The 144179-nt window shown below is 37.6% G+C and overlaps 1 long non-coding RNA gene across 1 annotated transcript; it reads left to right on the forward strand.

Moving 5' to 3' along the window:
• Positions 1-18530: 18530 nt before the first annotated feature.
• LOC129507358 (uncharacterized) lies at positions 18531-100412 on the forward strand. Its single transcript, XR_008663963.1, has 3 exons — positions 18531-18574; positions 98637-98785; positions 100170-100412. It is a non-coding gene; the product is annotated as an uncharacterized LOC129507358 (long non-coding RNA).
• Positions 100413-144179: the final 43767 nt, after the last annotated feature.

Below are 144179 nucleotides of genomic sequence, written 5' to 3' on the forward strand. Positions count from 1 at the left end.
AAGAAATAGGCAAAACTAATGTATGGTGACTAAAGTCAGAATAGTGGTTACCTTTCAGGGGAAGATATTAAGATATTTCTTTTAGAAAGCTGGAAATACTGTATACTACATAAAATGTATTCCCTTTTACATTTAATACAATGGAATAAAAGTATTTTATTTTTTTTAAAAGATTTTATTTATTTATTCATCAGAGGGAGAGAGAAGCAGAGGCAGAGACATAGGCAGAGGGAGAAGCAGGCTCCATGCAGTGGGACTCGATCCCGGGTCTCCAGGATCATGCCCTGGGCTGAAGGTGGCGCTAAACCGCTGAGCCACCCAGGCTGCCCAAGTATTTTAAAATACTTATTTTAAAAATTCATGAGTGTAATAATAAAAAAAGACTGAGGGAGGCGGTCATGGGAGAAAAGAAGAGAGATCAGACACTGTGTGGATTCACTTTTTAAAAAGATTTTTAAAATTTATTTGACAGAGAGAGAGAGAATTACATAAACACAGGGAGAGGAGCAGCCAGAGAAAGAGAGAGAATCTCAAACAGGTCCCCTGCTGGCTTCAGAGCCCGACATGGAGGTCTGTCTCATGGCCCTGAAATCTTGACCTGAGCCAAAATCAAGAATCGGACACTTAACTGACTAAGCCATCCACGTGCCTTTGTGCAGGTTCATTTCAGGTAGATCTAGTATAGACCCATGAACCTTGAGTTCTATGGGTAGGTGAGATAAGCCAGCATGAAACTTCTCCTTAGAACTTCACCTACATGTGCTCCAAGACTTAATCAGCCTAACCATGGGGTCACAACTCCAGTGCTTAATGAATACTCAGGGGGTCCAAAATCTTTCAAGAATCAAGATTTTAGTAGCAAAAGCAAGCATAAGAAATGCTGATTTCTGGAATCTTTAAAAAACAGCATACACAGTGACACATTTCATGCAAAATTTAGCTACATGATAATGCAAAAGTGACAAGGCTGACTGCCCTCTGAATTAAGAAAACAAAACAAAACAAAAAACAAGACAATGTAAATTTATCATGCACAGTAGTCACAGAGGCTTCGATGGCACAAATTAGTCAAAGGAAAAGTCCTCACCACCTGACCTCCCTTCATGTACCAATTCATATTTCTCTCTAGTTTAAAACGAAATGTCTTTCTTTAGTATCATGTTCCCCTGAACTCTGTGAAGGGAAGGTCGTGGGAATAGGGTCAGCTGGCAGGAGACATGGCATTCTGAGGCTTGTATAGCCATTTAATTAAATGAAATAACAGTCAATGCCAATAGACTGCTGCTTGGATGATTTGCATTCTCCATAAATTATGGGGCAGATATTTATCCTTTGTGGATAAGGGTTACTTTCCTCCCTTTTGGCTCAAATTCCCTCTGATTTTTCAGAATGATCAAGTGCTTGGAAATAAATTTTGTGTGGTTTGTTTTATTATTAAAGATGTGAGGGCAGGGTGTATGTGTGTGTGTGTGGCTGAAAAGCCAATTTCTAACATAAAGCCCTTTCCTTACTTGTGCACATGAAACTTGTATTTCCATGAGCATCCGTGGTTGGCATTTTGAAGAGCATCATGCTTGCAATTCTTTATAGAAGACTCAAGGTTGGCTTAAAGGGTTGGCTTGAAAAGCACAGCTTGTTTCCTTATTTCAACAGAACAAAATAGCTCATCTAGTTTGCAATCTGCAGCCATCCTGAATTGGGTAGCATTGCAGTAAGTGGTACATTAGTCCCTGTCTTTTAGAGTCCCTGTGGGTTTCCCTTTTAGTTGCCCTGTTTTCTCTGACCATTCATAAGTATACAGCATGTTCCTCCTACCCTTTGCTGAGATTTCTCCCGCCTGTGCTCACACATGGAACTACATTATTAACAATAAGCTGGTTCCTCTGGCTTTTGCTTTTCTTATTCGCACAGGAACTTAGGTTCCTATGAGGTATTCCTCAAGGATTTCTAGGTGTTCCTAATGTGTATCTTAGTGTGACTACAAACCAGGCAGTCTCATGCTAGGTGCCACTGTGTCAATAATTATGTGTCTGCCACAAGTGAGGCCCAACAACCCTTGAGATGGCAAAGCCAAAGTGGGGAAGAATGTATGATGATTTAAAAATGTGGCTCCAAATTCTTTGATGTTACTTCAATCAAGTTGAGTTTGTGTCCCTCCTCATAGATTATAGGCAGGCCAATCATTGCTGTGACTAACAGAGTATGGAGAAATGATGGTATGTGGCTTCTGAGGTTAGATCATAAAAGGCTATGCACTGCCACTTGGCTCTCTTGGAACATTATCTTTCCAGGTGTTTCCTCTTGAGATGCTCTCTCTCAGAATCCAGCTGCATGCTGCAAGAAGACCAAGCCTCACAGAGAGGCCATGTGTAGGTACTTTGTTCAACAGTTCTGGTTAAGTGGAAACTTTGAGTAAAATGAGTTGGACATGTGAATGAAATAGCCTCCAGATAATTCCATTGCCAAAATGTCTGAATCACCCCGTCCCTCTCACTCTTCCAAGTTGAGGCCCAGATACCATGATACAAAGATGAGCCTTTCCTCTGCCTGAGAGTCATGAGATATGTTAAAATTCTTACTGTTTTGCACTCTTCGGTTTGGAATGGTTTGTTATGCAGCAGTAGATTACTGAAGTAGAATGACTTACTTTCCTTCTGGATTTTGTGCTCTGCTTTGTCACAGGGCCCCAAGTAGTGCTATTTATGCCTCTGAGTCACTCAGATTCAGAATTGCCCCTTCCATCCTATAGCTCAAGCTTCTTTAGTAGGAGAAGACTTGAGTGCTTGGTTTCCTCTTCCATTCATATAAAGGCTGAGAAGACTTTTACCTACTCCCTGGCTCTGTTCTACATCTTTTCCAGACTTCTTTCTCCTAACATTCATCAGCATCACTGTGTCAACAGACCTCTGGTGGGCACAGTTCACCAATTTCCAAATGTACCCAGATGATCTTAGTCCTAGTTGTTCTATTGGTAATACTAGTCCTATTGATACAGCTGACTTCCATTTAAATTTAAAAAGGGTTTGATGTTTATTGACTGGGGATGACATGAGTAAGTACAACAGGGGGAGGACTAGATATTTATCTTGTGATCTACATATGGAACCCAAATGCCTGACCCCCTCTACACCCTCACCACTGAAGTCCTCATAAGCACATAGTGAGGACTTGGGAGAGAAAAAATTCTTTGCCCTCTCTTCTTACGTTCAGTTTTAAAATGGGCTAAAACAATGGAAATTTAACTTTTCTTATCTAGGGGATGCCACTCGAAAGTAATATCAATTGCCTAACCCCATAAAAGAAGGAGAAATAAAACATTTCAAAATTTTTTGTAAGTATGAAGAAGCACTGATAATGCTGATCACCTTTTGCACATCATGTCACCTAGGCCACCAAGATTCTGTGGGTAATGAAGTAGCACAGTTGGAGGGCTGATACCTGAGTTCTGAATTAATTTCACACTGGCCTAAGAATTGAATCACTAGTACCTGAGGTGGATGGAGCATTGAGAATTACTAGTCCACTTTCTTTTTTTTTTTAATTTTTATTTATTTATGATAGTCACAGAGAGAGAGAGAGTCAGAGACATAGGCAGAGGGAGAAGCAGGCTCCATGCACCGGGAGCCCGACATGGGATTCGATCCCGGATCTCCAGGATCATGCCCTGGGCCAAAGGCAGGCGCTAAACCACTGCACCACCCAGGGATCCCCTAGTCCACTTTCTTTAATCACAGGAAAGTAAACTGAAGTTCTGTGGGTATTTTTTATTCTCACATTAATAAGTCCTGTGAGACTGAAGTCATGAGTTGTGCAAAATCACACTATGGTGGTGAAATCTGGACTTCTGTGAGGTAAATCAATGAATTTTTGGTAAATGAATAAATTTAGAAGTACCTAAAAGATGTAGATAGTGTGTTTAGGTTACGATTCCTCTACCTGGTTTCTCATTTTGGAATCTTACCATGCATCTTCCATTTACTAGCCTTGTCTTTAGATAATTCATTCAACTTCTTCGTGTCTCAGTTTCTTCATCTGTAGACTGGGATAATGATACTTGAAAGAATTGTGGAAGAAGAATTAAGTGGGATAATGAGGCAAAGAGAGTGGTGCTCACTAATGTTTCTATCTATTCTCAGATTTCCCACCAACACTTGCAGTTAGGTAGGTCATGTGTCATTTCCTGGCTGATGAAATGTGAAAGTACTGTGCGTCACTTCTGGAGTGAGGCATTAAAAAGTTGATGACTAATCCACTAGTCTTTGTCTTCCCTTGCTGTGACAGCTGAGAAGGTAGCATACTATAGGTGGCAAAGCTACAAGATGGTAGAGCTTTAGTCAGCCTGGGTCCCTGAGTGATAGTGTGGAGCAGAGTCCTGGCTACTATGATGAGATAGATTGCAAAAATGAGAAATAAACTTTTCCAATGTCAAGCCACTGAAAATTTGGATGACTTGTTACTGCAGCATAAGCTTAAGCTATTGTAAATAATACAGATCTTACAGGAAGTAGGGTGCTGTTGTAATAAAAGCATAAAATATTTATGTTTTAAATATTAGCCTAAGGGTTGGACAAAAGGCATTAAGGATAGTGATCTCAGAGGTCAGAAGAGTGGCAATCCTATGTTAGTGGCAAAATGTTTGGCAGTACTGACATCTGATAGAACTTGAGGAGGAGATCAAATTCTAATGAACTTTGAGTTCTAGGGGAAAGCCTGGAAAATAGGATATTTTCTGAAAGCATGCTTCACAAAGAACAATTGATGCAGATGTTGGTCCATGGAATTTCTGGCAATCAAAGAGAAAGTCTACTAAATATTTGAGAGAATCAAAAAAGAAACCACAGAATAGTAGAGCCTTGGTCAGATGGGTACCTGAGTATTATGTGGATTAAAATACTGTGCTAATCCCTATTAGATGTGAAATGCGTGCAAGAAATGAACCTTTCTGTGTTAAGTCATTGAGGTTGGGAATTGTTGCAGTAGTGGAAGCCTTGTCTATACTGATTAACATAGTATATTACAGCATTAGTACAGTGCACAGAATGAACCCTCGGTAAGTGTTACCCTATACTTCTTATTATGTTTGTTATTATTGTTATTTTTTTGCAATAATTGTTAAAGTGTATGATTGTGGTCAGTGGAATCTAGATCAGTCTAACAGAAAAAGAGGATAAAGCTGTGGTAGTCAGAGTAGAGAATAGTGTTAATTTTGGTTTATACAGGGGTTGCAAAATGAAATATAAATCAGAGAAAGAGAGGCAGTGTAAATAAATGAGTTGAGCTAGAAATTGGGAGAACAGGAACTTTATGCTAAGGGTGTAGTCAATCATGTTTACAGCTAATACACGTCTAGTTTTTCCAAGAGAGGCTATACAATCAAAGCTTTATGAGAATTTTCCAAGAGTTTGGAGCGTTGGTAATTATTTAAATATTTAACAAATACTAGGTGGGCCAGGTATGACTCATGGACTACTAGTTGTTCTCCACCAGAAAATTGACCCTAAGAACCAAAATGTCTAATAGCCAACGAGGTCTCTGAGGATAAATCTCAATATATCATAATTTGCAGAATCATAAATGTTCAGGGTTACTGTTGTTTGGATTCATCTTCAACTCATTTGAAACTTCCATTCCCCCTGCAGCATCTCTGCTGAATTGTCTTCCAGCTGAGAATTGAATATTTCTGGAAGTAGGTGGCTTAACACTTTATGCATCTTTGTTATCTTCAAATTGTTAGGAAGTTCTTGTGTATTTGAGATGAACTCTGCCTTCCTATTGTTCCTCCTATCCTCTGCCTCCCACTCCTCCCTACCTCTGCCATTGGCTTATACCCTATAATCAATTTTCTAAAACTGGTAATCAATTCACATAGTGACACTATGGTAGATATCTTTTTTCTTCTAAGCTACTCCTCTTCTTCCCCTCTCTGCCCACTTCTGGCAGTAGCACCTTCCTTTGAGTACTCTGTGTGTTGAAGAATTCCAAGTCGCCATACCTAGTTCCCTGCCTCTTGCCCCGCCCTCACCCCAAACCAAGCTACCAAGGATCCAGGATTGGCGAACTATTTTATCACCCAGGCTTTGGGGATTGGTGCAGGGGTGAGTATGTGCCCTGAACTGGGCACCTTGAAGTCTTCTCCTTAGATTTAATATAAGGCATTGTGAGAGAAAAACTCTCTCTGTGGGTTTCCCAAACAAGGAATATCTGTGTTTCTTCTACCCCCAAACCATGCCACAAACATGTTTCTCCTGTCTGTAGCAGGAGAAAGTGATGGACAAAATTAAGAAAGTGGCAGAGCAGAAGAGAGAAATGAGAAAGAGCAAGAGAACAACTTCTATTTCTCTGTGATTCTTCATCCTTGTATCCTTGTCTTTCTTAGGTATGAAAAAAATAGTTTCACTAGTTTGTGTTGAGTTCCTATCTTTTACACCAAAAGGATCCTGATTTAAACTATGTTGGAGATCATGTGTGTAACAGCCCACATGTGATACTATAGTTTTAAACCCCTTCTTTGAATTTTTGTATTCTTTTATATATTATTATTCAGAGCATTTATGTTTTCTAGTCAAGTTATCTGCAATCACTCGCATCTTAATTTTATATTTCCGATAAATTTAAATTATTATGCATTTTAGATGAAGCACATTCATTTTAACTCTTGAATATTTCTGTGTTCAATCATTTTATTTTTGTTGCAAATGTTTTTGCATTTTTAAAATTTGTTATGTAAACTAACTCTATACAAAATTGATTCCATTTCTTTTAGTGAGCTTTTACTCTTTGACACTAACAGCAAAAAGATGTGATGGCTATGATGAAATGTTCTACATTTCGTACATCATCAAGCAATGTTGCATCATGAAATACTTATTTGCATTTTTAATAATTATAGTTACTCATTTGCAAGAAATTGCAGGCACTTCTATTTTTTCTTTAGGTTGCTTCCACCCTTATGAGTTGGGACCAGGAACAGAATTCTGTAGCAGTTTGCTTTATTGCTATTTCAAAGCAGGTCTTTGTGGTTAAGTACAATTTTCTATAAGGATCACACTCAGGGTAGTCCAGTGGGCTATGTCAGCTGCATGTAAGGAGTGTGACATTCATGGAAGTTTAATGTGTTTTCCAACTTGACTAGTCACTGAGTGTCATTCATGCTTTGAGCACATTTTTTAGGTTTCAGACATGATCTATCACAATATTCCTGCCTGTCCAAGGGATGGTGCCATTACTATGGTTACCTTCTGGCTGACTGGCCCCATGTAGTTCCCAGTGTTCTTCATTATACACCAGCCCAGGTGCTTCTACTTGGAAATTCTAAACACACTGGAAATACATTGAGAATAATAAGTAGAGCTAAGAAGAGATACAGAGAATTAAGGCAGTAAAGGTTTAACTTCGTCCTCAGGTAAAACATCCAGCTCTCCAGGGCTGAGCAGGTTTTCTTCCTTCTGGTTCACATCTGCATGGGATATCTCATGGCATGAAAGCTTTCTACACATCAAAATGGGTTGAAAATGAGATTTTTTTTGGAACGATATGCCTTCTGAGAGCAATTTTCCAAAGCTGTAATTCTTATTAAGTAAGGGATTCAACAGTTAGGAAGTCCCTAATGCCCAAGTGGTTGGGGTTCTCTTTAATTCAAGTTGTCAGTCACCAACTATATATGGTGATGAATGAAGAGAATGATTATTTTTATTCACATCTTCCATAGTAGATAAATATGTCCCACTTCATTTTTTACTCTGAGAATGGAACGTCAAGATTTATTCCTTTTGTTCTGTTGCTGCGGATTTGTTAAAGACATTCTGTTATTTGATGGAATTAATTTTGAGGGAAGGAAAATACCTTATATCTTACTCTAATTTGTACCAGATGTTGGCAAGAATGTTACAGAAAACAGGTTTAAATGAGAATGTAACTATATCATACCCTATACCATATTGTACATATTATACAAGTACCGACTGCAAGCTGATAATAAGCTCATTCTTAAAAATGAACTAATTAAATTTCAAGCTCACATTTTAGATATTGCATTTTTTATTAATAAAGGTAGATTTTGAAAAAAGAAAAGGTTGCCAGTCATTAATCACTATATGGAACTAGTATTACCAAGGAGCTTGCAACCATACAGCCACAAGGAGGAGCTCAAGCATCAAATTAAAAATTAACACATCTGATTAAGTGTGGTGCATGCTGCCTTTGGCAATGATTTCAGGCATATTTATTATATGGAGGTGAGGTGATCTGTAGGTCTTTTGCTCAGATTAATACCACTCTGAGGCATTTATGTTGATATACTGGTACTTTTCAGAACATATAAATGAATATAATAATATAGACATAATACGCTCTTCACCCAGCAACCAGATGGATCTTTAAAAGAATGCAAGTGAGATTATGCCACTCCCTGGTTCGAAGCTTTTCAGTGGCTTCTTTCTGCTTTGAGAATAAACTGTGCAGTCTCTTCTGTGGCTCTGTATCATCTGGTTGTGATGTCCCTTTCTGATGCCATCTCATGCTTATATCCCCACAAACCTGCAGCTGTGGCCGCATTTGCCTTCTGATGCATTGTAGAGTAGCTTCTTTTCTTCCTTAGGTACTTCACACTTCTGATTTCTTTTGTTCTTCCAGGTTTTTGCATGCCTGAGTCCTTCTCATCCTTTGGAATTTGACTGTAATGTCACCTTCTAGACTTATTTCCTGACCACTACCGAATATAGGTTGGCCTGCCCTCCTGCCTCTCATTATTCTCCATCCTCATTCTCTGTTCATTCTTTCTTAACTTTTTTTTTTTAAGATTTATTCATTTTAGAGAGAGAGAGAGAGAGCAAGAATATGGGGGGAGGGGCAGAGGGAGAGAATCTTCAAGCAGACAGACTTCCCACTGAGGGCAGAGCCTGACAGAGCTCCATCTCACAACCCCGAGATCATGACCTGAGCTGAAATAGAGTCAGACACTTGATGGACTGAGTCACCCAGGTGTCCCCATTCTTTCTTAACACTTACACAAGCTGTAATTTCTTTCATCATTTATGTGTTTCCCACTTGTTACCTGACTTCTTTGTTTGAATATATATTAGAGTAGGAGCTTTGCCTGTTTTACGCTGCAGTATCCACAGTGCCTAGCACAATTCCAGGTATTAAGTATGTGTGCAATACTCATACATTGACTGAATTTTTATAGTTGGAGTTTAATAGAACATGACTAGGTCTAGTGTGGGTCTGAAATCATAGTTGTGGAAACAGTTTTAAAAAATTAGTCTCTGGGGCTCCTGGGTGGCTCAGTGGTTGAGCATCTGCCTTTGGCTCAGGTCATGATTCCAGGGTCCTGGATCAAAGTCCTGCATCAGGTTCCCCGCAGGGAGCCTGATTCTCCCTCTGCCTATGTCTCTGCCTTTCTTTCTATGTCTCGTGAATAATAAAATAAAATATTAAAAAAATTAGTCTCCTACCTCTGTGACTTTTACTCATAGTTTGAAGGGCCACTCACTGATGCCCCAACAATACACATTATATTCCTCCTGCCCCCAAGAAGAGGCAGCAAATGCCACACAGTGAAATCTAAATGGACACCAGTATCGATTGCAGCAGCATTGCTGGACAAACAAAATGAAAATTAAGCAAAATATGCTACCATCTTCCACTGCTATCTGTACTATTTGACCTGTGAGAATATGAACTTATTTCTGAGGAATAGCATCTTTGGCCCAATCAGTTGGTACTTAACTGTGGCAGTGTCACACCAGTTTTGGAGGTACAGATAGGACTGGCTCTTGGTGATCCCATCTGTTAGATGCAGAAGGATATTTGGCTTGTTTGGAGCTGCTGGCCTTCCATACAGAGGTCTTTGAGAAGGCCCTCATATCTTCGCTTCTCCAAGAGTCCACTATCTTTGAGTATGGACAAGTAGGTCCCTTTAAGACCAGACCTCCTGTTCGTGTGAATGCTCACAGGAAATTATTGCCTCTTCTAAAATCATGTCCTAGAACACATTAAGCTTGAGTTTCTGCCCAGTTTATTATTTCACTAGGTATAACATATTTCACTTTATGTGGGTTTTGTAAATAATTTCTGATTCTTTCAGTAATGACCAGTAATTATTCAACCTTGCTAATTTTCTCCTTCTTCCCAGGAACCTTAGCCAAAGCAGTACATTTATTTATCGAGAAAATAAACACATGATTCTGGGAAATGTACTCATGGAAGATTTCCCAATGAAATATATTTGATTCTTTCACAGGACGGAAGTTGACACGTTATCGGTTAGGATGACCATTCCAAAAACCACACTTAAATATTTTAAAATTTGTAGAACAACCAAAAATGAACAACAAAAAATGTTCTTTTACTTTTGGGAGAGTTGGAAAAAATAAATATAATTGAAATAGAGTATCAGTTTCTTTGCACAGGTTATAACTTAATGGGGAACAGAGATAACCTGACACTATATGACTTGTTTACCAGGGCCCAATGAGAGAGGAGACTAGGACTTAGGTGTCTTAATCTGTAACATTGTGCTACATAGGAGGTAGTTGATGAAGGTGCTGGGTTAAGATGTAATTGTTTCTGGGTGATATTAAGCATGTGATGGTGACATGCTTATGGTGTTTTATATTTGTGACCAAAAGACAGTGGCACTGGATGGGTCTTGTGCCTTTAACTGTTGGTGTCACTTGTATTTCCAAGTATATGTGGTACTGTTTCAAGTTATCTTCAGCAGGTTGGTTACAAAAATGGCCTTGATTCTCTGTACATCCCTAGACCCATATCCTTTACACTGGGACTTTGCAATAACTTTCATGCCATTAAGAGTTGAGTGTGTTTCCACTCCCTTTTTTTTTTTTAAGATTTTATTTATTTATTCATGAGAGACAGAGAGAGAGAGAGGCAGAGACACAGGCAGAGGGAGAAGCAGGCTCCATGCAGGGAGCCCGACATGGGACTCGATCCCAGGTCTCCAGGATCAGGCCCCGGGCTGAAGGCGGCGCTAAACCGCTGAGCCACCCGGGCTGCCCATCCACTCCCTTTTTTTGTTTGTTTGTTTGTTTTTAATAAATTAATTTTTATTGGTGTTCAATTTACCAACATACAGAATAACACCTAGTGCTCATCCCGTCAAGTGTCCCCCTCAGTGCCCATCACCCATTCACCCCCACCCCCCGCCCTCCTCCCCTTCCCCCACCCCTAGTTCATTTCCCAGAGTTAGGAGTCTTTATGTTCTGTCTCCCTTTCTGATATTTCCCACACATTTCTTCTCCCTTCCCTTATATTCCCTTTCACTATTATTCATATTCCCCAAATGAATGAGAACTCCCTTTTTGAATGTGAGTTCACCTTCCCACTTGCTTTGGTGAGCAGAACAGGACTGAAATAACGTTATATTATTTCTAAGCCTAGACCTCAAGAAGCCCAATGTATTACTGTTTATGTTGGCATCCCCCTTCCTTTAACATGAACAAGCCTGGGCTAGCCTGCAGGAAAGTAGCAAATCATTTTTGGTAGAGATGAGTCATCCTCAACCAGCCAGCTCCTACTTAACCTACCAGCTGATTGCAGCCAACAAACAAGTTGGGTTGAGATCAGTCAAACCTGGGCTACACCAAAAGAACTGTCTCGTCCATCTGTGGAATCATGAGCAAAAGTAAACTGTTACCTTTTAAAGTCACTTTATTTTTTTTCTTTTTCTTTAAAGTAATTTCATTTTGAGTTCATTTGTTAAATAACATTATTGTGAAAATCGCTAACTTATGTATTACTGGACATATGTTTCTGGTGATAGTGACTATATAGTTTTAGGCATTAGTAGTTTTGTGGTTCTAGATTATATTAAGTATAGTTTTAAATAATAGTGGTCTTGTGGTTCAAGGTATAGGGTGCTTAATGACGATGGGATTTGGAGGTAATTATGGCAATATGACCAACATTTATGACTTGATGTTGGTAATTTTAATTTAGATGAATATGATATTTAGCTGTAGCTGTAGGTGTTGGCAGCACTTAGTATTGCTACCCATAATATGTTGGACAACTCAGATTTTCTGCCACATTTTGCCACAATTTAATAAATAAATGATAGCTTTCAATGCCACTGTATTTCCAGGAAAGCCCAATACACATTGTTCTTAGATTCTTGATAAACTGGGAAAGTCGAGATATTGGTGGGCTTCTTTTCACTGCTTGTATGTGTGTGCAAGTACACATGCATACTGCATACACACACACATACAGACACACACTAGAGGAACACTATGGGGGATCCTTGGATATTGCACTGTATATGTGGAAATCAGCCTTGGCTATGTCACTCTGGGTCCAATTGGCACGGATGCCAGAAGGGGACACCTTCTTATACCTATTTCCATGATTTTTCGGAAAACAAACAAAGCCAACCAAACAAAAGATACCTCTCTGGGCTTCAATTCAGCTTTTATAAAAAGGGTTGATAAATTGGTATAAAAATATCGGTCCTTTGTTTTCTTTGGTTAAGCATGTCTAGTGATGACAGCTATATCTATACTTCAGCATTGGGGCAGTCTATGCATGGCACCCCAAACAGGAGAACCCTGATTCCATCACTGAAACAGTCCTACTCTTCCAAGTAGAAACTGGTTATGCTTGTATTTGTTTTCTACATAATTTCTTTGCCAATGTATCCATCTGAACTATGGGGCCTCTTTATCTCTGTAGGGATCCCTGTATGTTTTCTGAGGATGTTTCCTTTGTTAACTTTTTAGATAAGTGGTTAACAAAACTCTTTCACTTTCGGAATGAGAATTTGACCTATAATTTGCTAACTTAGTTCCCCTGGTAACTTGACAATGACAGAATGTCAACTATGTTTCTAGCCAGGATTGCTTGTGCTAAAAATGATCTTTGGCAAATTGCATCTGGACTAGAAGGGTTATGAATGAACTATAAATACTTGACAGGGAAGCTATGCTTTGAGTGTCTTTAAGAATTGGGACTCATCTGGGCACACATCTGCAGGGAACTTGGAAACTATGGGTCCTATGGGTTAGCAGGTTTTAGGCCATGGTAGATCCTGTACCTATCTGATGTGAGTCTCATCTTCTTGTATCTGAGCTGTTAGATTGCTTCAAGGACTATTGCGCATACAAAACCCCTGAAGCTGCCCTTAGGCAAGCTCTGGTTTTTATCCTTTAACATAATAGATGGATGTCGAGCCTGGCCTATGGTAGTCTTGAGAGTCTGAATGTTTAGTTGAACCTAAAAGATTTGTGGTGGACACAACATGGATCCATAGGTCCAGCTGCTGATACACTCGGGGTGTCCTCTGGCTTGAAAAGACTCCATGCAGGTGATCTGCCCATGTATGTGTGTTTGGGTATAATTCATCATGCATGAGGTATATCCCAGGTGATTAAGTGTCAGAATGCCTGTTCACCTGGGGTTTGTAGACCATGGTATTGACATATTGGCAAAAGTGCTGTCTAAGCAATGTGCAAACCCACAACATCTCTAATCTGACTAAGAATATATGGAGAAAGTTTTTTTGGGAGGGAGACTGAGTGAGGATCTTGGGGGATGGGTATATTGCTGGCAGTACTGGCCAGGGATGACTGTTGCCTATTAAAACCAAAGAGCACTCACAACAATGGGCTCTCAGGACACCCCCCCCCCCCCGCACCCTGCCCCCAACCAATTACAGGAAAAACAGCATTAACATTCATCTCAGGCTTTCTTCTAACCACAAGAGGGCCTTATTTTGGAAGAACCAGGAGAAGTCCTGGCCTCACTGCCATGAGTGTCTGCCCTTGCTTACAGCAGGGGTGCAGATCTATGCAGGATGTTTCAAGTATTCAAGCAATGGCTTCTGAAAACTTCTGTCAGGCTTTCCTTAGGAAGAGGAAGCAGATGGCCACAGGCAGCTCCAGGCTTCAGTTTTACCAGCTTAGCAGTCATAGAGAGAAGAGCTTGCCTCCTTCACTTCATCCCATCAGGTATGCTGTGGCTGGCACTCCTGCCCTGGCTTGGAATTCATGGGCTACCTGAACAAAGAGGCCATGATGGTGAAAGCTCTCATGTGGCTGCTGAGGAGCAGGCTGTTCAGGACATTTGAAACATAGGGCCTGAGAATGGAGAAGAGTGGTTTCCCAGAGGAAGATTGAAGGGCTGGGATGCAAGGAAGTGGTACAGGATGCTGGGAAGGCTAAATGATAGTTCTCTACAACAGTATCTCTGAGCATCTAGAAAGAAAATGGAAAAGCAATTGTTTGTATTCATTTACTATCATCTTAATCACCGAAAGCCACTGAATGGTACAAGGTCAAAGACAAGGACAAAACGGGTTTTATTTTATTTAGTTTAAAGATTTATTTATTTATTTATTATTTATGATAGACACAGAGAAAGAGAGAGAGAGGCAGAGACACAGGAGGAGGGAGAAGCAGGCTCCATGCTGGGAGCCCAACGCGGGACTCGATCCTGGGACCCCAGGAACCCCCCCCCCCCCCCGGGCCAAAGGCAGTCGCCAAACCGCTGAGCCACCCAGGGATCCCACAAAACAGGTTTTAAATAGAAAAGTACCTTATTGTATGATAGAGTGCAGGTGAGAGAGATATGTGAAAGTTTTAGACATAAAAAAACAATAACTGCCATGATGTAGGCAGAAACCCAGAGCTTATAAAAACCAGCAATGATAGTGACAGCTCAGAAAACACTGGAGAAGAATTCTGGCATTCTTGGCTTCCAGCCAGTCAAGTTGAACTCCTCAAACTTCAGTGTGCACACTAATCATCTAGAGATCTGGTTAAAATGCAGGTTCTGATTCAGTAGGTCTGGGGAGGAGCCCAAGAGCCTGAATTTCTAACAAGCTCCCAGATGTCTCTGATGCTGCTATTCAGGGACCTGGCACTGAGTAGCAAAGCAGGAGAGGGGTTAGGTCACTGCACTTCTGTTCCTACAGAAGAAGTGTTAGCAGCTGCCACCCAGAGACATTTGGGTGGCATTAGGTTAGCACAGAGTGTGAGAAAGCTTGTTGGAGGGGTCTCCTCTAAATGACAGTTCCTGGTGGGGCAGGTTGCATGACCCTGGAATGCTAACATTGGCAGTTTCTCTTTGTGCTGTGGCAGCATTTGCAGAAGCACATTATGCTGCTAAATGAATTATACACAGTGAGATAATCATGGACCTCCACTGCCAATGGGCAGCTCCCACTGGAATGAATTTGGAGAGGGAGAATATTAAAAAAATAGCCAAACTGCAGGATAATGTGTAACCAGAACTATTTTCAAAATGAGCCATAAAAAGATGTTTGGAGAAAGTTAATTTTTAAATGTCTGCTCCCACTCTGTTGTATGGACTCCCTGGAAAGCTGAGAATATCATTCCTTCTGTTTCTATAGCTCTCCCCCAGGCTGTATTCAGAAAATATTGATTTGTTTCCTTGATTTGTTGAGCATCAAATCCAACAACAAGTTTTAACTTGCTTCATAGCATGCTTCATAGCATGCTCTTATTCAGATGCAGCTTAAAGCAAGGAACACAATTGTATTCTAAATTGGATTTTTCTTTTATTATAGAATTGTCTCCTCAAAATATTCAAGGACTAATATTTGTAGCCAGAACTAGAATGATGGGGCATCTGGGTGACTCAGTTAGTTAAATGTCCAACTCTTGGTTAGTCATTATCCCAAGATCATGGGATCAAACCCTGCGTAGGGCTCCGCACTCAACTGAATGTATTTGGGATTCTTCTCTCTTCCTCTGCTCCTTCCCCTGACTCTCTCTCTCTCTCTCTCTCACCCTATTTCTCTTTAAAATCGATAAATAATTACTTAATAAAAGAACTAAAATGAAACAAAAAGAATTATGGAGAAATATAACTCTGGGAATTCAGGACATACTGCAATTTAGGAACTACCAATCTTTCAGGAAGTCACTGGTTATTTCAACTTTGAAATCATTATTTAAAGGCAGAAATTAGAGTTTTTGACTTAGACCAGTATGTTTAAAAAGGAATTATTTAATAGTATTTTAGGTTAACTTTTCTCTAGCAGCTAAAGTTTTTGAAAAGGATTGAAGGTATGTACAGCCACTAAATCAACACTTTTTCCTGTTTCACTTCACTCAAATTAAAAGACAAATGGAATGCAATTGGCATAATGCACATTGGATTGTTCCAACAAATAATATGCTCAGCTGTAATTCACCTGAACTGTCCTTGGATCTGTTTTTTTTGTTGTCTTGTCTTTTTTTTTTTTTTTTTTTTTTTGAGTGCGGAGTGGCTGGGGTTATTCCATAGTCAGGAGTTTCATTATGCATAATGCCTGTTTGTTCCTGACACTGGAGTATAGTGAGAAGGCAGAGTGACTTCAAGGAAAGAAAAGCAGTTTGTAACTCAAGGGCTCAAGTTTCAAGCTCTGAGCTTGATGAGCTGATATTGTTGGGTTCATCTCTCCTCCATTTGATTTTTCTCATTCAATAGACGTGCAAAGCTATGTCAGTGTTTATGCCTCACAAATATAATTTGCAAATATTTAGCAAATAAATTTAAGAAAATGAGATGGCAGCTGGTCTTCATAACTAGACAAGTTATACTTCTTAAGGAGGCCTGCCCTGGCCACTGTATATAATACCTCTGCTGTGGGTCCCTGCTTCCCCCAAGTCACTGCCATCCCTTTCCCACTGCAGCCCTGATCTCTCTGACTCTGAACTATTTTTTCCAAAGTATTTTCCCTTCTCACACAATTTATCACTTTTAAATTTATTTTCCTCATTGGCTATCTCCCTCCTCTATAATGTTATCACTTATAAGAGCAGGAAACTTTGTATTGTTCACTGATGTATCCTGCATGCCTAGAACAATGCCTGCCTAGTCCTTGCTAGGTTTTTAGTGAAGAAATGACTATCTATCTATCTATCTATCTATCTATCTATCTATCTATCATCTATCTATCTATCTAGATATAGATATAGATACATGAACATATTTAAGGTTTAGAATAAGTCTATTCCTATTTTCTTAGACCAGGTTAAAATTAGGATATAAACCATCTACTTATGCCATGTTTCAAAAATGATAAGGATATCATAAAACATCATCTCCTAAACTTTTTTTCCAACCAAAGATAAAACATTTTTTTTTTCTGCCATGGAACAAAAGAGACCACTTGGTTATGGCATTGATGAGAATCCATTTGATCATAGTAAAAATTTTATTTCCACGTAGATTAATTAAACACCAAAGCGTTCAGTTAAAACCAGGGTTTCACAACCATGGCACTATTGATGTTTTGGGTGGATAATTCTTTATTGTGGGAAGCTGTCCTATGCATTGTTTAGCGCATCCCTGGCCTCAACCAGCTAGGGACCAGTGTGAATGGTCCCTCACTCCCACCAGTTGTGACAACCAAATATGTCTCTAGCCAAATGTTCCCTGGTTACAACCACTTATTTGAACCAATCAACTTAATTAATTAAATAGGATTATTAGCCTCCAAAAATTTATCTTTAACCATTAAAGAGATAATAGCTGTCTTTCATTCAGCACTTATGTGGTAGACAGAATAGTAGCACCCAATGATGTTTATACCCTAATTCTGGGAATCTGTGAATATGTCATAGGGACTTGCTGATGTCATAAGGCTAAGGACCTTGAGATGAGGAGATTTTCCCAGTTATCCAGGTGGGCCCAATCTAATTAAACAAACCTCTTTTAAAAAGTTAAGAGCCTTTAAAAAGAGAGAAATGTGATCACAGAACGGTTAGTGAGATGCAGTGTGTTAAGGACTCAACTCTTGTTACTTGCTCTGAAGATGAAGGAAGGGGGCCCTCAACCAAGGAATGTAATGATCTCTGGAAGCTGGGAATGACCTTTAGTTGACAGCCAGAAGGAAAACTAGGACCTTGGCCCTACAACTACAAGGAATTTGAATGAGTGAGGAACACATCCTGTCCTCAAACCTAGGATAAGGAATGTAGCCCTGTTGACATCTTGATTTTAGCTTGGTAAGACCCATGTGGGAGTTAGGAGCTGCTGAATCATAAGATATAAATTTGTATTAAGTCACTAAGTTTGTCGTAATTTATTATAGCAATAATAGAAAACTAATTTAATTTATCATGCTGAAACCTTTCCATCCTCCCATTTTATAGATATTATTGGCTGAACTATGTCCCCACCGATTTGTATGTTGAAGTCCTATCTCTCAGTACTTAGAAGGTGACTACATTTGGAGATCAAGTCTTTAAAGAGATTAATTAAGATTAAATGAGGTCATTAGGATGGGCCCTAATGCAATGACTGATGTCCTTATAAGAAGAGGAGATTAGGACACAGATGCATACAGAGGGAAGACCATGTAGGAGACATGGAGATCACGATCTACAGGCCAAGAAGAAAAGCCTTCAGAAGAAAGAATTTGCTCATATGCAAAAGTGTTATTTTCTTTCCAAGATTACTTTTAGAATTAAAATGGACAATGAATGCAAAAGTACTCTGTCATGTGCAGATATCATGGAAATGTGAGAAGGTATTAATAAAATGTTTCTACTGCAGGGAGAAGAAATGAAGGGAGTCTTGTTCTGAGAGCACCATTCAGACCTTCTTTCAGGTATTCTTAATAAATGTCCATTTTGAAACTCAAGAAGCAGTATAGGAAGTATTCTTTAACTGGGGGGAGTAAGAATGGACAAGAATCAGTATTTTCTTTCTGTGCTTTCTTCTAAAAGATAATTCACATATATTTTATTGTTTGGAATTCCCAGTAGAGGCATTATCAAGTAGAGTGTTTAGAAGGCCTGTGGGAAGAACAGTAGCTGTTTAAAATAGTGGGGGGGGGGGGCTGTTTACTCCAAGTTGAACTGTCTATATTGTCTGCTTTATTATGGGATAAGAATAAAAAACAAACAGAGAAACTTATGCTAAAGTTAACAAGATGGCTTTACCACAGAAGAGCAAGTCTGTGGTTCTGTGCAATATTCTAGGGAGGAACCATTTTTTGGTTTGAAACTCTGTAACTTTCTCTTTCCATGATATCTACTCTCACAAATGATAGCCCTTGTATGTAAGAGAACAGAAGCTTCAAGTGGCTGAAAAGGCTATCCCAATCCCATTAAGCTTGCTTCATCTGTTCCTTTTAGGAGAGGATTTTACAACTGCCCCCATCCTGCCATCAAATTCCTGATGAGGATAAATTTAGTATCAACATGGGGAGCTAACATACTTTCTTGTAGATGTTACCGAAATAACATTACCTACTGATTCTGGCATTAACAAGTTACACACATGCTATTCATGTTCTAGAATGTCCTTTCCCTTCCACCCTGTCTTGAGTACTTCTATTCAGCCTTCTGAATATTCAGTTTAAGTTTCACCTTTTTTTTTTTTTTGGTTAATCCTTTCTCATCTTTCCCAGATACTATAAATTCCTCCTATCTGGGGGCCTGCAATATCTTATTCAGATCTCAGATATACTATTTACTATCTTATATGATAATGATTTGTTTATCATTTTGTGTAATAATGATTTGTGAGGTTTTCAATGACAGGTGTATTTTAGTGTCCCCATCACTGTGCCTGGGACAGAGCAGGCATACAATATATCAGTTAATTTTGGATCAAAGAAAGGGTCTTGGTTAGTGTGTATCAATAGCTATTTTAAGTAAATAAGTTGCTGGCTTACAGATAACTGAAATTACCTTACCTATCTATACACAGCAGTCATATAAGTTGGGTCTTTATGTTCCCCATCTTATGGATGAGGAAATTGGGGCCTGAGGTTAGGTGATTTGACCAAGGTAATTTGGCTAATAAGGACCAAAGAGAAGTTTCAAATTTAGGCAGATGAGGTACATTTATATGGAGAGTGGATGATGGTGTTATAGGCTCAAGGCAAGATGAAAGAGTACTTTAAAAAAAAGATATTTATTTATTTATTTATCTGAGAGAGAGAGAGAAAAAAAATAGACGTTTTCTTTATTGTAAGCCACTGAACCTTTGGGATCGTTTGCAACGCAGAAAGAACTAATACACTTGGCCTTCTTCTTTTTTTTTTTTTTTTAAGATTTTATTTATTTATTCATGAGAATACACAGAGAGGAGAGAGAGGCAGAGACATAGGCAGAGGGAGAAGCAGGCTCCATGCAGGGAGCCTGACGTGGGACTCAATCCTGGCTCTCCAGGATCAGGCCCTGGGCTGAAGGTGACGCTAAACCGCTGAGCCGCCCAGGCTGCCCTATGCTTGGCCTTCTAAAAGTACTTTAACCAAGACTTTCTGTTGGGAATTAAGATGGCAGAGAATTAGGGGGACTCTGGGCTTTTCTAGTCCCTTAAACATAGCTGTATTGAGGTCAAGTCACTTAGAACACCCAGGAAATAGATCCAAGGACTGGGAGAAGGATCTCCATGGCTGGAGGGAGACTGTGTGGCAGATATGAGGTACAAGGAAGCGAATTGGGGGAGAGGAAAACTTTCACAGGTGCCAGGGAGAGGAGGGAATCCTTTCACAGAGAGAGAAAAGAGAGAGAGGTTGAGTGTGGCCTCAGTCTACACAAGGTGGAAACCTCTTCAGAGGACTGATTAAAGAGCGAGAGGTACTGAGTGTCGCAGGTTTTTTGCAAACAGCATGTGGAGCTCACACTCTGAAGATTTGGAAATGTGGGACTTTTGCCAGAGCAGAACTGTAATGTGAGCTCCTGGAGAGAAGGAGGGTGCTGTCCTCGGAGTGCACACATTGGTGTAGGGATCTCCTGGATCGCATTGGGAGACAGTGTACCCCTTCCTGGAGTACATTTGGAAGAAGGTATAGTGCCTCTTCAAGGACAAGAGACCCTGAGGGCACCAGCACAAGGGCCTTCATGAGCAGGGAACAGAGGCCATACACAGAGGGTGGATAACGGGGTTGCTGCTTTTCTTGCAGTGCCACACCATAGATTTTGTGCTATGTGCAGGCATGGGACTGAGGGTTTTTCTGGGACAGAGGATACCAGACATAGGGCAGGAAGGCTATCCTCTGGAGGAGAAGAGTGGTTCCACAGGGTGCCAGCTCCTTTATGGTTTGGCATTTTGAATCCCAGATTTGTGCCAAAGATAAAACGCAGGACAGCTATGGCGCTGGGTGTGCTCATGACCCTCCCTATTCTGTGAGGGCTTCTTGAACTGCAGGGTGTGTGAGGTCTCTTGTCTGAGGACAAGAGAGTGGGGTGGAGACATTATCCACCTCACCACCAAGAGTGAGACTTCAGAGAGCAACACAGGGGCCCCCAGTGGAGGTGGGTATCACCTAACACCAAACACTGCCCCCCCCCCCGTACCTAGAAAGAGCAAAAGAGTCTTTCATTCTTTTGCCTCTTTGACCTTAGCCATAGCAACTTTTATTTATTTATTTATTTATTTATTTATTTATTTATTTATTTATTTATTTATGTATTTATTTATTTATTTAATTTATTTTATTTTTTTGCCATAGCAACTTATTAGACATACTGCCAGAAGCAAGGAAACAAAAGGAAAAATGAACTATTGGTACTTCATCAAGATAAAAATCTTTTGCACAGTGAAGGAAACAATCAACAGAACTAAGAGGCAATCTACAGAAGGGGAGAAGATATTCACAAATGACATACCAGATAAAGGGCTAGTATCCAAAATCTATAAAGAGTTTATCAAACTTAACACCCCTATAATAAAATACCCAGTTGAGAGATGGGCAGAAGACATGAATAGACATTTCTTCAAAGAAGACATACACATGGCTAACAGACATGTGAAAAGATGCTCAGCATCACTCTTTATTAGGGAAATACAAATCAAAACCATGATGAGATACTGCTTCCCACTGATCAGAATGGCTAAAATTAACAACTCGGGAAACAACAGACCTTGGCAGAGATGCAGAGAAAGGGGAACCCTCTAACACTGTTGGTGGGAATGCAAAGTGGTACAGCCATTCTGAAAAACAGTATGGAGTTTACTCAGAAAAGTTAGAAATAGAACTACCTTAGGATATAGCAATCAGAGTACTAGGTATTTATCCAAGGGGTACAAAAATAGTGATTTGAAGGGGGTACATGTATCCCAATGTTTATAGCAGCACTGTCTACTATAGCAAAAATATGGAAAGAGTCTAAATGTCCACCAACTGATGAATAGATAAATAAATGGTACACATACAGACACATACCTTGGAATATTACTCAGCTATCAAAAAGAATGGAATCTTGCCATTTGTAATGACATAGATGGAACTAGAGGGTATTATGCTAAGCGAAATAAGTCCGTCAGAGAAAGACAAATACCATAAGATTTCACTCATAGGTAGAATCTAAAAAATAATGAGTGAACAAGCAAAAGATATAATCAGACCTATAACTATGGAGAACAAATTGATGGCTGCCAGAAGTTAGGGTATGGTGGATGCTTGGGAAAAATGGGTGAAAGGGAGTAGGAGATACAGGCTTCCAGTTATGGAATGCATAACTCATGGGAATAAAAGTCTATAGCCTAGGGAATATAGTAAATGATATTACCATAGTATTGTATGGTGATAGATGGTAGCTACCCTTGTGGTGAGCATAGCATACTGTATAAACTTGTCAAATCACTATATTGTACATCTGACACTAATGTAACATTGTGTGCCAACTATAGTCAAAGAAAAAAAAATAAAGTGAAAGTGCTCTGTAATCATTTGAGATCTCATCTCTCACCTAATCTGTCAAAGGGGAAAGAAAATTCTATTGAGTTAGCAAATAGGAGTGTAAGCTTTCAAAGGGCATCCTAAAGGTTGGCACATAATATGAGGTAAAAAATGAATGTGAGATGCTGCAAATTTCTCTGAATGCTTTCTCCATTCTCTCCTTGCCTTATATTGCTGCTTTATTGACAGTTCCTTGTTTAATAATGCCTGCCTTCTCATTCTGGCACCTAGGATGCATCTCAAGAGTGTTGACCAAATAATGTTGGCTTCTTCATTCTTCTTTTCGGAGAAAAAGAATATCCTTGAAGGTCCTTCTCTTCTACCATGGTGGCCCTGGTCATTTCCTGTCCCACATTATGCAAAAATGTGTATATGTGTAACCTCCACTTTAAAAAAAAAGATTTATTTATTTATTCATGAGAGACACAGACTGAGAGGGAGAGGCAGAGACATAGGCAGAAGGAGAAGCAGGCTCCTCACAGAGAGCCCTATGCAGGACTCGATTCTGGATCCCGGGATCATGATCTGAGCTGAAGGCAGGTGCCCAACTGTTGAGCTACTCAGGCATCCTGTAAACCCCACTTTTAAATACATTTGCATTCCATTCCCTCCCTGGAGCTCAGACACTGATCTGGAGTGAAATGAGGAGATGCTCAGTGCATCACGCCCTCAGACAGAGCTGTCTTTTTGTCTCATTCTCCCTACCATGTCACATCCATCCCTCCATTCTTTCTTGGTTACCCATATCCTCCTCCCATTCTATCCTGTCTCCTAAGTCCTGGTTATTATTAGGTGTTTGAAACAAGTCTTATGTTTCACTTGAAATACTTGGCTAATGTGTGCAACTTTGCTACATCCTCATAATGACTTGTGAAGATAGAAATTACTTTCCCTGATCGTACAGATAAAATAATTCATCTCATTAATATTGGAAGTTCAGTTGAAATCTCAGGTCTGTCTGACTCTATCTAATAGATCTATGATTTTCAAAGTTTTGTCCAACAGCTGAGCTCTTTTTTTTCCTTAAATTAAATTTTACCTGGAGTCTTTCATTCATAGAACGCCTTGGGCTACAAGTAATGAAACCCTGATTCAAGCTGGCTGGAATGATGAAAAGAATTAAAAATCTCCCCCAACAAGAAGTTGAAAGGTGGCATGAGCTATGGTGTTTTGGGCTCCAGCACTACCTCTACATGGTTTTTTTTGCTTTTCCTTCCCCTGTGTGATGCTTTCATCCTCAGACCGGGAGCAAGACAGCTGTAGTGACTCCAGGATTCTAGGCATCCCACCTGGATTAGAAAATACACAAAGTTGGAACAGAGGTAATCTCACTTTATGAGGGAGGAATATTTCCTAGAAGTTCCCTAGCAGACTCACTTTGTGTCTTATTGCCTACATCTGGGTCACATGCTAGTTTTAAATAAATTCCTGGAAAGGGGCCATCATGATTGGTGTATGTAAAACAAGATTCACTCTGAAGCTGAGAATAGGGTTCCACTTGCCCTCAAAGTTCTAAGATAGTCCCTAGGATTCCCATCTCCTGATTCACATGTCTTACATAATCTCCTAACTTGGAGTGTGTGTGAAAATTGTGAATATGATAGGACAGTCATTTCTTTGATTCGATTGTTATGTGGCCAATAGTGATAGAGTAAACTCTCTGGTGATTACACTATGTAAGATTGTGTCATGGCAGATGGGAGAGATACTGGAAGTATGAGAGAGGTTCAGTACAGTGAGGATTCTAAGCCACTAGCTTTGAACATGGAGGGGTCAAATGGCAAGGATCTGTGGGTGACTTGTTGGAGCTGAGATCAGTCCCTGATTGACACCAGTAGCCACTAGGAACTGAATTCTTCCAACAGTCTGAATGAACACAGAAGCAGATTCTTCCCTAGAACTTCCAGAAAGGCATGTAATGTGGCTGACACCCAGATTTCACCCTGTGAAACACTGAGGAAAGAACCCACACACCATTCCCAGATTTCTGATATATGGAACTATGAGACAATAGATAGGTTTTTTTTTTTTTAAGGATTTTATTTATTTATTCATGAGAGACACACACAGAGAGAGGCAGAGACATAGGCAGAGGCAGAAGCAGACTCCTGGTGGGGAGCCTGATATGGCACTTGATCCCAGGCCTCTGGAATCACGACTTGAACCAAAGAAAGGCAGATGCTCAACCACTGAGCCACCCCGGTTCCCTAGATGGGTGTTGTTTTAAGTCATTAATATATGATTTATTTTGTAACAATAGAAAACTGAAATAAACCATAAGGTACCAAACTCTGCCAATGGCCTGAATGGACTTAGAATAGACCGGTATTCCTTGGATGGCCTCTCAGTCCCAGTTAACACCTTGATTCAGCCTGGGAGACCCCGAGCAGAGAACCTAGTTTCTTTGTGTCCACACTTCTGACCTATGGAAACTGTTAGACAATAATGGGCATTGTTTTAAGTTGCCAAACTTAAATAGGTTTGTAGTAACCATTGATAAGCAATATATGATTAATAAACTCCCCATTCTCTACCCTCAGGTCACATTGGAGGTGGACAGCTGAAAGCACTGGGCTCTGTCAAAACAAAGTAGAGGTTAGATGTTGAGTATAAAATAGATAACAGTAACATTTTATTACCATGATTTTATTTTCTAAATTCATAAACATAATAAAGTTAATAAAGGAAAATCATAGTACTGTTCTACAGAATGTATGAAATTGAGGGTTATGAATGACAATTACTACATCTCATTTGTTTCCTATTTTCTGTTGGTTGCACACATCAAGACAATCCTGACTCACACATATTTAGTAATCATGCAGTCAACTTAATAATTTTAGACATGCATAGGCTTGAATAAAAAAAAGACCACTGTAGAGACATAACCCCTATAATCACTGAGACAGTTACAAGAAGTCTAATTAAATACAAGACATGATAGAATTTTTATACTAGGACTTGTATAAAATCAAATTTTTTTGTGGTTGCATAATTATTACTGTTTCTAGAGTGTTTCAATCTGATATGACATTTAAATATACATGTTAATTTTATTACAGTATTTATAATAGCTGAATATATAAAATATTTAAAACAGGTGAATATATTATGCACATATATGAGTACATATATATTTTTATGAAGTTTGAATCCAGCTTTGTGGAGCATTAGAGCACCTTGCTAGTCCTCTAGAGTTCCACAGAAAATAATTTGAAAGCTCTTGCTCCAATCCCATGGTTCTGTGCTGACTTCTGCTGATCCTTCAGGATAGCTCACCTCATCTAGGAGAAAGCTAAATGGCTTACTTAACTAATAAATACCTCATGTTAAGCTGTTGTGAAACTAAAATTCTGGGGAGAAGAAGAACTTCAGGTTTTGGGTGACAACAGTTCTCAGCCCTTTTGAGCTCATCTCCTGGGATGGATGCTACCTCCTAGAGGGGAGGCCAAGCAAGGATTTCATGTACCTGAGATTCTACATGTTTGTGGGCCATGCAGTAGTGGAACTTGCCTGCAATAGAACAGACAGATGTGATCTTGGGCTGTGGAGCTGGTCTGGCCTCACCACATGGGCACTGGAGGTGACTTGTTCTTCTAGACTCCATTGACTATAAAGTGTGGCTTAATTTTCCAGTTAGTCTAGAAAACTAAATGTCAAGATGTCTATGAAAATTTTAACCCACTATCTGGGACCTATTTAAAACTCAAGAAAATGGCTCAATATCCCTAATCTAAAACCCTGGGGCCAGATGTTTTTGGGAACTTAGAAATTTTTGGATTTCAGAAAGAAAATTTGGTGCAGATACTCATTGTAATGTCCCTGGAAAAGTCTAGGAGAGCAGCACATAATCAAGCATGGTGATGTATCATTTTTTAGATCCACATTAAGTGTGAATATTCATACCAAGTGGGCTAATGAAAAACCACAATAACTCCCTGAGTTAGAGACATTTTATAATAAAAGAGTTATAAGAAAGTTTCCAGGAAAATTTAACAATTATAAACATGCATGCATCAAACAGGGGAATCCCAAGCACCTGAAGCAAAAACTGGCAGAATTGGAGAGAGAAATAGATCTATCAACAGTAGTGGTTGAAGACTTTAACACCCCACTCAAAATAACAGATCAAAAAATTAGACAGAAAATCGGTCATATTTAGAGGCTACAGATGGTAACTAAAGATTCCCAAATTGTAGCACAAGTATCTTTCTTTTTTCTTTTTTTGATTATTTATTTATTTTAGAGAGAGAGAGAGTGCGTGCAAGTGGAGGGGGGGTGTGGCCAAGCAGACTTCCCACTGAACAGGGAGCCCATGTGTGGCTCCATCTCAGGACCCCAGGACCCTGAGATCATGACCTGAGCCAAAACTGAGAGTCAGATGCTTAATTGATTGAGCCACTCAGGTGCTGCTAGCCCAAGTTTCATTTGGACTAGCCCAGCTTCCCTGTCTAACCATATGATATTAATTTCTGTGCTTATTAACTTAAGCCTCATGGATCCCCAGACAATCTATTTGTGGCTTTTAAGGGCTTCATAAACTTGTAAAATAATATTTAATTTTTTGTGAGTGAATGTATTTGGAGAAGGTATGTTTATAGTTTTCGTCAGTTAACATTTATGCATTTGAGGGTGCACTATATATCAGGTACTGGACTAAAGTGTTACAGCTGTGAATAAAATGTTCATATGGAGGTGAGGTGGCTAAGACATTCAGACAAAGATCATAAGTAAATGAGATTACTTTAAATACTAATGTATGCTCTGAGAACAACAGGATAGAATAGTGTGATAGGTATCAGCTTTGAGGACCGCTAATTTAGCTGAGGTATCAAAGAAGGCTTCTCTTAGGAGGTGATATTTGAAGGGTGGAAGGAGAAGAGGGAACACTTAATATCTTGAGATAGGAACAAATGTATTATGTTCAAGAGGCTGAACAAAGACAGAGTGGCTGGAGCATAGCAACCAAATGGGAGCATAGAGAGAGGTGGTATTGGAGGAGGCAGGGTTCATGTTTGGGATTTCCCTTTATCCAACCATATCTTGCAAAGATACAGGCATATTTTCTAAGATCAGCTTTGTAAAGCCAAATTATGTTACAAGATAGATAACTTAGTTGCTGGTTTGAGGGCCTATTAGCAATAATCAACACTTGTACTATAAGTAGAATATGAACATTTAGATTCTGTAGAAAGCTTAGAGCCATGGGTTCTATCCTACATATTTGTACACCTTCTGACTGGGTTACTATATCTAGCATCTCTGTTGTTCTATCTTTAATTACAAAAGTAATAGCTGATATTTATTGAATACTTTCTATGTGGCAGGCTTTCTTCTAACTATTTTACATGGATTATTGCAATATTTACAAGTAATTGTGAGGTAGGTATTATTTTTGTTATAGTTGGGGAAATTGAGCACAGAGAGATTATATACTGTTAGAAAAATCATAGATTCAGGGCTGTCAAATAAGATATCTTTCAGGGAATTTGGAGAATCTTTCTGATATAATTTTTGCTTGTGAATTTTTGGAGAAAGATTTTTTTTTTTACTTTTCTATATTAAAATGTCAGTAACAAATTAGACTTCCCTCACCTTGTTTCCCAGTTAGTTTCACAGGAAGAATAATGTCAATGCTTTCTGGCTACATAGCATATATCTTTACAAGTATTCTAGATGCTTCCTGTTAGCTAGTGATGCTCATAATATTGACAGTTTTGTTTTCAAGGACGTGATGGGCTGAATAAACATGATTCTTCACTATAGACCCATTGCACTCTTGGCATAATGTTTCTGAATACTTGGATAAAGTCATTTTTTCACAAGAACATCTTGCTTGTGTTACCAAAATTATACTCTGCTGAGGAGACAGCTCATGACTCATGTGTAAAAGGAACCTTTGTAACTCTTCTGGGAAAAGTGCTCATTTTCAACTTGCATTTATTGGCACTGTTCAATTTAGGTGAGAATGCTGTGTGAAGTAGCTCTCCTAAAAAATCATCTTAGAGTTTATTTAGTCAGTAACACAATCCAGCACTTGTCAAATCCATTTACTACTATTTACATATGAGCCATCTTAAAGAGGGCTGAAAAATTATTAATAGGCTATTCACTTTTCAGATTGTTCAAAAATGAGATGCTAAGACAGAAATTGGTTCTTTTGCATTTTTATATTTCCTCCTAATTCTTGGCTGATGTCCCTTGCTCTTGTATACTGTGGGAAACTTTCCTATGGTGTTAATGAGCTCTGTCAGGAATCATAGAGCCCAACCCATGGTCCCTGTCAGACCCAAGAATTCGCACAGTGTTAAATTTTTAATGTGAAGTCCTTTAGGTGGGACATTCCTGCCCCATTTTACCCTTGTCACCATTACAGTGTTTTGTATGACCCAAATTATATACTTATATGATGGGCTCGGCTTCTGAAGAATACCTAAGGGTACTCTTCAGTTTGTAGAAGATAGTTCCCTAATTTTCTCTTTTTCAAAATATGAGTGCCTTTTCGGCCAGCTCATCAACTGAGTACATTTTGGGATTTCTTAAACTCAAACATGTCTGGCAAGGACTCAGCCTTATTTCTTTTTGGGGTCCAACTTTTTGTAACCAAGCATTCTACAGGATTGAGAAATTAGCTATTGGAGTTGGAGTCTGTTAATATCAATCAAGATCTGGGCTCCACATGTGGGATAATGACTGGGCCAGTGATATGCTTGGCCCTAAATACTATTCTAAATATTTATGTAACTTCTGACTTGATGTATGAATTTTTAATCACTGTGTGTCTTGGGGGAAGAGTTTGAAGTTAAGAGACTGCCAATTATTTATTCTGTAATATGTAGCACACTTTCTTATCACTAATTTTCATATAAGCCCCAAGTCCTGAAAAAAAATCTCTAAGATTCTATACTTGTACTGTCCAATATAGTAGCCACTAGCATGTAACTAATGAGCACTTGAAACATGGCTGGTCCAAATTAGTTCAAAGATGTACAGTAAATGTAAAATATTCACCAGATTTCCAAGAAATAGTATGAAAAATAGAGTATAAAATATCTTCTTAGTAGTTTTTTATATTGGTTACATATTAGAATGATAATATTTTGGATATATTGGGTTGAATAAAATATATTATTAAAATTGATCTACCCATTTCTTTTTTCCCTTTTTAAATGTGACTATTAGAAAAATTAAAATTAATGTGTGGCTTGTATTTATGACTTGCACTATATTTATATTGGACAACATTGATCTAAATAGCTAACAAAGACCTTTATAACCCTAACACATATTAATGTTTAGCACAGATCACAACTGGGAAATATTAACATTCATTGGTCTTGGTGTAGTACTAAATGTATTTGTCATAGGGCAGTCATAATTTAAATGCCAATGAATTCTCATTGAGTCAGTATACTTATTTGTTGCATGAGTTCCTCCATTCATCTTCCAATACTTCCACTTTAAAAAAAGCTCCCCAAAATACAGTTGGATGTGGATGTTCTCGTGTTTGAGATAGTCTCATTGCTTTTAGTGGATTATAGTTGAGAAGCAGGAGGCACATGGTTTGTTTTGACAGCTAGGAATGCAAGAGACTTTCTAGTTTAGATTTAACATTCCATCTGCTGTGTTTTGCAAGTGGAAGAGCTGAAGCTCAGTGAAGAGGAACCTGATGGAATAGGATGGTGGTAGCTCTGTTTTATCCTATGTCTTCTTTAAAAAAAAACTTATGAGCTAAAGAAGAGACATAACAAACAATATCACTGTGCATTAGCAATTTTGCCAAATTTAACAGATGAACATACTCTATTGAGTATCACTCAGATTGCTCACTGCTCAGCCTCAACTACTAGGGAAAGCCACCTCTTTAAAGCTATAGATTCCATTTCTGACTTAGAAAGCCTGCCTCCTCTGGACTGTTAGAATAAGTCAAACAAAGCAGAAGATTGCTTCTTAGAGCAAATTGAATAAATTTCTGATTGCCAGGTCTCTGTGGAATTCATAGGTGAAAGGGATTCAGAAGTAGGGACTCAAAGGATTTATTTCTCACCCTAACACTTAAGCCAAACTTGTATCTTCTAAATTCAGATATCTAGTAACAGTGTTCTGAGTGAATGGCTGGGGACTATAGCAGCTGCTTTTGTAGATTGACTGTTAAATTCCTTAAATGAACTAACTACAGTGGCAGAAAATATTAGCTCTCCAAGATTTGTTCTTCCTTTCACAGTAATAGGATTATAGTTGGAATGTGACTGGTCAGCTAGACATTAACATTTTCAAACTTCTTTGAAGTTGTGTATACAGTTATGTGTTTAATTTCTCTTTAATGGAATGCAAGAGGAAGTGAGATGTACTATTTTTAGCCCAAGCCTTTAAGTTGCTGAATGTGCTTTCTTCATATATTCTTACCCCTTCCTGTGAGCCAAAAAGGCAATGACCATATTGACTTGAAACTTGGAGATACGGAATCTTTATCAGCCTAGGTCACTTAATGACCATGTAGAACAGAGTTACCTGGTCTGGGCTGTTCCTTGAGAGAGAAATACATTTTTACGTGTCTGAGCTGTTTCATTGTGGGATGTGTTATAGTTATTTGGTCTATCTTAACAAATGGAAACCTATTAGGTGTTATATTGGTATAATTATCTGATTTGAAAATAAGGAAATATCACAACAAAGCTAGTTTTCTTTACTATTCGGATACACTTTTATCTGCAATAGACATGAATTATTTTTCTTGCCTTCCACTTGAGATGGCTGCAGACATTAATCATAGAGATAGAGGATATTTGAACTGGGAAAGGATCATTTAGTCCAACACATTTTGCAAATGAGGAAAAACCTGTAACTTGCCAGCCTGACGTGGCTAGTGAGTTGTAAGAATTAAACTAGAATTCAAGTTTCCTATTTCTCATGCCAGTATATTTACAATATATCCAAGAGATATATTAATTTTCATCCAACATGGCAACTGTGACTGATCAATAGTGCCTGTCAGGACTAGTGTTTTTTTTTTTTTAATATTTTATTCATGAAAGACACAGATTGAGACAGACAGAGGCAGAGACAGAAGCAGGCTCCATGCAGGGAGCCCAACATGTTTCTAGGATCACACCCTGGGCTGAAGGCAGCGCTAAACCACTGAGCCACCAAGGCTGCCTAGGACTAGTGTTTTCAGGAGTATGAAGCCACTTTCTGGCCCATGGGGAAGGGAAGAGAGTGGACACAATTCTGCATTGCATTCACCAGTTGTGCATTATCCAATGCAGCTTCACATCAAGGTAAGTTCTGTGATTAATCTTGGCAGTATTAAAAAAGTTATAGTTGTATTTATCTTTTGAATAGTGAGAGTCTAAATGGAAAATTTTGGTAGTGTCATCACTGGTTCAAATGGTTCAAATGGTTCAAATTTTTGTTATTCTTTAAGTGTATTTTATTGATAGCATTCAAAAAGCATAGGTCACTGCTCTCATAAATATATGTATATCTTTCATAACTATCAGTCAACATAAACTTCAAGAGGTATTTAACTGAATTCACTAAAAAATCTGTAATATTACAATTAATTATCATAAGAATATGGACTTCTATGGAGCCTTTATGTTTTTACATTTGATCTCCATAACAACTCTATGATATTGGCAGATCTTTTTTTATAACATGGTATGTGTGAAAAAGGGATTCATTGACAAGTAATAAAACTGGCTTGGGAAGAGTAAGTGACAAAACCCTAAATCACATAACAGTAAGTGAAGAAATAGGAAGTTGATTTCAAAGTGGATGCACGTTTTCTCTAGATCACACTTCCTCCACAATCGTTTAGAATTAAAAACAGTTGTAGTTTGCTTTGAAAAATGTTTATAAAGACTACTGTGTATGTTTCTAGGGTGATTCAGATTCCAGACATTTTTAATTTTACTTATGTGAAATTTTTTTTATTGTTGTTGACATATGTAATAGAGATCACCAGTGTCCTCTTTCTCCTGTTTTTTTTTTTTTTTTTTTTTGGCTGGTAGAATCATACATGCTACCATATATCATCAGAGGTTTCTCTTGGCCCTATTCTCTGCATGTTCACTGTTGGCTCAAATTAACCCATCTGTTGAGTCGTGGTGGGTCTTTGCCACAGCTTTTCAACCTACTTTCAGTGTGACCCTTGGGTAGGAAGCAACTCAGAGTAGCTCATCATGATCCAAGATGCTTCAAAGAAGAGCATGGGAGGATGTAACATCTGTACTGAATCAAAGTAATTGGTTGTCAAAATGCACTCCACATGCTTTCCACTTTTCTTTCCGAGTTATGCTTTCATCAGATAGCATTTAACAGCTGAGCTGTTGGATGGTATGGTGGACTCCAACAACTGGTATCCGTCCTTATTGGAAAATCTTCAGAGTGCTTTACAAAGCAAACACTCATGTGTAGACTGTCATGGCAAATGGTTCAAAAAATTACTTTGAGGATTCTGTTATCTTCCATTCAAAGGGAAGTATCTAGCTTTTTTGATACCTCTCATGATGTTGTTTTGGATTAGATGGAAAAATATGGGCCTGATGTCAAGGCAGTTAGGCAGATACTTACCTGCTTAAAAAATGTTAACTAATTGGATCAACCAGATCACTAGTGCTAGTCTAATTTGGGCCCTGTTCTGTTTGGCATTTTTATTACAATTTGAATGAAAGACACATAGAATTCACTTAACAAACATTGGAAGTCACAAAAACTAGAACAGATAGTATATCAGATGTCAAGCTGTTTATCAAAAACTATGTCAATAGTCTATAATGATGACTTAAAACTAACAAGATATAACTCCTGAATTTGGGTCTGAAAAACAAAATTCTTTGTGAATGTTCACAAAGAGGAAAACTGAGTTGAGTAGCATTTTATGTGCAAAAAATTTTAGTTGATTACAAGCTGAATATGAGCCAATAGTATGGGCACAGCTGCTGGGGAGGCTAATGTAATCTGAGAGCAGTGTTAAGAGAATATGATGTTTGGATTTATAGAGATGATGGCTTCATTGTAATGGGCAGTGGTTAGAAAACATTAGGAATATTGCATTATTTTTGGTGACATATTTTAAGTGGATATTGTCAGATGAAGGAAATTGGATACTGAAGAAATCAGAAGAGTTCAAAGAATTTGGGATCTTTAACCTGAACAAGGAAGCAGTGGTGAGACTTGATAACTAGGTGACCATATGTTTGGGTTCTCCTGGGTCATTTCCTGTTCATTCCTGTTTCTCAATATCCCATCTCATTTAGCATCTGCCCCCTATTTCATTTTTACATTTTTAGGAAGAGATTTAGTTTCAAAAATGCTTTTTGGATTATAACTTTTTAATAGGTGTCCCACTATGTTAAAGATTAATGTTCAATTACTAAACACAAATTTCAACAATTACAGTATTTTAATTATTTTAGTACTACCTTTTACTTTCAAAATTGTCCCCATTTTGGATAGTAAATTTTATTGTCACCTAATAACCATTTTGCTATTTGGAAGATTTTCTTGTTGAGATATTTATTTTGTGTAAAGAACGGCTTTTATGTAGTTCACGAGAGAGGACTTAGCTCAAATGGCAGCCATTATAGAAAGTCTTGTTTCAGCTCAATACAAACTTTGTGAAGTGATAGGATCTCACCTCTGGGAAAGCTAAAGTGAGGCTTGAAGATATTTTGCATGCTGGGGATTTAAACATACTTTATTGTGGAAAACTTTCAATATGTATCAAAATGGAGAAAACAGTATAACGTCAGTAATGTTTTAAAGATGGAATCTAAATTCCCGAGTGACTGTAGTAACCCAAGGGACTGGCAGCCATTTGAAGTCACTTTTTTTTAGTGAATGCTGCCGTGCTGACCAGGCTAAGAGTAAATGCTTAATAGGTCACATTACATTACACATGATACTAATAATAGGCTTCCATTGCCAAGTTTTACTGATAGCTAGAATCATAGGCCTCTGGGTATTAGCAGTCTATTTCTTTCTTCTGTTTAGTTTCTTTGCTTTGGTGATGTGCAGTCCCTCATGCATAAAGGAGGATTACTTTTTTATTCTGGTCGTTCCAATTCTTCCTTAGTGGAGAGTCTCAGTAGAGGTGTGGCTTGTCACTGACTCATCCTAGCCCTAACCCAGATGACCACTCAAGCTCCTAATCCACAATACCTGGACCATTAAGAAGTACTTAATACACATTTGCTGACGGAATGAATAAACTACTATCTGGCTGCCATATTTCATTTCTGGCCTAGAAGCCTAACATAATTCTCTCCTCACTAGGAAATAGGGTTTGGAAGTAATTTTAAGTTGTTCTACATATGGGGGAGGTTATAAGAGAACTCTTGGCATTGATGACATTCTTGGATAGTAACTTCTGGGTTCTTTTCTTAATAAACAAACTCTAATTAGGAACCAGACACATCCATTCCCACAACCTGTTGTATAAACCTAAGGAAGTCCGAGGTGTCTTTGCATTAAAATACTACAACCATCACCTTGCATGAAATTTTACTTAGGAAGACACAATGGAATTTTAGAGGAGAAATTCTGTACCTTTATAGTTGGATAATGAGAAATCCTCTTAATTAATGTTTGAAATAGAATCTCTTGAGGAGCAAGACATGGGTATCATCCCTAAAGTGGTCAAGTGAGAAGCCTTACTAGATTCTATATTTCCATCATGAAAGGGCAGATATTATCTCTCAAACTTTAGCCAATCCATGTATCTTTAACATTCAGTTATTTCACCAATGAGAAAAATCACTACATTCATTATGGCAATTAACATGCCTCTAATTTTATCAATAAGAATCCATTTCTGATACTATGCCAAGATCAAAGTATTTGGTATTAATGAAGATATGATAATTAGCAAGATTGATGAATCTGATATTAATTAAGAACCGTTTGTAGTAGTCAGCATGAGAGTGTAGCATTTCTAATAGAATGCCTGCTTACTTTTCCAAAAGTGTGAATTCTCAGTCAGGGCAACCGAATGCCCCTAGACTAAAAGCATAAACTAAAAATACCATGCTACTCTTGTGAAGTATTTTAAAGTAGATTTGCATATACTGTAACACCAGTGTAATCATATATGAACTCCATCCAATGGACTTAGCCCTGCCTCTTTTGCATGATTCTTGTTGGATTCAGTGTTATTGGTGTCCAGTGTTTTCACTTTCCAGTTAATATCTTGCATCTGATGTTTCCCTTGGCCTCATTATGTGATTTGTCTGAAGCTATGTGACCATCAGGACTTCCTATGTATGGTATATATGTGCTTGATATTGAACTGGAATTTTGTTTATGCCTGCTGAGATTTGCTGTGATGTATTGTTGGTCTTTACCCTTTCTGGAGATGAGTGCCCAAGTGCTTCCCAATAAATAATTCCTAATAACCCAGATACAAAAAGCAATAATACTAGGTTTTATTCTTTTTTTGGTCCAGTGTCCTTCACTCAGCATACTTACATGGGATTCATTCATGTCGTAGAAGTTGGTTTATTTTTGTTACTGAAGAATATTCCATTGTTTGGATATACTAGTTTGCTTATCTATTCATCTTTTGAACAATTGGATTGTTTCTACCTTTTGGCTATTACCAAGTTATTTTTATCAACATTCATGTATAAATGTGTGCATGAACATATGCTTGCTTTTCTCTTTGAAAAATACCCAGAGGTGGAATGGCTGGATCATATGGTAGTTTTTAAGAAATTCTCAAGTTGTTTTTAGGAGTGATTATTCTGTTTTACACTCCCACCAGCAATGTATGGGTCTTCCAGTTTCTTCACATCCTTGGCAACACGTGGTATGCTAGTCTTTTTAATTTAGACACTGGTTTTAATTTGCATTTCAATGATGACTAATGATGTTGAACATATTTTTTGTGCTTATATGCCACTGCATATTCTTTGTGGTTAAGTGTTAAATCTAATGCTTATTTTTATTTTTTTTAAGATTTAAAAAAAACATTAAAAATGTTTAATGTTTAATGTCATTTGTGAAAGATGTTTTCATTGGAAATTGAATTCTAGGTTGACAATTTTTTTTACTTTTAGTAACTTAATCCATTTTTTAATGATGAATAATCCTCCATCAACTTTCTCTTTGTTCTCTTATGTGTATTGTATCTTTTTCCTATGAGTGTTTTTAAGAATTTCTTTTTTTTTTTACTTGTTTTTAGCTATTAGACTATGATTTGCCTTTGTATAGTATTATGTTTCTGTGTGTGGAGTTTAATGTGCTTCTTAGATCTGTGGGTTTACGGTTTTCATGAAATTTGGAAAGTTTTTTCACTGTTATGCCTTCAAATATTTTTTCTGTCCTTCTCTCCTCTTTTTGGGACACTATTTCTTTTTTTTTTATTTTTTAATTTTTTTTTAATTTTTATTTATTTTACGATAGTCACACACACACACACACACACAGAGAGAGAGAGAGAGAGAGAGAGAGAGAGAGAGAGAGAGAGAGAAAGAGGCAGAGACACAGGCAGAGGGAGAAGCAGGCTCCATGCACCGGGAGCCCGACGTGGGATTCGATCTGGGGTCTCCAGAATCGCGCCCTGGGCCAAAGGCAGGCGCCAAACCGCTGCGCCACCCAGGGATCCCTGGGACACTATTTCATATTTATCAGGCCATTTAAGTTGTCTTGCAATTCACCAAGGCTCTGGTAATTGTTTTGGATAGTCTTTTTTCTCTGTGTTACATTTTAGACAGTTTCTATTGCTATGTCCTCAAGTTCACTAATCTCTTCTGCAAGGTCATTTTGTGCTGCAACTTACTTCTTGTTATTACCTCTACCCTTATTGCTGATTCCATATTTCTCCAGCCATAGGATATACTTCAATTGCTTCCATTCTCCCAAACAGCAGTAATATATTCAAGACACTAGTGTTTGAACTTTTTGGAGGCCAAATGCAGAGATTATCTCATGGTTTAGCAAAAAAATTTAAAGTTGACTGTTAGTATGATTGTCTCTTAAGTTCCTTTATTACTGTACCAGTAGGTTTTTTGTTTGTTTTTGTTTTTGTTTTGTTTTTGTTTTTGTTTTGTTTTTACTAGTTCTCAATCCTCACACTGAAGGATTATGTTACTCAGGATTCCTTTCTTTCTAAGATTTTTGCTCTCTTCTTTTTGGCTTCCTCCAACCCCCATGTCATTGTTAAATACTTATTGAGAGATCCTTAGCTTTCCCAACTCTACCTCAAACTAAATTTTGTGTTTTCCTTTCATATCTGAAGATCTTGCTATTAAAATTCTCTGAATAAATCTGTTGACTCTGGGTCCCTACTTAAGGATGATATTAATACTATTTTACAACCCCCTGAAGCTATGCCAGAGATTTCATATGGAGCCAGGCTTAACTCTGGTAGTTGAAGGTCAGGGGGGAGTGAGGTTCAAGGCAGGGAGCTAGGGTAATTATGCTATGGAAGGGTATGGTGGTGGTGGCTAAGATAGTACTTATTTATAAGCTGGTAGGAAAATCTTTCAATATTTTAACAACTCTGATATAGTGATTCTATTGCCTATCTATGAATATCAGGCCCGTCTGTACACAAACCACTGGTAGTACTTTGAAATTACAGGATTTACTTTATGTGTTCAAATACTTAAGCAGGGCTATGTCATCGAGCCCTCTCTGTTAGCCAAAGACAGGCTATGTAAATTTATTTTTTCTGTGTCCAGAGTCAGCCTAAGAAGCGTTTTTTTCCTGTTCCAATTACATGAATCTATGAATCACATGAGTAGTTAGATATAGTACTTCTTTCAAATGATGATAGCAATTTAAAAATAAAACCTATGCAATGATGCATTGTGGTCACTGTTTGATGTCTTCTTCCTCACCAAGCAGTCCTCCAATCCTTAGAACACCACCTAGTGTTTTAATTTGAATTAAATTCCCACATGTATGTTTCTTCATTTAGAATGAAATGACCCTAAGAAAAACTATCAAGATAAAGAGATTTTTTTTCCATTTTCATTTCCTTGTTCCTATTTTTGATAATTTAAAAGTAAATTAGATTTATCTGAGGTAACCTACTACTTACAAAGAAGTGTATTGTTTACCTAGTTGCTGGGATTTTTGAAAATCCTTTTGACTTTAATTTTTCTTTTTTTTTTTTTTTTAAAGATTTTATTTGCTTATTCATGAGAGACACACAGAGAGAGGCAGAGACACAGACAGAGAAGCAGGCTCCATGCAGGGAGCCCGTTGTGGGGCTCGATCATGGGACTCCAGGATCATGTCCTGGGCTGAAGGCAGGCACTCAGCCACTGAGCCACCCAGGCATCCCGACTTTAATTTTTTATAAACTAGCATTCTCTAGGAATATAAAATGAAGGAACATTTTTATTGAGGACACTTTTTCTCAGGCATGAGTGTGGAACATTTCTTAAATATTCTTGTCTCCAAATACTACCTTAATTTCATAGATGCTTAAAATGTCAGCTGTTGATTATCTGAAGACCTTGAATGATTATTTATATACCCAAGAATATAATTCATTTGAGCCTAGGGATTTAAATACCTCTAGCTTGAATAATTCTTCAACTCTGTTTTGCCTATGTAATTTTCAGTTCTTGATGCATTTTGAAAACATATAAACTTGGGCAATTCATAATCTTCTCTTTCATCTCTAAAATAGGATAAAATATGTATCCTAGGAAAGCACTGGAAATAAGATTAGGTTGCACACACTCAGCAAACTACAAAATGTAAATATTATTTTAAAAGTATGTAAAATTATCTGAATTTATTATTGCTCATATTGTAATTCTTTTTCCCTTACTTTAAAAAGATGTATGTAATCATTCCTGGATGATTATACTGCATTTGCAAGGATTTATTATTATATTTTAGGGCTATATTGGGAGGATTAAAACTTTAGAATTAGTTTTCAAAGTTTTAATAGCTTGTTATTATTCATAATAATTTGTATTTACTTTTATTTTGAGTCAATATTTTGAATGACATTAGTGGGTTAATTAATACAACTGATTTTTCAGCAATAGACACTATACTGAGTGACCCTTACAGAGATGGTGGAATTTATAGAGAGACCTTTAAAATGAAAATTGGAAAACCATTCTCTAGACTGGGTTCTTAAAACTGATAAATATTAAAATTCTCAGACAAATCCACAAATGTTGCACAATGAAATGTGTATATTACCTCCTATTGGAGTTATTTAAAGTGGCTCACATTTTTGGTTGGTTGTCAGTTTTGCAAATTCATTTGTTTCACATCCTAATTTTTCTCTAAGCCATTGAAAATCCATGTTCATATTATTGTGTACTGACTTGTTATGATTTCAAATCTGCTTTGAAAGCTTATTTTGGACAAAATTGTTTGTGATTTGAATTTGCTTTGAATAACTTGTTTTGATGAAATTGTCTTAAAGCTGGATATTAGGATTTTCTTATCAAACTCTTGCATCTGGAGTGAAGAGAACCATTACATCGTTGGCACCATAGTAATGGCAATGCTATCCATCAGGCAATTAACTTTTAAACTTTAAAAACCAGGAGATCTGACCAGCAACTCAAGAGTTTGGTCTGGGCGAGAGACTGCTGACCAAAATAACTCTCTGAAGGTCTTGAGACACTTGCTTCTCCTGTGGCTGGGCTACTCTTGGTTGGCAGTGGTATTAAACCGTATAGCAGTCTCAAGAAGAGAAGGGACACCTCTTCCTGCCTTGGTAAGGCTGTTCTATGTGGGCAGTAGCAGAAGCCCCATGTCAACCTGAAAATAAAGAGCCACAATATTTATTTATTCATGAGACACACACACACACACACACACAGACACAGGCAGAGGGAGAAGCAGGCTCTATGCAGGGAGCCCGAGGCAGGACTGATCCCGGGTCTCCGGGTCTCCAGGATCACGCCCTGGGCTGAAGGTGGTGCTAAACTGCTGAGCCACCTGGGCTGCCAAAGAGCCACAATAAAAGGCAAGTAAGTGTTTACTTAGGATCAAAGAATTGCAATTCAGGGAGCACAAATTCAAGTAGATGCCCAAATAGTGCTCCTGCTTGTAGGGTGAAAGCAAGGAGTTTTTATGAGAAAAAGAAAGGAGGGGGCATGAGTTAAAAAGAGAAGTAAAGTTTTCTTTGGGTGTTTCAACAAGCTAAGCTATTCTCAATTATATATTTATTGACTACTGATTCTATCTTTAGAAAGTCCACAAGCATCAGACCTATGATCAAGATGACTATTTTGTTAACTTCTTAAACAATTAGTTAAAACAGTTGCCATTGTGTCCACTCTAAAGGTTTTGGCCCCCTTCAAGAAAAGTAGATAAGGTGGTTTCTCTCTAATGACCAGTCCAACTCCATTTTAAAATGGTTCCAGTCATGTCAATTTTTCACATTTGTAATGGTCTCTGGAGTATTTACCTTCAGAGCAGCCCACCTTGCTTGCCAACCCTGGTGTTGATGTTCACTAGCTCTATGCCCTAGCAGTGAGGGACCTAAACTGGCAGCTGATACATACTTTTTAATTTGGAAAGACTGACTACTGAGAACCAACTTGTAGAAAGATACCTCTCAACTAAATTTGAACTTTACTTCTTTCATGTTCCCTTTGTCTGGAACAATAATATAATTAATCTATCATTGGTTTGGAATATGTTACTTTTTTATTGGCTTATTAAGAGATATTATCTTGCGTGCTATTGGCCTGTGAAATAATATTGCTATAAATTATAATTCTTGCCATGAACTTTTATTAAATAAATTATTTGCAAAATGATTTAGGCTAGGAACATAATTTGCCCAAAGTAAAACACGTACAAAAATTATAAATTCCCAGAATTTTTTTAATTTCAGAAGAGAATTTTGCAGTCTTCTGCAACAATTCTAGAAAGTGTTGATGGCATAAAATTAGTCTTTATTTACTGAAAAGTGATGATTTCTGTTTCTTAAGAATTTGAGAGGATACAACCATAAAATTAATGTTAATTTTTGGTCAAATCAGTTTCTGGTCCTTATTGGGGTGTGCTCTAGATGTACTTGGTCATTAAGATCAAAAGTAAGTGTGTACACTTAAAAATAATTGCTATATCAATAAATTTATTATGTTAAGATCTGTCTTATATTGTGCTTGAAAGGGAAACCTAACAATAGCTTATGTAATTTTATAACTTCTACCAAATCGTAGTGTGCTGTTATTACCTTTTGTGGTATATATACAAGTCAGTATATAACATTATTTACAATAATATTCTGTAATTAAAAATCTGTAAAGTGGAAACATAACTTTAATAAGTGAGCACAGCTTCTGGTTTGTTCTCAAGGTAGATAAAATCACAAGGAAATCTGGTTTTGTTATTCATTTAATTTATCAATTCAGTTAATAAAGGATACATCATGAAGTCAAAAGCACTATAGTATGTCATTCAAAGCCATTGTTTCCTTGTTGATTTGCTGCTTAGAAGATCTGTCCATTGCTGTAAGTGGGGTGTTAAAATCCCCTGCTATTATTATATTATCAATGAGTTTCTGTATGTTTGTTATTAATTGGTTTATATATTTGGGTGCTCCCAACTTGGGGGCATAAATATATACAATTACTAGGTCTTTTTGATGGATAGACCCCTTAATTATGATATAATACCCTTATTCATCTCTGGTTACTGTCTTTGTTTTAAAATCTAGTTGTCTGATATAAGTATGGCTATTCTGGCTTTCTTTTGATATTCATTAGTATGATGGATGGTTCTCCATCCCCTCTTTCAATCTGCAGGTGTCTTTTTTTTTTTTTTTTTTGCAGGTGTCTTTAGGTGTAAACTGAGTCTCTTGTAGTCATGATATAGATGGATCTTGTTTCTTTTTTTTAATCCATTCTGATATGTTATATCTTTTGAATGGAACATTTAGTCCATTTACATTGAATGATTATTAAAAGATGAATTTAGTGCCATTATGTTAGCTGTAAAGTTGGTGTTTCTGGTGATGTTCTCTGTTCCTTTCTCGTCTTTGTTACTTTTGGTTTTTTTTTCTTCACTCAGAGTCCTCCTTAAAATTTCTTGCAGGGCTGGTTTAGTGGTCTTGAACCCTTCAGTTTTGTTTGTCTGGGAAACTCTTTATCTCTCCTTCTACTCTGAATGACAGCCTTGATGGATACAGAATTCTTGGCTGCATATTTTTTCTCATTCAGCACATTGACTATTTCCTGCCACTTTATTCTGGCCTGCTAAGTTTCCGTGGACAGATCTCCTGTGAATCTGATCTGTCTTCTCTTGTAGGTTAAGGACTTTTTTCCCTTTCTTACTTTCAGGATTCTTTTCTTGTCTGTGTATTTTGTGAATTTGACTATGATAAGCCTCGGTGATGGTAGGCTTTTGTTGAATTCTCTGTGCCTCTTGGATTTTGATATTTGTGTTCTTCCCCTGATTAGGGAAGTTTTAAACTAGATATCTTACTTGTATCTGTATTGATTAAATCCCTGGCTGTGAGTTCTACTTGCTGTTCTTTCTTTTGGGGTAAATTTCACTCTCTTGTCTTTTTGTCCAGAAAAGAGAGGAATTAAGAAACAACAACAACAAAATAAAACAAAAACACAAAAGAAAACACCCCCCCCCCAAAAAAAAATCTAGATCCAGGGTGTGTTTTCATTTACTTGTTAAAGGAATATAGATTCCAAAATAAAAAAAGAAAAGAAAAAAGGACACGAAAGAAATAAAATAAACAGAAAAATAAATATAGGTATATAAAATATATATAATTAAAAATTTAAAAATTAAAAATAAAAAAACAGAATTAAAAAATAAAATAAATGAAAATAATAATAATAATAATAATAATAATAATAATAATAAAATGAAAGTAAAAAGGAAGCTAGATCTTGTTTCCCCTAGAGTGGAAGCTTTGCAGCACTTTATGATCAGTAGACTTGGTATGTGTGAGTTGTTTGTACTGATCTTCTGAGTGAGGGGCCTGCTGCATTGATTCTCAGGTTGACTTATTTCAGTGCAAATGAGCCTCCAGGGCTCAAGGGGTTGGGGCTTGGTGTCAGCAGCTCTGGCCTCCGCTAGGTGGCACTGTTTTGCTTCCTGAAGGCTTCCAGCACAGATGGGCCGAATTAAAATGGCTGTGCCCTGCGCTCTAGGCCTGGAACTGAAAGTTTGCACCCTCTACTCCTCAGTGAACCCTCACGAAGAGCTATCAATCGCCCTTCTTGTGTATCCAGTTTCTGTCTGAACCCCGTGTTCACTGTGCCTGTGTCCAAGCTTTCTGAACTCAGGTGCATGATAGAGTTTCAAAACTCCAAATTTTAAGGACTCCTATGGCCTGGACCCATGTTGTTCCTTTGGGAGAGGGTCTCGCTGTGCTTTTGCCGGCCCATCTCAGGAAATCAGTGGCATGATGGCACAGCAGTTTGCAGTTTATGGCAACAAAGAGCAGAAAGCCAGCACCAAGACCTGCTGTTTTCAGCCTACTTATCGGCTCCTATGCTTGAGAACAATGCAACATGTTGGCATCACCTGTTCTTCTTGTGACCCAAGGGATCCTCAGACCACCCTGTCACTCCTGGGATTCCTCCCCACTTTGCCACCTGAGCACCTTCAAGTGAGGCATGTTCCTCATGGTAGCAGACTTCTAAAAGTTCAGATTTTGTAGTCTGCTATTTATAATACTTTGTGGTAGCCTTTGAGTGAGGCATGTTCCTCATGGTAGCAGACTTCTAAAAGTTCAGATTTTGTAGTCTGCTATTTATAATACTTTGTGGTAGCCTTTGTAAGCCAGCTTCCTCCCTGATGCCTTATCTACATCTGTATCTCCCCCCAAAAGACTCTCTATAACTCCTATCTTCCAAAAGGTGGCTACTTTTCTACTTACAGACTTGCAGTTTTTGTTCTCTCAGACCTTCAATTGATTTCTTGCATGTTAGAATGATAACTGTCTAGTTGTCTTCCAGGAATGAAATAAGATGAAGACCCCCAACTCCTCCTCCATCCTCTCAACTAACCTGAACTCAAAACCACGTTATTTTTAAAATTTTTTAAGAAAGATTTATTTATTTATTTGAGAGAGAGGTAGAGAGAGAGAGAGAATGAGAGTGAGCATGAGCAGGGGAGGAGGGGCAGAGGGAGAGAAGCAGACTCTTCACTGAGCAGGGAGCCAGATGTGGCTCAATCCTAGGACCCTGGGGTCATGACCTGAGCCAAAGGCAGACAACCCACTGAGCCACCCCTATTTTTTTTAATTTTATATATTTATTTGAGAGAGATTGCAGAGAGAGAGAGCGAGAGAGAGAGAGAGAGAGCAAGAGAGAGAGCATGAATGGGGGTGGGAGTGAAGGGGCAGAGGGAGAGGGAGAAGCAGGCTCCCCACTGAGCAAGGAGCCCAATGTGGGGCTCAATCCTAGGACCCTGGGATCATGACCAGAACCTAAGGCAGACGCTTAACTGACTGAGCCACCCAGGTGACTCTCAAAAACACTTTAAAATTCACCATCATAGACTCAAAGTAGTGACCACAGAGCAATAGGACTTTTATAAACAAAACAGAACTTCAAGTGTCTTAGGTATTTGCCTCAGCAAGAGCTAAGTAATTGTGATACTGGTCTCATTCCTCAGCATATTTGTGACTGATCTCTGAGGCACTGTTTTCTGAGTATTGGCTCTCATTAACAAGTCCCCCTCCCTGCAAGTTTTTAAATTATCTTCAGTGGTGGCAAAGATTTATCCTTTGCAGGTGGATTTATCTTTTAGTGAGAGCCAGGTATTAATCAGGACCAATTTCACTAGCTTATAGGCCCCTTGAGGGCCTGTGTCTTATATTCTGGTGATTTATCTTTTGCATTTTCTATCCTTGGAGTGGTGACTGGAAAACCCTCCACACAAGCTTGTGAATCTGTTAGCAATGTGCAAGGTCATGGATTTGACTTCATGGTGTGATCTGTGTGACTGTACAGTGAAGTTATTTGGAAGGAGAAAGGCAGGTGCAAATACTGGCTTCTTGGTAGTTCTGTGACTTGGGACCACTTTGTTGAAACCTTTGTTAGCCTCAGTTTTTCCCATCTGGAACACGGAACTGATAATTCCTATCTCATACAGCTGTTTTGAAGAACTATATTAGGCAACATGTATAAGTTGTTTGTATAATGTGTGGTATATTGTAAGAGCTCAGTAATTGGTGGTTACTGTTACTTGTTCTGAAGATGGTTCACAAAGAGGATTTACAAAATATTCTGGGCCAAAGCTATGTATATCAAGTCATAATTTTCCTAGAGAAGACTATGAAGAGGAGACTCATTTTTAAAAATTGAGATATAATTGGCACATAATGTTGTATTAGTTTCAGGTATACAACGTAATAACTTGATATATGTACATATTGAGAAATGTTTATCACCCTAAGTTTAGTTGACATCCATCACCAGATATAGTTACAGTTTTTTTCTTGTAATGAAAACTTTTAAGATCTATTCTCTTAGCAACTTTCAAAGATACAATACAGAATTGTTAACCATGGTCACCATGCTGTATATTATATCTCCAGGATTTATCTTGTAACTGGGAGTTTGTACCTTTTGACCACCTTTACCCATATCTCCCACCCCCGCATCGGGCAATCACCAGTCTCTTTCTGTATCTATGAGTTCATCTTTTGTTTTTGTTTTGTTTGTTTTAGAGTCCTCATATAAATGAGATCACATAGTATTTATCTTTTTCTGTCTGACATTTTATTTAGCAAAATGCCCTCAAGATCCATCTAGATTGTTACAAATCTACATTGTTACAAACCATTACAAACATGGTTACAAACCATCTACATTGTTACAGAATTTCCTTCCTTTTTTTGGCTGAATAATATTCACATATATATATATATAGTATATATAGCATATATATAGTATATATACAATGTATATTATGTATCATATATTATATGTATATCACATTTTATTTATACATTCATTCATAAGGGAAGCTCACTTTTTTAATGATTTATTTGCTTTTTATTTTAGAGAGATAAGGGAGGGAGGAGCAGGAGAGAGGGAGAGAGGAAATCTCAAGCAGACTCCCTGCTGAGTGCAGAGCCAGATGTGGGGCTTGGTCTTACAACCTTGAGATCATAATCTGACCCACAATCAAAAGTTGGATGCTTAACTGACTGAACTACCCAGGTGCCACTGGGGAGGCTCATTTTTACGTGTACCTTTTGAAATAAGTTTCACTAAGTTAGAGTTATTCATTATAGAGCCTCCTAGGTGACTCCTCTTAGAAGGAACACTGATTCACTTGATTATATTTTGGAATCAGCTTGTTTGAAAATCAACTTTATTCTTTTTTTTTAGCAATAATACATATTTCCTGTATGATTGATTTTTGGTCTTACATAATTAAGAAATATGCATCTCTTGCTGAAGGAAGGATGTTTAGGAAGATTTCTGAGACCTCCTTACCCTAATATATGCTAGAAGTACTGTAGTTTATTGTAACTAATTGTAGTTTTATTGGCTAGACATTGATTTTCCTTTGTCATCTTATTGTTCTTTAAAAGCCCTATTTTGTACAAGATATGACCAATGTATTTTTAGAAATGTTGCAATGCCCTTGATCAGTGACTGCTTTGCCAGTCTTTTCTGACCCATGGTCATCTCTCATATAGTTGAAATGCTAGTCTTTGATATGTGGGTGCAATTCTGCAATTGCTAATAAATAAATATTCTCATTGATGTTCTGATTTTAGTCCTCTAAACTTTGTACAACTTTGTAAAATTTTTCCTGATAAAATGTTGTCATGCCACAAAATTGGGTGCACAGGAAGAAAAGCAATGAGGCATGTTAAGGAAAAGTGGGGGAGACACTGGACTTTACTGACTTTGGTCAGTAAAAATCTGTAAGCAGCTAATGACTACTTTTAGGGGCAATAATATGTGGTTGAGTCTATTGTAAAAAAGAGCTATAGAGATGAAACCCAAATTCAGGAGCTCTCTCTAGAGGCCAAATGTAAAGGAGGAGATGTGATCATACATCTTAGAGGCAGGGTGGCACCAAGACTCAGTGATTAATGACATTTGTCAAGCTTGAAAAGTTGTCCAGCTTTTATCAGCAAAATGAGTTTATTTGGGAAAAGCAGAGGAATTGCAATTCAGGACAAGCAAACTATGGTGAGCCATATGTAAGTCCAAAGAGACAAAAGGATGATCAGCTTTGATTAGGTTTTAGGAAGAAATTGAGAAGGGTTGTTTTAAAGAAAAGCAATGGAGGACAAGTTTGAGGTTGTAGCAGTTTCTCATTGGCTGCAAGTGGTGGTTAGGTGCATTGAGCTGAAACAGAAAGGAATCTTCCTTCTTTTTCTTAAAAGCAGGAGATAAAATTTCTATGAAAAATGTCCTTCCTTGACAAAACAATTCTTACTTTCCTTCTTTCTGCTGGTTGTGCAGCCTGCGATGAGCGATATGTGTGTGAGAGTTCCCTGCAGGGCTTCCCGACTTCCTTTTAAATGAGGTTTCCTTTATTTATTTTTGCACATTAATGTGGCAGACACATTCCCATAGGCTTTTCAAAGCCCTAAACTTTCTTCTTCCTGCTCTAGCCATTTCCTTCTTACTGGAGAGAACATTTCCGAACACAAATGAGCAAGAGATAGTTTTTTTTTTAATTTTTTTAATTTTTTTTATGCAGACAACTGCTTCTTATATATAAATTAAATCATTTGCAAGCTTTACATGTTATTTCTAGTAGCAGGTGATTTGTGACAGTCTCACAGTGGATGGCAGAACCATGGTTGACATCTGCTGGTGTGATGTTAGACATGTTTGTATACTTATAATAGACGAAGGACTCACTCTTCTCCCTTCTAGCTGTGTGATGTTGAAAAAGATCCCCTAAACTGCCTGGGTTATGGTTTGTACCTTTTAAAGTAGAGATAGTTATAATCTTTAGCTACTTTACAGAATCATTGATAAAATGACAAAATAATGTATGTGAAAGCACTTTATATACTCTAAAGCAAAGGCATCAAAATGAGTTAGTCTAAAGGGACAAATAAATTCACACAAGCCCCTAAATTATCCTGTTTGTCTAAATTTGCCAGATACTTGCTGAGTCTTTAGAATGTTTTATATTATAAAATATTGCCTTAGATGCATTTCTAAGTGTAATAGAAAGAAGTTTCCTGCAGTGACTCTGGACATATTTCCCCTTTCTTCCTCATTACTTTCTAAATATAAGTCTTTCTATTTATCATTGTGATATGACCAGTAGAGCAATGGAAGAGATACAAACACACATTTAATTAGTTTTGAGAATAAAAACTGCTGGGGTTAGGGGATAGCAATGTGATACATGTTTCAGACTTGTACAGGAATAATACATGAGAAATAAGGAGCTTTAAATGGTTCTTTGCTTTATAGAATTACAGTATGTGCAACAAATAAAACTAGATCAAACTCTGGTGCTTAGTGGAAAGAACATTAGATGTATTTGTATTTAGATCTAATTTTTTAAAAAGATTTTATTTATTTATTCATGATAGACACACAGAGAGAGGCAGAGACACAGGCAGAGGGAGAAGCAGGCTCCATGCAGGGAGCCTGATGTGGGACCTGAGCCAAAGGCAGACACTCAACCCCTAAGACACCCAGGTGCCCTAGATATAATTTTGGATAGTGGGATGCAACTGGCCAAAATCTCTGCTACAGAACTGAGGGATTTATTCCCTCAATTGCTGTGAAGACTGTCTTCTGAGATGTCTCCTCAGCCCTCTTTGGTAATTGCTTTCACGAAAGAGCATCACTTTGCCCAAGGGTGCCTGCTTCCCAGAGCAGCCCACATTGAGTGACTGGGCAGTTTAGGGATGTAAAGATCTGGTTCCCTTCTGGCATGAACAGGGATATCACAGGCCTGAGCTCCCCATGTGATCAGGCCTGAGTCCCCACTGCATTGCAGCCTGATTTCCTTCACTGCCCTGTCCCTACAGGTATTGTCCTTGAGCACACCTCCAACAATCATGCTGCACAAAAGTCTTTAACCCAACCTGCACCAGAGGCTCTGACCTCTCAGATTTTTCTGACCATTCTTCAGGCAATTAAAGTTAGCTTTTGATTAAAACTGTTAAATTATTTCCTTGGAAGAAGAACTTGGTATCAGACAGATTTGGTGCCATATTTTCGGAGTCATGCTTAGGTCCAAAACAAGAAGCTAATATGAATTAACTGGCATTTTATAGTCTTGTCTGATGTTTTAAAATCTGATTATGGGGGGAAGTATAAAGGTTATTAAAAGATCAATCCCAGATTCTAATAATTGAATCCGTAAAACCAGGGGAGAACACTGAGATTACAACTTTTTTTGCATTTCGTTCATTCAGCCAGTAATTACTGAGGTTCTATTATGCTGTGGGAGAAAGAGCAATATAAGACACAATTGCTGTCCTTTTCATCTTGTCAGGAATATAATGTATGCACCTATTATAAAATTAATAAGACAAGATAATACAAAGCAAAAAATATATGGGAATTTAGAGAAAGAAATGACTTTGAATTGTAGTGATTAGGGAGGGTTTCAAGGATTGTGTGGCATTTGAGTAGAGCCTAGAATAATAAGCAGAGATGGTTGGTAAAGAATGTGTCAAATAAAAGAATAGGAATATGATATACACCTGAAGAAATATAAATAATATTGGAGTGATTCAGTTTAGTTGAAATACTTGGTTCATCTAGACTAGAACTTGTCAGTAGTTTGGAATTAGATTGTGAACATCTTGAATGGTGTGATAAGAAATTTGAATTCTTTTTGGGAACCAGTGAGTAGCTACTGAAGATTTCTGTGAGTGATGTTATTAAGTGGTGCTCAGTGAAAATGGTGTGGGAAGTGAGAGAACAAAACCTTGGACATAAGACATAGTCTAGGGGCAAGCCACACAAATTTCCTGGAATCATGAAGTCTGATTTCAATATTGCTCTTCATTTACCCATAAACCTAGATGTCTGGGAACTCTCTGGGTTTGAGAGTAAGGATGTTTTTCTAGATGAACAACAACAAAATACAATTTCAGCTTCTTTCAATTTATTTTGGGTAATGTCTTTAAATCATATTCCCAGCTGAAACAACTAGCTAATAATAAAAATAATTATTATGAAAAATTTAATTGAAGTTCATAATTAGTTTTTCCCATCATTTTGTGCCAAAGTATAGCTGTCCCAGCATTTAGGTGCTGAGGCAGATTATCTCAAACAAATATATACATAGAAAGAAAGGAAGCACCCACATTCCCACTCTTTGGAACAACTTCACTGTTTTTATTTTTAAGACAACGTACTTTTTATACTACATAAATTTACAAGTTATTCTTTAAAAGTAAATTTCTCAGAAAAGGCTGACTCCACAGCTATGTCTGGCACCCTCTTTCTATCTGTGCTGATTTCTTTTCACTTTACAAAGACTTTATTTCATGTTTCCCAGATCTTATCTAAGCTGGCCTAGAAAAATATTTACTGTGTTAATTAATACATTTTTTTATTTTGAATGGCTCCTTGTTTTTTTCTTTTTTAAATACTCTGTAATATTCCATGAAATACCAAGGTATCTATTATGTTTTTCAAAAGTTCTGTAAATTGCCACATCACAAACAATTTTTTGGTGTATATATAAATATCAGTTTTTAAACATACTTTTAATTTATTTTGTTGTAATTAAAATTCAACAGCCAGCTTGTTGCTTGAGCTCTCATCTAGTCAAGAAAACAAAATAAATATTTAAAAATAAATGAAATCGCAAAGATGCAAGAGTAATAATCCAGGCTATAAATGCCTGATCAGTTTGAAGAAAGAGAAGGTCCTTGCTAGGAAACAGGACTAGAACAAGAACTTGAAGGGGAGGTAGGATTTTGATAGGCTTAGAGAATTGGCAGACATTTCTGACTGAGTACAGCAGTATGAGCAATGGAAAGAAGAATGAGAAAAGGTTTTTAAAAAGTGATTAGTGTTAAAGTATGCTTTCCAAAAAATTGGAAACATAGATGTTTTATAACTTTTAAATGAACACACATCAAAGACTCTATTCATCTTATTAATTAATGAGGAAACCAGTATGATGGCGTGGCTGTTCCGAGAGCATTTGAGGAACAAGATATCCTTAGAAATTTATTTTTTATTTTTTAAAAGATTTTACTTATTTATTCATGAGAGACACAGGGAGAGAGGCAGAGACATAGGCAGAGAGAGAAGTAGGCTTCCTGCAGGGAGCCCAATTTGAGACTTGATCCAAGGGCCCCAGGATCATGACCTGAGCTGAAGGCAGATGCTCAACCACTGAGCCACCCAAGCGTCCATATCCTTAAAAATGTAATGAAGGAAAGATAGGATATTATTGCTGGGTTAGATATAAAACTAGATAATATTCTATAAGGCAATAAACTGTAATCTTGAAGTTGTCTTTTCTAGGAGACAAAAATCTACGTGTCAAAATATGACTTCATTATATCTAGGTCTTTAATAGTAAACAATGAGTTAAACAAAGTATATTAAATAATCTTAAGGTGAACCTTTTAAGAAATGCCTCCAAATGTCATTGGAAGGACATGGTATTAGTCCTTTTGCTTTATTTCCAAGTTTGGGATGGCTTTGTTACTAGGAGGAAGGTCAGCATACTTGGGAGATTTTGTTTTCTTCAAGTGGAGAGGATGGAGTGAACAATAAAAAGAAAGCAGAGGAGAGTTTAGAGATCTTTGAGTGGTAGACTACTGAATTTGGACCTGTAAGAAATGATGGAGAGGAATTCAAAGTTTGGATGTGGACTTGATTAAAGGGTATTTTAGAAACATTTATTAGGCTAAGTGACATAAAATTTTTGAGCCATTCTAGGATACTCTTTCAACAATTAAGGATTGAGGCTAAATGTCCAGAATAGGAAGGAGTACATGTGAAGGGCCAAGGATAGAAGCCTCTAGAAAATATACTGTAAGTGTGATATTAATGGAAGTGGGTCATTGCTTCATTATAGAAGTCAAAGATTAATCTATTGATCCTGAGCTGGAGACTGATAACTGTGAAAGAAGTATGCATGACAGGAGATGGAATTGATTTGAAATAAGAGATAATGAGTCCAGAGACTAAGTGGATCTGAATAAAGTGTCATAAGTCATTCAGGCTGCTTACTTCATACCTATCTTGAACCCAGTCCTCCATTGCTCAAATAGATAGTGGGTGAACAAGACTTAGAATCCAGGTCTTCTATCTCCTAACCTAGGTTTGTTTGTTTGTTTTTTTTTTTATCTTGGTGGCTGAGGAAGACTAGGTTATTTTTCCTTTTTTTTTTTCATTTCCCTGTAGTAGTTTTATATATCCACATTCTTACCATCACTTCATGATGGGCAGAATGTATTTCCCTAACTCTTGACTCTGGGCTTGGCCATAAAACTTGCTTTGACCAATGGATTGTCTTGCATGGTTGGGTTTGCCTTTTTGAGCTGATTCCATTTCTATGAAGAGAACATGCCCCAGGCAACTCTATAGCCTAGACTACAGAATGAGATAGGTAGTCATGCTACCAGGATATATATATTTTTAATAATAAATTTATTTTTTATTGGTGTTCAATTTGCCAACATATAGAATAACACCCAGTGCTCATCCCGTCAAGTGCCCACCTTAGTGCCTGCCACCCAGTCACCCCACCCCCCGCCCACCTCCCCTTCCACCACCCCTAGTTCGTTTCCCAGAGTTAGGAGTCTTCCATGTTCTGTCTCCCTTTCTGATATTTCCCACTTATTTTTCCTCCTTTCCCCTTTATTCCCTTTCACTATTATTTATATTCCCCAAATGAATGAGACCATATAATGTTTGTCCTTCTCCGATTGACTTATTTCACTCAGCATAATACCTCCAGTTCCGTCCACGTTGAAGCAAATGGTGGGTATTTGTCATTTCTAATGGCTGAATAATATTCCATTGTATACATAAACCACATCTTCTTTATCCATTCATCTTTCAATGGACACCGATGCTCCTTCCACAGTTTGCTATTGTGGACATGGCTGCTAGAAACATCGGGGTGCAGGTGTCCCGGCTACCAGGATATTCACTCCGAAATGTCTTGTGACTAGTTGGCTCTTTGGAGCTATGGTTTTTCTTAAATGTGTGATTATTGAATCACCAGAGTGAATGTGATCATCACGGGGGAGAGTATATTCATTATAAGAAATTTCATAATGAAATTCATGTGTAAGTTTTAGCTTTACTTAAATTACTATGTGATCATTGCATTGACAAATGAAACTGCTAGATTCAGATTGATGCAGAATCAGAGACAGCTCATGGATGAGTGAAACCAGATTTATTTATCTAAAAGATAGATAAGTTCATGTAGTCAGGATACTTAGCAGAGAGATCAGGTATATTCTCCAAAAGTTATAAGTTTCTGGACACCCAGAACTTTATTAGAAAAGCACAGTTGCAAATGATAATGCCTGAGTGGACAATTACACCAGAACTTTTGGGAGCTCAAGTGCGCCTATAGGTCACCTAAAACTGGACTGATTCTGCATGCAAGTGGCTCTGGATCTGTGCTGGGTACCACAGATATTGGTACAGTGCATTTAGGAAATATCAGTTATTCTTTTATTTCTGTTAATTATTTCACAGAGACTCTCAAAAACTTGGTGGATTTTCTCTCAGGAGATGCTAGGTTCTGCAGGTCTCCAGTGATTATTGATATAGCCATATCCATATTTATATTCACTCACATGTGCATACTTGTATATATGTAGTATTTTCCTGTGCTCTGCTGTGCTCTATGGTTTATGTCTGTCAATAAACATGGTAGAAGGAACTGACAAGTGACCTACTGTCTTCTTGATGAGACAGCTCAGTGGGAGTCACAGCACTGTATTCAGAGCTATAATCAGGTTTTCCCAGGAAGGTACATGCAAGTCCATGTATTTTCACATTTGCATTCAACTTATAGGAATTATTTCTTATTTTTAAGGTGTTTCACAGTCATGATTTTATTTCAACTCAGGATAGTCATTTGAATCTGAAATTAACATCTAATTGTTTGAGTTCCTTGAGGACTATGATTCATCATTTTATTGATATACTTGACTGCCATTTAATGCTCAGGACTTTTCAGACCTTGTATTTTGCAGACACAACAGCAGATCTTTGGAATTTCCATGAAATATATGAGTAAGTGAGAAAAATCACACCTATAATTTTGTCCCTACAGATGGTAATAGTACTATTTAACTATTTTAAATGCTACAGTAATTACACTCTGAAAATATCAGAAAGCATCATATTCTAGCTGTCATCTAGCTTTGTGGGGAAGAAAGGCATAGCCCACATTCTTATTTTCCCAGGGAATTATATATCCAATAGATTCAAGTTCTGCTTTATGTACTTCAATTCCTTCCACCCACAGTTTGAGTCACAAGTATTTTCTGGATCAAAACTGGGATACTTGATCTACCACAAGATCCAACATTTGTAGGAATAGGGGGAGATTATTTAAAATGCAAATAAGAAAATTTGGGGCATGTTGTTGGTAAATACACCTGGACACAATTTACAAGAATATCCCTGTATAATAATCACTTGGGCTATCTATTGAAACTACATCCTAATTATGGCTATGAAAATACAAAAGCACTGTTCTTTAAATTATATGTTTAGAGTCAGACTTCTCAATATTTTAGGCTGACCTATTTATTTGAGTAATTATTGTTTATTTTTTCTTATTTTGCATAGCAAACTGTTTTAGAATCAAACTTCATGTATTCTAAAATACTACCTGTTATTCTCTAGACTAATAAAAGAATGTTAATTTGCATCTTACTTGATATCAAAATCTAACTCTCTACTACATATTTCTAAACTCTGGCCACTAAATCATACTTCCTACATTTCAACAACCACTTTCATACTTTCAAGGTAATTCAATAAGTTAAGATGAGAAGGGAAATGATAGCATGTAATCTGAATGACTCTAGAATGCATTGTCTATAAAGAACAATGATTTTTGGATGTGCCACAAGTGTTAGTTGATTTTGGCTCAGACTGGGAGACCTGGGTTTCTTTCAAGAATTGTACGCTGATAAAGCTCATGTACCATCCAGCCTCCTAGTGATTTTCAAATTCAAATAGATTCTGCAATACCAGTACTATCGAGAACATCCATTGGAGGACACTAGAACACAACAAATAGATGAGAATATAGGAATACATAAGTAACTTTAAGTTCTTTGCACAAAATCAGACAATTTACTTTCCAAAATTAAATCTAATTGCTGTTCAACTCTAAAAATATGATTGATTATTGATATTTCTACTGAAAAACAGATTCTATCACTGGTGCTCTTATTCTTCCCAAGTTGTAATTTTAGAAATGTGATGGGTGGTTTACCCAGGAGGTAAATGGATAAAATATTTTAATAACCTGAACCTTTACATAGGAGTTGCTTGCAAGTTCTACTTAATAGCCTAACCTTAAACCTTCATTGACAGGCAAATGGAATTCTTTATAGGTTGTTAAATGGAGTTTGTCTGACAATCCCTCTGATAATGGAAAACTTAATTCCATGGAAAAAAACCAAACTCAGGAGTTTTCTTTGCTGCAGAAAGGAGTTACCTCAGGCAAATTAATTTAAGTAAAAACCCTAATGAGGAAATCTTTAACATCCATGGTGAGGGTTTGTAAATGTTATAATATGTTTCAAGTGTGTGAACTTTGTGCTAACAATTTTAAATCTCAAATTATACTTATTTTTAAGATGTGAATATCATTTAGATATTTGGGCCTTTAATTTTTGTTTAGAAAAAAATGAGGCTTGTGTTTTAGACTTGTCCCCATTTCTGAGATCTTCTCAATCCAACCATAAATAACATATAGCTTTGAGTTGTAAATAGTGATGCCAACGGTACAATTTTTTAAATAATATTTGTGCTTAAAAACTGTCACCAAAAATAAATATTTTCTCAGAAAAAAATAAGCACTCCTACATAAATTTACCTTGGTAATAAGGACAGCAGTGGGGATTTATTTCCGTTTTATACACAGGGGGGCACTCTGGATTCTGTTTGCAAAGAAGATGAAAAATTCTGAGAGTAACTTCCCTCAGGCAGTCTCTGCTTGACCCAGAATACTTAATTTGGAGTGGAAATGACAAGGCAGCAAACTTTTTCATTGGAGGATATTATTAATTTCAACTCCGCTCTCCTTTCGCATTATAGGTTGTCAGGCAGTGAAAGGTATCATTCATGTTAGTGTGCTAACAAAGATTTTGTTAAAACAGGCATTTAAAAGCTTGTAGGTGGTAGTTCTAGTGAGCTAGAAATGTCAGAAACCATTTAGAATACTTGTGAGTTTCAATCCCCCAAATGGTGGTTCTAGCCTCTTGTGAAACATTTATGTTGCAAATCATTTAATTGTTTTGGGCCACGGCTCTATTTCTTCATTTTTAAGAATGACTCATTATCTGTCTTAAGCTGTTACATGTTTTGGGGTGGGGATATAATTGACTAAATCACTTAAAAGGTGCTCAAAAGCCTTCTACAAAATATAAACTTGTTTCAGAAGCATGGAGTAATTACAATTAGGGTGCTCATAAAGCAGACATACCTCAGAGAAGTTGCAGGTTTATTGAGAGGGTTAAGACTTCTCAATAAAGTGAATATTGCAATTGAGCAAGTCAAATGAATTTTTTTGGTTTCCCAGTGCATATAAAAGTTATGTTTATGCTACACTGTAGTCTGTTAAGTGTGCAATAAATAGCATTATGTCTAAAGAACATATAGGAAACAAGCTGAGGGTACTGGAGGGGAGTGGGTTGGCGGGATGGGGTAACTAGGTGGTGGACCTTAAGGAGGGCGTGTGATGTAATGAGCACTGGGGATTATATAAGACTGATGAATCACTGACCTCTACCTCTAAAACCAATAATTCATTATATGTTAATTAATTGAATTTAAATTAAAAAAATGTACCTGCCTTAATTTAAATATACTTTATTGTTAAAAAAGTTCCTGAGCTTTCAGCAAGTTGTAATCTTTTTGCTGCTAAGGACTCTTTTCTCCATGTTAATGGCTGCTGACTGATTAGAGTGGTGATTGTCAAAGTTTGGGGTGGCTGTGGCAATTTCTTAAAATAAGACAACAGTGAAATTTGCCATATTGACTGACTCTTTCATGAATGATTTCTTTGTAGCACACAATGCTGTCTGATAGCATTTTACCCATGGTAGAACTTCTTTCAAAATTGGAGTCAATCTTCAAACCCTGCTGCTGCTTTATCAACTATGTTTATTTGATATCTAAAAAAAAGGTTTATTTGATATTCTAAATCTTTTGTTGTGATTTCAACAGTTTTCATAGTTTTCATAGCATCTACACCAGGACTAGATTCCATCTCAAGAAACCACTTTCTTTACTCATCTATAGGAAGCAAATCCTCATCTGTTAGTTTTACAGATGAAATTGCAGCAATTCAGTCCCATTTTCAGGCTTCACTTTTAATTCTAGTTCTCTTGCTATTTCCACTACATCTGCAGACTTTCCCCACTAAAGTCTCAAACCTTCAATTTGTGAAACATAAAAAGTACAATAAAGTGCAATATGATGAGATATGCTTATAATTTAGTATTTTAATTGTATAACATTTACTTAATTCTTTTTTTATTTTTCACAGAAATAGAAACATACCAGTCCGTGGTGGGCAGGAGGGTTGTGTGGCTGATTCATCAATAGATACTTAACATTTGTGCATTTGCCTCCTCATTTTGATATTGCACTTTTCTTCTTTTTTTCCCTGTCCCAGCAGGATATTAATGGGACCTTCAAATTGGATGATTTGAGAAGAGTCTAATAAAAGTGTGGGAAAGATTTAGGGAAACAGTGCAGCAACCTGAGAAAAGCAATTGTGGAAAGCCCATGTCTACCTTTGGACAGGGAAGGGACAGGGAGCTCTACAGACAGGGTTACCCAAAGAGCCTCAGCCTCAGGCAAAGTCAGGGTATCCACTGCAAACTGGGGAATGGGGAGCCAGGGACAGAAATATCTGACCTCATTATTACCTTAACCCTGTACCCTGCTTGGCTATGTGGGGGCTTGGCTATGTGTACACACACACACACACACACACACACACACACACACACACACACACATATGTATGTATATGTGTGTATATGTATATATATGGTAGTTCTAGTTTTCATTTTTTGAGGAACCTCAATACTATTTTCAACAGTGGCCACACCAGTTTGCATTCCTACCAGCAGTGCACAAAAGTTCCTTTTACTCCACATCCTCACCAACACTCGTTTCTTGTGGTTTTGATTTTAGCCATTCTGATAAACGTAAGATTCATTTTTTTAAAGATTTTTTTATTTATTTATTTTAGAGAGAGACAGATGTGTGGGTATGAGTGGGGGGTGGGCAGGGAGGAGCTGAGGGAGAGAGAGAATCTCAAGCAGGCTCCCTGCTGAGTGTGGAGCCCAATGCAGGGCTCAATTTCAAGATCCCAAGGTCATGACCTGAGCTGAAATCAAGAGTCAGACACTTAACCAACTGAGCCACGTAGGTGCCCCACATTGCTATTTTAATTTGCATTTCCCTAATGATGAGTGATGTTGAGCATCTTTTTATATGTCTATTGCCATCTGTATGTCTTCTTTGGAGAAATGTCTTCTGCACATTTTTAATTGGATTATTTGTTTTTTGGGAGGTATTGAGATGTATTAGTCCTTTGTATATTTTAGATACTAACCCTTTATCAGATATGCCATTTGCACATATCTCCTTCTTCTCCCATTCTGTAGATTGTCCTTTAGTTTTGTTAATTGTTTCCTTTACTGTACAAAAGCTTTTTATTTTTATGTAGTCCTGATAGTACATTTTTGTTTTATTTCCCTTGCCTTGGAAGACATATCTAGACAAAAGTAGTTATAGTTGATGTCAGAAAAATTACTACCTCTGCTCTTTTCTAGGATTTTTATGGTTTCAGGTCACATTTAGCAATTTGAATTTATTTTTGTGTATGGTGTTAGAAAGTGTTCCAGTTTCTTTCTTCTTCCTTCCTTTCTTTCTTTCTTTCTTTCTTTCTTTCTTTCTTTCTTTCTTTCTTTCTTTCTTTCTTTCTTTCTTTCCCTTTCTTTCTGATTTTTATTTATTTGTGAGAGACACACAGAGAGAGGCAAAAACATAGGCATAGCAAGTTCCCTATGGGGAGCCTGATGTGGGACACCATCCCAGGATCCCGGGATCACAACCTGAACCAAAGGCAGACACTCAACCACTGAGCCACCCAGGTGCCCCAAAAGTGGTCCAGTTTCATTCTTTTGCATGATGTCCAGTTTTCCCAACACCATTTTTTGGAGAGACTTTTTCCCTTTGCATATTCTTGCCTCCTCTATTGAAGATTAATGGAACATATAGTTGTGGGTTTATTTCTGGGCTATTTTGTTCTGTTGGTCTATGTGTCTATTTTGTGCCAGTACTGTACTATTTTGATTACTATAGATATGGTACAACTTGAAGTCTAGTATTGTCATATATCTCGTTTGATTTTCTTTTTCAAGATTGCCTTAGCTATTCAGGATTTTTTGTGGTTCCATACAAATTTTAAGATTGTTTATTCTAGTTCTGTGAAAAATGCTATGGGTATTTTGATAGGAATTGCTTAATTCTGTAGATTGCTTTGGATAGCATGGACATTTTAACAATATTTATTCTTCCAATCCATAAAGATAGCATATCTTTCCATTTGTTTGTGACATCTTCAATTTATTTCATCAATGTTGTATAGTTTTTAGAGTACAGGTCTATCACCTCCTTGGTCAGGTTTATTCCTAAGTATTCTTAAATTTCTGACACAATTGTAAATGGGATTGTTTTCTTAATATGCCTTTCTACTGCTTCATTATTAGTGTAAAGAAATGCAATGGATTTCTTATATTGATTTTTGTATCATGCAACCTTCCTGAATTTGTTCACCAGTTCTAGTCATTTTTTTGTGGTCTTTTGGGTTTTCTGCAAATAGTGATAGTTTTACTTTTTCCTTTCCAATTTGGATGCCTCCTTTTCCTTTTTCTTGTCTGATTGCTGTGGGTGGTACTTCCAGGATTATGTTGAGTGAATGTGGTGAGTCTACGTAGATATCCCTGTCCTGTTCCTGACTATAGAGGGAAAGCTTTATTTTTCCCCATTTAGGATGATATTAACGGTGGGTTTTTAATAGATGGCCTTTATTATGTTGAAGTATTTTCCCTCTAAATCTACTTTGTCAAAGACTTTTATCATGAATGGATGTTATACTTTGTCAGATGCTTTTTCTGCATCTATTGAAATGATTGTATGGTTTTTATCCTTTCTCATATTGATGTGATGTATCACGTTGATTGATTTGTGAATATTGAACCACCCTTGCATCCTGGGAATTAATCACAGTAGACTGTGGTGAATGGTTTCTTAAAATGTATTGTTGGATTCAGTTTGCTACTATTTTGTTGAGCATTTTTGCATCAAATCATATTATTGTTTTGTTTTTTTTTTAAAGTGAAATAGTTCAAAAATATATGACAAACACTCATATATCTGTCACCTAGCTTTATCAAGTTTTAATGTTTTAACATATTTGGCTTTAATTTTTTTCTTTAGCAAAATAAAAAAATATTAGACACAGTTGAAACCCTCAGTTCTCCCTGTTGTCTAATTCTCCTTCCTTCTTTAGACGTGAATGCTCTTGAATTCAGTGCTTATGAGTCACACATGTTTTAGTTTTAACCAGGGCCAGTTTTATGACTATGTAACCTGTGTAGTTGCATAGGACAAAGATACAGATGCAGTGAAACACCGGAACACCTGCTCCCCAATGTTTATAGCAGCTACAATAGCCAAACTGTGGAAGGAGACTTGGTGTCCATCGAAAGATGAATGGATAAAGAATATATGGTATATGTATACAATGGAATATTGCTCAGCCATCAGAAATGACAAATACCCACCATTTGCTCTGACATGGATGGAACTAGAGGGTATTATGCTGAGTGAAGTAAGTCAATCGGAGAAGGACAAACATTATATGGTCTCATTCATTTGGGGAATATAAAAAGTAGTGAAAAGAAATAAAGGGGAAAGGAGAGAAAATGAGTGAAAATATCAATGAGGGTGACAATATGAGAGACTCCTAACTCTGGGAAATGAACAGGGGGTAGTGTAAGGGGAGGTGGGTAGGGGGATGAGGTGACTGGGTGATGGGCACTGAGGGAGGCACTTGACGGGGTGAGCACTGGGTGTTATGCTATATGTTAGCAAATTGAACTCCAATAAAAAAAAAAAAAGAAGAGTCCAGTGCTTGGTTTAATGCTGTGCTGTTGCTATTTTCAAATCTTAACAAAGGCAAGTGGCCCCTGTTTTGTAAAACCTAAACATTCCTTTTGTGGTAGGATATAACACGCTGACACACAGATGGATGAAAGGCAGAATTCTTTCTTGCTGCAAATGAGAGAAGGCTGCCATGCAAAGCCACAAAGAGGGTTGCTCCTGGGACAGGGTAATAGCAAGCTGGAGCAGTTTAATGTAACAGTTTATATAAGGCAAGCTGTGGGGTTAGCTATGTTTCCTGGGGTCCCTGTGAATTGGCTAATTTGAATATTTTCATATGCTTCTGGGAGAAGGGACTGTCCCTATTTGTACCTGGCCCTAAAGTATTGGGCTCTTGATAAGGGAGGCAGTTGATTATGTGCACAGTGGCCCCAGAGAGTGAGTCTGACATGGGAAGTGGTTGGCGTTGGGGTTTAGCAAACTGCTGGTGAAGGGAAATTGAGGTTTTCAGCCATGACTTCAGAACTGGCTCAGGACAGCACTTGTGACATATTACATTACAGCCCCACATTTTAGTTTTTCACTAAGCCCTGCAAATTATGTGGCCAGTTCTGATTTTAACTATATATTTATTTGTAAGTATTAAAGCGTATTGTTCTGCCTGCATTTAAATTTTCATGGACATTTAGGTTTTGATCTTTCTTTCTTTCTTTCTTTCTTTCTTTCTTTCTTTCTTTTCATTATCATAAATGATACTGCAATAAAATTCTTGAAGATATCCTTTTGGATATATGTGAAATACAACTATGAAGGTAATTGCTTGGCACAGACTATGTACAGATTTAATATTTATAATCTGATGTCTCTATAATCCTGATATTTATCTTAATCTCATTTCTACAGTTAAATAAGTTAATGTATATCATCAGTCATTTTGCTGTGGTTTCTATTTATTTATTTATTTATTTATTTATTTATTTATTTATTTATTTATGATAGTCACAGAGAGAGAGAGGCAGAGACACAGGCAGAGGGAGAAGCAGGCTCCATGCACCGGGAGCCCGATGTGGGATTCGATCCCAGGTCTCCAGGATCGCGCCCTGGGCCAAAGGCAGGCGCCAAACCGCTGCGCCCCCCAGGGATCCCCTTTGCTGTGGTTTCTGTAGTCCTCTCTCAGTTGACTGGAATTTGTTGCCTAGAGGTTCCCTTGGGAAGGGATCATTAGAAAAATACTCCCTGAGTTAAATACACAACACTGTTTTTCTGTAGCTTTTATTTAGAAAGATAGCTTGGCTGGTTATAAAATACTTTGCTCACACCTTTCTCCTTGAGAGTCTACTTGAGATTGCTTTGCTGGGGGGGATCCCTGGGTGGCTCAGCAGTTTACGGCTTGCCTTTGGCCCAGGGCGTGATCCTGGAGTCCTGGATCGAGTCTCACGTCCAGTTCCCTGCATGGAGCCTGCTTCTCCCTCTGCCTGTGTCTCTGTCTCTCTCTCTCTCTGTGTCTCTCATGAATAAATAAATAAAATATTAAAAAAAAAAGATTGCTTTGCTGTCTTTGACTTTGAAGGATGCTGTGGAAAATCTGATCTGAGGCCAATTTTTCCCTTATGAGTGTCTTAATCATTTTGCCTGACAAATGCAATGATTTCTTTTAATCTTTAAATTTCAATAATTTTACTAGTTTGTTTCAGTTCTGACTTTCCTGGGTCAGTTTTCTCAGGTATATTGTATGCCACTTCAATATGTAAATTCTTATTTTAAGAAAATTTTCTTGAATTGTAATTTCAAAAATGTGTTCCAACTTACTGTTCAACAGTTATATCTAAGGTAGAATTCATTTATCTGTTTTTTTCTTTCATCTTCCCATTTCTCCCTTTTCTTTTTTTAATGTTTGTCTTATTTGTCTTGTTTTGATTGCTTTTCTAACATCTACAATCAATAGTAATCACTGCTTTTTCCTCACAATATTTATCCTCTCTTGTTTTCATTTTAATTTTGCCCTCATTTATAGAATGCTTTTTTTCCTTTTAACTGTTTTCATGAGTTCTCACAATATTTAATTCACCTCATTCCTTTTTCTCACCACTTCCTCTTGTTTTCTTATAATCTATTACCCAAGTTTCTGCATTTCTGCTTCCTGGGCTTACTTTATAGCAAAAAATAACTTGAAAAAAATTCATGGCAAAATACATGGTCACTATTTATATCTGTTCCGTGGTGAGCTTTCCCTGGGAGATGTTTTTGTCTGATCAGTTTTCCTATTTGTTTATACCATTTTTCTTGTAGTATTTGAAGTTATACCAATTTTTTACTACTCTTTAGAGAATGAGTTGCATTTTCCTGGCCTAGCTATTCACAAGAACTCCCTTCAGGGATATTGTTTGTCCTGTTGTGTTTTGAGATATTTTGGCCCTAGATATTTCATTTCTCTTCTTGAGTCTCCTGTGCATGTAACTCCTATGGAGCCATCTCTGTCTCTACCTGGTTTTCCCACATGGCTCAGCTCTCGAAAATCATCTAAGTTTCACTTCAAGGCAAATCCTTCCTCTAGAAAAGCTTTCTTTTTTTTACACAGTCGTTTTCTGAGGTTTCCTGCCATTAGGATGAACCTATTTATTGCTTCTGTGCATGGCAATTATTATACTTCTTGACACATCTTTCGAATTTGTCTTACATTTTTTTTTGCCTGCATTGTCTTTGATCACCTTTGTATTTATTTTTTTGATCACCTTTTTAAAGAGAATAGAAAGATACATTAGTTTTTTCTTCTGTAGTGAATTATCAATGTTCCTTTTTAACTTATTTATTGCTTTTATTAATTTAATTAAAATTTTTTTATTCATCTTTTGAAGTTTCCTTCAATTTCACCTTGTTATGGAGAATACTATGTACTTAGTGTTGTCAAATTTGGCAAAGCTTCTATCATGTTTCTTTCCTATATGGGAGAGAAAATTTGGAAGAATTTTCTAAAGACTGGTTTCTGGTTCCTTACATTTTCATATCTGTTTTTCATCCATAACCCACATACTTCTGGTGCTAGATACTGTAGAAAGTGTTGATATCATAACACAACCCTGGCCTGGCAACTTTATGGGTCATGATGCTGGATGAGATGATACAATGGGCAATAGAATTCCCAGAAGCCATTCTTCTACTGAAGGATAATTTTACTATCTCATAATTGACTGTGAATCACACAAATAAATCCCACTAATCCAAACCAAATGTATCCCCAGTTCAACTCCTCTTTGCCTTGCAGGATTGCCTGAGGCCACTTCTATACCACCCTACATTAGGGGAAATGCAATGGAGGAAAGCCAAAGTAGAAATAAATGTTAAAATATCTTACTTTTGTAAGTTTTAAAAACATATGTCTAACTGAACACAGTGTGAGGACCTTGGAGATGAGGCACTAAAGCTTTCATATTTGCCTATGGGGGTGAAGGAAGGGAGGGCTATTTTTCTTCTTGGTGTGGTTGCTAACATTCCAAGAGAAAATTTTGAGGCATAAGCTGGATGGGTCCTCCTGGGGCAATGTGTGAAGGAAAGTGTTAAGGTTGATAAAGTTATTCATGTGTTTTGGCACATGAATAACTGCTAGCCTGTGGTTTTAATGCCAGTGTAAGTTTTAACTCTACTTGTACAACTTATTTCATTGAGAATAATTTGGTGGAGGTGGTTGATGGAGGTGATTTTAGGAGGTGAAGAAAGTGGGGATTTGTGGATGTACCTACTCTAGAAGCCTATCTATATCTTTTAAGTTCCATTAGATTTTAAGCAGGTCTGGAGGACAAATATTAATTAGTATATATGTATATATGTGCATATATAGGCACTGAATAATTATTCGTTGCTTTAATGTTGAATTATGTATTTTTTTGAATTTTTATCAAGGGAATAAACATAGATAACCTATAAGCTCATGGACATTCTCAAAAGTACAATACATTATTTGATAATGTCTTATTTCATCAGTGAGAAATATTTATCACTTATTATCTAATATTTATTGGCATAATTTCTTTTAAAATGCAACAATTGATATGAAATATTAATTTTTCAAAATTTATTTATGATATCACACAGAGAGAGAGAGAGAGAGGCAGAGACACAGGCAGAGGGAGAAGCAGGATCCATGCACCGGGAGCCTGATGTGGGATTCGATCCCGGGTCTCCAGGATCACGCCCTGGGGCAAAGGCAGGTGCCAAACCGCTGCACCACCCAGGGATCCCTGATATGAAATATTAAAGCAGATTCTTCTCCCTCCCCAGCATATATATATTTTCTGATGGAATACATACAAGCTATTTTTGTATTAGTAGGAGATTTTACTTACATGTACCTTTTTCCTTTTTTTTTTTTTTTTTTTTTTTTTGATGATAAGCAGCATGTGAAATCTCAGTGCCCTTGGAGGGAGCTAAGGCCATTCAGGATCAAATCAATCTCTGTGTTAAAGAAATATCTAACCTATATTTTTATAATAATATGATTTTATCTAAGAAAATTCACCAGTCATTGATTCATACCTGTCTGGTAGTTATTTTTAAATTCCCTCAGATATTAAATATTTTCTCATAGATTTATTAACAAAGCCAAAGCAATGGCATAAAATAGGTATCAAATATATTTTGGCCACAAAAGTCAGTCATTAAGGGTTTATTTAATTAACAGAGGTCCAGTGTTGGTTAGGTTGTATGAGAAGGAGAGATGTGTTGCCCCATTAAGAAGTTTGTAGTCCAGCCTGGTGTTTCTCAAGTGAGGTCACTATCCACTGGGCATTGTGAAATCAATTTAATAGGTCAGCATCATGAAAGACTCCTAATTCTGGGAAGCGAACTGGGGGTGGTGGAAGGGGAGGTGGGCAGGGGGTGGGGGTGACTGGGTGACAGGCACTGAGGTGGGCACTTGACGGGATGAGCACTGGATGTTATTCTATACGTTGGCAAATTGAACACCAATAAAAAATAAATTTATTAAAAAAAAGAATAAAAATAACAGAACAGAAAATACCAGGGCACATTTTAGATAATAATAGTCAATATCATTTTGTATGATATATATATGGCTATGTAAAATACTTTGCTTACTGAGCTTGCTGTTAAAAAAATTTGGAAAACATTGATTTCTAGGTGGAAAAAATGATACGAATGCACCAGAAACAATTGGCCACTCAGAATCATCTTAGTTTGCTAGGGCTGCAGTAACAAAGTACCACAAACTGAGTGGCCTAAACAATAGGAATTTATTGTCTCACAGTTCTGGAAGCCAGAAGACCAAGATCAAGGTGTTGGCAAGGTTGGTTCCTTCCAAGGGCTGTGAGGCAGAATTTGTTCCATGCTTCTTGCCTAGATTTTGGTGGTGAGCTGGCAATCTGTGGTGTTCCTTGGCTTTTGTAGATGTATCACTTTAACCTCTGCCTTCATCTTCACACAACATTCTCCCTGTGCTCATGTCTGTCTCTGTGCCTGAATTTCCTTTTCTTATAAGGACACTAGTCATTGGATTAGGCCCACCCTAATGACCTCATTTTAACTTGATTACTTCTGCAGAGGTAATGTCACATTCTGAGATATTTAGGGTTAGGGCTTCAGTGTATCTTTTTTGGGAGACAAAAATTCAACCCATAATAATTATAATGACCACCATTTAAAAATATGTATGTGCTAGTCCTTGTACTAAATGCCTAAGTAGTAGTCTTTATAACCACTCTAAGAAGTAAATTTATTATTTCAATTTTACAGAATAATAAAGGTAATTATGTTCATATTAAATGTTACAATTTGGGTCTGTTTTACTTCAAATCCTGTGTTCTTTCCACTCTGCTTGTTGATTCCTGGGAGGCTAGAGCTGGCAGGGGTGTTAGAGGCCATCTGGTACAATCCCCTCTTTTCACGTGTCATGGGCCAAAAGATAAAAATGGTACTATTTGTAAAAATCTGGTGTGTTTTCTACATTTCAGAGAAGCAATGAAATTCATCTATGGAGAATGACCATCTTTTTACCTCAGGAAACTCTGGAATGGTTCACAAATATTCTTTCTTCTCCAATATCCCCCCAAAGGTGGGGAAATTTGGGAGGACATGGATTATATATATAGAGGGCAAAATTAAAGTACACAGATGCTAAATCTCTTGCCCATGGTCCCCAGCTTTTGTAAGATAGTACTTGTATAAGATAGTATTTATGTGATATGAAATGAAATCCAAGAACAACATTACTATATGAGAGATAGAATGAGAAGGAGGAAGAAGAGGAGAAAGAAAGGAGAAAGAGAATGAATTCAGGCTGCCTATTTTCAAGTTTCTGCCAAAAGACAAGTTAGCTCAATAAGCTAAGCATATATTTGTCTCTTTTTCAAAAAGAAGTATGAAATAGATTTTTATTGTTAAACTTTTATTACTATACACATATTTTTTCTCCTTGATTAGTATGAAGAGCAGAGAATTGGTAGTTTTTTGCATAAAATATAACTGGAATCTGAGAAATTTTGCTAGTGTATCATACATTATTTTGATCATGAATGCCTATTTTCTATTGCCAATTAAAAAGGGAAATGAAGAAGAATGATTTGATAGCAAACCAGTGTGATTGTAGGAAGGGGGTCCCACAATCAGACTTATATTTGCATTTATTAGCAGTTTGACTTAGGAAAATTACTTAACTGCCTTGAATTTTTGTTTTATTGACTGAAGGACATTTGAGATTATCAACACAATCCGTTGAGAGAGATATGGATTAGATGAAGTAAGATAACACACATAAAGGTGGCTAGCATAGTGCCCAGAGCAAGGCTGACTTACTTAATGCCTACATTTCTTTATCAGTTTGGTTTGGCTTTAGACTTGTCTACTCTTCAGTGATTGCTGCTCATTCATTCATTTAACAATTTTTTGCTGAGCTCCTATTTTAGGCAAGGCACTACTTTTGGCACTGGGTATTCAGTGGTGACAGAGATAGTCAAGGTCTCAGTTCTCTTATAATGTACAATCTAGTAGGGAAGACATACAATAATTGAATAAATAATAAAGAAGTGACAATGATGAGGGAATCTGTAGAAAATTAAATTAAGGGGTGTGATAAAAGTTTTTAATATTTTCTTCATTTTAGGTTGGTCAGGGAAGGCATCTTTAAGGAGGAAACATTTAAGCAAAGATTTGAGTGACAAGAAAGAGCTACTGGTGTACAGACCTGGGGTATAAACAATCAAAGCAGAGGAAGGAATTAACAAAGGCAAGAGGATGGGAATGATCTGCAATGATTAGTGTGAAGAATTGGTGGTTGAGGAACAGAAGGAAGGCCAGTAGGACTAGAGCATCATAGGAGAGGAGAGTGATGTGGTAGTGGTGAAGATGTAGATTTGAGATATGTTTGTAGACTAACTGAATGTAGGCAAAGGAGAACCAGGGATAACTCCTAGATTTTTTATTTAAGCAAACACAAAGAAGCGGGTGTCATTCACTGAGATATAGGAAACCCCGGGGAGAGGAGGTTTTGAGGAAATGTCAAACATTGTGCAATATTTGGGATCCTTATTTGACATCCATGTAGAACTTTTAGTAGGAGACCCACATTTCACAGGAGAGGTTGTGATGTGGATGTAGATTTGGGGCTTATGAACATATAGATTGGCTTAAGGTCCATGGTACTAGGCTAAGAGACAACATCTTATCCCAGGACAGCCTCTTCTCCTCTCAAAGCTGTGGCCATGTAGCATCCTTTAGTACTCCTTCTTCCCCACCACTTTCTACTCCATTGTTAAATCAGGACTCTCAGCCAATGATGGCATTAAGTGACAGGGAGGGAAATTGTGTGTGGTCCAGATCCTGACTCTTTCCTAACACAATCTCCATTTCTGTTTTTTGCCTTGGATTTACGTGAAACTTACATTGAAACATTCAATTAATCACTTTATAGGTGTATGCAAATGTACAATATGTTATTTATCTTTCCCAACAGAATAATAAAAAGAAAGTTTATCCCTTCATCAAGAATTATGGTTAATGCTCAGTTGTCAATATTGACCTCACTGCAAAACTAAATTTAATTATCTGGGCACATATTTACCTTTGATTTGCATACAGCACTCCAAGTGATGCCAAGAGCAATGTTATATGTCAATTTAAGACAAATTAGAGTCATAAAATCTAACCTGCTGTTACAATTTTTATATTTATGATTTAGGCTCCATTTCACATGTTTTATGTCTAATTTTATAGCAACACAGTCATCACTAGCACCTCTGGGCACAAGTACAAAGCACCACTTACAAAAACAGCAGATTGGTAAAAATCAGGCTTGAAGGCTAACCCCCATCGCCCTATTTCAGGCACAAACTCTAGTCAATAGATGAATCTCCTTCTGTGAGCCCTGAAGGCCTACATACTTGGACTTTTAATGAACCAAATCAGAGAGGAATTGTTTGATTCAGGGACCTTGTACTCCTGAACTTCTTCGTGTTCAAAGTTAGAGTCCCTTGGAAATTTGTCTAATCTTAATGATCAATTTAAGTTGTATAAAAATAGATGAGTCAATTTGCTACCAAGTGGTAAATATAAGAGTAGTTGAGTTAAAAAGCACTTGCCTTATGCCAGTTGCTGTCCCATTCTAAACACTTTATATGTGTTAATTCATTTAATTTTCATGGTACTACTGTGAAATAGGTCATATGATTAGCCTTATTTTGTAGATGATGAATCTGAGGCACAGAGATCTCACAGCAAATGAGTTGTTGCAGACAACTCCTGTTGCACAGGAGACTCTGGCATGGAGATTTGCATACAGGAGGTATATCAGGGCATGCTGGGTTCAACACCCAAGAGGCAGAGAAGGAAGCAGGACTGGGCGAAGGAGGAGTTGGAGTGTGATGCAATCTCAAGGAAGGCTTTAGTCAACCCCATGAGGAGTTCTGGAGCAAGGATGGCCCTACATCTTTTTCCACAATTGGGATGAGGGCAATGACCTTTATATTAAGCAAGTTGTACGTGGAAAGGGATTATGACTTTAGGTGAGGCAGCTGTTTTCAATTGAGTATTGTTCCTGGCATCCTGGATTGTTCCCAGCAGCTGGGGGAATAGAATAAATTTCTTAGTCCTGAAGAGGGAGCTGGGTGAGATGTCACAAAATCCACTATGTAAGTGGAGCTGGGATTCAATGCTGGGATGTCTGGCTGTAGAGTTTAGGTTCTTAATCCCTATACTACATTGTAGTATGTAAAAAATAACAAGCAGTGCTAATATGCTTGGTTGGGTGGTTGGAAATACTTCTAGGAGGAGACTAAAAATAGGATCAGACTAAATGATACTTAAGTATCTATTTGTCATTTAGAAAACTTCTAGGACAGTAAGCTCAACTATTAATCATTAGTTTATTTTCTTTAGGATATATGCCACAGATATTGACTCAGGCTAGTTTAAAAACAACAACAAAAGAAAGATAATGGGGTATCTCATGGAGTCAAAGGATCTAAAGAGCACAGGTTACGGAAAGAGAAGAATGTAGCTGGACCTCAGGCAGATGGAACTAGGGACTTGAAGGCTTCCATATCCCTGCATCTGCTTCTCACCCTACATAGCTTCATCTCATATAATGGAAACCATGAAATATTGGAACACCAAGAGTGACTATTATCATTTTTTTTTATTGTCCCAAGTCCTGGAGAAGGGACCCATTGGCTCAGTTTGCCTAGGCAGCTACTCCTGGAGTCCGTTGTTGCAGTGAATTTATAAAACAGCAGTTCTGGATTTTACCGTGCTGGTGGGGGAGACAGACAATTTCTATGAGAGGGGCGCTGAGTATATAACCCTAATACCACAGGGATGTTCAGCATAATGTGTATGAAACACTGCTTTTAAATAACTCCAAGGAAGCCTAGAGACCTATACTGCTGTACCAGTTCTCCAGCAGAGATCATGAATAAGGCAAAAGATCCAACCTTTCTCTGTATGTGTTTTGCATTGATCTATGGTTTGCTGGGCTCTCTCTACATATGAGAGGACTATTATGCAGAAGATTGTGATCTTCATTCTCTGTCCTCTGCTATGACAGACAAGAAGAAAGAAATGTTTACCAGAGCCTTCAAGATTCAATGCTGTCAGAAGCTAGCACTATAGATGATGTTGTTAAAGTATCAGAGGGGTCATGAAGAGTCTTTGGGAGTCTTTGAGATACCATGGACTGGTACACTTGTTCATTTTTAAAAGTGTTTAGGGAGGTGGAAGGATAAGAGTATGTTCTCCAGGACAGTTGGTCACTTAACTGATGAACAATGTAATAAAGAAAATAGAACACTTTTTGACTCCTTAGTATCTGCTAGAAGTTTTATATACATACGAAATAATTTTCTTCACATCTGACCAATTTGAAACAACTCAGAATAAAAATGATTAAGCATTAACCCAATGTTCAGCACTAACTTCTGAATTTTAGCCATCTTTCTCAGCTTCTCCATCTATTTGTGGGATTGTGGGATTTCAATCTTCCATGAAAACCTTGTGTGTTTAGAGATATCGCTGATGATTCAAACTGAAATTCTTTAGGTTCTACTTAGTGTTTTGGTTTTCCTGGTTGTTGAGTTAACTCCTCCTGGTGAAATCTGAACATTTGTGTGACTGAGGTTTTTAAGTGCTTTGAAAACATTTCCCATTTCCCACTGTCTACTGTATCCTGAAACACAAATTCTGTGTCCAGGGCTGAGGCATGGCTGGTGAAATGGCCTGACATTAGCATAAACCAGAGTTAAGTAACATCTTGAGCTCTTTTTATATGTTTTGTTTTTGCTTATTTGGTCTCTCTAGTTTCAGCCTCTCTCCAAACAGAGTGCGTTTCAGTCTTTCCCATAAAGTACTTTAATCCATGCCTACCATTCTCCTCATCCTCTACCTGTAAGTCACCACTCTTCTACAGACATCTGTGGGCCAACATGATTCAATAGAACACTTTCCCTTTTCCTGATTTTTACAACAGAGGAAACAAGTTCAGAAGAAGTAAGCAAATTACTCACTGTTATATAGCTAGGAAGTGACAGAGCAAGTATATGATCCCAAATATGTCAGTCCGGAGACTTATTTTTCACATAAGAACAATATATTCTCAAAATTTTTGACAAGTATCTGAAATGTTCCTTAAAACATACATTTAAAAAAGTCTGCATACTTTATAAAAAGAATAGAAATCATTTATTTGTCCTGTCAACAGAAGCAAGAATAGTAACTATCTTGATTTATTTTCTTCTTCTTCCTTTTCTTGACATGGATTTATGTTTGTTTCACAGAGCTACATCCTGGATTTTCCCGTTTTCCCAGATGAGGAAGGGATCATCTGTGGATTGTTATCCCTGACATCTTTGTCTGGTCAGTCTGGCATCCTGATGTTTTCTGAAACTTAATTGCAGAAAACCAACAGCCTGTAGGACTACATGAGTCCATTTTCTATAGGTTTATTGCAAATGTGTATTGCAGTGGTTCTTAAAAGTTTTGTGCATCATAATTACCTGTGAGGTTTTAAAAACATATGCTCTAGCATAACCTAGAACCTACTGAATCAGAGCCCTGGGGATCATACTAGAACATAGATATTTTACAAAAGCTTTCTTGATGATTCTTAAAAGTATCCATTATCTGTTAGAACCATTAGTATATTTTAAAAACTGCTCTTTTTCCTTAAGATGTACTTGGCAAGACATTTGTAATCTGAAGTTGTTTAATTGTTATGTTAGGACTGATGTTGGCAGAGCATGGAGAAGTTGTCATAGACAGAGATACTGTTTCTCTCATCTTCTCTCTATTCCCTGTTCTCTGTGATACTTTCATATTTTAAAAAGATGTCAGATGTTTCCTTTAGCAAAAGCTCCCTTCTGTGGAAGGGTCTGTTTTGTAGAACTTGGGCATCAAGAGAAGTGTCAAAAGAGAAAACAAAAATAGCTGCTGTATTTCTAGAAACCAGTAATTATTTTTCTGGTCCTTCAGCGTGTGTGCAGAAATTAACAGCTCAATCCTGGTATATGGCAGAATTAGTAGAAAGTGAAGGCACAGCAGCAAAAGAAAACAAGCCTGGTTACAGCACATAACTGAACTTTAGGTTATGTGTGTATGTGTGCATTTGCATGTACTTTTGAAAGCTTCCGGGGGAAATGGATGCATATGAAAAAGCTACATTTGAGAATGACTGAGGTAGACACTGTATCTGTTGGAGAGTAAGAATAAGCAAGTTAACATAGAGCCTTGACACTTACATTAGAGTTTGAGCATATTTTAAGAACACTGGGTAAAATGGAAGGGATGTAGTCATGAAATGACAAGAAAGATCTTTCTGCTGCTCTGAAGGAAATGTTTTGGAGAATGACCTAAGTTGAAGGAGGAGGCCAGTAAGGAGGCTAATGTAGTAGCTTGGGCTAGGATGGAGGCAATTGAAATGGAGACAAATGGGAAGAGCAGAGAAACATTTAACAAATAAGATCTGTAAGACTCATTGATTCATTGAATATTGGGGTTGAGGAGGAGAAGGGGTGGAGTTTAGGATGACACATAGGTTTCTGGTTGGGAGACTGGAAGGTCATTTTCTAATGTAGGGAACTTGGAAGGAAGAGTAGATTTGAGGTGGAGAGAACTCCATCAGTTTGGGACATGTTAAGTTTGAGAAATCTGTGGGGTAAGTAGGCAGATGTCAAGTAGGCACTGGGAGACATAGGGCTGATGCTCTGGAGAAAGGTTGGGGTAAAGATGGAGATTTGAGAATTATCAGTGCTAGAAGGAGTTGCATTTGCCTAGAGTGTGTGGACAGGAAGAGAAGAGGATTTATGACAGATCCCTGACAATTAACATTTAAGGTAGAAGAAGAGGACATTCTAAGGCAAAATTATCAGAACTAGCAAGAAAATCAGGGACCTCATGTGTTGAGTGAAGGGAAGAGAATTTTCAAGACAGAATAGATACTCATGTCACTGGGGAAAAGAATTCCTGTGGTAGACAGAACTTAAATTGGGTTGTGAGTTGAGGAGTAATAGAGAGGAAGAGAGAAGGAGAAGGTGGAAGTGAGGAGGAGGGGAGGGGAAGGGGGGAAGAGATTGGGGGAAGAGGAGGAGAAAGAGGAGGATGAGGAGAAAGCTAACAAAAGGAGGTTTGGATGGGCCTCTCTGGATCTCAGTTTCTTCCTGTCATCAAAGGGTAGAAGAAATGATTTTCTAAGATTTCTATTTACTGTTAACACTCTGTGATTAGATTTTATTTAAGCCACACTTAAGCAAGTATAAATGATAGTGCAATTTTCAGATCAGTGTATATTTCTTGATAAAAGAAAAATTGTATCATCCCCAATCCAAGATTCAGTCTTATGTAAAGTAGATACTGCAATTTTTGTGGTAAAGCTGAAGGTCTTGTGGTTTACATGCTGAATTTTACATATTGTTTCTCTACATGCATCATGTCAAACTTCAGTGTAACTCTATATTTCTTTCATGAAATCACAAAAATTTCATTAGTGGAAAATCAAATCAGATATGCCTTGGATTATCTTTGACTTTTCCAGAAGTGAATGCAGATTGGAGCCATAAAACCACTTTGAATACAGTCCTAGGAGAAACCATTTGAATTAACTTCTTAGAAGTAATTATATCCCAGTTTCAGTCTGAAGTTGCTTAACTAGGAGCAAGTTGCTTCCAAAATGACATTTTTTCCTCCTAATTCTGAATCATTTATTACTTTTTCTTCTTTTGGATAGTCAGATATTATCTTATCTAAGAATTATTTTGGTAATATCTCATTTTAACATTGATCTTTTTGTTTGTTTTTTGTTCCTATCATATTGGAGCAAACATCTGTAGGCCTTTCTGTGTGGTCTGTGTTCTCTAGTTTCCTAGTTAATTTCAGAAGTGACTAGCAAAACTTGTGATTTCTGTGAGGTAGTTTGGGAGGAACAATGAAATGTTTAAGTATCATTTTCTTTGTGATTGACCTTGTCTGGTGAGAATGGAGAGAGTCATTGTAGACATTTCAGAGGTTGACTGATGACCAAATAAAATCTTAATTAGTTAGTAGAATGTTGTCATCCAGACTGTTGGTTTAGAAGACGTAGACATTGACATCTAGTAGTTATTTTAATTGAGGAAATTTCCAAAGCTTTTTAACACTAAGATCTGATATGCCCACCTTCACAAAACACCCAGTTCTACAGTTTTCTGATATTTTTTCACTGAAAAAAATTTAAGAACAGAATAATAAAAGATGAGTTTTGTGATATAACAAGAGGCTCCCTTGAGGTCCCTTCTTGAACTTGAAGGGAAGGAGCAGGAGTGATAGGAAGTCACTTAGCTGGTGAACCTACAGGGCACTTAATGCAGCTCTTGGGACATTTGAGGAGTCTCCTTTCATTAGCAGCTTCTGAAATGTTTTAATAAACACCCAGGTAGGGACACCTGAGTGGCTCAGTGGTTGAGCGTCTGCCTTTGGCTCAGGTCATGATCCTGGGGTTCCAGGACTGAGTCCCGCATAAGGACTTCTGCCTCTGCCTATGTTTCTGCCTGTCTCTCTGTGTCTCTCATGAATAAATAAATAAAATCTTAAAAAATAAAAAATATCCAGGTAGAACCACTTTCTGTTCATCATTTTGCAAATGGGGTCAAATAAAATTGGGAAGATTTCAAACTCACCAAATCTACCAGGGAAAACAGACTTCCAGGTCGAAAGACTTTCAATGAAGAGAAATACAGACCAGTGTATAGTGGGTCCCTGGAATAGTGGATTCAGAGTTTAGATGTGTGTAACAAACTGAAATAGGAATTGCCTTCAGCAAAGTCTTGAAGTAGTCTCTGAATTATGATTTTCTTAAAAACAAACCAACAAAAAAACCAGAGGTGTTGTTGATTTGTGCTCCCAAAATAGGTGTGGGCAGAATTTACTGAGAGAGTCTTGCATTTTGTAGCCTAGAATGCACTGTTCTTCTGCAGGTAACTTCTATAAGAAAAAAATTCCTGGGGGTACCCTAGTCTACCCTAGATAATTCCTAGTGGAATTATCTGGACCTGAGATTCAGTCAGCTTCTGCAGGCCAGTTTGGAATGGGGGTCACCAGCATGCTTCACAGACAGAGGGCGGCAAAGAGGCTAATCTAGGAGGGTAGACAGGTGGAGCCCTGTGGGTTCAGCTACTAGGGCTGTGGTCATGGTTAACAGGAGCTGAGGCTCTCTGGAATAAATCAGGTGTGGACCCCCCCACCCCCATGACCTTTGTCTATTCTCATGCTTCCAGAGTTCTTTGGAATGAAGTTTGCACAAATAAAACACTTTGAGTTAAAGACAAAAAAAAAAAATACTTCCCTGCCCTTCCATCCTTCCATCTTCCCATCCTTCCTTCTCTTATCACTTTGTGGCTTCCTCTACTTCTCTGCATCTGAGACTAAGCTCAGATGTCTTTCCTTTGGAAATCTTTCCCCGAAGCCTTCCACTTTTGTTTCCTCTCTCTGCCCCATCCCATAATCTGGGTTAGCTAATTTTAGCTTTTAAATTCTTATCACACTGTATGATAATTATTGGCTTTTGCGGCTGCCCTCACTATCATTTGACTCTCTAGGGAAAAGTATAGTTCATCTGTGTAGCCCCAGCACCTATCAGTGCCTGCATCCAGTGGAGAGTCAGTCTTGGGAGGAGCTGAAGGACTGAAGGGAGATTTGGGCAAGCTGCATTTTATCCACATTTAATATATGTGACTTGTCCCTTTTCTACTTCAAAAGAGGCAATGGAGGTGGCCTCTAATTACCACTCTAAAAATACAGCATATTGATCTATGTCAGCTCCTGTCCCACTCTCTTTATGGTGGCTTGAAAAACACCATGGTCCTTGAGTCAATATATTTTTGTGATTCCTAATAAGTGCTTTAGTATTTAAAGTTCTTTATAAACTTACCCGTACTGCAGGAGACATAGCTGCTGAAACTTTTACTAATACACATCCATGATCTGAGTGGGATTAAAATGGAGGCAGGGGTATAGATTAAAATTGAGAAAAGAACCACAAGGTTGAGGGTGAGGTAGACCGGCATAGGGTAGGAGGGGTGGTACTAGAGATGGAATGAAGTTACCTCCTGTGGAAACGGAGGCTTTGTAATAGGAAATGCAATGTTCTTCTCTTACATAACTTTCCCTGGTACTGACCCTGACAAATTCATCCAAAGGGTAAAAGGCAAACAGTCCTAAGGGAGCAATTTAAAGTCTCTTCCAGATAAGCGGTTTGCTAAGTGAGTTTGCCAGAGCAAATGCTACTTTCTGATATTTGCACTGGATTAGTAATCACTACATGGCTTTGTGAAGATCTGGTTAAGTAGATTCAGTGAATTCAGATGGAGGAAATGTGTTTCAATTTGTCCTAGAGAGGAATTTAGATTCTCTCTGCCTGACCATACCACATGCGCACCATTAGCAACACTGATATTACAGTAATGTTATAATTACAATAATATTCAGTAAATAGGAGGAGGGGCAAGATGGCGGAAGAGTAGGGTCCCCAAATCACCTGTCCCCAACAAATTACCTAGATAACCTTCAAATCATCCTGAAAATCTACGAATTCGGCCTGAGATTTAAAGAGAGACCAGCTGGAACGCTACAGTGAGAGGAGTTCACCCTTCTATCAAGGTAGGAAGACGGGGAAAAAGAAATAAAGAAACAAAAGGCCTCCGAGGGGGAGGGGCCCCGCGAGGAGCCGGGCTGAGGCCGGGGCGAGTGTCCCCAGGACAGGAGAGCCCCGTCCCGGAGGAGCAGGAGCTGCACCAACCTTCCCGGGCGGGCGGAAAGGGGCTCGCAGGGAGTTGGAGCAGGACCCAGGAGGGCGGGGATGCCCTCGGGCTCCCGGGGACACTAACAGACACCTGCGCCCCGGGAGAGTGCGCCGAGCTCCCTAAGGGCTGCAGCGCGCACGGCGGGGCCGGAGCAGCTCGGAGGGGCTCGGGCGGCGGCTCCGCGGAGGGAGCTGTGGGGCGGGAGCGCGAATCCACCAGCGCAGGCCCCGGAGCACAGGGCGCCGGGACACAGCCCAGGATCCGGCCTCCCCCGGGACAGGCAGAGGCCGGGAGGGCCCGAGACAGCGAAGACGCTCCTGCCCCGAACTGAGCAGATCAGCGGCCCCGCCCCGGAGCCTCCAGGCCCTGCGGACGGAGAACCGAGAGCCCCGAGCCCCGTAGTTCCTGCGGAGGCTGAATCCAGGCTTCCAGAGCTGCCATAGCAACTGCGGCTGTTCCTCCTGAGACCTCACGGGGTAAACAACCCCCGCTGAGCCCTGCAGCAGGCAGGGGCAGAGCAGCTCCCCCAAGTGCTGACACCTGAAAATCAGCGCAACAGGCCCCTCCCCCAGAAGACCAGCTGGACGGACCAGTTCCAGGGGAAGTCAAGGGACTTAAAGTCTACAGAAATACTCCCCCGTGTTTTTTTTTCTTTTTTTCTTTTCTTTTTGATTTCTGATTGCTTCCCCCACCCCCTTTTTTTTCACCTTTCTTTTTCTTTCCCTTTTTCTTCTCTTCTTTCCTTTTTCTTTTCTTTTCTTTTTCTTTTTTCTTTTTCTCTTTTCTTTCCTTCTCTCTCTTTCTCTCCTTTTCCCAATACAACTTGTTTTTGGCCACTCCGCACTGAGCAAAATGACTAGAAGGAAAACCTCACCTCAAAAGAAAGAATCAGAAACAGCCCTCTCTCCCACAGAGCTACAAAATCTGGATTACAATTCAATGTCAGAAAGCCAATTCAGAAGCACTATTATACAGCTACTGGTGGCTCTAGAAAAAAGCATTAAGGACTCACGAGACTTCATGACTGCAGAATTTAGATCCAATCAGGCAGAAATTAAAAATCAACTGAATGAGATGCAATCCAAACTAGAAGTCCTAACGACGAGGGTTAACGAGGTGGAAGAACGAGTGAGTGACATAGAAGACAAGTTAATGGCAAAGAGGGAAACTGAGGAAAAAAGAGAAAAACAATTAAAGAACCATGAAGACAGATTAAGGGAATTAAATGACACCCTAAGGAAGAAAAACCTACGTTTAATTGGGGTTCCCGAGGGCGCCGAAAGGGCCAGAGGGCCAGAATATGTATTTGAACAAATCCTAGCTGAAAACTTTCCCAATCTGGGAAGGGAAACAGGCATTCAGATCCAGGAAATAGAGAGATCCCCCCCTAAAATCAATAAAAACCGTTCAACACCTCGACATCTAATAGTGAAGCTTGCAAATTCCAAAGATAAAGAGAAGATCCTTAAAGCAGCAAGAGACAAGAAGTCCCTGACTTTCATGGGGAGGAATATTAGGGTAACAGCAGACCTCTCCACAGAGACCTGGCAGGCCAGAAAGGGCTGGCAGGATATATTCAGGGTCCTAAATGAGAAGAACATGCAACCAAGAATACTTTATCCAGCAAGGCTCTCATTCAAAATGGAAGGAGAGATAAAGAGCTTCCAAGACAGGCAGGAACTGAAAGAATATGTGACCTCCCAACCAGCTCTGCAAGAAATTTTAAGGGGGACTCTTAAAACTCCCCTTTAAGAAGAAGTTCAAGTAACTCTGAACGTGAATGGGCTTAATGACCCCATCAAAAGGCGCAGAGTTTCAGACTGGATAAAAAAGCAGGACCCATCTATTTGCTGTCTACAAGAGACTCATTTTAGACAGAAGGACACCTACAACCTGAAAATAAAAGGTTGGAGAACCATTTACCATTCAAATGGTTCTCAAAAGAAAGCAGGGGTAGCCATCCTTATATCAGATAAACTAAAATTCACTCCGAAGACAGTAGTGAGAGACGAAGAGGGACACTATATCATACTTAAAGGATCTATCCAACAAGAGGACTTAACAATCCTCAATATATATGCCCCGAATGTGGGAGCTGCCAAATACTTAAACGAATTATTAACCAAAGTAAAGAAATACTTAGATAATAATACACTTATACTTGGTGACTTCAATCTAGCTCTCTCTACCCTTGATAGGTCTTCTAAACACAACATCTCCAAAGAAACGAGAGCTTTAAATGATACACTGGACCAGATAGATTTCACAGATATCTACAGAACTTTACATCCAAGCTCAACTGAATACACATTCTTCTCAAGTGCACATGGAACTTTTTCCAGAATAGACCACATACTGGGTCACAAATCGGGTCTGAACCGATACCAAAAGATTGGGATCGTCCCCTGCATATTCTCAGACCATAACGCCTTGAAATTAGAACTCAATCACAAGAAGAAGTTTGGAAGGACCTCAAACACGTGGAGGTTAAGGACCATCCTGCTAAAAGATAAAAGGGTCAACCAGGAAATTAAGGAAGAATTAAAAAGATTCATGGAAACTAATGAGAATGAAGATACAACTGTTCAAAATCTTTGGGATGCAGCAAAAGCAGTCCTGAGGGGGAAATACATCGCAATACAAGCATCCATTCAAAAACTGGAAAGAACTCAAATACAAAAGCTAACCTTACACATAAAGGAGCTAGAGAAGAAGCAGCAAATCGACCCGACGCCCAGCAGAAGAAGAGAGTTAATTAAAATTCGAGCAGAAATCAACGAAATTGAGACCAGAAGAACTGTGGAACAGATCAATAGAACCAGGAGTTGGTTCTTTGAAAGAATTAATAAGATAGATAAACCATTAGCCAACCTTATTAAAAAGAAGAGAGAGAAGACTCAAATTAATAAAATCATGAATGAGAAAGGAGAGATCACTACCAACACCAAGGAAATACAAACGATTTTAAAAACATATTATGAACAGCTCTACGCCAATAAATTAGGCAATCTAGAAGAAATGGACACATTCCTGGAAAGCCACAAACTACCAAAACTGGAGCAGGAAGAAATAGAAAACCTGAACAGGCCAATAACCAGGGAGGAAATTGAAGAAGTCATCAAAAACCTCCCAAGACACAAGATTCCAGGGCCAGATGGCTTCCCAGGGGAATTCTATCAAACGTTTAAAGAAGAAATCATACCTATTCTACTAAAGCTGTTTGGAAAGATAGAAAGAGATGGAGTACTTCCAAATTCATTCTATGAGGCCAGCATCACCTTAATTCCAAAACCAGACAAAGACCCCACCAAAAAGGAGAATTACAGACCAATATCCCTGATGAACATGGAGGCAAAAATTCTCAACAAGATACTAGCCAATAGGATCCAACAACACATTAAGAAAATTATTCACCATGACCAAGTAGGATTTATCCCCGGGACACAAGGCTGGTTCAACACTCGTAAAACAATCAATGTGATTCATCATATCAGCAAGAGAAAAACCAAGAACCATATGATCCTCTCATTAGATGCAGAGAAAGCATTTGACAAAATACAGCATCCATTCCTGATCAAAACTCTTCAGAGTGTAGGGATAGAGGGAACTTTCCTCGACATCTTAAAAGCCATCTACGAAAAGCCCACAGCAAATATCATTCTCAATGGGGAAGCACTGGGAGCCTTTCCCCTAAGATCAGGAACCAGACAGGGATGTCCACTCTCACCACTGCTATTCAACATAGTATTAGAAGTCCTAGCCTCAGCAATCAGACAACAAAAAGACATTAAAGGCATTCAAATTGGCAAAGAAGAAGTCAAACTCTCCCTCTTCGCCGATGACGATACTCTACATAGAAAACCCAAAAGCCTCCACCCCAAGATTGCTAGAACTCATACAGCAATTTGGTAGCGTGGCAGGATACAAAATCAATGCCCAGAAATCAATGGCATTCCTATACACTAACAATGAGACTGAAGAAAGAGAAATTAAGGAGTCAATCCCATTTACAATTGCACCCAAAAGCATAAGATACCTAGGAATAAACCTAACCAAAGAGGTAAAGGATCTATACCCTAAAAACTATAGAACACTTCTGAAAGAAATTGAAGAAGACACAAAGAGATGGAAAAATATTCCATACTCATGGATTGGCAGAATTAATATTGTGAAAATGTCAATGCTACCCAGGGCAATTTACACGTTCAATGCAATCCCTATCAAAATACCATGGACTTTCTTCAGAGACTTAGAATAAATTATTTTAAGATTTGTGTGGAATCAGAAAAGACCCCGAATAGCCAGGGGAATTTTAAAAAAGAAAACCATAGCTGGGGGCATCACAATGCCAGATTTCAGGTTGTACTACAAAGCTGTGGTCATCAAGACAGTGTGGTACTGGCACAAAAACAGACACATAGACCAATGGAACAGAATAGAGAACCCAGAAATGGACCCTGAACTTTATGGTCAACTAATATTCGACAAAGGAGGAAAGACGATCCACTGGAAGAAAGACAGTCTCTTCAATAAATGGTGCTGGGAAAATTGGTCATCCACATGCAGAAGAATGAAACTAGACCACTCTCTTGCACCATACACAAAGATAAACTCAAAATGGATGAAAGATTTAAATGTGAGACAAGACTCCATCAAAATCCTAGAGGAGAACACAGGCAACACCCTTTTTGAACTTGGCCACAGTAACTTCTTGCAAGATACATCCACGAAAACAAAAGAAACAAAAGCAAAAATGAACTATTGGGACTTCATCAAGATAAGAAGCTTTTGCACAGCAAAGGATACAGTCAACAAAACTCAAAGACAACCTACAGAATGGGAGAAGATATTTGCAAATAACATATCAGATAAAGGGCTAGTATCCAAGTTCTATAAAGAACTTATTAAACTCAACAGCAAAGAAACAAACAATCCAATCATGAAATGGGCAAAAGACATGAAGAGAAATCTCACAGAGGAAGACATAGACATGGCCAACATGCACATGAGAAAATGCTCTGCATCACTTGCCATCAGGGAAATACAAATCAAAACCACAATGAGATACCACCTCACACCAGTGAGAATGGGGAAAATTAATAAGGCAGGAAACAACAAATGTTGGAGAGGATGTGGAGAAAAGGGAACACTCTTACACTGTTGGTGGGAATGTGAACTGGTGCAGCCACTCTGGAAAACTGTGTGGAGGTTCCTCAAAGAATTAAAAATAGACCTGCCCTACGACCCAGCAATTGCACTGTTAGGGATTTACCCCGAAGATTCAGATGCAATGAAATGCCGGGGCACCTGCACCCCGATGTTTCTAGCAGCCATGTCCACAATAGCCAAACTGTGGAAGGAGCCTCGGTGCCCATCGAAAGATGAATGGATAAAGAAGATGTGGTTTATGTATACAATGGAATATTACTCAGCCATTAGAAACGACAAATACCCACCATTTGCTTCAACGTGGATGGAACTGGAGGGTATTATGCTGAGTGAAGTAAGTCAATCGGAGAAGGACAAACAGTGTATGTTCTCACTCATTTGGGGAATATGAATAATAGTGAAGGGGAATATAAGGGAAGGGAGAAGAAATGTGTGGGAGATATCAGAAAGGGACACAGAACATAAAGACTTCTAACTCTGGGAAATGAACTAGGGGTGGTGGAAGGGGAGGAGGGCGGGGGGTGGGGGTGAATGGGTGACGGGCATGGAGGGGGACACTTGACGGGATGAGCACTGGGTGTTATTCTGTATGTTGGTAAATTGAACACCAATAAAAATTAATTTATAAAAAAAATATTCAGTAAATATTTTATGGCTGTGGCCAAGAAGCAATATACATTATAAACTTGTGTGCCTAAAAACTGTTACAGTTCATTGATAGTACGTATTTATAACTCACGTGTATTATTGCTAAAGATGAAAAAATCCTACTTCATAAACAAGTTGACATTTAACAAAGAAGTAATTGTAAATAATGCCAAAAAGGAATTTAAAAAAAAAATTAACTTTCAGAACAACTGAGTAAAACTGAACCTCAACTGGAAAGGTTTGCAGTGCTTTAGATGTGTGGCCACTGGGGGGAGCTGTTGGAGGCTGGTTCACCTTCAATAGTCAAGTAAGTTCCTAGAGATAAATGCACTGGCTCTTGAAATTAACAATACAGAGTTAAGTCAGTCTTGGCTCAAAGACTCAAAGAACTGACATTGAACATAAAAATATAGACGATCTTACTTACAAAAAAAAACTACAAGTTTATTTGTGAAATCGTAAGATAACACATTATTATATTTTAAAGTCTACCTTTCTAAGCAGGTATTTATAACCCGTTTTATTCCTAATTTCACTCATTTACTTTTTTCTTCTTTCCTGACTCCCTTCCTCCTCCCTTTATTTTTATTTCCTTATTTATGTATCTGAATCCTGTGCTGGGAATTTAGAGTAAATAGATATTTAAGGTCAGGAATCTAATCTAATAAGTTATTTGTAAAAGATCAGCATTGTAAGCAGAACAAAATTAAGTTTATATTTAGCTGTAGGCCAAGAAATTGGAGGGTAATGGACAGGAATTTGTTTGAGTGGTTTATTTTATATGAAATAAATGGCAAATACAATACAATTTGTTTTCATAAATTCTATATACATTTTTGTTGTTGTTGTTGTTGCAGATTTGCTATAGTGGAAAAGAACAGCATCGTTAGCATCAGCCAGATCTGAGCTTGATTCCTGGGCCGGCTACCTACTAGCTGTGTGACCTTGGTTAAATTAATTAACCTGTCTGAACATCCAATTCCTATCTCCAACACTGTTTACTCTGTAGGTGGTAATGAGGATTCAGCGAGCTAACACATATTAAGGAACTCTGGGTATAGTAGGGATGTATTATTATAAAGAACTTTGTGTGTCAGTGGTAATACAAATGAGATTTCATCTTGCTCTTATGCTTATTCTAGGTAGATGAACTTTCATTAAGAAGGGTGTTATAGAAATTTAGGCCCAAAACAAATTTTGGGAGGCACTATACTACTGCAGTTAAAAGTAGTCTCTTTGGAGCAAGACCAAGCTGGGTTTGAGTCTCAGCTTTGCCACTTGCTAGTAGGGTGTTTGTGTACTGTTATACTCTCTCTGAACCTCAGGTGTCTCATGACACCTGGAGTTAGGGTTTTAACACGGTCTTTGCTGGAGTGTGTTGTGTGTGGAGGGATTGGGGAACGGGGCTTCACATTAGTTCCAGTTTGTCTTACCTTGTTTGTTTGAATTGTGCTGACCAAACTCTCAGGGCTTCACTGAGCATCATTTTCAAGTGATCATCAACCAGAGACCTGCGGGCCACTGTTGAAGGAACGTTATTGAGCTGTTCTTGGCACAAACAATTCTCAGGGTTCACTTACAGGGCAGTAGAGAGCCTGCTATTGGGCTGGCTTGGCACTTCATTAGTGTTAAGGAAATGTCTATGCAGGCAGAGGCTAGCACTCTTTTAAAGTGGATTCCTTTCTTCTCCCCAAGACCCCTCCTGGCTTCATCACTGTCCTCCTTTGTAGTTTGTCCCCTCCATTTCTCTTCCCATTGCAACTCAAACAACTCTCTTCTACTTTAGTTTGTAACATTTCCTCTTTTCATTCCAGTCATTTGTTTATGGCATAAACTCCAGGCTCTGCTAACTTCAGGTCTTATCATTTTGGATTCCCAAATTGTTCTTTCTTCAGGAAGGCTGATTCTTAAAAATAAAATGCTTTGGTTTTAAGATTGCAGTCTCTTTTATGGATTTTAAAATTGATTTAGAAACTAAAGGCTTGAGTATTGTTTCTTCCTTTTTGCACTTCTGCTAAGTGATCTTGGTCCTCCTCAGAACTTGTGAGGCTTCTGGGGGCAATATGGGACTGACTGGGATAGGAGATCATGGGGGCAATAAGGACAATCTCACATTTTATTTTGCAACATCTATTTTAATCTAGAACATATTTTATTTTATTTTTTTTTCTAGAACATATTTTACTTTGATTTGATTAGTTCAGCAGAGAAGGCTAAAAAATAACCTTGACTTCGTTTTTGTGCTTCAGGAGTACCTGATTAAGAAATACTGATTCCTAACTTCAAAACTCCCTTGTGAGGACAAACATGTTTTATCTTGGCCTAGACCTTTTACTATATGTTGTTGTGGCTATAGAATGAATGAAATTGTTAGAATCAACATAAGCACATCACATTTTTTTCCTTGACAAAATAATTGCAAAAATCATGTCCTTCAGGTTGGGTGACCACATGCCATCCTTTTGCTTCCAACATTCTCAATTCATTGGTAAACTTCTATGTCACATGGCTGACATAAAGTCTTTGTTATTTACCTTCTACCATGATTAGTATCAAATGGGGCAGTATAGCCTTTCAATACTCCTAACTGAAATGAGATATTATAAATGAATTAAAATGAAATATACCATATTCTAGTCCAGGGGTTGGCAAACTATAGCCCATGATCCAAATCTGGCCTGTGGCCTGTTTTTAAGCCTGAGAACAAATAATGTTTTCATTTTTAAAGCTTCAAACAAAGCAAAACAAAACAAAGAAGAATATGTGACACATGGCCTGCAAAGCCTAAATTATTTATCAACTGGCCTTTTACTGAAAGAGCTTACTGACCCATGGTGTAGAACAAAACAAAACAGCAAAGTTTTCTGGCATCCTACCTATCCTTTTAAACAAGTTGTTTAAACAATGACATATATTTTAAGCCATAAATCAAGTTACTAAACTTGTTTTCTCATTTACAAATTGAAGATAATAACTATCTCTTAATGAAACGATAGGAATCATAGTGTTTGTTGCACAGTAGATTCTGAAAAGAAAGATGCTCTTTATTTCATTTTCGACTTCATATCTCTGCAAGTTTGGAGACGGTCTGGCACCTAGTAATTATAAAAGAGAAAAAAAATCACAAAGTGATTTTCCTGGGATAAGAACAAAAGAAGGCTATCAATAAGAAAGTAAGTCTTAATTTACTACTATGCAAAAAAGACCTGAAATCTGAAGGCTTTTAAGTATTTTCATAGTAAGCCAAAGGGGAAAGGGCATGTGTGTTAGCTTGTACCTCAACAGCTTCCTTTTAAAATGGAGGAAAAAAAGATCTATAAGTCAGCAGACATATGGTAGTTCTTTAATGGAACAAATCTCTTAGGGATATATTAGGAGAGCCATACTTTTAATCATTTATTTTTTAAACTTTATATTACATTTATGTATCAGTTTTTTAAAGTAGATTCCATAGCCAGCATGGAGCTCAATGTGGGGATGGAACTCATGAGCCTGAGATCAAGACCTGAGGCTTACCTGACTGAGCCACTTACTGCCCCAAACTTTATATTACATTTATATTATTAAACTGCATTTTATGGAAATTTGAACATATATGTGTTCAAACTAGTTTAACAGTTATCAGCATATGCCCAATAGTGTTTTACCTATAACACACACACACACACACACACACACACACACACACACACACACACATATATATCTCCATAAACCCTCCCATTCCTCATCACCCTCACATAGATTATTTCATATCAGTTCCTAGAGATTATAGCATATGAGCTGTACTTTTTTCAGCATATATGGCTAATTATTTCTCTAAAGGAAACTTTAAAAGACATAATCACAACACCATTATCACACTAAAGACATTGACAGTAAGTCCTTAATATCAATGAATGTTGAATAAGTGCAAATTTTTATGATTTTTAAGAATCAGGATCCATACACAAGCTACACAAAGCTTCTAGTTGCTATATATCTAGTATATAAATTTACTCCTCTTTTATTTTTATCTTTTGAAATTTATGTACTGCTGCATTAACCTGCTAATATTTTGTTGAGACACATTTCTGTCATGAGAGATATTGGTTTGGAGTTTTTCTTTTTCTGTAATATTTTTGCCTGGTATTTGTATCAGTGTAACACTGGCCTCATAAACTGAGTGGGTAGGTGTTCCTTCCTAGTCTATTTCCTGGAGTTTTTGTGTAGAATTGATATTATTTGTTTCTTACATGTTTGGTAGAAGTGAAGTCGTTGGGCCTGGAGTTTTCCTTGTGAAAGTTTCTAAGTCACAAATCTAGTTTCTTTAATAGATACAGGATATTTGAGTTGTTGTTTTTTTTTTTTTTTTTTTTTTTTTGAGTGAGCTTTCATAGCTGGTTTCTTTCAAGGAATTTGTTTACTTTATTTAGGCTGTTGAGTTTCCTGGTATAAAAAAATCTGCTTATTATCCTTTTAATGTCTCTAGGACCTATTGTGATGTCTTCTCTTTTATTCCCATATTAGTAATGTGTATCTTCTGTCTTTTTTTTTCTTGGACTGTCTTTCTAGAGGTTTATCATTCTTATTGATTTTTTTCAAATAACTAGATTATAGTTTCATTGATTTTCCTTGTTATATTTTTGTTTTTTATTTTATTGACTTACATTTGTGAGTATTTTCTTCCTTTTGCTTGCTTTGGGTTCAGTTTGCTCTTCTTATTCTAGTAAGGTAGAAGTTTAAATCATTGATATGGGACTTTTTTCCCCCTAGTATAAGCATTAAATATCATACATATATCTTAAAGTGTTTTAGCTCTATCCCACAAATTTTCATATGCTGTGTTTTCATTTTCATGCAATTCAAAATACATTCTGATTCTCTTGTGATTTTGTTTTTGACCCATGAGTTGTTTAAAAGTGTGTTATTAATTTTCAAGTACTTGAAGGTGTTGTGATATTTTTGTTACTGATTTCTACATGAGTTTCTCATAGTCAGACAATATACTTTGTATGATTTCAATTATTTTATTTTATTATTTATTTATTTATTTACTTTTTTGCAGGATGGATTTTTAAATTTTTTTTTTTAAATTTATTTGTTCATGATAGACATAGAGAGAGAAAGAGAGGCAGAGCCACAGGAGGGGGGGAGAAGCAAGCTCCATGCGGGGAGCCCGACGTGGGACTTGATCCCGGGACTCCAGGATCGCGTCCTGGGCCAAAGGCAGGTGCTAAACCACTGAGCCACCCAGGGATCCCCAATTTCAATTCTTTTAAATTTTTTGGTTTGTTTTATGGCCTAGAATGTGGTCAAACTTGGCAAATGTTCATATTCACTTGAAAAAAATGTGTATTTTGCTTTGTTGGTTGAAGTGTTCTGGAACTGTCAGTTAAGTCAAGCTGTTTGATGTTGTTCAGGTCAGTTATATCCATAATGATTTTCTATATACTAATTCTATCAATTACTGAGAGAGGGATATTGGATTTTTTACTGTAATTGCAAATTTGTCCATTTCTCCTTTTAGGTTTACCAGTTGCTGCTTCACTTTTGGAGCTGTGCTGTTGGGTATATATGTATTTAGGATTGCTATGTCTTCTTGGTTAATTGACTCCTTTATTGTCATGAAATGACCCTGTTTATCACTGATAACATTCCTTGGTCTGACATGTACTTTGTCTAATATGAACATAGCCACTCTAGTTTTCCTTTGATTAGTGTTCACATGGTATGTCATTTTCTATCATTTTACCTTTAACTGATTACCTTTGGATGTCTTATAGTGTATTTTGCTCTTGTATTCAATATGAACAAATCTCTGTCTATACTTGTGTATTTGCATTATATTTTTATGTAATTATTGATATGGTTGGGTTTAAATCTACCAAATTGTTGCTTTTTTTCTTTTTATTCCATCTGCTTTTTTGTTGTTGTTGTTGTTCTTTTCCTTAGTTTTTTGTCCTGTTTTGGGTTAATTGAAAATTTTGTGTCATTCCATTTTATCTCCATTTGGTTAATTAATTGTACTTCATTTTCTAATGATTTTAGGGGTTTGTCATGGTCTACTTTTGAGCTATTTTATGTCACTTCATGCATAGTTCAAAACCCTTACAAAAGTATACTTTCTGTTCTTCCTTTCTGCTCTTTGGATTACTTTATGACTTAAAGAAACTAGATCATTTGTGCTGTGGACTTTTCCACATCCTGGAGTTTGCTTATCAAATACCTATGAGATTAACATTTCCTTTGTCTTCTGTATTTTTAAAATTAATTGGTTGTTAGAACTAGGAGCTTGGGCAGATTCAGCTACGATTTTTATTACATATACTTCCATCAGGAGGCATATAAAATCCAGTTATTCCTATTTTATTATGTTAACAGTCATGAATTATTATTGCCTATTTATTATTTCATTAAGAGTATTTAAAATGGTGATGTTCTAATTCTATAATTTCTTTTTTATTAGCTAGAATATTTCTATAAAGACAAATGTTCCCTCATTACTTATTTGATTACCCTGCAGTACAGTTTATACAAGTAAGCAGCTCACAGATTTTATTCTTTCCTGTCATTTACCAGTTTCCAATATGAGTTAGTTCCTTAGCCTTTTTGAAAGGTAAGTAATAAGTTTTTGCTTTTAACTATCATTATGACTTCACAGATTTTAAAAAATATCTGTTTGATCTCTATTTTTTAGGTGTGCTCAAATATTCCATTTGCCTTCCAGATTTTTCAGATATGATCCCAGTAATCTCCAAGATTTCTCACCTCATGAGCTTCTAACCTCATCTTATTCTCTTCTGTCACAGACTTGGAATCAATCATTTCTCCAAGAAATCTTGGTTTATTTTGGTGAATATGGAATTAGAGAAACAATGTGGTTGCCCAGAATATTTGAAGTAAAAATACCCAAAACTATCACTGCCAGTATGATTATTAAAAGGAGTTTGGTGTTAGCTGTTGATTTTTCATAGATATCCTTTATTAGGTTGAAGAGGTTACCTTCTGTTACTAGTTTAATGAATGTTTTTTTTTCCCTTAAAATAGTGTTTTGTCAGATGCCTTTTCTGCATCTATTGAGATAATCATAGGTTTTTCACCTTTATTTTTATTAATAATTGTGTTTTGCTTTAATTAATTTTTGTATGTTAAATTGACCCGGCATTACCCAGTAAAACCTACTTGGTCATTGTGCATAATCTGTCTTATACATTGCTGGATTCAGTTGGCTATGATTTTGTTGAGCTTTTTGCCTTTATGTTTATAAGAGGAATTGGCTTTTTGTTTTCTTTCTTTCTTCTTCTTCTTCTTCTTCTTCTTCTTCTTCTTCTTCTTCTTCTTCTTCTTCTTTTTGTGATGTCTTTGTCTACATTTTGGTACCAGGGCAATTCTTACTTAGAGTGACTTAGGATGTGTTCCTCCTCTACCACAGTTTAGAAGAGTTTATGAATGCTCGGTGGTGTCAATTCTTCTTGAAAAGTTTGGTTAATTCAGTGGAAGTTAACTGGGTTTGGACTTTTCTCTGTGAGAAGCATTTTAACTATTGAGGTTTTTTTTTTTTTTTTTTTTACTTATAGTTCTACTTAGATATTTTGTATCTTCATGAGTCAGTTTGGTAGTTTATATCTTTCTAGAAATTTATTCATTTCATCTAAGTTATCTAATTTTTTTGTGTATAGTTGTTCATAGTATTCTTTTAGAATTATTTTATTTCTGTGTTCTGGGTAGTGATATCCCCATCCTCATTCCTGATTTTAGCAATTTAAGTCTTCTCTTATTTATTCTTGGCTAGTCTAGCTAAAAATTTGTGAAGGTGCTGGCTGATTTGATTCTTGGTGACCTTTCTTTTTCTGGCTTGAGGCATTCTCACATGACACAGAGAGAGCCCATGTATTTCTTCCAGTTCTTCTGAGGGCACTAGCTCTATGAGACTAGGGCCCTATCCTTATGACCTCATTAATCATTATAACCTCCTCATAGGACCTATCTCTAGATACTGTCACATTGGGGCTTAGGGCTTCAACATATGAATTTTGGCGAGACATTTAGTTCATAACAAATATACATATGCATTTTATTTCTACTTCCTTTTTAGATAAAAGCTAGCATACTATACTCAGCTCTTCCTCACTGTTCTTTTTAAATTTAGCAATATATCTTGTTCATCATTCTAAAGTGATATTTAGACATATTTCTCATTTCTTTATATAATTGGAGTCATCAGTTTAAGTTTGAGTAACAGGATTATGTTAACAACAAACCCACTGCTTGTTATGGGGAGATTTCTAACACTTAAAAAATAAGTATTTTTTTACTGGTTGTGGTAGGATAGTTTCCTCAGAAGCAGACTCTGATAGAAGGATTCATATATTGAAGTGCTCATAATTGAAATCACTGATGATGTTGGGGAAGCAGGGCAAGGCAGGGGCCAAAGCCAAGGTAGAGAGTATCCTATAGAGGATAGCTTCAGCCTGATCCCATAGGAAAACTCTGGAAAATAAGTCATATCTCAGATTTGCACCATGTGAGATGAGAGAGCTGGGCTTTCATAATCCTCCTATCTTCAATCATTAGCAAATTCCTCTTCCTTCCCCTCACATCCCAAGGGACATGTAACTTCTCAGGTACCTCCTGCCCTGGATTGTCATTGAAAGGGGAGGTAGAGAGGGGAGTGTTACATAAAGAGCCAATATAGGATATAGCATCCATTTGGTGGTATTTTCAGTATATGAGATGGTATTTTCAGTATATGAGAGGAGCACTGACATTGTCTACTTTAATGGCAAAATTAAGTCCAAAGGTAATTTTAATCAGCAAATGTGGTCTACTGTACAATAGATTCATTTCTTACCTTACATGCCAGGGCAACTGATTTGAATATAAGTGATGGTCCATGAGGCTATTTGTGAGATAAAAATCTAGGAAATAGAAAACAACAAGCATCCATATAAAGCAGGGCTTTCTGGGGTGCCTGGCTGGCTCAGTTGGCCATGTGACTCCTGATTTCAGGGTTGTGAGTTCAAGCCCCACATGGGGTGTGGAACCTACTTAAAAAACAAAACAAAAAAATACAAAGCGGGGCACCTGGGTGGCTCAGTCTGGTTAAGTACTTGCCTTTGGCTTAGGTCATGACTCCAGGGTCCTGGGACTGAGCCCCACAGACTCCCTGCAGAGCAGGGAGTCTGCTTCTCCCTTTCCCTCTGCCCTTCCCCCTGTTTGTGCTCTCTCTTTAGCTCTCTCTCTCTCTCAAATAAATAAAAATAAAATAAAATAAAATAAAAATAAAGCAAGGCTTTCTGCCTAGTAAACTTACTTATTAGCTTTTCCCCCCAAATATATGATTTGCATAATAAAAGACATTAAAAATAAGATTTAGAAGAAAATCTGGAACTTGGATCTACTGATGAAGAAAAAATGTTTTAATTTCCATCTTGCCTCTCATTTTATTTTTATTTTTTATTTATTTTTTTAAATAAATCTTTTTTTTTTTAAGATTTTATTTATTTATTTATCAGAAACACACAGAGAGAGGCAGAGACATAGGCAGAGGGAAAAGCAGGCTTCCTGTGGGAAGCCTGATTTAGAACTCAATTCTAGGACCCCGGGATCATAACCTGAACCCAAGGCAGATGCTCAACCCCTGAGCCACCCAGGTGTCCCTCATTTGATTTTTAGTATGGTTAGAATTTACCAGCTGATTGGTGGGAACTTGGAAAGGTTAGATTAGATTCTCCAGTGACTGGACTCACCCTGTAATTGGACTTAGATAAGGAAATGGTGGGCTCATTAGAGCTAAGTATAGATTTCTAGATTGTCTAAAATGATAGACAAAAATAATAAAAATCTATCTCAACCTTTGTTTGGAAGGAAGGGAGTCAATAGGCTAATTCTTTAGGAAATGCTTCTGGAGATGTACTCCATGGAGACTATTCCTCATTTGAGAATGCCATCAGCTGAATTATCAAAAATTGGGGAAATAGAAAGAGAACATAGAAAAACATATAGTGGTCATAGCCAGAAGGTTTTTCAATATCTTGGTGATGTATTAGGGTCAAAGTGGATCAGACCTTGGTAATCATGTTTATATTTGTTTTCCTAAAGAAAATCACTTAATAAAAAAATGAGTAAAATATTATGATTAAATTATGATGACCACAGGGATGGCTTCCAATGCTATGTCTGAAGGAGAGATTTGTATTGTTGCTTTGATGGGCTTCAGGAAGAGCCCAGAAATCTCTATTCTGACACTTGTTTAGAAAGGGGGTTATTGAGGGAGATCAATTACCTTTTTCTGAGATTGAATAGAGAGATAATTATGAAGGATGAAGATCCATGATAGGCATCAGAATTAGTTAAGCAAGCTCATATTATGGGCACATTTTAATAAGATAAACCCTTACAGTTCTATTCTATCTTCTCTAGTCAGTCAACTATTCATTCATTTTATTATACCTTTATTCAATATTTCCTAAGCACCTTCCATGGGCTGAGGAGATACTGATAAATGAGACAGTCTAGCTACCCATCAATTCCTTTCCTGGTCTACCAGCAGTTTAAATAAATTTCATTGTTCAGTTTTGCTATCTTCATTTGCTCTCAAGTGTTTGTATGTATGTTCTTTAGTGTTTACTTTCAATATTTATCCTTCTATCCATTAATTCCACAAAAATGTGTCAAACACAGGCCATACATTTGTATATAATAGTTAGAAGATAGAAATTATAACCATTCCTTTGTAGCTCCTACCCTAGAAGGGGGAATAGGTAAGGAAGCAAGCAGTTATGATTCTGTGTTATAAGTCCTGATGGGGACTCAGTATGCTGTAAGTGGTATGTGTGCAGAGAGAGTGAGCTCACTTAGATCTGAACTGGGCAGGAGTCCTATTATTCTACTGAGAGTAGATGACTTCTAAGCTGAAAATGGAGGATTGTGCTTTTATATTAGGTACAGGATAAGTGACTAATTATGACCTTCTGCTTTAAATGAAAATACCCCCAATATCAAGTCAACATTTCATATTGTCTTCTTATTTCTATTTTAATCACTAACTGTATGCACTAGGGAATAGGAGTCATTCTGGGTTTAATCACTAACTGTATGCACTAGGGAATAGGAGTCATTCTGGGTTGGTAGCTTCTATCAGCACAGATTAAGACTATCCTCCCATGCTTTTTCTCCCTCCTCCCTCACTCTCATGAATCAGTGCATTTAATGATGTGCTTTTACTTCATTGGATGTATATTACAAGTCATTCTTCCTTGTGTATAAGAGTGATAAGAATATCTGTAATTTCAGAAAATACACAAAATTATCATTATTTTCTACTTTATTACTGAAATCTTAGACCAGACTTTCCATGAAATATTTCCGTCAAAGGGCCACTTGGTTGTTTTTTCAGTCTGTTTGTCTCTGCTTGCCTTCTTCTGGGCATTCATGATGTGTGAAAACCTGTATGACTAGATCTGCTGTAAATGCACTGCTGTACCTTTCTTCATATGAGCAAGTGGTCCCTAGGTAGAATCAACATTTATTTAGGTCCAATTAAAACCAATGACAGTGTCAATGGCCTTTGGAAGCAGATATATCTTAATACAAGATATCAAGATGGCTCTGATTTGAAGGAAACAGGAAACAAGCAAACCACTGTGAAAGTCACAACCTCGGAAATCTTTGCTTTAATGAAAATCAACCCATATGGCCTGTAGTGTCTGGTGGTCACTCCAAGTGACTTATTAATTGGCTGTTCTCTGAATTGGTAGGACTCTAGATGAAAAGACAACTTTAAATTGTACTTTTTGGTCTGTTTTATTTAATCTATATTTAAATGCTTGGGACAGTGCTTATAGGAGGAGCTTAGTAAATATTTGTCATATGTGAATAAATATTCTATAGCTTTGCAGAGAATTTGGTTTTATATTAAGTCAGAAGTTTCTAGTTTGTTTTGCCTATAATCATTTATTTATGCATTATATAGATAAATTCATAATAATCCTGCCTTCCTGCAATCCCTCTGAGGGTAAATACTAAGGCTTTTAATATCTAATAACTCACCATAGTCCTTGGCCTATTATATACCATTAAAAACAACAACAACAACAACGGCCCCAAATGGAGTTACTTTTGCTAAGCCTCACCAAGACTTAACACCTAACCTACCTGAAGTTTTAGCTTTGCCCAAGTGTGAAATTATATAGCCTGGAATTTCCCAATCAGTACTAGTGAGGTAATCTGCATAAGTTATACCCCCTGCCCTTCCCAATGAGGGAAGGTGATCTTGCCTGAAACAATTCTTTTTCTTTTTCTTTTATTTTTTCCCTTTTTCTTTTTAAAATAAGCTCTTTGTCCTGCCCTTTTAATTTTGTACAAATCCTCAGAGCTCCCTTCTGTTTGCTAGATGGGATGCTGCCCAATTCAGGAATCACTGAGTAAAGCTTATTAGATCTTCACATTTATTTAGTTGGATTGTGTTTTTTAAATAATACCAATATGAGAAAAATACCAAAGGCATGTGTTATTGATGGTGAACAGCAACAAATTACATTTTTATATTGTGATACAACATCTCTCACGTGCTTATTGTGATCCTAGTATCCATTCTTGACAAAGGCAGAGCCAGTGGTGGTGTTCTTAGTGTGAGAAAACTGACGTCAGATGTTGAATGGGCTTACCATAGGTTTCATGGCCTGCAGGTAGAAGGAGGAAGAGTAGGACCCAAGACCTCTGCCTCTGTCTTCAGTTTTTCTGCTATTATAATCAAACTAGCATGAATTTCCTCCTTGGTGATTACAGATAGAGATTACACCAGGTGCAGTTGTCACACAAAGGAAACTTTACCTATACCTGCATTCTATGTTATATTAATGAAGCTTATGATCCTTTTAGGACAGAGACTTCAACATCATAATGAGGCAGAGGTAAAGGCTGGACAAGGGGAAGGGGCTATGGGCATGCTCTGAGAACCAGTGTAAACTGGATAAGGTCTATGGCTCATTATCTTGGGTAAGAATTATAGGATTTTGTTTACCTTTGAAACAGCACTGAGAATTTTACCACTGATTTATTGTCTCTGTCATGGTTAGGCTATTTCCTGGCCTGGTAGAGCTGGTTGGTTTTTGTATTCTCTTTGTTCCCTCAAAATCCTTAGCCACTGAGGTTTTCACATTTCTCTGTAATTCTGACACCTCTTAGGAAGTTCTGCAAGAAGTGTGCTTAGATAAATAGATACTGTAGGGCATACATGGAGGAAAACATTTGGGAGCCTAAAATGACTTTTCTTGTATCAGGAATGGTAGATCTCTTTCTTTTTCTGGGGATCCCTAATTCTTTCTGCTGACACTATCCTGCACTATGTTTTTTTCTATCTGAAAGGTAGGTTATTAAGGTTAGTAAAACACACACCTGAATTTATATGTTTTGTAGAAGTAGTGTTGAGGGAAGATACTTACGTGATCACAAATTTAAGTACTATATTCCAATTTTGGCTGGAGGAGCTATTCCATAAGGAGCACTTGCTTTTTATGGACTTTATTTTCCTCATTTGTAAAGTAGGAAGGGTGGAGTCTCTGAACCTTGATGTACATCATAACTATATCACACCATTATTTTATTCTGCTTCTGTTTACATTTCTTCCTAGTGGTGAAGGTCCAAAAGCCATTTGTGTTTCAGGGATTACTGAAGATATTGAATTGGATTCATTTTTTAAAATCCAAATAGAAATGGATGGATATGATAGGTTAAGTGAGAAAGATAGGAGGCAGCCAGTTCAGGTTCAAAGATGTGTATCTAAGACATTGAAGAAGATGGAGAGGATTTTTCATGAGGGGAAACTAAATTATTATTATCATGACCTATAATTATGATTCTGCTGTTATAAGTGTTAACTTTCATTATTACTATTATTATTATTATTATCATGGGTTGTAAGTCCCTCCCTTTATCTCCAGCCTCATCTGATCTACTAAGATGTTGAACCTGCCATGCAATAAACAGCAATACAGCAAAATTTTATGCACATCATTTGTGGTTTATTAGGCTATTGCTCAGCAAATATTCACTCTATTTTCTCCAACTCCATGTGAGATAGATCTACTCCCCTGCCCCTGGACTTTGCATATGACCATATGACTTGCTTCCTCCAATAGGATGTTAACAGATGCTGATGCAGTTGGACTATGTCCTTGAGCTTCTGCCATCACCATGAAAACAAGTCCTAGCCGCCAAAAGATTGAGAGCCACATGAATCAAACCTAAATCGAGCCTACAACCTGGAGCCAAGCCCAGGCAAGGCCAGGTGAGCTCAGAAGGAGATTTCCACTTGGGTAAGAAGACTGAGAGGGCATATGTCATTAAAATAATACCTCTTTCAAAGTCTTGTTGATGTGAGAATAAAATTCATCACCATGAGAATAGTTTAGCTATGATACATTTTATGAGTGGAGTTTATTTAACCCTCTGAGATGTTTTATGATCAGAACTAGAACTCAGAGTGTTGCCTTGGACCTTTTATTTTAAAAAGGAAAGGGTTGAATGGAAGTGGCTGTCAGGGCACATAACATTGGCTCTTAATCTAGTGACTTGATAGAGTCATTGCATTCCACATGGTACTCAATGTTCCACAGCAGAGTGTGTTTGTTTAAAGAGCATCTCACAAGAGTAGTGGACTTAGACATAGTATCTTGAGACAGTCTTTGAGTTTAGTCTAGTGTACATTCAGAGGCAGTTCTGAACTGTGGAGAATATTTATTCTTATACACAAGTGAAATTAGTAGGTCATAGTTGTAGATAATCTGTGTGCTTAAGTGTTGCAAAACCTACAGACATAGATAGACAGGGTAGGACCAGAATAGCAATATTGGCTTTGTCTTTTACTGTACTGGCATAATTCACTTTTATTAGGATTGTGTTTGGCATATGAGAGGACTAAGGTTTAGTTCTTTCCCAGTAGCTATATAGGTTATTAGTGGTTGTAGGAAAGGATATTACCTCTGTATTCAAAAGGACATGCGCCTGGTGTCCTTTCAAGCTTAAAAATGAGCTGAAGATGCTTTTAATATGTGAACACCTTTTCTCATTTCATATTGGTAGAAAATAGATCTTGATATGTATATATATATATATTTTTTGAGAGCTCTGAACCATTCATTATGATGCAAGAAGCTTTTTCCACAGATTATTCCACAATTTTTTTTTTTTTAAGAGAGAGCACCAGAGAGCATGTGCACATGCACAAGTCAGGGGAGGGGCCAAGGGGGAGAATCTTCAAGCAGACTACCCACTGAGCATGGAGCCCAACTTGGGGCTCAGTCTCATGACCTGAGCCGAAACCAAGAGTTGGACACTTAACTGAACCACCCACATACCCCTATTCAACAATTTTTTTTATAGATAGTCTACCATGTGCCAATTACTGAGAATTACATTAATAAGTTGGTTATTATTTTAAATATCTGATAATATAAATGGAGAATAAAGTTAGAAGACAATTAGAGGACAGCATGATAAATCCCAGGATAAGGATTCTTTGCATACTCCTTCAGTACCCAGGATCATCCAACCTAGTCTTGGAGGTAGACAAGGAAAGCTTCCCAAAGGAAGTAGTTTCTAGTGATGAATGATTAGGAGTTATGTTTCATGGAGGGAAGTAATTTGAAGAGAGTTTTTTTTTTTTTTTTTAGGTAGAAAGTCCTTAAAAAGGGCAGCCCCGGTGGAGTAGCGGTTTAGCGCCGCCTGCAGCCCGGAATTTGATCCTGGGGACCCTGGATCAAGTCCCACATCAGGCTCCCTGCATGGAGCTTGCTTCTACCTCTGCCTGTGCCTCTGCCTCTCTCTCTCTCTCTCTCTGTCTCTATGAATAAATAAAATCATTAAAAAAAAAAGTCCTTAAAAAGCCTTTGGTGATAGCATGAGGTTCGAGTCACTGTCAGCTGGAACCAGAGTCATCAGCTGAATGGGTTCCTCTAACCAAATTAGGCAAGCCAAAACCCCATGGTAAAAGCACTATACCAAAATGAGAAAGCCTTCAGCCTCACATACAGAACTGCATTTGTTGCTCTCCTGAAATGTTATGATCAGTTCTGGTCAATTGAAACTAACAGATTATAAAGAGAAGACACAAAGACAGGTATCTGAGTCACCTAAGTCACCTAAGACATCTGAGTCAGTGTAGTGCTTTTGTATGAGTGAAAACCAAAGAAATCGGGATTTCCAGTTGGGAAAAATGAAAGCTTAGAGGACATGTGATCAAAATTAACGAAATAAAAAAGGAGGAAGTCAAAAGCCCTGCTGGTTCTTTCTGTACCTCCTAGTTACCATGTGATAAATTGATTCATCTCTGGGGGCCTCAGTTCTACATCTGTACAAAAAAGGCACCAGAATAGTGAATTTTTGTAGTGGTATTTGGCCTGGGGGCTTTTACTACTAACAACCAGCACCTCTTTGTTTAAGGCCTGTCCTCAGGCTTCCAGAATCTGCTTGCTTTGAATACATGGAGAGTAAGAAATAGGTGGGAATTTAGTCATCCCTCACCCCAAAGTAACCCTTAACCCCAATATGATAGGTGGGGGGTAAAAATACTTCAGGTCCCTTGCCTCCTACTGGTGACCTCATCCTCCTCAACCCTGGGTTGAGCCAATATCACCCTTTGTGAAGTTTTGCTTGATATTGTACCCTTTACTTCTTTCTCTGTGCAATGCTATCTCCCACTACTCTTGTTCTACCGCCTGGTCTAATTTAGATAGTAGCTTTGGTATTCTTTAAGATCTTTAATATTTGTTTATTTACATACACTAAACACATATTTGTGGCAGATGAAAAGAAAAGAAATAAATACATATTTGTGGCAGATGAAATGAGAAGAAAAATAAATATATATTTGTGGCAGATGAGAAGTATCTTATGCTTAATATTGTTTAGAATCACTATTAACATATAAACATACCCACTAATTAATTTATTAAGTGCTCACTAATTCCATAACTGATATTTTTATTTTATTTATTTATTTATTTATTTATTTATTTATTTATTTATTTATTTATTTATTTTTCCATAACTGATATTTTACATGTTTGCATTCTGTAAAGATCTTTGGTGTACTGTTATATAGGTATCTGAGCATTTTAGTGATATTTAGGGAAGTATGTTGGGGATTTTTGATGGGCTAGGAACACATCCTTTATTTTTTTCATTCAAAATAATTGAATAGAATCTCCAACTATCTGGAAATTCACTGTAAAATACATTTCCAGGAATGGATTAGATTTAAATAAACTATCTTGCAAAAATTCCCTTGGGTTGCAATGAGCTTGAACTAATTAAACCCTGATAATCTGAAATTCTGTGTAGATGTTAGTAGCTACCAAATAAAATCACATATTCACTATGCCTGGTTTTTCTTTGAAATAGACTCAGTTAAAATATAACCTATTTGTAAGAAGTATATCAAAGTCCAAAAAAAGAGATGCTACTATGGGATTGTTAGGATCAGATTTTAAATAGAAACTGAAATATATTATTTACCGTGAAGCCTAAGTTTTGGTTAGAAACAACTCTAAGGCTTCACTTTTTTGAAGTCAGAATTAATGAACATGGAGCATTTGTATATATATGTGATTCTTATATTAGAATGCTTAGGGCATAAGGCCTGAATTATTTTGAGGGATCTTCATACTTCTTGTGATTGGAACATAGAAGCCTGGGAGAATTTTGCCCTTTAGTAGTTGGGTATTTTTTTGGGCACTTAGAACTCTGATCTTGCAGTATTTTCTCCACTTCCCACTACAGCTAAAGAGTAGATGCTGAATGGCAAGATTCCAAAGTTCTATAGCCCTATAGATAGTATATGAGGGCCTATCTTGGTTTGACTAACTGTCCTACTCAAGAGAAGGACTGTTTGAACCCAAGGGGATGACTCCACAAGTTCTCCATCTCTCAGCCTCTCTGCTTGCGTGTGCTCTCTGCTGGGGTTTGCCTCCAGATCTGTTGCTATATTGGTATGCTCTACTATTTCTAGATTCATTTTTTGTTCTATCAGTTTCCTGTGGAGCTGAGGAATTCATATTAATTTGCTGCACCAGCAAAGTTTTCAAAATGAAGAATTCTTTCTCTTGTTGAAGCTCTACCTGATTGCAGTTCCGAGATCTCTATGCCAGATTCAGTATGCTAAACCTCAAGGGGGCTAATTGCTAGTCATTTATTTACTCATTCATTTATTCAGTAAGCCAATAAACCAGTAAACATTTATTTAACAATTATTTTGTGTTTGGTACTGGGGACAAACTCTGACTTCAAGGAACTGATAGACTCAGCTAAGGTAATAATACTTATACTAGTCCATGTGTATTTTCAATTTTCCTAATATTATTTTGGACATTTGTCTCCTAGAAGAGTACTTATAATGGAGTTAATTGCAAGACACCCCAATTGTCTCTTGATTTTTGAATGTTAAGGCCTTTGCTTAATGAATTAGAATGTTGAGGGACCCCAGTGCTTTTGTGACTCTAGAATTTATATTCTAGAGTCAGATGACTTTATCATTGTATTTAAAATTAAGGAATTAATTGAAGCCATCAGAGAGGAGTATCTCATATTTAGACTGCCTGTGAATGGCTCTAGCTTAGGGATAGGCTATCTCCTTAAATGGCTTAAAAAGGTTAAAAAAAGTATGTACAGCATATAATTTATTTTTTCAGTTTAGGGAAAACTATATATATATAGTTTTGTTTTAGGCTCCCTTTGTTCTTTCCAACTAAGATGAGAATTAAAAAAAGAATTAACACATTATCTAGAATCAATTTTAAATTGCAGGACAGAAAAGGCAATTTTCTCATTATCTTCTATAGTCAGAGTAAATCTCTTCTTTGATGCTTTGAGGTAAAATCTGAGTAAGAACACAGCCATACAAATACAAAATATGTGATTTTTGTCTAGTTTCTAGAAAGTATAGGTTTTCCAGGAGACCATGGAAAAGACTAATTGACCTAGAAATTGAGAAATATGTCAATATGATCTTCTTATTGGACCATAGGGTAGGGTCAGATCATACACTCACTATTCCTATTGCACGTCTGCATTAAGTTTGGGTAAGAGAAAAGAACAAAGAGGGGATTGGCAATCTGGAAGAGAAAGAAGGAAAGTGTTTCTTCTTGTTTTTTCTAAATGAGGTTGAAAGTCAATTGGGCCAATTCTGAGGTTCTGGAAGGCTTTGGTGGAAGGGAATGACCCTTCCTTGGCCAGATAAGGCAGATCTGGAATGAGGCAGGAAGCTGGTCTTTGAGAACTTATTATGCAAGGTCTGGTGTGTCAAAGAGGGGAGGTGAAACTGAACTCATTGGTGTCAACAAGATGTCAATAAGGCTCTTGTCTACCAGTGTTAACATAACTTAGTTACTTGCTTCAGGAAACCTTTGCCTGGGAAAGATAACACCAATAAATAACCTATTTGCTTCAGGAAATTCCTACTGATCAGTTTATCCGAGCCCACACTCTGCTTACCTGGGCAAATAGCTTGCTTATCAAACAATAATTTACTTAGCAAGATCCACTTCCAGACACTCACCTCTGCATTCACCAACCCTAAACTATTATATCACAGACATTGCTCAATCCCAGTCAGTCCCCCACCTCAAAGGTTGGCCTTAAACCTCTGAGCCCAGATCCTAATGCCCTATTAATACCCTACCTTTGATTTCCTCCTCCTAAGACACTAGTAAGCCTCTGTCAGGATGATATTTTTCCTTACTGCTTTGAACTTGAATCAACTTTGCTTTGCTTTTTACCAGATTGTGGACATTTTGGGGAGTTCAGCAGAGGCCTTTGCCTGTCCTTGCTATGGAATAGGACAGGAAGACCAGATTCCCCTCAGACAAAGTTGGGAGCAGTGGCAGTAAGGGGCAGAGGATGGCTATGTCATATGCTTATTGATAGGTCATGGGCAGTAGAAGCCCCATGATAAAGATAGCAGAAGGGGAGAATTGGAGTAGGGGGCTTGTCTCTGAGTGCACAGACGGCAGGCAGCATTCAGGGACATTATTAGAAATGGCTGAAAGTTGTTTGGAGTAGTTGTCTGCTGTATGGGTAGTAGCCGATTTCTGGTGATTGAGAAAGGACTTTGGTGTAAAAGTTTGGCTGTGCAAAAACAAGTGTGATTTCATTTTGTAATCTATTGTAGGCCAAGGAGGCCAGGGACATATTGGTTATATAAAATCATTGGCTTATGATTGGAGCATTTTCTTCCCTATATAAATTATGACTTACATTTCTTTCATTTAATGGGTTCTGTATGTATTTTGGAAATGCAAAATGAAAATCTTTCAGCATGGGGTCATTCAGACGGCACTAGAAATCAAAGTACATATACAATATTTGAAAAAAAGAAGATCTGTAAATTGCATTTAGGCATTTTTATTTGCTTAGTAGAAAATTAAATCCAATATGCAAAAATTGACTGTACTCTGCTTGCAATAAGCAGATTTTTTAAACACAGAAGCAGTAATAGGCAAAATGGTAATAAAAAAAGTCCCAAAGTATCTCTTTCTGCATACTTAGTAGTAGTATTAAAAGCCAGAATCCAAACAAAATTTGAAATATTCACAGTGAAATTATATTTTAAGTTAAGCTAGTCACAATTTTCACATCAGCATGAAGATTATTGGATCATTTGTTGCCAAACTCCACCCTCTGTGGTCTTTGAAGGTTAAAGCTCAAGTTTGCAGAAGGCTAGGGATTTATTTGAAGCCTTCAAGTCACCTTGTTTCCAAGGCATGTCCTTTTATTATTGATCATAGACATGAGTTGGATAAAGGACAAATTTTCATGATTTGGTAACAAGTGTTTAATTCAAAATGATAGATGGTTTTCTCATCCCTGTTTTCTCTCTGGGTTAGTTCTGGGCTTGAGCAAGTTGATAGATAAATAAATCACATGCTCTGGGGTTCCAGTCATTTGCTGTAATAAATGAGTTAGGGGAAAACCACAGTCAAAGGTAAGATGACTTATCTCATGTCAAGGTGCTATAAATTACTAAATACATGGGATCCAAAGTTCTCCCAGTTGGAGACTTCCCTGGTCTTACTCAGCCTTCCCAGATCCCCACCCTTGCTCCCCCTCCATCCTCCTCCCCACGAGGCCTCTGTTTTACAACACATTGTCTTCTTGCTTACTCTTTAACAACACAGACTTCAGGCTTCATTATTGTTTCTTCCTTTCTGCACACTCTTTTTGATTAATCCTATTTCTTTCACCAAACTGTGTTTAACAGAAATATCCTGGCTAGAGGAGGAAAAGAGAAATGTACTTTAGGACTTAATTCTGATCATCTCTTTCATCTCAACAATTTTAAAGCCTGCTATAACAGTTCTCAGCAGGCCTGGTAGGGGAAACACTTCCTCTTGATTTTCCCTCCTCTCTGTTTCTCAGCTGTGGCAACCTTTCCATTGGTTTCCTTGATATTACTGGTGCATTTCTTTCTAGGCCATAGAAAACCTTGGTATGGTTACCTCCTTTTTTTTTTTTTTTTTAAATTCCATAGGAGAACTTTTTTGGGGGCAAGTATCCTAGGCAGACAGGGACATTTCAGGTAGAAGGTGCTCACCATTGCAAACTTGGTAATGGTCTTTCTTTCTTCCTAATTAGCAGCCCCACTGGGGCAACATTAGTAGTTGTCTGCTCTCATATTCCCCAGACTACACGTCACAGCCTTCAGATGCCAGCAAGAAGTCAGGTAGCAGTTATCCCGCCATGGATACTGACATTGATGATATCAATATAGATACTGATATTGAGGAATATTTGGATTAACATGTATTTATTTGGGTATACAAATAAATAGAACACTCTGGAAGCATAACTCAGGGTAATCCTGGCAGAAGTTGGGATATTTTTACTAAGCATTAGGAAACTCATGTTCCAAACTCAAAGGAAATGCACAAGAGCACCTATTGAAATAAGAAGGTAGTCAGATGTACGCTAAGCAAGTGAGTATTGCAAGAGATGATTTAAATCTGTTGGACAGTAAACTTATATGTTAAGATTTATAGGATAGGTGCTATTTAGTATAGGTTCCTCGAAAAAAAAGTAGAGTGTGAGATAGGACTTGCAGAAGTTGTTTATTTTGAGAAGTTATCCCAAGGAATTGGAGCATGGGGCCTGGAAAAGCAGAACAGAGAAGTTAAATAAAGCCAAACCAATGACGTGTAATTAAACTGGTTACTGCTAGACACTACTTGAACTCAACTCTATTGAGAAAATTCTATAGGAATCTCAAAGAATGTGCCTTGGGATTATCCACTGAGACTTGTAAGATGGAATCATTTGTCTGCCTTCTTCTGTTCTGTTGGATGAGGGTTTCCCTGGACCAGCAATAACACTCAAAGTGTGGTCCTGGGACCAGCAGCATCAGTATCACTTTGGGACCTGTTAGAAATGCAGGTTCTTTGGACTCACTCCAAACCTGCTGCCTCAGAAACTGGAGGAGGTGGCTAGATCAGTTCTTGGTTTTTCATATACCCAGGTGACTCAATGCGTCTACTGGCTCTCCACCTGTAATGCCCATCAGAATTACCTGGAAAACTTGTGCAACCACACATTGCTGACCCTACCCTGGAGTTTCTGATTCAGAAGGTCTGGGATAGGGCTAGAAAATTTGTGTTTCTAGCAAGTTCTAAAGTGATGCTGGGGCTATTAGCCCAGGCCACACTTTGAGAACCACTTCCCAGAGGTGTTAACTCTCTTGAGTTTTCAAATTCACTTGGTGGCTCCTGGCATACATCCAGCATAGCTAAACCCTGGGCAGGAGTACTGTCAGGTGTTACCTGCCTACAACTGCAGAAATGCCCTCAGCAAAGTGAGGTCATAACAGATGTCTGGCTTTTGTTGTTGTTGTTGTTTGTTTAACTAAAAATGATTGTGGCAGTATTTTAAGGAAGAAAATGGTATTTGCCCTGGCTATCCACTCTGGGAAAATTTGCTGGTGACTTAATATTTATACCAGAGGTACTGCTTCCTCTTTGGCATGTTCTGTTGTGTTCTAAATGGTCTTTCTGGTGCTGTGTAAGATTTGTACATCTGCATCTGTGCTAGAGAGATGGTTTGTATAATCTGTTATATAGTGGCAGGGGCTGCCATGGTATTCACTGGGCCATTTGCCATTCCTGGCCCATACTTTGGACACTAAGAAAATCCCTACGGTGAGTGAGTCTAGGGCAAGGCAATATCATAGGCCTTGCTGCAGTTGAAACCAAACCCAACATTAGTGGTCTGAAAGTTCTGAGAGTTTATTTGCTGCGAGTGATTCCCAAACTTTACTGTGCAAAAACTCATCTGGAGAACTTGTCAAAGAAGCAAATTCTCAGCTTGTCTCTATTCCCTGAAAATTTCATTCAGGAGGTTTGTGTTGGTGCTCAAGAATCTACATTAAAAAAAAAAAAAAAAGAATCTACTTTTTTTTTTTTAAGAGAGCAAGCCAAAGGAGGTGGGGGAGGGGAAAGGCAGAGGGAGAAGGTCTTAACCAACTGAGCCAACCAGGAGCCCCCAAGAATCTACTATTTTAAGAAAAGTTCCTAGAAATTGTTGGTGTGGGTGCTCTAAGAAACACCTTTTGATAAATACTACCTTAGAGCTGTTGGCACTTGCTTTAGGAATAGTATAGGACTTCTTAACGGAAGGCTCTGAATTTAGAACTAATTTGGGGTGTAACAATATGGTTTCTGGTGTTTGCATCAGGATCTAGGAGGGACCCTGATTTACATTTACATAGAGGAACTCAGAAAACCAAAACAAAGTGAACTTGTTATACTTAATGTACAAAGAGCTTTTTATAAACCAGTAAGGAAAAGATGAACACCTTAACAGAAAAATGGGCAAAGGATATGAGCAAGTAATTTATATGAGCAAAATAATTCATAAAATAAGAAATTTAAAGAGCCAAAAAATTATGAAACTTATTTAACTTTTCTAGAAACAAAGATGAGGCAGTGTTGAAATGTTATATTCTGTTTTTCAAATTTACTGAGGTAAATGTTTGTCTACTCAGAGCAAAGAGGGTGGGAAAAAAGACATTCTTATGAGTATGAATTAATTCAATCTTTCTTGAGAGCAATTTAACATTACGTATAAAAAACCATAAAGAGGCACACATCATTCATTTTTTTTATTGGAGTTCAATTTGCCAGCACATAGTATAACACCCAGTGCTCATCCCATCAAGTGCCCCCCTCAGTGCCCATCACCCAGTCACCCCCACCCCCCGCCCACCTCCCCTTCCATTACCCCTTGTTAGTTTCCCAGAGTTAGGAGTCTTTCATGTTTTGTCTCCCTCTCTGATATTTCTCACTCACTTTTTCTCCTTTCCCCTTTATTCCCTTTCACTATTTTTTATATTCCCCAAATGAATGAGACCATATAATGTTTATCCTTCTCCGATTGACTTATTCCACTCAGCATAATACCCTCCAGTTCCATCCATTTCGAAGCAAATGTGGGGTATTTGTTGTTTCTAATGGCTGAGTAATATTCCATTATATACATAGACCACAGCTTCTTTATCCATTCATCTTTCAATGGACACTGAGGCTCCTTCCACAGTTTGGCTATTGTGGACATGGCTGCTATAAACGTCAGGGTGCAGGTGTCCCGGCATTTCATTGCATCTGTATCTTTGGGGTAAATCCCTAGCAGTGCAATTGCTGGGTCGGAAGGCAGTTCTATTTTTAGCAGTTTGAGGAACCTCCACACAGTTTTCCAGAGTGGCTGTACCAGTTCACATTCCCACCAACAGTGCAAGAGGGTTCCCCTTTCTCCACATCCTCTCCCAACATTTGTTGTTTCCTGCCTTGTTAATTTTCCCCATTCTCACTGATGGGAGGTGATATCTCATTGTGGTTTTGATTTGTATTTCTCTGATGGCGAGTGATGTGGAGCATTTTCTCATGTGCATGTTGGCCATGTCTATGTCTTCCTCTGTGAGATTTCTGTTCATGTCTTTTGCCCATTTAATGATTGGATTGTTTGTTTCTTTGGTGTTGAGTTTAATAAGTTCTTTATAGATCTTGGATACTAGTCCTTTATCTGATACGTCATTTGCAAATATCTTCTCCCATTCTGCAGGTTGTCTTTTAGTTTTGTTGACTGTTTTCTTTTGCTGGGTACACATCATTCAACTCAGCAAGTCTACTTATGGGAGTATGTTATTGGGAAATGTCAGAGATTCATAAACAGATTTATTTGTATAAGTAAAGTTGCAGTGTTATATATAATAGTGAAAAATTGGAAATACCCTTCAAGGTCTAACAATGTGAGGAGATGGTTAAATAAGTAATGGCATACTCATAGGTTTACTATGGGAAAAGTTTATGGTCTTTTAAGTGAAAAAAAAATAGGTACAATATAGTTGTATAATATTATCCTAATTATAAAAATATACCAAATATTGATAGTGTTTGTCTCTGGGTGGTGGAATAGGTGATTTAAATTTCTTCATTGACTTTTATGTATATTGTATTTTTTTTAAATATTTCTAATCATTAAAAAAAGATTTACAATGGAAAATTTATATGTTTTCAATCATACACTGTTTTCAATAACTTGTTTCTATTTGAATTGTTTTTTTCTCTGTGAATGTTCTTCCTTGGTGACTTCAAACAGTCTCAGCCTTAACACCATCTCTAAAGGTGATACTCTCATGTCATATCTGCAGTATAGACCTCTCCTCTACCTCCAAACTTGTACATCTGACTATCTGCTTGATTTCCCACGTGAACATTTAATAAGCATCTCACAATTAGCATTCCTGCCTGAGCAACTACTTCTTTCTTTCTCAGTCCTCCTCATATCAATAGATGGGGCTTCTATGCTCAGGCCTGGAATTTTTGGAGTGGTCTGTGACACCTCTGTTTCTTTCACTTACCCCATAGGATCTGCCAGAAAATTATATTTACTTTAACTTTAAAATATATCCAAAATGTGACATTTTCACAAACACCACTATTACCATTTTGGAAAAAATGCCATCTTCTCTCAGCTGTATCACCTCCCTAGCCACCTTTGTGGTTTCTCTGGTTCCACCTTCGCCTTCATTAGTCTTCTCTCAATGCAGCCACCAAAGTGATCCTGTTGAAGCATGAGACAAATAATATCATTCCTCTACTTGAATCCCTGCTCTATTTATTTTACTTGGAGTAAAAGCCAAGGTCCTTAGGATGGACTACAAGGCCCTACATGAATTGGCCACTCCACTCCACCCCTTTTGGATCCCACATCCTATTGCTCTTCCTCATGTTCACTCTGATTGAGTCACTGTAGCTCCTTTACTGGTTCTTGAACAAGCCAGATACGTTCCTCCTCCAACACCCTTTGTATTTGTTTTGTATCTCCCTGGAAAACACTCGCTTCATATTCCTCGTAGCCTTACCAAGAAGCCTCATCTGTCTACTGGATTTAAAGTGGTAAGTCTTCTTCTTTGTACTTTCTGTTCCTTTTACATGATTTACCTTCCTTCTATTTTAGAAATTTTCTTCTATCTCCTTCCTCTGCTCTCTGAATATAAAGTTCATGAGGGCCTGGATTTTTACTACCTAGTGGAGTGCCTGGCTAATTTCTTCTTATTTGATACATAGGTAATTAAAATAACTATAATAATAATAATAAAATAATTCACCGCCCCAATTCCCCTCACTTCTTTTAGCACAAAGTATAATTTACACTAAAAATGTACTAATTTTTATTATTTTAAAAATATTACACACATGACTTACTATTTTGTATCTAGCTGGTAAGGTTTTTAATGAGATAATGTGATTTTCTGACATGCAGAGAAAAAGCCACTCACTTGTTTCGATTTTTATTAAGAACACAGACCTTGAGAGTGTGGAGTCATGGTCTCTTTGAACTTTTGGGTCTTAAGCAGAAGGTATCAGGGATAACTATAGTGAAACAGTTAATATTTAGAAAGATAAAATCTTATTGATTACAAATAATGAAAACATTGGTCATTGACTACATTTGGATGTATCTCTTTACATGTATTTAGGAATTCAAATTAAACGCAAACCAAATGTTGTTTAGGTCATTGATTCTGAAATTGGTTTATCTACAAACAGAAGCCTCTATGTCATATCATAAGAAAATAATGTGCATACCTTCACACTCCCTCCCATAGTGATCCATCCAGATATTCTTGAAATGAACATTCTTGCCTATAGATCTGTGACTGAACTTTGACTCAAAAGACCAGTTGCACGGAATATGTGACTGACAGAAATAATATATATAGCTATTGTCATAATGTGTTTCATCAGTGGGGGACTAGTTTGAACATTCTCTTCTATAATTGGTTTCCCTGGTTAAATTTTTGTCTGTTGTAAAAGCTTAAAACAATTTAAATATTTTGAGTTCTCAATCAGAAGAAACACTGGTTGCTATAGTCACTAAATGGAAATGGTGGTTAATTTGGTGTGTCAACTTGACTGGGCTATGGGATGCTTAGATATTTGTTCAGACATTACTGTGGGTTTCTATGATGGTGGTTTTGGATGAGACTGACATTTAAATTGGTGGACTGAGAAAAGTGGATTGTACTCCCTAGTTGTAAAAAAATAAAAGTAAAGATTTATATTGACAGAAACCATCCCACAAAGCCTAAAACATTTATTATCTGGCTCATTCCAGAAAAAGCTTGACAACTCCTACCTTGGGGACTCATTGTCTTCTATAGGCAGCAATCACAATGAGAAAAACTATGTGGAGGGGCCTCAGCCCCTTTAAATGTCTCGCCCCAAAATGACATGCATCACTTTTGATTTCCTTCTATTGGCTAGAACTTCAGTCACATGATCACTTCTAATTAAGGCAGGAAAATATAGTTCAGCTGTATGTCTTAGAAAGAGAAGGAAACAGGTTTTTGTGAAGAGCTAACAGTCTCTGTACACCCTGTTAAGATGTTTAGATTTTCTTCAAAAGGCAATGAAGAACTACGAAAGGATTCTGAGGAGAGAACCAATGTGATAAAATTGTTTAAGAGCATCTCCTTACTGAAGTTGTAATAACGGCCACCTGCAGGAAGCAGAATTCATGTATTCTCAAGTCAGTAAGGCACTAACACAGACTTAAGTGCACCTGGCAAATGGCCCAGACCAGTTTTTAAAAACTACCCATTCGTCAATTAAACTCCTCCACAAGGCAATTAGTATAGTGATTTTCACTCTCCAGAGAGCACAGGCTACAGAGAAAAATCAGGAGTTGTAAGAATTTACAATAACAGTAGATTCTTTATGGGATGTTATATGAAAAATGTCAACAGCACAGTATAGATTTAAAGATAAATTTCCTTCAGTAGAGAAGAACAGAACTAATACCAATGGAAACACAAGCACAGCATGGAAAACAGGCAGTTCAGGACATGAAGATCTCTTCATCATATAACAGTAACACAGGCTTTCAGATCAGAATGCCCTGGGTTTAGTTTCCACTCTGATTGCAGCTGTATGACTTTGGGAAAATCCCTTAGTGTCTCTGTACTCTGTTTCATCATCTGATAAATGGAGGTAAAAGAAAGAAAAAAACCCTTCTTACAAACTGCTGTAAGAATTAATAATAATATACAAAAAACAGCTGACCCCAGTACCTGGCAGAGAATAAACTCTCAACAAATTTTGACTGCTATCATTACTATCATCATTTTCATGTACGTTTAAGGTAACAAAAATGAGGTCATTTGTATCCTAAAATGTGTTTACACATAATTTACTAATATTAAAATATGTGATTACAATTTGCTCTTGCATTTCAAATTTATCAGGAAGATGTTCAAGATCTCTTTAATTAAAAGAAATCTGATATTCAACTCAAAAGCAAGGATTTAGAGCTGTTGAACTGGATCCAGTCCATTGTTCATACACTTTTTTGGTTTTTCCAAACATATTTCACCTGTAAATACTTGGAACCTAATGGTTCCTGGATAGGTAGAGTCATTTTCCACTATGGGACACCTGCATTAGTTACGTGAGTCATTATTTAGTAGATGGAAAGGAAAACGCAATGCATATACAATAAAACTATTCTGTGACCTTCATCTGAGGCTTTTTGCTCCATGACAAAGCCAATTATCAACTTATTAAAAATGATGTATTATGGAGACACATAAGATGCACTCAGCAAAAATTGGTTAGTTTTTTTTTTTTAAGATTTTATTTATTTATTCATGAGAGACACAGAGAGAGAGAAAGAGAGAGGCAGAGACACAGGCAGAGGGAGAAGTCGGCTCCATGCAGGGTGTCCGACATGGGAATACGATCCCAGGTCTCTCAGGATCATGCCCTGGGCTGAAGGCAGGCACTAAACCACTGAGCCACCCAGGCTGCCCTGTTATTAAATAAGTTAAAGGTAGATGCAGGTGGCCGCTTATTACAACTTCAGTAAGGAGATGCTCTTAAACAATTTTATCACATCGGTTCTCTCCTCAGAATCCTTTCGTAGTTCTTCATTGCCTTTTGAAGAAAATCTAAACATCTTAACAGGGTGTACAGAGACTGTTAGCTCTTCACAAAAACCTGTTTCCTTCTCTTTCTAAGACATACAGCTGAACTATATTTTTCAGCTGCCTTAATTAGAAGTGATCATGTGACAAGTTCTAGCCAATAGAAGGAAATCAAAAGTGATGCATGTCATTTTGGGGCGAGACATTTAAAGGGGCTGAGGCCCCTCCACATAGTTTTTCTCATTGTGATTGCTGCCTATAGAAGACAATGAGTCCCCAAGGTAGGAGTTGTCAAGCTTTTTCTGGAATGAGCCAGATAATAAATGTTTTAGGCTTTGTGGGATGGTTTCTGTCAATATAAATATTTTTATTTTTTTTACAACCCTTTAAAAGTGCAAAAGTCATTCTAAGCTCACTGCAATGCAAAGCCACATTATCCTTATTCATTCACTCTTGCCCTTAGGATGAGGAAACCGCATGGTGCAAGGAGCCTAGGTCACTGACTCACAATATAGAGAAGAGGTAACCACTAACCTAGAAACTTCTGCTAGAAACTGTTATATAGATGGAAAACAGGTATTTACTATGTTTGAGCCATTAGTCATACTGGGGCTAATAAGCGTAGACTATTTTATTACAACTAACTTTTTAAGTTTGGGTCCAGGCCTTTCCATATGCATTTCCCTACATTTTTTTAATGCTTCCTGTGTGTTGGCCCAACTGAAATACTGTCTATTTCTTCATCACATACTCTAATTTCTCATTTTCATGCATTTACTTATGTGATTTCCTTCTGAGTGTAAATTTGCTCCATCCTATCTGTATTCTTTGGAATCTTTCTTCTCCTTGAAGAACCGTCTCAAATGCCACCTCTTCTAAGATATCATCCCTTTCACTGGCAGAAATGTTGCTTTATTCTTTGGGTTTTCGTATTTCAATTAACAGTTATTATGGCTTTCTGCCTAATTTTATAGTTGTTTGTGTACATGCTTTTATCTTTACTACCCGTGTCAGCTTTAAGAGGTCATCTTGGATAAACTTGCCATATAAAATTTGGCACATACACGTTCACTTCACTCAGGGAGTAGGATGTAAAATCAAATCAAATCTTAAGGCAAAAATAGTGCAGAGTCAAAATATCCTTGATAAAACCTTAACCAAGCAATAAAATGCACAGCTGAGTTTAGGGGCCATGTGCACAAAAATATTTTACTTAAAAGATTATACACCTGAAACTAATGTAATATCATGTATCAGCTATAATTTAATGATAATAATAAAGATTAGATGATTCTCATAGCAAAGAGGTGCTCAAATGTGGAGGAAAATGGGGCCAGTTTTTCTCTCTGAGGCACATATGTTTACTGAGTAGAATAGCAGGCAGGATAGCTGGCACTCTTTCTATAGGGTTTCCTGTTTCTTGCTGAATGCATACATTGGAATTCATGAAATTTAGATATCCACAGTGGCAGGGCTCCAATAAATTTGTGATTTAATTAAATGGTTTAACCATATATTTTCTTCTTGTAATAATCATTTTGGGAAGGAGTTATTATTTTGGCAGCTTCACTTAAGGAGGGGAAGAATGAGGCTGCTGGGTTTGCCCTTGAACTTCTGAGTGAGAGTGGTGTGGTGCAAGATAACTCTTGGATGATCTCCAGGGGAAAACGTCTCCTGGGCTCTGTGCCTGTCCCTTCTGGGGAAAACAATGATAAACAGGGAAAGAAAAAGCCAAATTCCAACCAAGTATTTCTGTGTCTCTCTTAAGGTACAATGTAAATAACATCAAAACACAAAATATTTGTGCATATGTTCCTTTTAAAATAACCCTTTTCCTTTAAGGTCAGTTAATATTGTTCACACAGATTGCTGTAGCAGTTGCCTAAGGTGGTATGAAAGTTGAAAGGGAGCTGCTTTGAGGATCATCAGTTTCAAAACCCTTAATTTATTTCTTTGATGTGAGTATTGTAGATAAGAAAGCTTGAGCTTCTCTAAATTGATGGAATCATTAGCCCAAGAGCCTGTGCATATTAGGAAGAGCTAAGGATACCTGAGAGTTGTTGGCTGCTGGTCCTCCAACCAACTTTCTCAAGCCAGGTATAATTGTTTTCCTATTTCTAAGTTCCCAACACTCTAAATCAACACTGTTTAAAACAACTTTCTGAGGTGATGGAAATGTTCTGCCTCTATGCTGTTCATTACATAGCCCAATAGCCACATGTGCTATTGAACATTTGAAATGTGGCTAGTGCAAATTAGATGTCCACTGGATTTCAGTGACTTAGTATAAAAAATATCAAATACCTATTGATAATTATTTTTATATTGGTTATATGTTGAAATAATGTTTTAGATGTGTGTGATTAAGCATAGTATATTAAGACTAATTTTACTTGTTTCTTTTAATTTTAATTTTTTATTTTTTTTAAAAGATTTTATTTATTTATTCATGAGAGACAGAGAGAGAGAGAGAGAGAGAGAGAGAGAGAGAGAGAGAGAGGCAGAGACACAGGCAGAGGGAGAAGCAGGCTCCATGCAGGGAGCCTGATGTGGGACTTGATCCTGGGTCTCCAGGATCACGCCCTGGACTGAAGGTGGCACTTAAACCGCTGAGCCACCAGGGCTGCCCTCTTTTAATTTTTAAAAATGTAGTTTCTAGGAAATTTAAAATAACCTATGTGACTTGTGTGTTTATCTCTATTGGACAGCATTGCTCTAGAAGATGCTGCTATTGATTGTACCAGTGTGAAAGTTTTATACTTTGCCTTCTTCTGTTCTAAATCTCTTAGAACCAAATGTCAACAGAACAAATCAGAAGGCTTTTGGACCTCAAAATAGAAATAATACTCTGGGAAATATGGGCTTGTATTTGTCTTCACACAGGTGTTTCCAACAAATGTAATGCTACATCATTGTCCTTTAATACCATGCCATGACTGAGGTACAAGGAGGTTATGAAATTCTCATAGAGCCATTCAACATGCTATGTCCACAGCTGGGGCTATATATTTCCTTTACTTTTTACCTTGTTATCTTTACTGCTTTTGAGATGAGTGTGCTGTCTCCAACTGACATTTGTGCTTACATTTAATTCAGGAAATATTAATGGAACTATTTTTTTTTCAAATATCATCAAAGTACATAACTTATTATGTTGGTGAGCCATTTAGATGTGCTGACAGATGTGAGTACAGACATCTGAATATTACTTTTCTCTGATAGGAGCACTTCTTAGGGATGACTTCTTTGAAGGTATTGATTTTTCTGCTCCTTAAAATCTCAGGTATTTGGTCCGGGATAGTTGCCTAATGAAGTGAAAAAAATACAAACTAATATAATTCAGAAAAGGAAGTCACTGAAAATGTATGTATATTTTAAAAAGTGGAAAGAATACATTTTGGGATCATCTCAGTTAAACAAGAAATAAAATGAAAGATTTTTTTTTTATCAAGTTATTCTGAAAAATTTCTCTGCTTTCCACTTCCCATTGAGAATTTGGATGGAAAGGCATTCTAATCAACAAGGAATGGAATGCTTCTCCAATTTTCTTTTCAGAGTTCTCCAAGGTATTTAGGTAGGTTCTTTTCTTTTGAAAGATCTCTTTTCCTGCCAACTTTGCCGCCAGAAGTGGTCTCCCAGGACTACAAGAGATTGCCGAATGTTGCAAATAAAAATCCAAATTCTTGGATCACGTCTGTGGGTTTAGAAAGTGCCTGTGGGGAAGAGCACAGTGGCTATTTTACCCATTATTCCCAGTGGGGAATAGCAAAACCAAGGCTTGTGTTGAGAGCTGATTGTGTGCAGGGTAAGCAGAGTGCTTACTACTGGTGGGTAATAACTTTCATGCACATTTTTCCTTTCCTCTTCATAGTCTGAAAAAGATAGTGGAGTTAATAGTACAGGGCTACAATAAACTGTAAATGCATGTGATTTACTAAGATTAGGGTATGGCACATAATAAACAATGTTAAATGCTGGTTTTGGTTTTCTCCTCTCTCCCTACTTGTTGAGAGTAGGAAGTATTAACCCACTTCTTGTGACCTTGAAATCTATGTCTCATCTGTCCCCCCCTCACCTTTCACCACAGAATGTGGTTTTTATTATTTCTACGTTATTTTTGCCTTGATGTGTTACTGTGCTCTTGCAAGCTTCAGGAAACCCTTTTGGAATGACAAAAGTATAGCTCAGTACCAATAAATTGCAGTGAAACAAAGAGCCAAATGTCAATACTTTTTTGCTGGGAAAGTATGCCAATTAGGGTTACTCAGGCCCAATGAGTGTGGTATAAGTAAGTACATGGGACAAAGAGATTCTTTTGGCTAACACCTATTTACTGTGATATATTAGTTGGTCCCACTCTGGGCAAGCCAGTATTTCCAGATTTGTGAATGAGTCAAAACATGACAGTATGAAAGATTCAGTCTTTAGTTATATCCTTTAAACCAGATATCTTTTAAACTTGACGATATGTCAGAATCATCTGAAGAACTTTAAAAGATAGATTTTTTTGTCAGCTACCTAAGGATTCTGAGATGGGTTAGTGTGGAGCCTGGGAACACACACAGCCTATGATTCTGATAAACTAAGGGGATTTCATAAAATCATGATGTGTGCCATTATGAATATAAAGCTCTTTTATTATGTTCATAGACATTATACAATGTCTTTCCTTTCTACACTATTTGAATGCATAACACATTATTATTTTGATTATAGAATTCTTACTGCTCATTCAGAAAACTAAATTCTTTTAAGAAAATTTACTAACTTGTGTGACTTTTTTTTTCCATTTTTAAAATGGGTATAGAGGAAGATTTTTTTTTCAGGGTTTCTTCTTGTTTATGTGGAGCTCCTCATGTTAATCATCTTTGATCTTGCCCTCCTAATTGCTTGGCTGGTCATGGGTCTCTGAACCTTTTCTTTGGGGTGAGTCTTACTGTAGCCATGACTATATGATATACATATTTCATCAAGAGAAACAAGCTACCAGTTAATTAGGTGTTTATTTTTACCTGCTGTGAAACCCAAAGACCAGATTTCTTGCTTTTTTGAAGTGTTCACCTTCTTCTGCTTTGAGGAAGGGGAGATAAATGAAGGCTAGTATCACTTAACATGGGCTTACTCTGAAGTGGCTTTTCATGAAATGGCTGTTATTCTACAACTGTATATCACAATGCAGCAGCTTCACATTTTAAAACCGTTTTACTAGAAGCATTTTCAGTTTTCTCCTATTTCTCAATAAAGAATGATTATTTGTCAAGCATAGAAGTGAAGCTGCCCAGGTCCCAAATCATTTTAGAAAGAACAACATGAAATGACATTTTTCAAGTGTTAGACGTGCAGCTCAAAGGAGAAGGGCAACTTCACTTGGGAGAAGATAGTGGGAGAAGAGCAAATAGAGTATTTTCCTGGAGGAAAAGACTGACTCTTTGTAATTGAGGAACTCTCCCAATCGAACTATAGCTTCAAGCAAGATGAAACAAAACGAAAAAGTATACTGTGGCTCTTTTGAAATTTGGTTCAGAAATGTGGAAATATTGTCTACTTAGATAAAATGAATACATTAAAATAATCTACATTAGATTGCAGAATTTTGTCATCTAACAATGGTTTGAAAGTTTTCCTGATCTAGAATGTTTAGAAGTAAAACATTGAAACTAAGAATCATGCTTTAGTATACACATTGAGAGTTTGAAAACTTTAGAAAACATACCCTCCAGTTTTTTTCCATTGGCAAGTTAATAACTTAATATCTTAGATTTAGTTGAAGGGGAATCCAGTATGAAAACTTAACAACGTTACCTTGACTTTGAAAGTTGACTTTCTAAGGTGGAAATGAAATCCCTTGGGTCTTAGTTTGCTCGCAGAGTCAGCTACTAGGAAGTAGTCGGTGACTACACTTCTTAGCTTGATAATGCATTTAGAGAGGGATCAATAAACCTGACTTTGAGAAATACAACTCTTTCCCCCCTGCCTCTCTTCACCAGATAAATAAGAAAAATAGAAATTGGCCTTTTGGCAACCTAGATGCAAATAATTCTTTTTGTTATTTCATTAATTCATTTTGAAATGTAGGTTGCTGACATAAGATGACAGTATAATTCTCCACTCAGATTTTTTTGTATTCATTGCGAAAACTGAGACTTGCCTTTGAGTATGTTAGTGCAATTTTAAAAAATGAGATTGAAGATGCTTCCTCCCAGTATTCACTGGTTTTTCTCCTTCTGAAACTCTGGAGGCTCCTTTTTTCCCTCTGTCAAGCTATGGGACTTCTCTTACTGTGGTCTCACTGATTCTCTTTTTTGGTTAGAACGATGATGATTAAAAATGGTAGCAGTTAAATCTTAAGAGCTTCTTATGAGTCAACACTGTGCTAAATAATTTTCATAGATTATCTTTTTAAATGATTACTACTATATAGGTACTGACTGTCATTATCCACATTGATAGAGGAGGAACCCCAGGCTCAAGGAAGTGACATAAGCTGACTAAAGTTGTATAGGACAAGCAGGACTCAAGCTGGACTTGAATTCATGTAGATGGACTCTGGAGGCAGTTGTTCTAACTATCACATTATTCCAGAGTTTTGAATTAGTGCAGTATATAATATTTTATGGCATTTTTCTCCACTGCATTTGAGCACAGTAGCTAGGATGAGGCTGAGTGGGCTTTTGCCAGCTCTAGGACTGGCATTAATGAGCGAATAATGGCAAGCAGTAATGAGTACAAAGCCAGGCTTAGCTATGCTGGCTTCTGCTTACTTTGCAATTACAATGCTTGTTTGAAAATTATAGGCGAAAGTGCTTAGAAATAACTGTTCTCTGATGCAGGCAAAATTCCCCTCCCATCTTGTTTATAGCATTAATTAGCTTAGGAGGCCCTCTGTGACTATAGAACAGGGGATAAAAGTCAGCTCAATCTCCTCCCAGAGTGAGTTGTTTAAATCTCAATTATAAGATTGCCTGACTTTTAAGAGTATTTGAGGTGAAACTTTGAAGAGCAAATCACTGTGGTTATTCAGGGACAGATCATAATTTCTTATTTGTGCTGTTCTCATCACCATTGTCATATTACCACCCCATCATAATCATTATCACCATTATCATCTCTGTAGGATGTTCTACTAGAAAGTTAATTTCATAAATGCAGGACTAGTAATGCTTGACATATAGTAGAAACTCAATAAATGTTTATTAAATAATGTGAAATAAAGGAAGTAGTTGAGCACTTATGTGCTGAGCAGTGTGCAAAGTGCTGTACTTCAAGATCACATTTAATAATCCTTCCCACCCTATGAATGGGTCCTATTATTATCCCATTGTACAAATGAAGAAACTGAGGCAGAGAAATTAAGTAACTTGCTCAAGTTTGCTCAGCTAGTGAATGGGAGGATTTGGAATGGCCCCAGGCCTGTAGGAGCCTAGAACCCATGATGCTCTATTACCCAGTATCATCACTATACAGACCATTTTCCCTTGTCTTACAGATCCTTTAGAGAGTACAGCTTATACTGTACTGGCTCTTGTAGAAAATGAAAGTCCAGCAGTACTACTTTAAAGAACCAGATGAAAGCAGCATTACCTCTGTCTTCTAAAATCTTTAAAATAATTTCTAATCTGGGAGTGATCTGCCATGATAAATACTAGCAGCAATTAAAATCTCATCTCCTTCTTGGGCATAACCCCAGTGCCATCTCTGAGAAATTTTCCTGTGAAATCCTTTCGGAAGATTTTCCACATGCAGAACAATTTCAGAGGCAGAAGTCTCAGAGATGTAGACAGGTAACTGTGTTTCCAAAGAAATGCAGCCTAGAGAATATGCCATGCTGCTTGAGGACATGAGAAACCAATCCCACTGTAACTCCTGCTGCTTGAGGACATGAGAAACCAATCCCACTGTAACTCCTTCTGCTCAGCCCTTTCACCATAGCCATGGTCACGTGGGTTTGGACTTCTTTTTCTCCTGTGAAGTTAAATTCTTTGGGCTCACATATATCTAAGAAATATTTGATTTTGGAGGGGCAGCCAAGTTGCTTTCTCTTACATCATCATAAAGGTTGTGTACGTAATAGGGAAATGCTTTTATGTAATTATAGTGGCTATTAATCCAGTTAGCCAGGGAACTCTGTCTTCCTCAGGACCCTACTATAACTTTGTATCCTTTGCATTTTAATTTTAGAAGCTTTTAATTCCTGAAACTCTCTTATGAGTGTGGAAGTTAATGGGAATTGTTGAAACTGTAGAAGATAATGAAAATGAGTGGTTTTAGTACTACTTTTTTTCCTGGGGTGCATACACATGCTGTCTCTTCCTGTGTATTTATTTACTCTATTCTTACACACATAAAATACATTGGGCAGAAATTTTCTGAGCCAAATATAATTAAATTATATTTGGATTAATGGAAAAGGAGGAAAGTCTATATGAAGGAAAAGAAAGGACTCCCTAAATTGGAGGTAGGAACCTGGGATTGTGTGCAGTGTATGGTACATAAAGAATAGAATGTACTTCTTTGTTCCTCAGTCATCAGTATAGCTTCTCTAATGGTGACTCTCTGACATTTAATCATCCATCTGGAATCTTGTAGCTCATTGAAGCACCTGGTAGCTTTCCAGGTGCTACCTCTCACCGATAGTGTCATTTTTCTTGATTGAAATAGTGAGAATTATAATTAATTACTTTGTACTGTTAAATTTTGCTTTCATTGTCTCTCTCCCATCTCCTATCAAATCTAGAACTTATAGGGGGAAGAGCTGAGCCTTTGCTGCTCACCATTTGTTCAGGGTGCTTGGCATTGGGTCTGGCACTTAGTAGATGTCTTAGGTTGGATCCCCTAGAAGCAGAACCTGAGGTGGGGATTCTTGGGCAGGTGACTTTTAAAGGAGTGTTTTCTGCAGAAGTGGGGAGTGAGGGAAGGAGCTGGGCAAGGCCTCAGGTGGAGAGGAGCTTCATCATGATCTCAGGGGCTTTATACCATAGAATGAGTACTGTCTTAAACTCTTCATATCCCAGCAGTTATTCTTAGGCCCTGGGCTTCCCCTCGGGATTTCATTTGCATACCCTTTTGAACAAGGCCACTTCTTTTCTGCTGAGAGCAATTCTTTAACACTTCGATGAGGGCTTTGGGGACAAAAGGGCAATTATGCTAGACATCTCTGTTTCATCTTTTTACTATGCTATTGGTTGCATTCTGCTTGTTCATGACTTTTGCTGCTGGCTTTTTTTCCCTGACTGCTTCTTGGATTCTATTTTTGTTTTTTTCTATACTATTGACCAATTTGACTTAACTTCATTGCTTTTCCATCAATCATGACTTTCACTTCCTTACTTCTTGCTATTGTCTTTGTGACTTTTCATACAGCACGTTTAAATTCTTCAAGAAAGAGAAAAAAAAAACAACTAATTGGTTGACCAGTTGCCATCCAAGCAAAATGGTTACTATTAATTCATTTTTTCTTCTTCTTCTTCTTTTTTTTTTTTTTATTAGCTGGCTTGACACAGATTTATTGAGTAACTACAGTGAATCAGGCATTGTGATAAGTGCTAAGGCTACATAGTAAATAAAACCAAATATAGTCCTTGCCTTCATAGAGTATAGAGATTAGTGGGTAGTGTCTGGACCTGTGCCCAAGGTGGCTTGCATGGTCTTTCTAGAATAATGTGATCCTAAGTATTTTGTTTTGGTTTTGTTATCTGCCTCACTCTGTTCCCTTCCCTCAAGTCCCATATGATTCCAATTTGCTCACTCCTTTCACATCCTCATTCACAGAAGGATAGATGCTGTGAGTGTTGCATTTGTTTCACTTTTGATGCAGGGGTTATGATGTCATAAACTCAGGTAATCCTTCTAGAAGAGTTGAAAACAAGGCCATCAATAATTATTTTAAACTCATTAAAAGTCACCAAAGGGATAAAATGAGTGTGCATAGCTTAGGGACTCTGTAGTGGAGTTTTTCATATAACATAGAGTTGAAACCAACGAAGAATTTTCTGTTAAAAAATCATTATATACTGACAGCTTGGTGTGAAATGTGAATTATGTTAGTAATTGATTCCAGAACAGTTGTGTGGTTTTATGCTTTTTTTTTTTTTGTTTAATAGTGGAGGATGCCTTGCTATCATATAACTTTTGGCTATCTTATCACTAACAAAATACATGCACAAATACACACAGGGAAATCAACTCTTCTATCTAGAGATTGACTTTTCAGCTCAGGGAATGGATAGCTTGGTTCCTAGACACCTCACATTAAATGTCTTCAGTTATTTGGGCTTTAATTATGTCTCCACTTTTTTTCTCTCAACACTAACATTGCCTACCTTCTTCTATGATCCTTTTGAAAAGGCACTAGAGAATATACTCCAAATTTCTAACTAGAGACATACTAGTATGAGAAGACTTTACATCCTGCACATCTAAGAAGATTCTTCATTAAAAATGTGTGGCTGATTGTGTATGTATTTAATCCATGCTGAAGGGATAATTCTTCTGAGTGAGTTTATTTGGAACTGGTAAAACAATGAAAGTCATTAATTTAATCTACATTTCAGGAAAAGTGTTTGAGTAGAGAACTGTAAGATTGTATCCAAATAGTATCCTAAGCCAATCAGGAGGGTTTATTAACAGGCATAGCAGAACTTTTTTTTTTAAATGGAAAGATGGGTCATGCTACATGAAAATCTTTTTTTTTTAATATTTTATTTATTTACTCATGAGAGACACGGAGAGAAACAGAGACAGGCAGAGGGAGAAGCAGGCTCCCTGCAGAAAGCCCGATGTAGGTCCATCCCAGGACCCCAGGATCACGCCACGAGCCAAAGGCAGATGCTCAACCTCTAAGCCATCCAGGTGTCCCGCTACATGAAAATCTTAATTGAATTATTTGTATGTAATATAGGGCACTGTGCATATTCATGTTTATAGAGTTTGAGTTTCCAAGCCAAGTAACTCTTCTTCAATTTAGGTGTTAATATCATTAACTTGGTGTCATATTTCACAGTGAAAATTTGATTTAGATTGTTCTTCTTAAGTCCAAATGACTAAGTGGTTATGGAATAACCTTTAATAATTATGTATAGAACTTTCTCTTACTTTATAAGTTCATTTTGTGTAAAGGCTAGATGCTAGTCCTGATTATACTACAAATGAGTTGCCCAAATAAAACCCTGGGCAATTATTTTGGTTTCTTCAGACCTCCATTTTCCCATATGTCAAATGTGTATGATGTACAGAGCAGTGGTTTGCAAACTCTATGGAGAATAAGGATTATCTAGGGAGCTTGTTAGAATTCAGTCTGCTGGGTCCTACTCCCACAGATCATAATCTACTAGACTTGCCCATACACCTCTGGTTTCCGACTAGTGTCTGTGCCCATAGTGGCTGCCCCCTCTCCTGAAAGTAGGAATAAGCTGCTAGTGTAGGACCAATGCTCTCCTTGTGCATGACGTTCTTATTATACAAGAAACAACATATTTGTGTGCTGGGTGTATAAATCTGTGGAGAGGGAGGGCAAAGTGATGTTCTTCTTTCTGGTATCTTAATACTGTTCCTCTGGATTTCACTACCCTTCTCATTACCAAGCCATTTCTTTCCTCTCCTTTACCACTAGAATACATTAGTCACAGATATTTCACCTCAGACCATTTTTATTCTCTTCTTCTACCTTGAGGAGAATTACACTGAGAGTAATACTACTTTATTTACATCTAATAATGGCAAGAACATCTAGCATTGATTGAGTGCTTGCTATAATCTGAGACTTTCTGACTGTCTGCCTCTGGCATTCCTTTAATGCACAGAGCACTGTTATGAAGTTAATGACTTCCTTTGGCCTTTGAATTTTTAATTAAGTCCTCAGGTTAACGGTTTACTCTTCAAGATCAGCTTAAAATCCTATTTTTTTTTTGAGTTTCAAAATAAAATCCCATTGGAGTTCAGATTGAGTTTTCCTAAATTGATAAATTTATGTTGAGAGCAACGGTGTCTTTATGATATCAAGTCTTACCCCCTAAGCACCTCTATTAACATAAATCTTTACTCTTTTAAAAAACTAGACTTTATTTTTTTTTTAAGAGCAGTTTTAAGTGTATAGTAAAGTTGAGTGAAAGGTACAGCTTCTCACACTATCCACATCAGAGTATTACATTTGCTACAAATGATGAACCTACATTGATACATCATTATCACTCAAAGTTCATAGTTAACTTTAGAGTTTACTCTTGGTGTTTTTATTCTGTAGGTTTTGACAAATATGAAATGACATCTACTCACCATTATATTATCATATAGAATAGTTTCATTGCCCTAAAAATACTTTGTGCTCTGTCTATTCATCCCTCCCTCTCTCTAGTCCCTGGCAACCACTTAACTTTTACTGTCTCTACAGTTTGGCCTTTCCCAGAATTATAGAGTTGGAATCATATGGTATGTAACCTTTTCAGATAGGCTTCTTTCATTTAATAATGTGCATTTAAGGTAACTCCATGACTTTTCATGGATTTATAGCTCATTTCTTTTTAGTGTTGAATAATTTTCCATTGTCAGAATATACCACGGTTTACTTATCCACTCACATATTGAAGGACATCTCAGTTGCTTCCAAGTTTTGGCATTTAAGAATGAAGCTTTATAAATATCTGTTTGCAAGTTTTTGTAAGGACATAATTTTTCAACTCATTTGAGTATGTACTTGATATTTACCAAGGAGAATGATTACTAAATCATCTGATTAGAGTATGTTTAATTTTGTAAGAAACTGCCAAATGTCCTGCCAAGCTGTTTTCCAGAGTGGCTGTACCATCTTGCATTCTCATGAGCAATGAATGAAAACTGCTGTTGCTCCATGTCTTCACCAACATTTGGTGTTATCATTGTTCTGAATTTTGGCCATTCAGATAGGTGTGTAGTGACATCTCACTGTTTTAATTTGCAATTCCTTAATGACATACTACATGGAGCATCTTTTCCCATGCTTGTTAATCTTCTCCATTTAATCACTTTTGTTAAGGTTATGTAGTTTTTTTTCCATATGGGTTTTGCATAGCTTCTATTATATTTTGTGGCTGATTGTTTTGCCAAAAATGGTCACAATGGTAAAATCCAATTTGGGTGGGTTTTTGGCTCACTTGTAACCAACAGAACACAGTGGAAATGATGCTGTGTAACTTCTGAGGATAAGTCATAAAAGGCTTTTGCTTTCCATGAAAGAGTAGGCCATGATGCCCTTTTTTTTTTTTTTAAGTTGGAATATTTACTTGTGGTCTTCAGCTTCTTGAAGCTGCCATTTTGTGAGATTCCAAAGTACTACATGGAGAGACTGCATGTTGAAGCCCTCAGACTCTAACAAAGAGGGTTATCAGCTCTCACCTGTTTCCATGCACTGTTTAGCTCTAGTCACTATCTGACTGCAGTTTTGAGAGATCCTGAGCTAATCTTCCAGTTGGGGTCTTTTTGAATCCCTAACCCTAAGACATCATGAGATATAATAAAATGATTGTGGTTAGTTTTGTAGGTCACCAAGTTTTAGGTTATTTATTTTATTTTATTTTATTATTATTTTTTAAAGATTTTATTTATTTATTCATAGAGACACACAGAGAGAGGCACAGACACAACAGAGGGAGAAGCAGGCTCCATGCAGGGAGCCTGATGCAGGACTCAATCCCAGGTCTCTAGGATCACACCCCGGGCCACAGGCGGTGCTGAACCGCTGCGCCACCGGGGCTGCCCAAGGTTTTTTATTTTATAGCAATAGGTACTAGAACAAATTTGTCCCTGAATTCTTAACTTTCAAATTTACTGTAAAAAATATTAAATGAAACTTTTTATTTATTTTTACCTGTTTAATCATTCTTGTCTTTTATAATTTTGTGTCTCATAAAACATGTGCATTTGTACACTATAAGATATAATGATACACCCAAACTGCTTTTTATTTCCTGAATTTGGGCTTTCATCTCTTAACTAAAGGACACATAATTTAGGCTATGTTTTTTTTTTTTTTCATGATGACCTGCTTGCTTTTAGTCATTAGTTGAGTTTTAGTGGTTTGAATATTTTGATATCTCTATTTGAATATTAATTGATTTTTTTTCTTACCATTTTGTAAAAATGAGTGGAAAAAATGAAAAATAAAAATGCCAATACTAGTGATAAAAAGCACAGGTCTCCAAAAATTAGTTGTAATTGAGGCAAAAATGAAAATATTTGGACATGCCCAAAAGCTCAAACTAGCCTCAATTGAGTATTCGTTTGAAAAAATGACATTAAAGATTGTGTTTAAAAAGTGGGTTGTAAAATAAATAAATAAATAGATAAATAAATAAATAAATAAATAAATAAATAAATAAATAAATAAAAATAAAAGGTGGGTTGTAACTGGAGATTTTATAATTATCTTATGACTCTGGACTCATTAAGGCCATTATTCTATTCATTTATAACTAGTACTATGTGAAGTTTTGGTGAAGGTTTTACCAAGTAAACTGCTGAATTTCTATGGAAAGAGAACCCTTACCTCAGATAATGATGCAATGAGAGAAACTGATGTACAAAAGAAACTAATGAACTTTGACCTTGATGAACCATGGAGGAGCCAAGATTTCCTCTTCCATTCCCAGTGTGAGAAAAAGAATTCAGGATGCAGAGGACAGGAACATGTTAGCTTCTAGCTTACTGTGAAAATGCATATAAGTGCTTCATTTTAATTGCCTTACTTATTAACTAACTTACTAATGAAACACCTCTACTTACTTAATATGTTCATAAAAATTTTTATGTTCCATCCCACATTCTCTTTACTGTAGTGTAGATTCATTGTTTGACATTGGTAGTGTTTTTTAGAACCACATTATGCATAAAAGTAGGGAGATATCTGTGAAAATAAGATATTGATTTTGCACAGAAACGTTATTAACAATTTTTAAAAGATATCTTATCATTTTAATTATTTTAAAATGGATAATCTTAGGTTTTCCTAATAGACAATCATATCATTCATAAATAATTCAAAAATTTGTTTCTTTGCTTTAATATTTATATTATTTTAAAATAGTTTTTACATGTTAAAGTAAAATAGATATAGACGATTTGCTAATTATTTTTTCACAATTTTCCTACTTGGAATTTAGCAATCTTTAGACCTGTAAAATAAAGATTGAGTAGTTGTTATTGTTTCATTTGATTGGTGAAGCCTCCTTGGTAGGATAACACTTGATGGAAGACCATTAGTGACCACTCTTGCCTAGAATGGCTTTAAAGATAAGGAAGGAAGAGAGAAGGCATTCAGTTAGGTCAGTATAGAAAAAGAAGGGTGAGTTGCTTTTGGTCATTTCATTTTAGCTAATGCCAAGGATTTAACTGCTAATTTAGACCTATGCCCATCACAAAGTACACACACACAAAAAAATGAATTCCTTTAAAAAACCTTGGAATTTTGTCAAAAGTAGTTACTATGAAAATCCTGAAAAAAGACAATAAATAAAATTTTGTGAATTATTCTTGATTTTCTAATACGGGTCTGTGGAAGCAGAATATCCAGGGCTTGGAAAAAAAGAATAAATATAATTTTGGGATAGAGCAGTTTATCTAAGTTCTTAATGACGTGGAAGGAGGTCTGAGATCCAAAGACTTTGCAATATTCAACTTATGTACTCTACATAAGCTTCCAGGGATCATTTTGCATCCTTTGATTATGAGACTAAAATTGTATCAAGACTAATAAAGAAGCATTATTGAATAGTTTTAATGCTTAACAACATAAATCCCAGAGGGGCTATGTTTTTTCTAAAACTACCTCTAATAAGGATATGTTTGAAAATCTGAGGATAAGTATGCAAATAGATGTGTTTGCATTGTCAAGTGTGCATAATGCTAATACCGAGGTGTTATCTCTAGCTGTAAAATTAATTGTTTGCAAATGGTAAGCCTATTAAATGAGGTTTATTTACCTCAAATAATAGTGATTTAAAAAAATAATGCAAGATTGGCTGACAAATCAAATATATAAAAGGCTATTTATTTCCTGAATAAAAATGAATTGTCTTACAAAGTGGAAAGTTAAAAAATTGTTTAAAAAATCATTTCATATAATTTCTGGAAGGTAGACTTTTACAAGCAAAAAGGAGATTAGAATAAAGTACTAAGAAATTTATTTTAAAATTTGAGTAGGGAAGGAATGGAAAGTTCTTATAATCATAAAAAATATAGCAGAGGATATATTTCAAGACTCCTGTTGGATGCCTGCACTCACAGAAGTACAAAAACCTCTAGCTATACTATGATTTTTCTATTGCATATATACCCATGATAAAATTTAATTTATAAATAAGGCACAGTAAGAGATTAACAACAATAACTAATAAAATGAACTATTACAACAGCATACTGTACTAAAATTTATGTGAGTGTGGTTTTTCTATCAAATTATCTTATTATGTTGTACTCACTCTTGTGGTGATATGAGATGATAAAATGTCTACAGAATGAGATGAAGTTTGGTAAATGACATAGGTATTGTGACTTACTGTTAGAATACTAATGACCTTCTGACTATTATTTGAAGGAAGATCACCTGCTTCCAGACCACTGTTGACTGCAGGTAACGGAGATCATGGAAATCTGAACTATGGTTAAAGGGAAACTATTGTATTTCTAAAAAGCTTCCAGGTGATGCTGATGCTTATGGTGTGGGGATAGCACATTGAAAACTACCGGCATGAGCAATAAAGATGTTTATTTTAAATAGCAAGAAATCCTGGGACAGGGTAACTTCAGGACTGCAGAATTAAGCAATTCAGAGATTCCCAAGTTAGCCTCACTGAACAATCTCCTATCATCGTAACATGATAGCTGTGGTACAATGTACCTCAAGAAGTAAGAATGTTCAATGAAAGAAGAGGGGCCATCTTTTCTGGTGTGTTTTTTCTTTTTAATTCATGGGAAAGTGTCCTCAATGTCCCTAGCAGACCACTGTTGGTCACAAATGCATCATTTATATCTAGCTCTTAACTAATTACTAGGAAGGGGAATGGGATTACCATACTAGATGTGAATGAATAAAGGTTTACTTTGAGCAGAAGATAAGGGCACATTGCCAAGTGAAGGAAGGTGAATACCCCAAACATAATTATGACTTGGTCAGCAAGGGAGATTTGAGTAAGGGGCTTGGATTGGTACCAATGGCATCTATTCCACTATACACTTAAGATCTTGTGTAGTTGAGAGGCTGGGCAAGATGGCAGAAGAGTAGGGTCCTCAACTCACCTGGCCCCACCAACTTAACTAGATAAGTTTCAAAACATGTGAACATCTATGAATTCAACCTGAGATTTGAAGAGATAACAGCTGGAATGCTACAGAGAGAAGGGTTTTCACTTCTACCAAGGTAGGCAGGTAGAAAAAAAAAAAAAAAAAGGATCAAGTGGGGGAGGAGCCCCATGAAGAATGGGCTAAAGCCGGGCAGCAAAAGCCTTCGTGACAGGAAAGCCCAGCCCCAGAGAAACAGGAACTTTTAAAAATCTGCACTGGATTCCTCCAGAGGGAAAGGTGCTCAGCAGGGAAACCGGGCAGAACCGCAGGGGGGGGGGGCAGTGGAGCCTCCAGTCTCCCGGGGTCACTAATAGAGGAGGGGCACCCGGGGGAGAGCGGGCCAAGCGTGGTGAAGGGCTGGAGCGCCTGGCGGGGCCTCGGGAGATGCCGGTGGGTCAGGCGGGGGCTCCGGGCAAAGGGGGCTGTGCCCTGATGCCTTCACGAGCCCCCACCCCGGAAGCGTGATTCCAGTAGCACAAGCCCTGGATCCCAAGGTGCCGGGGGACACAGCCCAGGACCTGCGGTCTCCCCAGGACAGGCAGGCAGAGGCGGGGAGGGCACAGGACAGCGAGTACTCTCCTGCCACCAGACATCCCCAAGCTGTGCAGATCAGCGACCCCTCCCCGGGAGCATCTAGGCCAGTGCACACTGGAAGCTTTGGTAGTTACTGCAGGAGCTGACTCCAGGGCTGGAGACCTGGCCACTGCCAGTGGGGTTATTCCTCCTGGTGTCATCCTGTGCCTGGGAGTGGCGGGGCTGCCAAGAAACAGAGGCCTCACCAGGTAAACAGCTCACCTGAGCCCAGCACCTGGCAGGGGGAGGGGAAGCTCCCCCAGGTGCACACACCTGAGAATAACCACAGCACGCCCCTTCCCCAGAAGACCAGCTGGAAGGACAAGGGAAGACAAGTTCTTGACCAAGCAGTGCTGGAAAGCTCCAGGACCAAGAGAAAATCGAGGGAATATAGTATATGGAACTAGAGGGTCCCCCCCTTTTATTTTCCCTTTCCCATTTCAACTCATTTTTTATATCAGACTAAAAATTTCCAATATTTTTTCTCTTTTCCCACCTTAACTACTATATTTTGCCAGCTCTTCATTTTTAAGTTTCTTCCTTTTTGACTTTCGTATTTCTACAATAACGTATCTTAGATATATTTTTCACTTCTGGATTCCTTTCCTTTCATACTCAATTTAACTTTGGGAGATATATGAGATATGGGTTTTTGTTTTGTGTTTTTTGTTTTCTCTGCCGTGTTTTGTTCTACAAGGGCGGAGGTTAACTTTCTAAAACATGACTAACACACACCCAGAACCAAGTGTAGTACTGTGCTGGTTCATTCTGTGAGATTATATTCTCTCTTCATTCCCATTCTTCCCCCTCTTTTATCTTGTTTATGTTTTGGTGGTCAATGTTGGGGCTTTCTACAAGTATTGCTGATTTATATAAATTTGGGATTGAGCATCTTTTAACATACAGATATTAATACACTGAGAACCAAGAGTCCTCTAGCACCCCTCAGGTAGACTACATTCTCTCTCCACTACAACATCTTCACCACCACCATCTCCCAGTCTCCCCCCTACCCCTTTTTACTTTATTTCACTTTCTCCTCTTTTTTTCTTTTTCTTTTTGTCTTCTTTGGGATTTTTTTCCTTTTAATTTTTACTACTTTGTTTTAAAATTTGTTTTTCAAATCTTCTTTTTCATTTTCTGGTCTTTGACTTCATCATAATTATCTAGGGTGAAATTTACTTAAGTCATGGTTGATCTTCTTAACTCAGCCTGCTCACACAGCCACTCTCCACTGAGCAAAATGACTAGAAGGAAGAATTCACCACAAAAGAAAGAATCAGAAACAGTACTCTCTGCCACAGAGTTGCAGAACTATGGATTACAATTTGATATCAGAAAGTCAATTCATAAGCAGAATTATAAAGCTTCTGGTGGCTCTAGAAAAAAGCTTAAAGGACTCTAGATACTTCGTTACAGCAGAATTTAGATCTAAACAGACTGTATTAAAAATAAACTAAATGAGATGCAATCCAGACTGGATGTCCTAACAGCTGGGGTTAATGAGGTGGAAGAAAGAGTGAATGACATAGAAGACAAGTTAATGGTAAGGAAGGTAGCTGAGGAAAAAAGAAAAACAATTAAAAGATCATGAGGAAAGGCTAAGGGAAATAAATGATAGCCTGAGAAGGAAGAATTTACATAAAATTGGGATTCCAGAAGAGCCTGAAGGGAGAGAGGACCACAAAGTATATTTGAACAAGTCATAGCTGAGAACTTCCCTAATTTGGGGAGGGAAACAGACATTCAGATCCAGGAGATAGAGAGGTCCCCCCCACCAAAATCAATAAAAACTGTTCAACACCTTGACATTTAATAGTGAAACTTGCAAATTCCAAAGATAAAGAGAAAAATCCTTAAAGCAGTGAGAGACAAGAGAGTCTTAATTTCTATGGGGAGAAATATCAGATTAACAGCAGACCTCTTCACAGAGACCTGGCATGCCAGAAAGGGCTGGCAGGATATATTCAGGGTCCTAAATGAGAAGAACATGCATCCAAGAATACTTTATCCAGCAAGGCTGTCATTCAGAATAGAAGGAGATAAAGAGCTTCCAAGATAAGCAGAAACTGAAAGAATATGTGGCCATCAGACCAGCTCTGCAAGAAATATTAAGGGGGACCCTGTGAAAGAAAGAGGGAGCCCAAAGAAATAATCCACAAAAACAATAGGTATTATGACAACACTAAATTCATATGTTTCAATAGTTACTCTGAACGTGAATGTGCAAATGATCCCATTAAAAGATGCAGGGTTTCAGACTGGATAAAAAAGCAAGACCCATCTATTTGCTGTCTACAAGAGACTCATTTTAGACCTAAGGACACCTCCAGCCTGAAAATGAAAGGGTGGAGAACCATTTACCATTTAAGTGGTCCTCAAAAGAAAGCTGTGGTAGCAATCCTCATATCAGATAAAGTTTATCCCAAAGGCTGTAGTAAGAGATGAAAACAAAAGAAAAAAAAAAGAGACGAAAACAGACACTATATCATACTTAAAGGGTCTATTTAACAAGAAGAATTAAAAATGATGAATATTTATGCCCCTAATGTGGGAGCTGCCAAGTATATCAATCAATTAAAAACCAAAGTAAAGAGATACTTAGGTAATAATATGCTAATAATAAGAGAGTTCAACATGGCACTTTCTGCAAATGACAGATATTCTAAGTACAACATCACCAAAGAAACAAGGACCTAAAATGATATACTGGACCAGATGGATTTCACAGATATATACAGAACTTTCCATCTGAACACAACTGAATACACATTCTTCTCAAGTGCACATGGAACTTTCTCCAGAGTAGACCACATACTGGATAAGAAATCAGATCTCAACTGATACCAAAAGATTGGGATTGTGCCCTGCATATTTTCAGACCACAATAGTTCAAACTAGAACTCAATCACAAGAAAAAAATTGGAAGAAATTCAAGCACATGGAGGTTAAAGAGCATTCTGCTAAAAGATGAATGGGTCAACCAGGAAATTAGAGAAGAATTAAAAAGATTCATGGAAACTAATGAAAATGAAGATACAACCATTCAAAATCTTTGGGATACAGCAAAAACAGTCCTAAGAGGAAACTACATCGCAATACAAGCCTCTCTCAAAAAATTGGAAAAAACTCAAATACACAAGCTAACTTCACACCTAAAGGAACTGGAGAAAGAACAGAAAGTAAAACCTACACCAAGAAGAGAGATAATAAAGATTCGAGCAGAACTTAATGAAATAGAGACCAGAAGAACTGTAAAATAGATCAACAAAACCAGGAGTTGGTTCTTTGAAAGAACCAGTGGGTTAGATAAACCACTAGCCAGTCTTATTAAGAAGAAAAGAGAAAATACTCAATAAAATCACAAATGAAAGAGGAAAGATCACAACCAATACCAAGGAAATACAAACGATTTTAAAAATGTATTATGGGGATCCCTGGGTGGTGCAGCGGTTTAGCGCCTGCCTTTGGCCCAGGGCGCGATCCCGGAGACCTGGGATCGAATCCCACATCGGACTTCCGGTGCATGGAGCCTGCTTCTCCCTCTGCCTGTGTCTCTGCCCCCCTCTCTCTCTCTCTCTCTCTCTCTCTCTCTCTCTCTCTCTCTGTGTGTGTGACTATCATAAATAAATAAATAAATAAATAAATAAATAAATAAATAAATAAAAGATTTAAAAATGTATTATGAACAGCTATATGCCAACAAATTAGGCAATGTAGAAGAAATGGAGGCATTTCTGAAAAACCACAAATTACCAAAACTGGAACAGGAAAAAATAGAAAACCTGAACAGGCCAATAATCAGCGAGGAAGTTGAAGCAATCATCAAAAACCTTCCCAAGACACAAAAGTCCAGGGCCAGATGGCTTCCCAGGGGAATTCTATCAAATGTTGAAAGAAGAAATAATACCTATTCTGCTAAAGCTGTTCCAAAGGATAGGAAGGGATAGATTGCTTCCAAACTCATTTTATGAGGCCAGCATCACCTTTCCAAAACCAGACAAAAACCCCACCAAAATGGAGAATTATAGACCAATATCCCTGATGAACATGGATGCAAAAATTCTCAACAAGATACTAGCCAATAGGATCCAACATATCCTAATATATTAAGAAGATTATTCACCAAGACCAAGTGGGATTTATCCCTGGAATACAGGTTGGTTCAACACTCATAAAGGAATCAACATGATAGATTGGATCAATAAGAGAAAAAAACAAGAACCATGTATGTTCCTTTCAATAGATGCAGAGTAAGCATTTGACAAAATACAGCATCCATTCCTGATCAAAACTCTTCAGAATGTAGGGACAGAGGGAACAAAAAGCCATCTATGAAAAGCCCACAGCAAATATTCCCACTGGGGAAAACCTGAGAGCCTTTCCCCTAAGATCAGGAACGAGACAGTGATGTCCATTCTCACCACTGCTATTTAACATAGTACTAGAAGTCTTAGCCTCAGCAATCAGACAACAAAAAGAAATGAAAGGCATTCACACTGGCAAAGAAGAAGGCAAATTCTCCCTCTTTGCAGATGACATGATACTGTACATAGAAAACCCAAAAGACTCCACCCCAAGATTACTAGAACTCATTCAGCATTTTGGCAGTGTGGCAGGATACAAAATCAATGCATAAAAATCAGTGTCACTTCTGTACACTAACAATGAGACTGAAGAAAGAGTAATTAAGGAGTCAGTCCCATTTACAATTGCACCCAAAAGCATAAGATACCTAGGAATAAATCTAACCAAAAGAGGTAAAGGATCTATACCCTAAAAACCACAGAACACTTCTGAAAGAAATTGAGGAAGACACAAAGAGATGGAAAAAATATTCCATGCTCATGGGTTGGAAGAATTAATATTGTGAAAATGTCAATGCTACCCATGGCAATTTACACATTTAATGAAATCCCTATCAAAATACCATACACTTTCTTCAGAGAGTTGGAACAAATAATCTTAAGATTTGTGTGGAATCAGAAAAGACCCTGAATAGCCAGGGGAACATTGCAAAACAAAACCAAAGCCAGGGGCATCACAATGCCAGATTTCAAGGTATACTACAAAGCTGTGATTATCAAGACAGTGTGTGGTACTGGCACAAAAACAGACACATAGATCAGTGGAACAGAATAGAGAACCCAGAAATGGGCCCTCAACTCTATGGTCAACTAACATTTGACAAAGCAGGAAAGGCTATCCACTGGAAAAAGGACAGTCTCTTCAATAAATGGTGCTGGGAAAATTGGACAGCCATGTTAGAAGAATGAATCTAGACCATTCTCTTACACCATACACAAAGATAAACTCAAAATGAATGAAAGATCTAAATGTGAGACAAGAATTCATCAAAATCCTAGAAGAGTATCATAGGCCCCAAAGTGGTAGATTGACTTCCCTCAGGTAGAAATGGATTGCATTAGAAATATTTAAAATGACATTTAAGCTAATTTGTTAGGAATAAGGCTTCTAGGTTTTGATTTTCTTGCCAAATGAAGATTAGAAGAGGTGCTGCTTGCTTAACAAACAGGGTGATATTGCAGTATTTGGGCTGAAGGAGCATGAAGTAAACAGGACTTGTGACTCCTAGAGGTAAGATTTTCTGTTTTACATTCTTCCCCCACCCTCTTCCTTCTTTGCCCTCTTTGTGTTTCCAAATATAACAGAAAGACTGTAAATTTGGATATGAGGAGAGAAGGAAATTCCAACAGTACTTTGAAGGAGAAAATTGCAGATGAATTCAATATGTCTATTGCAGATCCATTTGTCCACGAGTTCCTAAGACTGTCTTTGAAACTGTTCCTAAGAAATGTCGGGATTGGTTTCTGTCTCTGTGTCAGGTGATGTGAAGCCCATAGTAGACAGAACAAATAAATTCTGGGCCTTTAGAGATGCTATTTTAACATTGATGAATTAGTAACCTGTAATAAAATCATTAGGAATAATGAGTTTTGAGTATTTATTACCTTTATTTTTAATATAATTTGTTTAATTGCAAGTTGATATAAATTTATTTTAATATGGTGTAGTTAGCTGGCTCAGAAATTTCCTGAAAACTTATGAGCTGTTCTGAGCCAGCTCCAGTATAGCACTGGGGATATTATACACAGGGAGGAGGAATAGACTTATTTAAGCCAAGGCCACTGTTATTGCATCTATAGGGCCTCCACTTCAAGCTTATGCTGTTGAAATGAGGGAGTGTTCTAGAGGAATGTCAATTCTGCTAGCTGGAGCCCATGTCAGGAAGTCTATTTCTGTCAGAACCCAGGCTGACCCTGTGCTTTCATGGTTTGGAGTATCCTAAGTAAAAATCAACTATAATCCAAGTCCTAAAATTGCATGACAAGTGACAATATTAAACCCTACTTAGCCCTCCTCCCTGGTGTGGAGGGCTCCTCTGAGCCAAGGCTATCCCACCTAGTACTGTGGTCCCATTTATTGGTCCTTGATCATCATTTGATGCAAGCCCAAGTTTCCCTCTTAATGTATAAGTGAAAAGAAAGAGAAGAGGGATAAAGTCATTGTTGGGTTGAGGGTCATCAGAAATTAGATATGCATCAGAAATTAGATATTAGATAGTCTTTTTTTCCCATCCTGGCCTCAAAATAACTTTATGTAAACTAATAAGATAAAATCATTATTGACAACCAGCTTTAAAAAAAAAAGACTTCAGATTGTATCTTCTGCATCGCTTATCATAGTTTATACCTTAAAAGCCAAAGATTCAGAAGATATTTGAGATTTGGCTTCTTATTTTTTGACCTCCAAAGAAAGTCAGCAACTCTTATCTGCTTGAGTTTCTAAAATGTATGAATTGTATGGGTAACTGGACATGATGAATGGGCCAGAGCGCAGACTTGGAGAAGCCAGTGTGAGGTGTGGTAGGAATGCTATATATGTACATATACATATATTTATACATATGTATATATTAGCATATACCTATATTTTCTGGATTTCTAGGGTCTAGAAGCTTTATGAAAAAGAACTTGAAATGTGCCTTTCTTTTCAGTTCAATCAAAAAAGGATTTTCCTAACATACATGGGAAGAGAGGTAGAAATCCTTTTGCAGAGAGGGACAATTCCTTTGCAAAACATAACTATTGGGTAAGGAGGAAATTTGGCATGGAGGCTTACACTGAGCTTCAGGATGTACAGATCAAGAAGGAGCAGAAGTTCTAAGTAGACATGCTCTGTGGTCTACATGACTGCCTGCTCTGTGAGGAGGAGAGATGCATATACTAAGACAAAAGGGTATTGAGACAAGTTTAAGCTCCTATGGGAAACCCTCCCAAACTGCTAGAGGTTCATAGTGGTTGAATGATGGTCCTTCTCCTCTCCTGCTCCATATATGTCCATCATATCCTGGAAACTGAATTTGACTTCGTTGAGGAAAAGGGACTTTGCAGATGTAATTAAGTTAATTAATTCAGATGAGATCATCCTGGATTATCCTGATGGATAATAACAAGTGTTTTCATAAGCATTACACAGAGGAGAGATCCAGAGAAGATGAAGGTGAAGATTGGAGTGAGACAGCCACAGGTCAAGGATCCTCTGCAGCCTCCAGCAGCTGGAAGAGGTAGGAAGGATTCTTCCCTGAGGCTTGGGAGGGAGCATGGTCCTGCTATTATTTCCTTGATCCTGGACTTCTGACCTTTGGAACTGTGAGGAGAAAATTTTTTGTTGTAAGCCACGCAGTTTGTGGTAATTTGTTACCACAGTCCTGGAAAACTAACGCAACGCTGCATGAGAAAACAAAAGGCTCTGCACTGCTGGAGAGCCACCCAGGTCTGCCCACATGTCCTCACATGACAAGTGTTCTCCACCATTTCTCTTAGCACATCAGACTTACTCTTTGTTGTCTTTAGACATGTGAGCAAATATTGCTACAGTCCAGTCATGCTAAAATTTTTGTGGTTTTTCAACCCTCTATGGTTTTGCTGATCTCCCTAAGTGCATGGAATTCTTTCTGCCTAGAGTATACTTTTCTACCCTATCTCCTTTTTTACTTTGTCTATTGTCCTTTATTCAGACTTCAAGCCTCACTTCAGATGATCTCCCTTAATTCCAAGATGTGACTTGGAGTCCAGACACATACTTTGTTTTAAATCCTTTTTGTAGCCAGCCTTTAACTGGGATGCCTTCTGCATAGAAGGCCCTATACTAGGGGCTATAGAAGAATAAGGAAATTATAAACCCAAACCTAAATCAACCCTCCTTTCTTTGCTTCAACTATAAAATGGACTGTAAAACAAGAACTAACTATAGGTTTGTGCTATAATTAAGAGGAAGAATTGAAGTAGGAGAAACGTTGCCAGGGAAGAAGAGTAGGGAATGAGAGGACTTCATGGCAAATATTCCACTGAGCTGATCTGCAAGTCTGGGAAGGGTTTTAACAGGGCAAGTTGTAGGGAGACGGCATGACATGACAAGCACATAGAGGCTAGAAGGTTCAGACCGAGTGTTTATTAGTATAATACTAAGCCCCTCAGCAGCTGGAACTTTCCCTGGTTTCCCAGGGAACACAAGTAATCAAGAGGCTGATCTGTTTTTCTGATTTTTTTAAGACTTAATGGGAGCTGCCATCACATGGCAGCAAGTGATGGTTTGCAAACATCAACTAAGGTTTTGATGAATGACCACCCCATATTCTTTGCATTGGACTTCGGGCAAAAATCACACGATAAAACTCCTATTTCATAATATGAGTAATCAAAAATGGCATCATGAAAGATAGAAAGAGAAAACCTGCTGTTGTCACCTTGGCCACTGTCTGGAAATGTTTGCCCTCTGAGCTCTCATTAGTGACTTTATCATCCCCTGGTGGGTGCTTGGCATTTTCTGATATACAGTACCTTTCCATGAGCATGGAAAAATTCCCCTAGGTAGATTTAGCTACTCCTCTCACTGTGTGACAAAGGCTCTCACTCAGAGCTCTTTGTGTTCTGTTCTTGTAATGCCAGGACCACTTCAGTTCTAAACATCCCTACTCAAACCACCTATTATTAGGACCCTGATCTTTAACAGACATGTCACAGTTCTCTAAGACAAAAAAGAAACCAGACTGTAGAGAAAATGGAATTTTTCTTTCTGGAGGGAGAATTAGTGGTAAATAGCTGCTGAATTTAAACATCTGCACCTTACCCAGAATAGCTCCCCCCTATTGTGTTTCTGTTTCACTCTTTTATGTGCTCTCCCCCAATAAGGCAGAAGAGTGAATAGGCCAGAATTGCTGAAATATAGGATGTATGTCCATGAATCCCGGGAGATCAGACAGACAAAACAACTTGCTCAGAGTATAGAGAGCCTTTAATATCAGATTCAGAAGTTTCAGTTTTATTTGGTATGTAACTGGGAGTTTCCCAAAGGTTTTGCTAGGGGGAAATCATATTCCTAATGGTACGTATTACTAGATAGATTGACCTGGAAGCTAATCAATCAGGTGTGTTGGAGTTAGGAGGTTGGGGATGAGAAGTTTTAGGAAGGCATTTTCATGATCCTATGAGAGATAGCAGTCTCGGGCAACCCCCGTGGTGCAGTGGTTTAGCGCCTCCTGCAGCCTGGGGTGTGATCCTGGAGACGCAGGATCGAGTCCCACGTCAGGCTCCCTGCATGGAGCCCTGCTTCTCCCTCTGCCTGTGTCTCTGCCTCTCTCTCTCTCTCTCTCTCTCTCTCTCTCTCTCTGCCTCTATGAATAAATAAATAAATAATCTTAAAAAAAAGGGATAGCAGTCTCTGAGGGCTGACAGCAGAGGGAAAAGAGAGGAAAAGTCAAATGAGAATAACTTTCAAAGAAATTATAATCCTGGGACACCTGGGTGGCTCAGAGGTTGAGTGTCTGCCTTCAGCTCAGATCATGATCCCGGGGTCTGGGATCCCTTGGGGAGCCTGCTTCTTCCCTTGCCTATGTCTCTATGGACTCTGGAGAGAGGCATAGCCTCCCTGTATCCTTCATGAATAAATAAATAAAATCTTAAAAAATAACTATATGCTTTTCCTATGACAGAAAGTTAACTTTCTGTGAACAAGGTATATTGCTGTTTTTCCTAAAAATATTATTTTGTGGAACTTGAAAATATCTTTTGCTTGAAGAATATGGAGTAAAAAAATTGACTAGGTCTAGGCAGATGTTTCATTTTTCCAATAGTCTGGCACATTTTCTAATTATGGATTATATTAGCCAGATTTTAAGGCTAGACAGTATTGTGCACAAATGGAATTTCAAAGGCTGTACCTTCTTTAAGACATACTTAAGTTCTGGAGTAAATCTTTATGTAGTTGGCTAAAATCAAGTGAATGGTTAACTAATTTTATTCCTACTGATTCCTTTACAAATATGATTTCTATATAGCATGTCTGCTTAAATCAAGTCAATTCCATTGGGTCAGTGTATCTTTTTTATTTTTTTAAGATTTTATTTATTCATGGTAGACAGAGAGAGAGAGAGAGAGAGAGGCAGAGACATAGGCAGAGGGAGATGCAGGCTCCATGCCGGCAGCCCGACATAGGACTCTATTGCGGGACTCCAGGATTGTGCCCTGGGCCTAGGGCAGGCGCTAAACCACTGAGCCACCCAGGGTTCCCATGGGTCAGTGTACCTTTAAGTGAATATCTGCAGGATTGCTTATTGCCAGTACTGAAATTCATTTTACAGTATTGTCTAGACATTAAAGGCAACCTTTTGATCATAAGCATTATTTTAGTAAGAAAGGTGATTTAAGATGGTCACATTTTTCCATCAGCCAAATGATCATTTTTCTTATTGAGCTTCAAGGGAAAAAAAAATCAATACAGGGAACGTATTGGAAAATTCTGTTTAAATGTTTTCAGGAGACAGGAGTTGGAGAGACTGTAAATGTGGTTCTCCCATATTAATTATAATGCAGTGTCTTGAGTCCTTTATAGGAATACAATCCTAGTATTTCCTTCTTTTCTTGTTTCTGTTTTTGTTTTTGTTTGTGGGGGCATAATAATAATGGGAGTGCCTTGTCAGTCTCGAATGGGAATGGATATAATTGGCCCACATTTCCTAATGCTTTATTATAGTTCCCAGGGGCCATCCCCCCATAAATGTGACCCTGGGGTTCTCTGTTAACACAGGAGATACCAGAGACCATCTGATGAGAAATATCTCTGCATATTATCTGGGCACATGATGAGCAATGTGTTTTGGGCATCAAGCGATTCCCTATCTTTTCCTGGCTTTTAAATTTCATGAAATCTCCAAATCTCCCAATTTGCATTTCACTCCGTCATTCTAACATTGCTGTATGGGACAGATGGAGACTCTTTCTGATGCTTTCATGACAAAGTTCAGTACCATATTTCACACAGTAAAAATCCTAAATTGTTTACATTCTGCAGACCATTTCAGGAACTGTATTTTTTTTTTTTTTTTTTACTTTTCTCAGTCATTTTTTGGCTCGCCAAGTGTTATAACTCATCTTAAGTAAAGAAGCTCCCAGATTACAACAGTGCCATTCTAACTAACCCAATTAGCTAAGACAACAAAACAAACAACAGCAACAATGAAGAAAAAAATGCTGTTGAGCACCTCACATATATGTTTCCACTTTTTTATTTAGCAGATTTTTATTGAGAACCCTGTGTGTTTCAGCAACTGTTTTAGGCACTTGAGATGCTTTAGTGATAGAAATCCCTGCTTTCATTAATTTCTTTCTAACAGGGGGTCAAGGGTAGGAGATTTGAGCTTAGGTAAATCCTAAGCATTATGGTTAAAAAAACAAATAAAAGCAAAGGGACTCAAGAAAAGAGGGATCTGAAGTCTGAGGAAAACTGCAGTTTTAAATAGGTGATCAGGGAGGGTCTCATCAAGAAGTGAAAACTGATCTGATTTCAAGGGGTAAGGGAGGAAGCCATGGGGATATCAGAGATAAGAGTGTTTTCAGCAGAGGGTAAAGCCCCCAATTCAAAGCGGGAACAGGTCTTGTGTGTTTGAAGAATAGTATACAGACTAGGGTGTCTCTAGCAAGGTGAGCAAAGGAGAAATAGAAGGTGAAGTGCAAGGGATACAGAGGACTAGGGGAAACGGTTTTGTAGGGCATACTAAGGGCTTCATTCAGATTTTATCCCAGGGAAATGGGATCCATTGAAGGGTTTGTGGCAGAAGAGTAGCAAGATCTGGTTCACATTTTAAAATGATCACTGTAGTTGTTGACTTGAGAAGTAACTTGAAACAGAGACACCTTTTTGAGGCTATCGTAATCCGGGTGAGAGATGCCTGCCTACGGAAGTGGTAAGAACTGGTTGTATCGGAGATTCCTTTTGAGAGTGGAGGAAGAAGGAATTATGAACAGATTGGATAGGA

The sequence above is a fragment of the Nyctereutes procyonoides genome, unplaced genomic scaffold (assembly GCF_905146905.1).
Source record: "Nyctereutes procyonoides isolate TBG_1078 unplaced genomic scaffold, NYPRO_anot_genome, whole genome shotgun sequence".
NCBI lineage: Eukaryota > Metazoa > Chordata > Mammalia > Carnivora > Canidae > Nyctereutes > Nyctereutes procyonoides.